The sequence below is a fragment of the Monodelphis domestica genome, chromosome 1 (genome assembly GCF_027887165.1).
Source record: "Monodelphis domestica isolate mMonDom1 chromosome 1, mMonDom1.pri, whole genome shotgun sequence".
NCBI classification, from domain to species: Eukaryota; Metazoa; Chordata; class Mammalia; order Didelphimorphia; family Didelphidae; genus Monodelphis; species Monodelphis domestica.
The window spans coordinates 460,238,163-460,382,341 of record NC_077227.1 but is presented as its reverse complement, the minus strand read 5'-3'; the positions used below and the strand labels follow the sequence as shown (position 1 = coordinate 460,382,341).

The window sequence follows — 144,179 nt, the reverse complement described above, 5'->3', positions numbered from 1 at the left end:
AAAACTACCTTATGGTTCTTTCATATGTATTCTGTATTATATATGTACATGCCAGCTCCCCTTGTTAGAATGGAAGCTCCTTGGAGGCATGGACTATCTATTTTCTGTCTTTATAGGGAAATCATAAATAATTAGGTGAACATAGTTATACCTGTCAGATCTATGGGAAGGGAAGGAATTTAGGACTAAGCAAGAGAAAGAGAACATTGTAAAATGTAAAAATGTAAAATGAGTGATTTTGATTATATTAAATTAAAAAGGTTTTATACAAACAAAACCAATGCAACCAAAATCAGAATAAAAGCAACAAACTGGGAAAACATTTTTATAACAAAATTCTCTGACAAAGGTTTACTCTCCCAAATTTAGATTTTATGTCCTTGTATCTCCAGTAGGTATTTAATAAATGTTTCTTTCTTTTTAAAAATTTAAATTAATTTTTTTATTTTTTCCCATGTTGTCTTGCTCTCCTCTTCCCTCCCTATTCCCGGAGTTGACAAGCAATTCCACTGGGTTATACATGTATTATCACTCAAAATCTATTTCCATATTATTCTAATAAATGTTTCTTGATGGGTTGTCCCCTTGCTAGGTCTGTCTCCTCCACTTCAAGAAAGAAGTAACAACAACACAAAAGGCATATATCTTGGGAGCTAGAAAGCAAAAATCAAAAAGTCATCATGGTTCCTGGCCTCAAAGAGCCAGCTGCCTGATACAGCAAGTTGCACAAAGACAAGATGAAATTGATAAGGACAGAGGAGATCTAGACAAATTACCATGGGAAATTCTGAAGAGAGCTCATCTCTGTCTAATAATAACTTGATGATTTCTTTGCAATGTGTGTAAACACGTTATCTCATTTGAGACTCACACCAAATCCTGTGGAGTAGGAACTAATCCATTAGCCCCATTTTCAGAGATGAGGAAGCTGAGGCTATGAGAGACTAAGTGCTTTTCCTAAAGTTACACAACTAGTAAGTGTCAGAGGTGGGATTTGAACCTAGGTCTTCCTGACTCTAAACTCCACCACTATTCACTCTGTCTCTCTTTATAAATAACGTTTCACCTGACATCAAGTTTGTTTTGTTTTGTTTTTTACTGAAATGACTGTGTCTGTAGTTAGAAGAATAAAAGCATTCTAATTTCAATTAGTATGCGCTAGCATACTACAGAAGGAAGAACACCATATTCTGCTTCAGCTTTCTTGACTCTTTAGCAGAAGGGAAACACAACAAGCTTCCTTGGATGATAGGTTTGATTTTTGGAATCAGCCCCGAGTCATTCATAGCCAAGTCTGATGCTGAGTGTGGGCGACTGAGCTGGATCACAAATAGGGTGCGACTCAAATCATTAAAGCTTATTTTCTGACTCATAAAGTGACTGTTGATGGCAGTTCCCAAACAGGATTCCAGAAATGTTTTGAGCAAAGGCTGCCTCTTTAGAACACCTATAGGTCTGTCTGATTATACAGTCCTTAATTCAAAGGCCTTCAGTGACTACCCACTACCCAATAAGTCTGTCATCTGTCTGAATTCAAGGCCTAACATCCTCCCTTTCCAGTCCTAATTCATCGAGTTTACACTCTAGCCCAGGTGGACAGTGGTTGGCCCCTGAACATGTCCTACATTCCTGATTTCATTCATCTTTCTCCCTATACTTAGTATGGCTTCACCCCACCCCATTTTCCCCTTGTTGGCATCTTAACCTCTTTTCAAAGTTCTCCTGAAACTGCCTCATCCTTCCCAGCTGGAAGTGCCTTTTCTTTCATCTGCTTTTTTTTAATCCTCACTTTCCACCTTAGAATCAATATACTGTGTATTGATTCCAAAGCAGAAGAGGGGTGAGGGCTGGGCAATGGGGGTCAAGTGACTTGTCCAGGGTCACATAGCTGGGAAGTGTCTGAGGTCACATTTGAACCCAGGACCTCTTGTCTCTAGGCCTGACTCCCAATCCACTGAGCCACCCAGCTGCCCCCTTTCATTGACTTTTTTTTTTTAACAACTCTGCTAGCCCCGGGAAGGAAGGAAGGCATTTTCTTGGACCTCTAGGTTCTGGTCGGATTGTTAAATAATCAGTCTTATTTTCTTCCAGGCACCTTGCCTAGTCATCATGGTACAGCTCCATCGTTATCTCCCCACCTAGACTATAAGCTCACCATAGATAGGCACTGACCCTGTCTCTTCTTCCCGTCCTCCAGTGTAGCCTAATCAGGGGTGGGCACATGGTTGGTGCTCAGTAAGGGTGTGTTGAGGTACTGATTGATTTGGGCTCTTCGCTTACCCAGCATGGTATTTTCCTGGACGAGCTGGTCTTTGGTCTCCTGGAACTCATGGCGCACCTGGGCCAGCTGGGACTCAAAGGCTTCCTTTTCCACCTCTTTGGAGACCTGCAAGCCCTGAAGCTGTTCATTGAGGTCTGTAATCTCAAACACTCGTTTGTTGAGGGAATTCTTGAGGAAGGCGACAATCTCTTTTTTATTTTGAGCTAGCTGTTCATACTTTTCCCGGAAGAGTGCATACTTCACCGCCACCTCATCCCACTTCTTTTGATACCTAGGGGAGTGAGGAGGAGGAAGGTGTCAGGCCGGCCTGGATTAGATGAGCTCCCCAGAACTGGCTGAGAAGAGGCCTGGGAGCCCGAGACATTGAGCAGAAAGTCTAAGGGCTGGAACACCACTGTTGTTTCCCCCTTTCTGGAGAAAACTGCAAATAGCTCCCTCTGAGTCCTGCTTTAGGACCAGTCAAAATCTGTGATGATTAATTACAAAACAGATACCATCAGTGGGTGGGAGCACTTCAGGTACCTTCTTTAGAATCAAGTTTGGAAAGAATTGAGCCAGATTGGATTATGCGATGGTATTCGAGGACTACACCAAGAAATCCATCCTTCCCCAAAATATCTGGCCTTTAAATGACGCTCAAGGGTCCCATTTAGCTCTTTGGGTTAAGCATTTCCTCTCTCTCCTCATCCCCTGGAAAATGCAGCTCCCTCACTGGAAGGCTAACACAGCAAGCCCCATTCCTTCCATGTGAATGAGCTTTGCAGAAAGCTGGGGTCACTCAGTCTGCCCAGGCAGAGGAGAGAGGGGTGCTGAGAGGCAGGAGAGGGCCCAGAAAGAGGAGCTGAGCAACTCCGAAGTCAGACGGCCAGTTTCCCACTAGAGCCCAGAGCCGTTCCAGGAGCCAAGCACAGTGACTGTGCAGCTTCCTGATACTCAGAGCTGGTCTGTTCTTCAGGTTCCATCTAGTCTAACCCCTCCATTTTTTTTTTTAGACCCTTACCTTCTGTCCTAGGATCAGCTCTAAGACAGAAGAACAGCAATGGCTGGACAGTCAGGGTTAAGTGACTTGCCCAGGGTCATACAGGTAGGAAGTGTCAGAGATCACATTTGAACCCAGGCACTCTATGCTCCACCTACCTGCTTCTGACTCCTCATTTTTACAGATGGGGAAGCTGATGCCCAGAAAGGGGGAAGGACTTGCTTGAGGTCACACAGTTAATTGGAGGCCCCTAAAAGGGACCAGGAGGGGTCCAGAGCCTTTGCCTAGCCCCTCTTGTCCCTGCCTCCCACCCCCATCGCCCCCAATATGGGGGGAAACCCTGGCTGGCTGTTGTCTGGGCCTCCGGGCTCACTGACCAAATGATCCGCTTCTCCAGGTCATCAATCTGGATTTGATAAAACTTGCGGATCTCCTCCGTGATGACCTCTTCTGCAGGATTAGGTGATGGTGTCCCCTTCTTGCCTTTCTTTTTCGCCCCTTCCGCACTTCCTTTTTTGGGCCCCATGGCAGCGAGGGCTGCTGAGGCTTGCGTGGCTGCGGCGGTGGCCACTGCCCCTTTAAAAGGCCAAGCCGTTGCTAAGGAAGCTGCTCCTTCCCCCCACCTGAGTCCCATACATAGCAACGGGCTGAGGGAGATGGAGTTAAAGGAGCCCTGTCCCCGCCCAGATCAGTGCCTGGCCCCGCCAACCCGGGCTTTACTAGCCATTTTTGCCCTCTTGGCCTCACAGGAGTGTGATGAAGAAGGGCTCAGAGAACTTTAAAGTGTCTTTAAATTTCTTTTTTAATTTTAAATTTAAAACATGTTTTTTAGCTCAGACAGGTGATTTCATTTGTGTAAGGGAACTCCCCTCGAGGAAATTGACCAACCCAGGTCAGCATGACTCACCCATGTCCTCTTGACCAGTAAGTGTCAGGGGTAGGATTTGAACCCACATCTTCCTGTGCTCCACCCCCTAGGCCACAGCTTCTTCTCACATGAATGGGAATAATTATTGTAACTCTAGTCAGGACCCCTTCCCCCATAGAGGTGGTAGAGAACCACGGGACATATTTAGGGGTCTAGAATGTGCACAGATATGCAGGAAGAGTCCCTCCCCAAACCCCCCCCCCCCACTTCTCTGCTCTGGTGGCCAAGTAGGGGCCTTCTGCACAGGATTCTTGGGAGTTCCCAGCAGTGAGCCGAAAGACGACCACAGGTCATGATGGTTTCCATGCATGGGATAGATGGGCTCCCCATTCCAGTGTAGGGCAGGGGAAAGCCAAGTAGAACCAGAGATCTCTCTGTGGAAGGGGTACAGCAGTAAAGAGAAGATCTGAGGGAGAGCAGAGGTGCACAGGAGCAGGCTGGAGCCCACTCATGGGGCTCTGGGCAGGTTAGGTCAATAAGAGCTAATGGCATCCAGGCTAGGACTTCCTTCTCCCTACTCCTTCCCCAGGGAACTCTACTGAGAAGCTCCTGGACAACAATTCCCATCCCCTTCTGAAAAGTGGAGAAGAAAGGGTGCAAGAGGAAATGTCAAGAAATTGCAGCTTGCTGTGTGCTGTTTTATGCTTTCAGGGTTATTTTATACTGCTAACAAATGATATGACCATTCATTTCCAACTCTTTGTGACCTCATTTGAGGTTTTCTCAGCAGATTCTGGAACAGTTGGCCATTTCCTTCTCCAGTTCATTTGACAGATAAGGAAAGGAAGACAAACAGGTTTAGGTGACTTGCCTAGGGTCACACAGCTCATATCTGAGGCTATCTTTGAACTAAGGAAGTTGAGTCTTCCTGACTTCAGTCCAGCTCTCTGTGCACTGTACCACCTTGCTGCCTTACACAGGACTTTAAGGACTCTAGCAAACCTTATACATATTATCTCATTCGAGCCTCACCACAAATCTACAATGGGTGCTATCAAATGCAATTGCCCCATTTTACAGTTGAGAAGACTAAGGCTCAGAAAAATTAAATGGTTCACTCATGGCTTAAGAATATCAAGAAGACATCTAAAGAAAGAACTGTAGGAATAGAAATACAGAAGAAAATGTGATTTATCACTTGTTTATATGGGTATATGATTTGGGGTTTTGGTTCTAAAAGTTCAGTCTTTTAAAAAAACGAATACTATGGAAATGGGTTCCAGTGATAAATAATATAATATAATATAATATAATATAATATAATATAATATAATATAATATAATATAATATAATATAATATAATATAATAAATATAATATAATATAAATATATAATCCAGTGGAATTGCTTATCAACTCCCGGAGGAGAAGGGAGAAAACATGAATCATGTAACCATGAGAAACATTTAAAGAAATTAATTAATTAAAAGTATCAGGAAGAATTTTTCATAGCTTTATGTTTTCAGTAATTCTAAATAGCATACATCTTACAGATGAAGGAACTGAAGTCCAAATAGGCTAGGAAAGTAATAAATTGAAAAATGAAAAATAAATTTCCATTTATTTTCCTTTAAAAAATTACATGACCATTAACAGTATCTTGTATAATTTATGAGTTGGGGGTTTAGGGTTTGGTTTTTTTGGGAAGTGAAGAACCAGCCCTCAAGGAGAAACTGGAGCTCAAGTTCAAGAGGTTTTTTTTGTTTGTTTGTTTCTTTAATTTTCGAGATTATTCTAGAGCAGTGATGGTGAACCTTTTAGAGACAGAGTACTAGGCCCCACCTCCTCAGATTAAGTGTCATGCCCTCCCCCTACCTGAGACCATGTGTTGTTCCCCTCCCCTCCACATGCTGGATATGCCACCAGTCCCTTACCCCACATAGGAGAGGGAGAAAGCACTCCCATTGGACTAGTGGATGGAGGAGTGGATGAAGTGAGAAATGTCCTCAGGGAGTGTAGAGAGAGGGAAGGGAGTGATCTGAGTACTCTGCTCCTCTCCAGTTCTGCTGCCTGTGGACCACCCACCTTACCCTTGTGCACTCCCATTGGCTGCTGGGCAGAGGGTGGGGGATGTGAAAAAATGTCATCAGGCTTGGTGGAAAGGGAGAGGGGAGCAGCTCCACCTGAGTCCCTCTGTCTTTCTAGCAAAGAACAGGGAGAGAGGATAGCTGAGTGCCCACAGAGAGTGCTCTACGTGCCATCTTTGGCACCCGTGCCATAGGTTTGCCATCACTGTTCTAGAATATGCCTGCTAGACTGCCTTTGAACTTGCAAAGTTAGCAAGGGACTCAGCTTGTATTTGGTGGTAGGGGTGGGGGCAGAGTTAATGACTCCCAAAATTGTTTCTTTTAGTACAACTTTTATTTTTAACCTTTACTTTCAGTCTTAGAATCATCAGTTCTAAGGCGGAAGAGCAATAAAGGGTAGGCAATGGGGTTTAAGTGACTTGCCCAGGATCATACAGCTAGGAAATATATGAGTCCAAATTTGAATTCAGAATCTCCTGACTCCTGACCTGGCTCTCTATCCAATAAGCCACCTAGCTACCCCTTTTAGCACTAGCCTAGACTTAGAAAATTCCCCTGCATCAACTCCAAACCTCTGCTTCATGATTGTTATTCCTACTCACCTGAAAAAAAAATATTCCTTTGCATATGTTCCATCTTCTTCATCTCTACATTCACCTTCACTAAATTTCAAGCTGAGGTTATTTCACTCCTGGACTTTGTAATAGTCCAGCTGCTCTCCTTATCTCATCTCTCTAAATCATCCAACACAACACAGCAGTTTGCCTTCCTGGTACATATTGCCATTTCTCCATTATCCCACAAAAGGGTGATTCCCAGTCAAGACTGTCTCTTTAAACCAGTGATGGTGAACTTATGGCAGAGGTGCCAAAGATGTCAAACAGAGCTCTCTGTGGACATTCAGGTCACCCCTCTACCCCCAGTTCATTACTAGAAAGGCAGAGGGACTGATGACCTGATGACATTTTTTCACATGCCCCACCTCTGTCCAGTAGTGTGAGATTTAAAATGGTTGAGGCCTTAAACTGTAGTGAGTTAAAATGGTGGAAGATATAAATTGTTATAGATATAAGAGAGGGTGAGTAAATTTGATCGCAGAAAATATGTTTCACTACAGTGTCTTGGTTTTTAAATCAAATATAAGGTGGTCGCCAGGGAAATATTCCCAATTATTCAAATACCCAAGTCAACTGGGTTTTATAGAGATTTTTAATTAATAATATAATGAGGAATTAGAGAAAGAGAGAAAGAGTAGGAAAGGAATAATTATGAAGGGCCTCAAGCCAATATGGCCTAGACCTGAGTCTTAAGAGAGAGAATCAGTCAGTAGTCTTTTAACACTCACCACAAGGTCTGCCTAAACAAGGATTCTAGTGACACCAGGCCAGCTCCATCTCAGCTGACTTCACCAGAGAGCCTTCCAGCCAGAGACTGTTCCAAAGGGCCTCTCTCCAGAGCCTCCAGAGGGACAGAGTCCCCTTAGAGGAGCTCCAGCGAGACCTCCTTAGAGATTTTCCTCCAAGAGCTTCCCTTCTCCAGAGCCTCTCTCAAGAGATTCTTCCTAAGCGGTCCTCATCAGAGATCCTCCAAAAGGAATTCCTCCAAAAGGATATCTCCTCAAGAGATTCTGCTTTTTCTTATATAGGGGTTTTTCTCCCATGTCACCTCCCCTAAGTCCCTACATCTACCAATCACTGTAGACGCTTTCCAAAGGACTGCCCATCTAAATTCCTGCTAAGTCGACCAATCTTCTCAGTAAGTCTGAATCAGAAAAAATGCTGCTGTGTCGACCAATCTCCTCAGTAAGTCTGAACTAGAGAAAACACAGCTGAGTCAACTAATCTCATCAAGAGAAAACTTGCCCGACCCTTTTAGGTACCTCGCATCCCATTGTATCAATTCTAAAAACAGGCCTGGCTCAAAGAACTCCTCGCTTATTATAAGCATGGGTCCAAGTACTTTCATTGTTTAGCAAGGAGTTTTCTCCCCTAAAGCAGTCTTAAGTACGGTTGGAGTAGAGGTCCTCCCATTTCTGATCCTGGCGAGTTCTCACATCAAAATGGGGAATGTTTCTCAGTAGGGAATTTGTTCCAATTAAGAATTCCCGGATGGGGAAATTTTTAACATTCACAAGGCTGAGAGATTTCAAGATTTACAGTAGCTAATGGGGCAGCTCACAGGCAGCAGAGCTGGAGGGGAGCAGAGATCTCAGGTCACTCCCCTTTCCCTCTCTACACTCCTTAAGGACATTTCTCACTTCATCTACCCCTCCACCCAACAGCCCAATGGGAACACTTCCTCCCTTCCCTGTGTGGGATAAGTCAGGGTGAGGTGTGCCAGGCACTCAATTGGGGGGGGGGGGAAGGGGCATGGCACTCAGTCTCCAAAAAGTTCACCATCATTGCTTTAAACTACTCCTGCTCCACAAAATTCAACTCTACTCATATGCCATCTTGTTTTGGGTATTGTTGTTCCCTTAACATTCCTTAATATTCCTCAACCTTAAGTTTCTTGCCTAGGATGGGTAGCATCTACTTCACTGGCTTGAGGGAGATATTAAATGTGCTTTGCAAATCTTAAAGTGCTACATAAATGCCATTTTTTCCCTTACAAGAGTCTTCCTCTCTAAATTGGGCTTTTCTCTTCTCCCCACCCTCCAGGGAACTTGGACTCCCACATTTGAACCCTGAAGGCAGAAACTGCCTCCTTTACTTATATTTGTATTCTCAGCACTTAGCTTGCCACATAGTAAGTGACTAAATGCTTTCCTATTCATTCATTCCTTCACACATTCTCTCCAGTAAGATAGAGAAGGACTTGAGGGAGGCTCCATACCTTTTCTTCCAGTCTTCCAGTGCTCAGCATAGGACTAGCTTATGCATAGCCAGGAATGGCTTCCTGATTGATAAGGACAGAAGAGCTTAAAAGGGGAAAAACTATCCCTTGAATGGCCCCAAAGGGGAAAAGGAACAGGAAAAGATCTGGGTATGGAAATTCCTGAGGGCAGGAGATTCAACTCCATTTCCTCTTGAAGGGTCTTTTCCACATGTCCAAAAGATACCTGAACTCAGAGACAGAATCCTGAGTTCTATGGTTCCACTGCTAACTTTGGAAAGCCACACAAACACTGCTAGGTCTCAATAATAGTTTATTGATTGACAATATAATATTACAATAGGCATAAGAATCCTTGTCTACTTCTAAAGGTATTATGAGGGTCCAAGGATCAGGCTCCTGTCACTGCTCACTTGTCTATTAACAATAGTCTCCTAACTGATTTTCCTGAGCTTATGTTCTCCCCAATCTAAGTTCCATAAATTCAGGCCCAGAGATGGAAGGTCCTGGGTTCAAATTTGGCCTATGACACTTCCTAGCTAGGTGACCCTGGGCAAGTCACTTACCCCCTATTTCCTAGCCCTTACTACTCTTCTGCCTTGGAACTAATACACCGTATTGATTCTAAGATGGAAGGTAAGGGTTTAAAAAAACAAACAACCTGGATCCCTCTTACTACTCAGATGGAATGCAAATTTCTCTACAGGGCATTTAAAATCCTTCACAGCCTGGATCCAGAACTTTCTAGACTGAGCTAAACATTTTCTATCATGTTGTGGCTAAACTGGTCTCCTGTTCTTTCTTGTGCAAGACAGTCCATCTCTCATCCGTAGGCTGTTGCTCAGGCTGGATGCCTGGAATGGCACCCCTGATCACCTCTGCCCTTTGGAATCTTTAGCTCCTTTCCCATTCAGCTCAGGTACCACCTTCTGTACTGGGCCTTTCCTGATCCTCCTGTGATTAGTGTAAGCCGGAGCTCCCACCCCCAAAATTCTTCCTTTCAGAAGTTACTTTGTATTTGCTCTTTTATATACATGTTTTCAGCCTCTCTCGTAAGATCCTTGAAGAAATAGTAATAATAATAATTGTGTTTCAGTTGTGTCCAACTCTTCATGATCCCTTTTCGGGGGGGGGGGGGAGGCTTTTCTCAGCAAAGATACTAGACTGGTTTGCCATTTCCTACACCAGCTCATTTAAAGACGAAGAAACTGGGGCAAACAGGGTTGGGTGATTTGTCCGGAGTCAAACAGCCACTATCTGAGTTTGGATTTGAACTCACATCTTCTTGATTCCATGCCTTGTGCTCTATCCACTGTGCCACCTTGCTGCCCCAGATAATAGTAATAGCTAGCATTAAAATTGTGCTTTACAAATACCTCATTTGATCCTCACAACCACCCTGGGAGGAAAGTGCTATTTTTATCCCCATTTTACAAATGAGGAAACTGAAGGTGAGACAGTCATTGATTTTCCCAGGATCACTCCGCAAGGAAGTATTTGAGGCAAGAGTTGAACCCAGGTACTCCTGATTCTAGGCCTGGCTCTATCCGCTGTGCTACCTAGCTGCTCCCTGGCAACTGCATATTAAATGGTAACATATGGTTGGAGACCTAGAGTTAGAAAGGTCCTCAGTAGTCATCTAGTTTAACACCTCCCTCATTTTTATTCATTCATTCATTTATCTGTTTCTTTGCTTATTTATTTTAAACCTTTATCTTCCTTCTTAGAATCAATTCTGTGTGTTGGTTCCAAGGCGGAAGAGTGGGAAGGGCTAGGCAATGGGGGTTAAGTGACTTGCCCAGGGTCACACAGCTGGGAAGTGTCTGAGGCCAGATTTTAACCTAGGATCTTCCGTCTCTGGGCCTGGCTCTCAATCCACTGGGCTGCCCCTCTCCTTCATTTTTTAAATGAAGAAACTGAAGCTCAAAGAGATAATATAACTTGCCTAAGATCATACAGGTAAGTAGTAGAGTAAAATTTGAACCCAGGTCCTTGAACTCTAAATTCAGTGACCTTTCTACCACATCACATAGTGGGATGCCAGGGAATAACTAAGTACACCAAGATTATACAGATGGAAGACTCAGCTCACTTCAGGAAGGTTCAGCTGTTGCACTCCCTGAAATCCTACCACAGTTCATGAATGCCAAATGAGCATGATATGGCCCAGGCTAGGGAGAGATGAGGGATTGGGGACGAGGAACCTCCTTTATTGTGCTTCCCAGCCCCCAGGGAAAGGTCACTGACAAAGAAGCATAGAGGGCAGTATTTTCAGTATAGGAAATGGGGTGTGGAGGCTATAGGGCTAAGTTCATCCCAAGTTCTCTATCTTTATTTTCCTCCCTTTTCCCCAACCCTTCTCTCTCTCTGAGAAGATGTATGAGCTAGTACCAAGGACATCCATCCACCATGGTGCCTCATAAGATGGACAAACAAGTCCATGGCAGAAAGTGTCTGTGAAGCTAAGCAACACATTAAAGGGTTCCAGACCCCTGAGGTCCCCACTCCCCACTGGGGAGGCAGCACCCCTATTTAGTTTCCACTTTTGTGCCCTAAGTGGCTGGTCTCCGGCCCTCCCCACCTCTGCGCCTCACTTTCCCCACCTGTAAAATAACTGCTAACCTCCTCTCCACCTACCTTCTGGTGATAGGGGAGAAGTTACCACCAGGAGTGCAGTTTCCTGGCAGCACCATCCACTGGAGTGGACACTCCTTGAGAGGAGGTCTTGGTGCTTGCATCCCCAGCACCTCACCCAATGTTTGGCACATAGGAGGCACTTATGCTTGTTGATTGACTGATTGGTGGGGCAGTGCCAGAGAAGGAGTTGAGGTGGTTGAGCAAACAGTGAGCTCTGATTTCTGACCCTTGTTTGGTCTTTCTGGGTCTGCTTTGAAAAGAATCACAGCAGTCACAGTCCTTCATCAGCTGATTCAACTCAGATGTGCTTTTCCTTGTTTCCCCAGAAGCAGGGTGGTATTGTTTGTTCTGATATTTTTAGCAGATGCACCTTTGCCCAGTGGGTACACAGTCTTGGAGTGAGGCTTCTGAAGGGGCTGAAAGGAACCTCTCTTCTAGGCCAGACCTCTTTCAGGGGGCAATGCTCTACAAAGGGGCCCTACTCCTTGCTTTGATTGGTTCTGGTTGGCACTGCCTGATATTCTAAGAAGCACGATGTGTCCATTTCCCCACTCTTCAATGGAAGATTCCTCCAAACTCTCTCTACCTGCTGGAGCTCCCTGAAAAGTTCCTTCCATCCCTTTGGCTTGAGGTTAGTGGGAGTGGGAAGAGATGCCAAGGTCGGCCTCATCAGCTTCCCAGGAAAGACCCATCTGGGACAAGTCTGCACAGGGACAACTCATGAAACAGTCTTTGGCCCCAGAGGAACAGGTCAAATTTCTTTGCCTTGGAAGGGTTCTGGGCTGGGACCAGGGCTTCTAGCCTAAGGGGCACATGCTCAAGGGCAGGGGAGGGGAGGGGAAGGAAGGGGTCCAGTGGCCTCATGGCTTTTCTTCCATTCCTGTCTTATAACCATTTTATTCAACATTTACTTTCTCTCCCACCTTTGCCTAGGAAATAATAAGACTACCAATGTCAACAGCATTTCTTCTTTATACATTTTTAAATTCCAGTTACCCCTTTGCTAGAACTGAGGGCCAGGGGATGGTAAAGGGGGAATCTATTCCTGTTCTTCCCCTGGACTGGAGTGCAGGTGGAAAGGTGGCAAGCTGGCCTGCCTTGGCCCTTTAAAAAGCTGAGGGCTTGGAATCTGGAAAAGAAAAATTCAGGGATGGGAGAGGTCTGACCTCCATCCCCTTGCCTCCTATTCCTTCACCCCCAACCCTTCCACATATCAAAGGTCCTCCCTTTACATCCTTGTCCTCACCCTCCCTCCCTAGCTTCCTCACCTCAGGGTTGCTGAAAGCCTTAACAGGCCTATGGCTTTTGAATGACTCAGAATCTTGGCTATCCTCTGGGGCTGAGGGTGGACGGGGCACCAGGCCCAGGTCTCCAAGCTTGTACGGTTGAATGTCAGCCAATTCCTGGAGCAAAGTGGTGGGCTCACACGGCTGAGGACTAAGAAGAAAGAGAGTCAGGATTGAGGGGACTCCAAAAAGAAACACACCTCCTCTTTCTCCTAATTTTGCACACTTCAAAACCCAACCCAAATCCTTCCTCCTTTGAAGCCTTCCTTGATGAAGACTGTCAGGGCAGGTTGCTACTCACCTGTCCTCAAAAGATGTCAAGAAAGACTGGACCGAGGGGGACTTGGGTGGGGGAGGTACAAACTCTGGCATAGTGGGCTTTACAATCACAACCTCAGTTAGTATAGTCAACAGCTGCCGCAGCATCTCCTTCTTCCCTAGGTGGAAAAACAGGTCTACCTCACCAGGCCTGGTTTTCTCAGGGCGTACCTGTAGGGATCAGGAAGAGAGAGGCGGTATGTGGAGAGAGGTCAGCCCTGTGAGCCCTCCCTAGCTCCCCCACATCCTCCACCTGCCTACATCTGTACAGGTCTTTTTTTTTTTAAACCATATCTTCCGTCTTAGGATCAATACTGTGTCACTACCAAGGCAGAAGAGTGGTAAGGGCTAGGCAATGGGGGTTAAGTGACTTGCCTGGAGTCACACAGCTAGGAAGTATCTGAGGCTAGATTTGAACCCAGGACTTGTTGTCTCTGGGCCTGGCTCTCAATGTCCTGAGTCATCTAGCTGTCCCCATCTGCACAAGTCTTGATGAGTATTATAGCAGTCAAACTGGGCAACCATCTCAGTTTGGATTAGCATTGCCTGGTCCTTTATGGATAAGGGCTCTCCCCTCATGACCTATGGGGAAGCTGAGAAATGGAACATGACTTGCTTTGTCACATTGATTGAGTCACTTGATGTTTCTGGGGCTGAGTTTCTTAATCTGTAAAATGGGGAGGTTGAACTAGATAATCCCTAAGGCTCCTTCCAACCTTGGCATTCTATGGTTCTAGATATGAGCTGTCTTATCTGGAGTCATACAAGGAGTTAATGGCAGAAATGAGAACAGAATCCAGGTCTCCTTGAGCTTCAGTTTCCTTACCTATAAAATGGGGATGATAACACCTAGCTTTACCTTCCTTGTTGTGGTAAGAGTTAAATGAGGTAAAAGGGATGTGGGAGCACTTTGCCAACTGTAGTGCTGGGAGTAGCTATGATAGTATATTGAGTTTTTTAAAGGGTGACCATACCTAGTATTCTTTGGGTCTTCCCCTTGTCACTTAGTATCCTATTTCTGGCTCACTGACCTATATAGCCCATGGCAGTGATGGTGAACCTTTTAGAGATGGAATGTCAGACACCCCCCCATCCCACCCCCCAGTGCCATGCTCCTCCCCACCCCATACACTGGGTATACCCCACCCCCTTTACCCCACGGGGGAAGGAGGAAGTGCTCCCATTGGGTTCCTGGAAGGAGGGAAGGGTGAAGTAAGGAATGTCCTCAGCAAGTGTAGAGAGGGGGAGGGGAGTGGTCAAAGCACTCTGCTCCCATCCAGCTATTCTGCCTGTGAGTCACCCACCTTACCTCCATGTGCTCCCATTAGCTGTTAGGCAGAGGGGTGGGGCATGTGAAAAAAATGTCTTCAGGCATAGTGGAGTCCCTCTGCCTTTCTAATAACAAACGGGGGGGGGGGGGGGGGCGGCAGGGGTGGAGGGGAGGTGGGAGGGTGGCCTGAGTGCTCACAGAGAGCTCTGTGTACCATCTTTGGCACCTGTGCCATAGGTTTGCCAACACTGGCCTATGGTCATGCAACATAACATGCATTCTTTGGTTGGACAGTTCTCATCATCTGGAGTCTTAGCCTTGACTGGACATCCTTAGCCAGGGTCTAAACGCTCACCATCATCAAGTCCCGGAGGTGGCAAGTTGCTTTGGCCAGCACAACCTCCAGGCTTTCCCTCTTATCCCTCTCCTTTTCCAGCTCTACTGTCAGCTTCTGCCCCTGGGTCTTCTGTCTTTTCAGTTGCTTCCTCAAGTTCTTTATCCTCATCCTGGGGATCCAGGGACAGAGGACTATGAGGGGCTGACTTTATTTCCACTATATCCCCTCACCCTGCAGTAGATAAAGTGTTAGACTGGGAGGTCAGAAAACATTTATTAGCTGTGTAACTCTGGGCAAGTCACTTAATGTCTCACAGTCTCAGTTTCCTCACCTGTAAAATGAAGCTAATAAAAGCACCTATTTCCTAAGGTTGCTGTGAAGATCAAATGTGTGCAAAGCACTTTGCAAACCTTAAAGTGCTATATAAATACTAGCCATTGTCATTCTTAATTTTTTGTTATTATCAGCATTATCATCATCATTAACCTAATCATCATCATCATTATGTGGTGGTGGTGATGATGATGATGATGGGTTATAGGTAAGACAGAGAACTGTACTCAAGAATAGCTTCATTGGCCAGGATCAATACCTCTTGAGGCTATTTTTTTTAACCCTTACCTTCTGTCTTAGAATCGATGCTGTGCATTGGTTCCAAGGCAGATGAGTGTTAAGGGCTAGGCAATGGGGGTTAAGTGACTTGTCTAGGGTCACACAGCTAGAAAGTGTCTGAGGTTAGATTTGAACCCACCACTTCCCATATCTAGGCCTGACTCTATCCATTGAGCCACCCAGCTGCCCTTTGATACCACTTCTTGACCTTGAGAGGGTACATGGATGGCTTGATCACTCCCTATGTTTAGAACTACCTCTGGTTAAATCATTATTCTTAGGACCAGAAGTGGCATCAAGAGATCATGTGGCTGTCTCCTACATCCCCAAGGAGAAAACAGAAGCCCAGAGGATGGAGGTGTCTATGTCCAAGCCTAGCAAAGTTTGTAATAGAGTCAAGGCTGGGATCAGATCTCTTCACTCCGGGGTTGGTGGTCTTTACATGACCCCATCCTAATATTCCCCCAGAGAACATGTATTCACTGGTTACTTAGCCATGTGAGCAATCTGGGACTATAGTTTCTTATACCAAGTACTCTGATCACTGGGTTGAATTTTCTGTCCACCCCACTGGTTCACCTCCCCTTCCCTCCCCTGGAGGAAGGGCAAAGTCATCTTACTTTAGATCCTGGTTGTCTTCCTCCATCTGCTGAAAAGCAATCTCTGACTCGCTCAGAATTAGTCGAAGCTGTTCAGCTTCGACCTCTGTTTGCTGTTGCTCCTGGTACTTAGCAGAAAGAAGTTGAATCATCTAGGGGAGAAGGGAAAGGTCAGGAGGTAGTGACTACATGAGCCACACAGATGACCTGCTCCAATCCCAGGGGAGCTTGGGATCTTCTCAAGATAATTTACAGTGCTGAAGGAAAGCCCATTGTGCCTTCTCTATGTCCTCAGTGGGTATATTAATTTAAATAAAGCCATAGGTATATATATATACACACACACACATATATACATACACACACATATATACACACATATACATATTTTTAAACCTTTACTTTCCATCTTAGAATCAATACTGAGTATTGGTTCCAAGGCAGAAAAGTGGTAAGGACTAGGCAATGGGGGTTAAGTGACTTGCCCAGGGTCACACAGCTGGGAAGTGTCTAAAGCTAGATTTGAACCTAGGACCTCCCATATCTAGGCCTGGCTCTCAATCATCTGAGCCACCCAGCTGCCCTCTCTCTATACATATACATATAAAACAGATGAACTGTTGTTTCCCTTGTGTAAAAGAAGCTATTCCCATCTATGCAAATCTTCCCTATTCCTTTAAGTCTGACTTTTCCTGATGGCCCCAGGCCACATTGATCTTCTCTTCCCTTCTCTTCTTCTGCCTTTATCTGCACTGCTAATTTAGCACCTTGCTGTCATGTGGCATTTTTGTATTGCCTTATACTCCCTAAGGATTTATTCTAATGGATCTTGTCTCCCCAACTAGACTTGTAAGCTCCTTCTCAAGGGTATCAGCAGTCTTTGTACTGAGATAGTTCTATTACCAAACAGGATGAATCCCAATGAGATACACTGTAATTAGAAGCTCTGTTACCAGATGTAGATGAATACTGGAGACCTGGGAATGAGTTCTAGAACTTTAAATATGGCACAAAACATCATGCAATATGAACTCAGACCCCTAGCAAGGTTCCTGACATGGAGACCACCATTTTTCTTCCCTTTTGGATAGGTCTTAACGGTCATTAGGTTACTACCCAATTTATAGGTCCTCAGAATTAGATAAAAGGTTCCTGTAAAGTACCAAGGGCCAGTTAATAGACTATGCAGTTTTGTTTTTTGGCTTGTTTTACTTTGTTTTGTTTTTTGAAGAAAAGCCTCTTTACACCTTGTTTGGGGAAACAAACCTTCCCCTTATTGGGGAAATCATCCAAAGCTTATAAAGAAGCACTTGTACAGACACTTCTTTTCAAGCCAGGAAAATTCCAACTCTTTAGCTCTTCTAGAACATGGAGGAGGGGGTGACAGAGAAGGGGTGGGATGAAGGAGAAAGGAAAGTGGAACCCTTTTTTTCATTTCTCGAAGGCAGTTCTATGTTGGCAAAGATGTGGCACATGTGCCCAGGCAACACTGAGGGGGCTGCTTTGTTCCCCCTCTCCACTGTGCCTGAGGGCATTTTTTGCATGCCCTGCCCCTCTGTCTAGCCGCCCAATGCAAGCACTTCCTCTGCTCTCTGGAATAATGCAGGGACTCACAGGCAGCTTGAAGGTACAGTTTGGGCATGGGATCTCTAAAAGGTTCACTAACACTGCTCTAGCAGACTATTCTCATTACTTAATGTGTCAGCACCTCCATAGTGGACAGCTCCCTAGCAGCCTCCAGAACCTTCATGGTAAATTTTAGTTTTAAGAATGCTCAATTTTAGTGAACTTTCATTGGCTACCTATTCTGTGCCCAACACTGTGGCAGCCACCAGAGTAGACGTCTTTAAAAGGCACATAAGAACATCTCCCCAGTGTCACTCATTTAAGGAGCACCATATTTCTTCTGCCCTTCATCCTGTTGCCCTCCCAAGGCATCTCTTTCTCACCTTTGCCTCCATGTCATTGTTGGGGGGAGGAGGAGGGGAGAGAAGGCAAAGCAAATAAACAAAACCAAACCTAACCCTAAAGAAAAAAAAGTTTTCTCTCCAATATCTTCACTTTCTCTTCCCCCAGTTTTCTTATCTTTATCAAGGACTCAGGCCTGATAAACCCTCCTTGTAGGACAGCTTCAGTGCAAATGTAGGTCAGAACCTTTCTCACTTCTAACCAGCTGATCTTGCCTTGATGTGGCTGAGGCTGTTCTTAACCATGTTCTTCTCATTTTTCTCCAGAAGGGCCAGCTGTTTGCACAACTCCAGTTTGGACTCTTTCAGCTCCCCATTCTCCTTGAGCTGCTCCAAGTTTCTGGAGTTTATTTTGGCCAGATCCAGGGCCACTATCATGTTCTCCCGAATAGCTCTCTTTGTTGTCTCTGCCATCTGGGAGGAAGAAAACTTGCGAAACTCAGTTGCTACTGTGTTCATGCGATGGAATATGTCCTTCCGAAGTCTTTGTAGAATGGAGAAAAGAACCTAATATGAGGCCTAGGATCTTAGGTATTCTTGAAATTCAAATTCAGATACCTCTTCACCCAAGCCAAGATCTCTGAACCCCCTAGGATTGTCTGCTGATGTTCTCCAATCCTATGCCTCATAAATTGATCATGGAGTTATAGAATCAGACCATCAGAGCTTGAAGGAACACTACAGAACATTTAGGCCAATATTAATCCTTTATGAATGAGGAAACTGGAGCCTAGCATACACATAAGCTTATGCAAGGTTACACAGCTAGCATCTAAGAGGGAGATCCCCAATACCTGAGCTTAGATGATTAGATTGTCTTTTAGATCTCCTTTGATTTGGGTAAATGATCTCTAGATCCATTTAGATACCAGGAGAAGAGCCCTCAGCCCTTAATTTCACCCCATCTCATACCCCACCACCACCACTCCTGTCCCCCAACCCACCATTACCTATGGGTGGTTCAAACCTTTCTTTATCTATCAAAGCCTTCCTTTCCATGTTGTAAATATAAGTCTTATATTCATCTTGCTGGTTCTTTAGCTGTTCCTCCAGAAGGGAAAACCTGGACATGAGTTCAGACTTGTGGAATTGGAAGTCCTCTAAGGCAGATAGCTTCCCCCCTGCCCAGAAAAAAAACGAATTAGCAAGAGGGACCCAGCACCCTCAAAAGCCTTCAACTGGATTGAGGGTGTCTAAGGTATGTGAAACAATTCACTCCTGGGCATAGGCTCCTCAGGGAGAATGCTTCTCTGTACCTCACTCCCACTACTTCCTAGCCTATGAGTGATCTGGTCTGACCCCACTGTTCCAGCCCAGTTTGGAACACCTTCCCAGTTCACACCCTCCACTTCAGTCTTCTTGGTATCCCCTGTGCCTAGCATACCCAGGAACTTTTTGTCCAGTCAAAACCTCCCCCTTGGTAAGCTTCCTTGCCTTTCTTTCTTCTACTTATTAATTAGTCATTATTACTATTATTATAAAACCTTTACCTTCCTTCTTAGAATCAATACTATGTATTGGTTCCAAGGCAGAAGAGCAGTAAGGGCTAGGCAATTGGGGTTGTGACTTGCCCAGGGTCACACAGCTAGGAAGTGTCTGAGGCCAGATTTGAACCCAGGACGTAGGCCTGAGCCACCCAGCTGTCCCCTCTACTTATTTAGAGCATCTTTCAAGACTTAGTTCAAATCTTACCATCTCCTTTCTTGACCTGTCCATGACTCCCCCCTTTTCAAAAATCTTGAACATTTATGCAAGCTATGATTGACAATAAAGCTGATTGACTTCAGTATCCAAATGAGTGTTATCTCTTTCCAAGTGGTTCCCTTGGGAGCAGACAAGGTGACTCAGTGGATTGAGAGCCAGGCTTAGAGACAAGAGGTCCTGAATTCAAATCTGACCTCAGGCACTTCCTAGTTATGTGACCCTGGGCAAGTTATTAAACTCCAGTTGCCTATCTTACCACTCTTCTTCCTTGGAACTTAGTATCAGTTCTAAAATGGAAAGTAGTAAGGGTTGAAAACTAAAAGGAATGAACAAAAGATGGATGGAAGTGTGGCAATGGATATATTACCATCTTCTTTGCTACTGTATTCACAGAAACCATGGGTGAGACTTTTCCATTTGACTTGCAGCTAGGACATATATGTGCCATCTCCCCCCCCCCCCCATTAGAATGTGAGCTCCTTGAAAGGAGGAACTGTTTTATTTTTCTTTTTGTGACTTGCCCAGGGGCACGCAGCTGGGAAGTGTCTGTGGTCAGATTTGAATCCAGGACCCCCCTCTCCAGGTCTGGCTTTCTCTCTACTGAGATGCCTAGCTGTATCCTCTCACTGTGATTTCACTGTGATTTTATGACCATAAGTTTTAAGGCTAGAAAGGTTCATCTAGTCTAACCACCTCATTTTTATAGAGGAATAAGAATCAAAAAGAGTAAGTGATCTAAGGTCAAACATACAGGTAGTAAGTAGAATCTGGATATAAACCCATGTGCTTATCTAGACAGGTAATCTCTTTCAAGACCAGGGATCTGCCTTTTCCTCCTATATTATTCATGATGAGGAAGACCTGAGTTCAAATCTTCCCTCAGACACTCAATAGCTATGTGATGCTGGGCAAGTTACTTAACCCTGTTTGGCTCAGTTTCCTCATATGTCAAATGAGCTGAAGAAGGAAATGGAAAACCACTCCAATATCCTTTTTTTTATTAAAAAAATTAAATTCATACCTTCTGCCTTAGAATTGACACTGTCATTGACAACTGTCATTTCCAAGGGAGAAGAACAGTAAGGTCTAGGCAATTGGGGTTAAATGACTTACTCAAGGTCACACACATCTAGGAAGTGTCCAAGGTCACATTTGAACCCAGGACCTCTTGTCTCCAGGGTTGGCTCTCTATTCACTGAATCATCTAGTTGCCACCCCCCTCCCACTCCAGAATCTTTGCTAAAAAAAACCTCAAATGAGATCACAAAGAGTCAGCCTCAACTGAAAATTACTGACCATTCACAGTGAAGCCTAGGTCAGTGGCTAGACACCTTGGAATCATTCAGTGAAGATGTTATGATGGAACACCTGATTTGGGCCCTTCCCTTACCTAACATGATATTCTCCATGGTGAGCTGATCTTTGGTCTCCTGGAACTCATGGCGAACCTGGGCCAGCTGGGCCTCAAAGGCATCCTTCTCCACCTCTTTGGAGATCTGCAGCCCCTGTATCTGTGAGTTAAGGTCCGTGATCTCATCCACACGTTGGTTGAGAGTTCGTTTCAGGAAGGAAACGACCTCCTTTTGGTTGTGGGTCAGCTGCTGAAACTCATCCTGGAACACTTTCTCCTGCTCAGATATCTCTTCCCATTTCTTTTTGTACCTTGAGAAAGAGGCAGGCAGGGGTTGGAGGAGCAGAGTACTTACTGCCCTGTGGGGTTAATATATTCAAAGGGAGAAGATAGAAGATATCTAGTGGTTCTCCAGTAGTTTTTCCTACCCAGTAAGGAAACGGATAAGAAACAATACATTCAGGAACTGGGGCCATTGATGCTTTCTTCCTACTTCCTGGGATCAAAATACAAGAAGATAGAAGATCCAAAGGGGCAGAGAGGAGGCCATAAGTATCCTAGGGTTCAACATTTGGTTCTAATATCAGCCTTTTAGAACTACCAGAAAAAATGAAACTCTTCAATGCCAGGACACCAAAGTGATTTGGAAAGTCAAAGAGATTTTTGCTTATGTAAAATGGAGCAGTTGACTACCTGGTGTGACTGTAGGGCAGCGCCACCCTTTCCAGAAATATTCCCCTCTACCAGCCTGTCATTGATGCTACAAATGCCAGCAATCACCATCCATCCCTGTGGATTTCCCTACCCATCCCTTGGAAAATGCAGATCTCTCACTGAAGGGCTAATACAGCAAGTCCCCATGAGCTTTGCAGAAATCTGTCAGCACTTAGTCAGCCCAGGCAGAGGATATTGGGGTGCTGAGGGACAGGAAAGGGCTCAGAAAGAGGAGCTAAGCAACCCTGAAGGCAGACTATCTATCAGTTTCCCCGCTATGGCCAGGCACAGTGACTATGCAGCCTCCTGAACTTGAGCTTCCTGGTACTTAGAACTTGTCTGTTCTTTCTGAGCTGGTGAGGTCCAGAGGGGCCATCTATTCCAACTCCTTAATTTTTTAAAACTTTGAAAAAATGTTTCAATTACATGTAGAAATAATTTTGGACAATTGTTGTCTGACATTTTAAAATTCATTTTCTCCCTCCTCCTCCTCCTTCCATGAGACAATAAATAATCTGATATAGCTTATACCAGTGCTGTCATGCAATACATATTTACATATTCCTCATGCCATAAAAGAAGACACATATCACGCATACAAGAAATATTTCATAAAGGAAATAAAGTGCAAGATAATGTGCTTTGATCAGCAATTAGACTCCAATAGGTCCTTCCTTGACCATGGATAACATTTTTCATCCTGAGTCTCTTGGGATTATCTTGGAACCCTGTTTTGCTGAAAATACTTCAAGCCTTTACAGTGGATCATCATCCAGGAGTTCTGTTACTGCATACACAATTCTCCTGTTTCTGCTCACCTCACTTTGCATCAGATCATCTAAGTCTTTCCAGGATTTTTTTAAACTCATCCTAGTCACCATTTCTTATGGCACAGTAGTATTCCACTACAACCATATACCACAACTTGTTCAGCCATTCCCCAACTGAGGGACAACTCAAGTCTCCAATTCTTTGCCACTACAAACCCCTTTGTTTTTCCAGATGAAGAGTTGAGGGCCAGAAAGGGAGAGGGACTTGCTCAAGGTCTCACAGTTGGTTGAAGTCAAAGCTAGGATTAACACCAATAATCATGACTCCAATATCCAGAGACCTCAGCACTAGAGCCAAGAGGGGGACATAGGTACCCAGCCCTGTGGCCCCCATTGCCCCAACAGCTTTCAGCTCTCCAGCTGACTCTTGTCTGGACCTCCTAACTCACCGACCTGTCAAGCCGATTCTCCAGGTCCCGAATTTGGATGTGGTAGAACTCCCTGGTTTCTGTCAAGACAGATGCCAAGGCCTTAGTAGCCTCCTGGATATCTATTTTCTTTTTCTTCTCTTTCTTCTTAGGAGCCATGGCTGGCTATCGCTGCTGCCCCTTTAAAAGTCTTAGCTGTTGCTAAGGAAGCTGCCTTCCATACATAGTAACAGGCAGAGAAGGAACTGAATTTAAAGGAACCTTGACACCCAACAAGTGGACTGTTTCTTGGTCTTTTCCTATCCGTGTTCAAAAAGCTCTCCCTGGGCAGCATCTTCTGAAGCCTGCAATTCCACAGCCACTTCCTACAAAAGCGGGCTTTTATTACCTCTCATCTGCAATTCCCTATTTTTAAAGATTTTTCTTTTATCTGTATTTATGCCTTTTGTTTCTGCAGCACATTTAATTTTGAACACGTCCCCCCCCCCCAATCTTCCCTTACTCAGGGAATTATGCCTTGGAACAAAGATGTTAAAAGAAAGTTGATACCTGACACAAGTGAAAATAAATTCAATTATTTATTTTTTTCCTCAATTACATATAACAAATTTCCACATCAGTTTCTGAAGTTCTATGATCCAAATTGTTTCCCTTCCTCCCTTCCCTCCCTGCTCCCGGAGCTGGCAAGTGATTCCTTCTGGGTTATACATGTATTATTATGCAAAACTGATCTCTATATTATTCTAAATTCTATAATTAAAAAAAAAGAAAGTTGGGGGAGTTAATAGCAAAATTAATCAATATTTTAAATGTGCCCAATAGCATATCCATAGTCCTCCATGTTTTTAATAAAGTGAATAGTTTGATCATCTCTTCTCTGGAGCCCAGCTTGGTCATTATAATTTTTTTAAACCTTACCTTCCATCTTAGCATCAATTTGGTGATTTGTGTTTTGTTCTGTGATTTGGTTCCAAGACAGAAGAGCAGTAAGGGCTAGGCAATGGGGGTTAAGTGACTTGCTCAGGGTCATACAGCTAGGAAGTGTCTGAGGTCAAATTTGAACCTAGAACCTCCTGTCTCCAGGCCTATCTACTGAATCACCTAGCTGCCTCCTAACTTCTTTATTATTGTCCCTTCTCAGGGCTTCACGTTCTCAACCCAGGTGTCATCCCCTATTCCTCACCCTCTCCATCCCATCTAATCTAGCTCATATATATATACATATATATGTGTATATATATATATATATATATTTTTTTTTCCCCCAGCAAAGGATGGACTGGAGGCAGCAAATCTCTTCCTACTCAGCCACTATCCTGGTCCCGGACCTCATCACTTTGCATCTGGACTGTTTCAATAGCCTACTGGAAGGTGTTGCTGCCTCCAGTTCATCCTTTGCTGAAAAAATGGATCTTCCTAAAGCATAAATAGATCATATCACATACACACACGTACACACATCACCAACATCTACATGCATACCCATCACCTCTAGGATCGAATATAAAATCCTCTATTTACCTTTAAAATTTTTTTAAATTTATTTAAATTTTTAAATATTTTTTCCATGGTTACATGATTCATTTTCTCTCCCTCCCCTCTTATTTGTCTTTAAAAAACCCTTCCCTTCTATTTTATTTTATTTTATTTTTAACTTATTTTTTTATTTGGTCAATTTTGAACATTATTTCTTGGTTACAAAAATCATTTTCTATTCCTCCGTTTCCCCTCCCATAGCCGATGTGCAATTCCACTGGGCATTACATGTGTCCTTGATCAGAACCCATTTCCATGTTGTTGGTATTTGCACTAGGATGTTCATATATAGTCTATATCCCCAATCACATCCCCTTGACCCATGTAAACAGGTAGTTGTTTTTCTTCTGTGTTTCAACTCCCACAGTTCTTCCTCTGGAGGTGGATAGTGTTCTTTCTCCTAAGCCCCTCAGAATTGTCCTGGATCACTGCATTGCTACTAGTAGAGAAGTCCATTACATTCGATTGTACCACAGTGTATCAGTCTCTGTGTACAATGTTCTCCTGGTTCTGCTCCTCTCACTCTGCATCACTTCCTGGAGGTTGTTCCAGTCTCCATGGAACTTCTCCACTTTATTATTCCTTTGGGCACAATAGTATTCCATCACCAACACATACCACAGTTTGTTCAGCCATTCCCCATTTGAAGGGCATCCCCTCATTTTCCAATTTTTGGCCACCACAAAGAGCGCAGCTATGAATATTCTTGTACAAGTCTTTTTGTCCATTATCTCTTTGGGGTACAAACCCAGCAGTGCTATGGCTGGGTCAAAGGGTAGATATTCTTTTATCGCCCTTTGGGCATAGTTCCAAACTGCCCTCCAGAATGGTTGGATCAGTTCACAACTCCACCAGCAACGCATTAATGTCCCTACTTTGCCACATCCCCTCCAGCATTCATTACTTTCCTTTGCTGTAATGTTAGCCAATCTGCTAGGTGTGAGGTCTTCCCTTCTATTTTAGAATCAACTCCAAGGCAGAAGAGCGGTAAGGACTAGGCAATGGGGGTTAAGTGACTTGCCCAGGGTCACCCAACTAGGACTGTCTGAGGCCACATTTGAACTCAAGTCCTCCTGTCCCCAGGCCTGGTGCTCTAACCACTGAACCACCTAGTCTCTCCCCCCCCCCCTTTTTTTTTTGTAAAGAATTGAAACAGACCTTAGAAATCGTCTAACCCTTTAGAGGGGTGGGAGACGTCTTGTCTGAGATTACACAGCAAGTCAGTGGTAGAACCTTCCCCCGAACTCAGGTGTGCTGGTTCCCAGACTCCATCTAGAAGCCAATAACCACGGAGAAGCAGCCCACGGCGATGTTTCCCCCCATCCAGAACCCGGGCTGCCCCTGGGCCTTGGTATTCTCCTGCCCCCTAGTGGCCAGCAGGAGGCAGTGACGGCTTACTAGACACTCCAGGAAAGGACCGGAATGGAGCCGTTGGAGCAACTCCCCGACTCCCTGCCCCTCTCCTAGGGAATTGGTGCTCCAGCTCGTCCATTGGACACTTGAATTCAGGGCGTGTCCCGCTCCGGAAGTTCTGCCCCCAGTCGCGTTTCCCCGTTTTCCAAGAAGGCGTCGAGAGGGCAGCGGGCAGCGGGCAATCGCGATGGATGAAGGAGATTCGAAAGCCTCCAAGGAGTCACCGTGCCCTGGAGCTCCCATTGCCTGGAACAGGGACAACCCGCGAAAGGTTCGGATGACTTGGACGATGCTATTTCTTTTACTCCGGTCTTTGAAACGCGGCGGCTCGCTCAGAACTATGGTATATCCATGTACTTGGAGGGCCTCCCCAAGAAGGGGACCGAATCAGAGGAACAAAAATGAATCCTGGGTTATAGCATTTCATTTTGGTTACCTTAAGCCCTTCCCTTCTGGTCTAGTCTCCATTCTAAGACAGAAGAGTGGGAAGGGCGGGGCAGTCGGGGTTAAGTGACTTGCCCAAGTTCACACAGTGCCATTTTAATGTTTTATCTTCATTTTATTTTAATAAAATATTTTGGGGGCCAGCTGGGTACCTCAGTGGATTGAGAGCCAGGCCTAGAGACATGAGGTCCTGGTTCAAATTTGGTTCAACTCAGACACTTCCCAGCTGTGTGACCCTGGGCAAGTCACTTAATCCCCATTGCCTTGCCCAGCATTGGCAAAGATGTGCACTCAGGGAGCTGCTCCATTCCCCCTCTCCCCAGTACCTGAGCACATCTTTTTTGCATGCCCCATCCCTCTGTCTAGTCGTCCAAAGTAAGCACTTTCTCCCCCAGCTCTCTCCCATAATGGGGGGGGGGGGGGGCTCACCAACAGCCTGAATTTGCCCTCTGGGCACTCAAATTTGGAAAAGGTTCACCAAGGAGGATTACCACCCTTCTGCCTTAGAACCAATACAGAGTATTGATTCAAAGGCAGAAGGTAAGGATTTGAATAAAAACACTAAACAAAAACCCCTCAAGTCATATAAATAACAGATAAATCATAAGCACCTATCATTTTAAATTGCCTTCACATTCCTTATCTCATTTGATCATCACAATACTTTTATGATGTGCACAAGACAGGGATTGCTTTTTTTGCTGTTTTATCTTTATCTTAGTTTAATAACAAATTTCCACATACATTTTCCAAAGTTATATGACCCATATTATCTCTCTCCCTTCTCCATGCCCCCACCCCCACTCCAGAGCCAACTATCAATTCAGTCTGGTTTATACATGTATTATCACACAAAACTTGTTTCCAGATTGTTCATTTTTATAAGCCAATAATCTTCTAGAACCAAAACCCCCAAACATATACCCAAATAAACAAGTGAAAAATCATGTTTTCATCTGCATTTCTACTCCAACAGTTCTTTCTCTGGAGGTGGAGAGCGTTCTTTGTCACAAGTCCTCAGCATTGGCCTGGATCTTTGTATTGCCTATAATAGCTAAGCTCTCACAGTTGATTGTTCCATAATATTGCTGTTGTGTATAAAGTTCTCCTGGTTCTGTTTATTAATCACTCTGCACTGGTTCACATAGGTCCTTCCAGTCTCCATGGAATTCCTCCACTTTATTATTCCTTTGAGCACAATAGTATTCCATCACCAACAGATACCACAGTTTGTTCAGCCATTCCCCAATTGAAGGGCATCCCCTCGTTTTCCAATTTTTGGCCACCACAAAGAGTGCAGCTATGAATATTCTTGTACAAGTCTTTTTCCTTATTATCTCTTTGGGGTACAAACCCAGCAGTGCTATAGCTGGATCAAAGGGCAGACAGTCTTTTAGTGCCCTTTGGGCATAGTTCCAAATTGCCCTCCAGAATGGCTGGATCAATTCACAACTCCACCAGCAATGGATTAATGTCCCCATTTTACAAGGCAGGGATTATTCATTCTATTTGATAAACAACATCTAAGGATTATTATATCATTATATATGTCAGCACCTCCCTCAGAGGGTTGTCATAATTGAGATAACATATGTATGGTGCTGCGCAAACCCTAAAATTCTGTATAAATGTAAGCTGTTGTTATTTATTGTTGTTTTTGATGAAAGGGACCTCAGAGGTCATCTAGTTCATTCTCATTTAATTAGATGGAAAAATGAGTCCTAGAGAAGTGAAGAGGTTGGCCCTATATATAGGTGTCGAGGAGCAGAGCTGAGAATCAAACCTGGGTCCTCTCATTCCTGCACCCTAGTGCCTTTCCCGGGGGGGGGGGGTATCTTGCTAAAGAGAATATTCTAATTCCCCAAGCAACTGAACAGTAAATGTGGGTTTTGCCTGTGAGAAATTAAAGCCAAAGACACAGAAACTGAGGCCTAGTGAGATGAAGCAAGTTGCCCACAGTTGCAGAGCTGGAACCAGAGCCATAAATAATCAGGAATTCTTGCACCTGGACCAAGCAGCACGCAAGGTGCCTTAAGCTGGAGTAAGGGGTGGGCAGCAGTAAACATGCACCAAGGAGGAGAAAGCCAGAGACCTCTGAACACCCTGGGGTCCCTGGGGATTGGGGAGTTATTTTGTGGTTCAGTTATTCAGTTGTGTCTGATTCTTTGTGGTCTCATTGGCCATGCTATCCATACTGGAGTGGTTATTAGGTAGTTCCTAAGTTTAATTAGTTAGGGCAGCTACGTGTTACAGTGGATAGAGCTCTAGGTCTGGGGTTAGATTAGACTTGAGTTCAATTCCAATATCCGACTAATTATCCAGTGATCCTGGACAAGTCATTTAATCCTGTTTGCCTCAGTTTCCTCATCTGTCAAATGATATGGAGAAGGAAATGGTAAACTACTCCAGTATCTTTGCCAAAAAAATCCCAAATTGGGTCATGAAGCAGGCATGACTAAAATGAATGAAAAACAAAATTTAATTATTCTTAATAAACTTGGTGCTCAAGTCAAAGTGTTTGGGTTTTTTTACACTCTTACCTTCCATCTTACTATCAAGTGACTTGTCCAAGGTCACGCAGCTATGAAGTGTCTGAGGTCACATTTGAACCCAGGACCTTTTGTCTATGAAAAGGAAATTTGCCCTTCCCCCTTTCCACCAAGTATATATGTCATGGGGACCAGAAGCAAGGACTGAGGGAAACCATTGGGTAGATTAGATCAGGATAGAAAGGCAGCTGGAAAAAGATAGCAATGGAGTCAAGAATATCCCTAGACAGGGGGCTGAACAATCTCCCTGAATTGCCCCCCTAGATTTCCCCCCAGGGCATCACAGGCAAATTAGAAAGTATAATTGACTCTAAAGACATCAAGTGTGAGAGTTAGGAGGCAGAGAATAGATTTGATAAACTGAGGCAAGAGTGAATTTTAGCCTCTTCACTTCTGTGTTTCCATGCTGACCGGACTTGCTGGTGAGAGTGTCTTAATGACAGCCTTAGGTTAAGCAAGCTAAATGAATCAACAGGAAAATACCCTTTAAATCTCTCTCTCTTTCTATCTCTTTCTTATCTTTTACCTGTCCAAGTAATTCCAATACATTTTATTAATTTATGACCAGTCTCATAATTTTCATTCTTACATGTCTCCAAGTCTGGCTCTCTAGTCACTGAGCTACCTAGCTGCCCCCCAAAGTAGTTTCTTAACTTGTGGCATCCTAGAAACCTGACTACTGAGAGGAGAGCTGAAGTGGCCCAGTTATTGTCAGGGAGGGGACCAGAAACCATGTCTCCACACTCCCCAGCCAGCACTCCTTCAGGCAGGTAGTGAAACTGGGCTTCCCTTGGCAGTGTGGGATCCTGGTTCTTCCAAAGCAGTGGCTCCTGGTCTCATGGTGCAGAATAAACAGCTAAGCTGGTAGGGATGCCCCTTGATTCTTCCGGGTGAGCCCTGCCCCTAGATTTCCCCCTCCTTGGGAAAGTTGTAGCTTGATGGGAAAAGCTTGGAAGGAAAACAAAGATCCCCTAGGAGGAAGCAGAGGAATCCCCAAGGATGATTGTTTCTTCATCAGGAGCTGAGGGGTTGGCTGGCTCTGCCCTCTGCTTTGCCCTGCCTGAACTGTGCCCCCACCCCTCTCCCAGGGTGAACAATGCAGGGAGGACATGAACTTCTCCCTTGTCTCCCACAGGACCAAGATGCCTGGAAGGGCGCCTCTCATCTGGCTAAGTAGCTCATCACACTTTCATTGTAGTCCACTTGCTCTCCTTCTTAACTTCAGGAAATTTTGAGAATGAAAGAGACTGAGCTCTTGGTGATGGGATAGGGCAAAGGGGGGCAAGAAGAAGAAAAGGCATCCTTCGGAAGGCAAAGCCCTCCATCTTGCCCCAACTTCAGGGCTTTCTTCTGTGATCTAGTCATAAATAAGGAGGCAGCGTGAGGGGAAACCCAGGTGCTCCCTCTCCTAAAGTGAAGGGCCTAGTTTGCCTGGCCAGGGTCAGAACCAGAGCTGGGCTCTTTCCCTACTCCTAGGTGTGGCCAGAACTCAGATCACATCATGGCTTCTGCTGTCTCTTTTCTTTTTGCCCAAAGAACCCCAAGATAGCCAAGCAAAGGTTCAGATGCTTCTCCAGTGAGTGTATGTTCCTGAATCATCCTGTCATCAGGGTTGCCCACCATCTCTCCTTACCCTATCTTCTTAGAGGCATCTGAGACTCTTGTTAATGGCCTTTTTAATTTTTCATCTCACCCCTTCGGGCCATTTTCACCTTGGGACCAAGACTCAGTGACCTTGCCCCAGCTATAGTTGTATCTGAGGCTACTAGAGCCTAAGATTTTTGACGCCCTGCCCAGGACTCTTCTTCATTGTTTTTCAGTACAGAAAGTCACCGAAAAGGGGGGGGGGGGGAAGCAAACTTTTTGAAACCCAAACTGGCTATCAAGCAAAGCAGATTAAACTTCTAGTCTAGGGCCATGGTGGCAAACCCATGGCACACATGCCAGAGGGGGTACTCAGAGCCTTTTCTGTGAGCATGCACTGTCTGTCACTTCAGCACAGAGTTTTCCAGAGCTTGTTACTAGAAAGCCATAGAGAGACGGGGCTGGGATACTTCCCTCTACGTTGCCATGCACACCTGAGGACATTTCTCATGTTACCCACCTCTCTAAAACTTTGCCATCACTGTCCTAGAGTATAAAGAGAGGCAACATGCTCTAGCCATATTGGTGAACCAATGGCACACATGCCAGAAGGGGCTGCTCCCCTCCCCCTCTCCATGTATCTAAGGACATCCTCACATGACCCACCCCTCTACCAAGCAGCCCAATGGGAGTGCTTCCTCTCTCCCCTGAGCAGGGGTTCACATGCAGTATGACGGTTTCAGTTTGGGCACTTGGTCTCTAAAAGGTGACCTGGTGGTTACCTCCATGCAGTGGTTAATTTGACTCCCTGCTCCTTTCCTCACCACATCAAGTGGCTTCCCTGCCAATGATTTGAGCAGAAACCAGATATCCTCGGCTTCCTCCTTCTTGCCCTACAGTTACATTCTATCCCTGGTGGCCCTATCCATCGGTCATTAAACACTTTTGATTGTGCATTCTCTTGGATTCACTGTGGACAGCAATTAGAAGATGCCCTGGTCTCCTGACTAGTCTTGCTCTCAGGACAGAACAAGATAAAGAGATTGTGGCTACTTCAGAAGCTACACAACTCTCATTTCATTGTCCAAATCCATCCCTAGGTAGGGTCAGCCTTCAAGTGGACCACAATTTCCTTCCTATCCCTCAAAGAAATATGCTTTATTGAACCAAGTGAAAAGAAGTCCAGATTGCCCCTTCATTTTGCCAGTGTTGGGCTGTTATGCATATTAGTCTCAGATCTTTATGTCAGCAGCAGATAGAGCCACTTCCTTCTTGGTGACCTGTTGCCTCCCTATGTAAGTGTCCAGGTTCCAGCATGACAGGGGCTCAGGATGTTGGTCAATTCATTGTTGGTGATCCACTGGCTGGCTGCTTTTGCTCCCCTCTGGCTAAATCAGACTCTCTTCTCCCATTTCTTCTAGTTACTCCTAAAATAGCAAAAAACAACAATGCAGCCAGCATAGAATACAAAATAACACTAATTATCTTTGAGTGCTGACATTGCCTTCTGGGACATAAAGGAGGGTAAAGAGGAAACAGCACATTGCTCTGAGAGGTGCAAAGAAAGTTTATGGAGGATTGTGCAATGAGTATTTTTCTCACAAAGAAATTTTTAAAAGGACAACTGCTGGGGCAGCTAGGTGGCTCAGTGGACAGGGCACCAGGCTTGGAATTGGAAGGATTCAAATCTGGCCTCATATACTTCTTAGCTCTATGACCCTGAGTGAATCACTTAACTTCAATTGCCCAGGCCTTATTGCTCTTCTGCCTTGGAACCAACACTCAGTATTGATTCTAAGATGGAAGATAAAGGTTTAAAACAAAATAAAAAGGCAACTGCTGAACATACCATTTAGCCTAGTGACATTGTAGAGCCAAGCTCATCTCCTCCATCAAGGCATCCCTGACCATCTCATCCCACAGTGATTTCTTTTTCCTTTGAGCTTCCAGTCTTATTGTCAATACTACTAACTGGGGACTTAGCAGACAATGGGACATAGACTATAAGGACATAGAAGCTTATACACTAGAAAGAACTCCTTATGAGATCATTTAGTCCAGGGGTTCTTAATCTGGGAATCTCAAACACCTAGTGAGAGATTTTAGGAATTCTGTGAACTTGTATGGGGAAAATTATATATTTATTTCAATATAAATTTCCTTTATAATCCTTTTATTTTATGCCTTTAAAACCATTCTGAGAAGGGGTCCATAGGTTTCAGAAGACTGCCAAAGGGGTCTATGATATAAAGAGTTAAGAACCCCTGTTCTAGGCCAACTCCCCAATTTTACAGATGAAGTTGAGGCCTAAAGCAGAAGGGACTTGTTCAAGGTCATACAAAAGAGCTTGGGATGAGAGTCTTGATTTTAAAAGTATAGGTCTTGTTTTCCAAACTAGACATATTTTTGTATTCCTCCAGAAAGCAAAAATAAGATTAGTATGTAGAAGCAATAAGGAGGAACAGATCTAGTTTAAAAACAAGATACAGCTTTCTAACAATTAGGGCTGCCCAGTCATAGAGACAGATCAGCTTATCAAGCTGATAATCACCTTGTCAGGGAATACGTACAAGGTAATCCTGCACTGGGCTGAAAGTTTGACTTGGTGACTTCTGGGATCCCTTTCAATGCTAAAATCCAAAAAAAACATTATTTAAGGAAATAATACAATTCTCAATAGGTTTGTTATTTGTTGGACCAACTAGATACAGCATTGATGCTTTAGTCAGTTATCAAAGATAAACAATTTGGTTCTCCCTTTCAACTAGATAGAAGCAAACACTGAGCAAAATCTCCAAAGAACAAAAAGATGCAACTAATCAGGTTTAAGATTCGCATTGATGAATGGGTTCCCCCCCCCCACTTTATCTATTAAAGAGCAGACATGGGAATGTTTGTCATGGTGCTTTATGGCACATTTCCCAATAGCTTTGTAATTTCACTCAATTAATCTCTGTACTAGATTGTAAGCTCCCTGAGGGCTGGGACCAAGCCATGCCTTTTTAAAATTTCCTATCTTCCTCAGTGCCTAGCATGGTGTTTTTGTACTTAAGAGGTGTTAAATAAGTGCTGTAATGAAGCAAACGTTTATTGGGCATTTACTCTATAGAAATCATTGAGGCACACACATGTGCACTCCTGTGCATGTAATTATTAACTTTTCTTAAAATTTGTACAGTTTGTAGGAGACCGAAAACATTGTGGAACAGGAAGAGGGCTCCTCTGCAATCTCTATCTGCCTTCTAGTAGACTACAGGCCCTTCTCTGAATAGGAAGAGAAACTAGTCAAGGTAAATCAGAAGATGGCATAGAGCAATGCACACTTAAGTTCTTGGAGCCTAAAGGTAGGTAGACAGGGGATGGGATGGGAGAAGAAACCCCTTTTTGGAAGCAAAGGCACATAGTTTCTGCCAGGAACAGAAGCAACAGCACAATCAACTGAATTGCTTAAATAAAGCAGTTTTCCTATGTCCATACCCCTTCTATGGTCAGCGAAGAAGAAAGACACAATAGACAGAGAAAGAATTGCACCAGAGAACAGTCAAAATGCATTGTGTTGTCACGCTCATTTAACTCATGCTCCCTAAATTCTGGGGTCCATAGTTCCTTAAATAGTATAAGTCATCATCATGGGCTGGGTCCTACCACCTGACAACTCATTTTACAAACTGAATAATCATTATGCCGCTTATTTGAATTCTTTCTGTAAGCACTTCTGGGGCATCTGTCTCATGTCCAACAGTGTACGGAGTATTCATTGGTGGAGAACCAGGAAGTGGGAGATATGATCCATGATTTAGTTGGAGGGAATGGCAGGGAGTATTGTATACGTAGCATGTAAGCCAGGGAGAAATAATATGATCTAGGATAAAATCTGAAATTCTTTTGCCCTGATTCTCCTTCTCCTCTCATAGATGTGTTTGGGATTGAGTTAAAGATTCTGATACGCAATGATTTGTGTTATCAACTCGAAGCCATCACTCTGATCTATAAATTTCAACTTTGGGTAGCATAGCCATGTTTCTGAGAAACCTCAATTTAGAAGTCTCACAGATTTTGATGAAATTTAAATTGTGTAACATCTACAAGATCCCCCCAGTACCATTTAAACATCCATTTAATTAAAAAAATCTCCTTCATTGAAATAGGTTACTTTAGGCAGAGCCTTGAGATAGGTGCTGTTGGGAAGAAAAAGATGAATTAGACAAGGTCTCTGCCCTTGTGTTCATAATTTAGTTAGAAAAATGAGTAACATGTATGAAATGACAGAAAAGATAGTATACATGACTACGAGATTAATGAAATTACTTAACAAAAAAAATGAGATAGTATACCAAATGAGTCTTGTTCAAAGTATTTTTCCCCAGGAGCCCACACACTCAGTCCACTAATGTTGCTATTTCTGAGGTCCTCTTTAGAAATTGCCTTCAGGTTCAACTCACAATTGCATACATATTTTTTTCTTGTTTTTGAATGACATTTCATTGGTGACCCCAAATAGTATGAACCAGTTTTTTCAATGACCACCCCCTCTCCACCAGACTCAGCTCTGAATGACTACTGACTTCTTGTAAAAACAAAAGAAAGTAATGTTTTCTATCACTGAGGAAATTCAAAAGAAAGGCAACTCAAGTCTTGGGCTTGCATAGAGAATGGAAAATTTCATAATAAATTTAAGGTTTTTGTTCTTTATAATACACTTACTTGGATTTTGGGAGACTGGATATCTGTGCTTTGGGCAAAAGATGAAAGAAATAAAGAGAGATCAGATGAAATCACAAAAATGCCACCATGGAGTCCAGGGGGAAAATAACTAAGTAAAGAAAAATAAAGGCCTATGAAAGATAAATGGAGTTTTGGGGGGTTCCCCAAACCCTTAAAATTGAATTCTACTCTACAGAAAACATAGGCGCAAATGAGACTCCTTAGTACAACCACTTTGAACTCCATCCCAAACTCTTTAAGAGGCAAGAGAACAAGTTTGGATTGCAAAAAGCCTAGGAAATTGGATATAAACAACCATGTTCCAGCTTTGAAAAGGGTTTGTCACAACTCAGTATGGAGACTGAATGATATTTGAAGTAACATAGATGTGAGAGCAGAGGAGCATGAGGAAGGGCATGTTAACGGATAAAATGATCCAAGCTTATGAAGACGCTATTACGGCATGAATCTTACTCAAAAATATTTACAAAGGTTCCCATTTTATGACATTTGGTCTCCAAATGACTGAAGCATTCCATGGACCTAACAGTTGAGATGAGGCAACTGAGATAATGAAGGTGTGTCTGATGTCAAGTATCCAGCTGCTGCTACAGACCTTAAGGCTGACTGTGGAGTGTCCCTAGATTCATGCAGTTTCTAAAGGGGAAGTACTACGAACACATCTGGCCTTGAAAGAGGAAGAAGAGAACACCAGTGTCTGCCCTGGTGTATCAGTTTCTTCCACACAAGGCTGCAAATGAAAAGAGCCTGCCCGCTTCCATTCCAAAAGCCAAACAAAACCAGGAGTCACTCCCGTGAGCCATGAATAGCTTATTTATTTCATAGACTTGAGTGCTTTAGTACAGAAGAACAGATATAGAGATGATACATGTTTGTGCTTCAACACTTTCAAACATTGAGATTCCAGTAAATTCAAGGTAAACAAGTTTCAAGACAGACTAGCTTTTTTTTTTTTTAAGTTTTCCTTTTGATAAATTATTTTCATATAAATAACCAACAGAAAAAAGGAAAACAGAATGTTTAAACAAGATCCCAAAGCATGTACATTGTTATTTCAAAGGAAGAAAAACAAAACCAAGGGCAACAAAAGTTAAAAAAAAAATCAGTGCAAATGTTTATAGCTTTTGCCCTAAAGGGAAAAAATATCTTCAAAAGTGGGGAAAGAGGGAAAGAAGAGACAGGTCTGAAAATAATGAAAGGGCAAAAAGTTGATTCTCTCAGTGCAAAGGGAAGGTTTCAATGCCTTAAGAAGATAAGAAAACACCATAATGCATCTAAGAGGGGAAGGAGAAGAAAGGAAAGGAAGAAGGCTTGCAATTAAGCTACCATACATCAAGCTTGCAACAACATCACAAGACACATTAAGTAATATACACACAATTGGCTGGGATGAAGGGGCAAGGGGCTGCTGGGCTGGGGGACTCCCACTGCCAGAGCATTTCACTACCGGACAATGACAGCAAAAACAGATAATGTACACGCAACAGGGCTGAATGCAAAGCGGCACAGAGCCTCCAGACTCATAATAAGACTGCCTTGTTTTGTTTTAGAATTAAGTTCAATACAAGGTGGAAATGGCCTTATTTGCATTTTTAAATTCTCATAAGCATGATGTCATCAGAACTCACACTATGGAAAATCAATTACTGTAATATGAAACTGAAGATTTCCAGAAAGGGATTTTGTTCTCCGGCATATGGGCTATAGACAGAATCTATAATAATCTATCTGATGCATCTGGTCTGCAGGTAAGTGAATATATTGAAGTCTTGGGACTCAAGATCCTTCTGTGTGGGACCAGAGCCTTTTCTATCATTTTCTCTACCAAGTTTGACCCTAAGGAGAATTAGGTATTTATCTATTGCAGGTATGCCTGGATAAGGGAGATGTGGGTCCAGGTCACTTTGAACTCCAAGGAAAACTAAGACTATGGTTTTGGTTCAGTTGACTAGCCTGGGGGCCTCTGATTTGTATATTAAAATTCCAAGAAAACTGATTTCCTGTCAATGAGAGTGACACACCTCCCTTCAGTTTACACAGCACTATGCAGGGCATCGGAGGACAGATGTGGCCACACCAAGGTCATCTTCCCTTCTAGGAAGGAAGAGATACTGTCTGGTGTGACAGCACAGCCCTACCCTAGGACTGCAGCTGTACTCTTGGGAGACATCAGGTGCTGGGCAAAGGCAAGGGTCACGGTCTCCATAAGACCAACTAGACGTCACCTGATTTCTACTTCCAAGTATAACTGGATCAAAAGAGACAATGGGGGATGGGAGGGGGAGACAAAGTACTAATCTGCATTTTAACATATTCCAAGAACACAGAACTCTACTATAAGAAAAATTGCCCAACAAGAATGGGAACAATTCTACCTGCATCCACCCCCACCCCCAGGAAAAAAAGAAAAGGAATTTTTAAAAACCAAATTTCTACCTATCTGTTTTCAAGCAGTTTCCACATCAAGCATTCATGTTGCACTGGGGTCAGAATAAGGTCACAATGTCATATGTAATGGAGGAAGAGAGAGGAGGTGTCCAGTCATTACAGTCTGAAAATCTCATTGCATCACTTGAAAATGAATTTCTCCCTATGCTCCCTCTCTTTTATATAAACACAACGCATTTTTTCCCTTTGTTTTAAACAAGAAGAAGGCTTCATTAAACACAAGACCAAAGTGGGAAAGTCAGGGCGTGCAGTGGGGAATGATGGAAGATGAGAATGGGTACTGCAAAGTAACATCTAAGACCAGCCATAGGAAGCTGCCAAAGAGCCATAGAGATTATTCACTTTTTGGAGGGGTGGTTTGGCTTTTTTAACTGGCAATTTCTTCATCTGTTTTATTCAGCTTCTTCAGAGTGTCCAGCAGTTTCTGTGGGGTTAGGATGTGTGTGGCTCCTGGGGAAGGTAGAGGAAAGAAAAACAAAGTGAGTCTTCAGAGGAAGGCCCTGGCCTTCAGATATCTTTCTGCTCTTCAATTCTAGATACCTAGACCTGCCAGCTAAGGGGCATGGGCAGCTTTTCCACCCCCACCCCCACCCTGGTTTTGATGAACCAAAAGCTCAAAGGGATCTGGTTGGGGCAGTGTCAAAATATTTGTGGGTGAAAGAAAAAAAAGAACTCCTATACTAAATTCAGGCAGAAATTGGGACCACACCCAGGAGTAGAGCTTGTTTGCATTAAGTTGCTCAATATATGTTATCTTTGACTCTGGGAAACAATGACTCTCTGGCAATTCCTCTTCTGAACACCACAGTGAAGCCAGAATGGAGGGCGTTAAGTTTCTTTGCAGAAATACCAGATACTCCATGGGGAAGGGTGATAGTGGTGGAATTGGGTGAAGAGGCTGACAGGTGTGAGACCCTGGGATAGGGGTGGGGGTGCTCTCTGGGATCCAAATACTAGGTGCCACCATGGAAGTGTTGGTGGGACCTCAGGTGTGCAGGGGAGGGGAGCTTGAGTACCTGAGGTCTTACCTTGAAGATACCGCGCATTGTTAGAGATTGGAAATGCTTGCAAAAATTTAAGCCTAATGGAATTATATATACTTCTACTGCAAAAAAAAATAAATTAAAAATGAAGGCCTTTTTATAAGAAGAGAGAAAGAGAGATCTAAGTGAAGTTAAAATAAGATGCATGGATTGTGTGGTTTGGACATGGACCAAACAGAAGAGGAGTGATTGCGAGCAGCAGAGTGGTGTGTGGAGCATGAGGACTGCATGCATGCAGCAGTGGGCTTCAAAGAAAGATATTCTGGGTGGGAGAGAAGGAAACGAAAGCTGTCCGTACTTGAAAATGTGCCTCCCAAGAGACATGAGGAAAGGAAAGGGGCAATCACAGGTGGAAGGAGGGAGAGAAAGCTACTGGAAGCCACATTTACCCCCAGGAATTGGCAAAGGAATTCTTTAGTACAATCATGGGTCCCTATGCCTTTGTCTGCCTCTCACAGAGTTGTCCTACAACTGGGACAAAGCAGAAGTCCCTCAGGCTAGAAAGCTTCTCCCTCCCAGGCTAGTCTAGGGACTGGTTCAGAGATTATTTGGCAGGGGGGTGGGGGGAAGGGTGTTGCAGAAGAAAGGCTATATTGGGAATGGGAAGAGGCAGAGAAGAAGAAAAACCTACATAATAAATTCTCAATAGGAGCCTCTCTCGGGCCTGTGGCACACCAGTTTAAACATCCAGGCTTTGTTCTCTGTACCAAACCTTGCTACTTCCAAGAAAGACAGACTAAAAACACACTGCTCAAGGCACAGATTGTTCCGATGCTATAGAATTGACTCACTGCTCTACAAATCTGAAATACCTAACTTGAACATATAAGTTTCAGAAATACCACCAGACATTTTTAGAGAGCTCTTTCTTCCAAAGTACTTTCATGTATATGATCCCAAGGCATATGGAGGGGCAACTACTGTGATCCTTATTTTTGTAGAGAAATGAGAAAAAGAGTTTAAGTGATTTGTTCAAGGTTATACCATGAACTAGTGGCAGTTCTGAGGCTAGAAATAATAACTGCCATTCATAACACTTAAAGTTTGGAAAGCACTTAACAGCCATGATCTTTTTTTACTCAAACATGAGCCTAACAATTCCTAGACTAATGAAGTCAATGTATTTTTTTTTAGCCCTTATTTTCTGTCTTAGTATCAATTCTAAGAAGAGGGGCAAGTGCTAGGCAATCGTGGCTTAAGTGACTTGCCCAGGGTCACACAGCTAGGAATTATCTAAGGCCACATTTGAACCTAGGTCCTCCTGACTCCAGATCTAGCTCTCTATTCATTGAGCCATCTAGCTTCTCCCTCCTCAATGTACATTTTTTTTTAAAAGTCAAGTATATATATATATATATATATATATATATATATATATATATTTCTACAATCATTTAATCAAAGAACCACTTTACTTATCAGGAAGAAAAACAATTTAGAGGGAATTTCTAACTGAAAGGCAGAATTTGTAAGGAGCAGAAAATCTGCCTGCTTACTTTTCTCCATCACTGTTGGTTCATAAATACAGAAGCTAGGGGTTCCTAAGTTTGGATTTTTCTAGTACTAAGTGAAGTCCCTTTGCCTAGCCAGAGTTCCTAGCTTTACCTAACCTTGAATGAAAGTTAGATAACCAGGAGGAATCTGTCCCAAGTATGGAAATGGGTTAGGCAAATGTCTTTAACCTACCTGGATCTCTTCTTTACCAGTTACTTTCAAATTACACTAGGTCACGTAGTAGTTAGTTGTAAAACCCTAAATATGGATTGGGTTTAACAAATAATTTTGTTGTGATAAGTGTTCATTTCACAATCACATTATGACTGATTCTTTTTTGTTTTACAGTCTAAGTTTATAACTGAAACTGCTATTAGGGGAACAGGATCAACCTCTAGGTAAATAAGTTATTAAATACTCCAAAAAATATCTGATTTGCTGGAAAACTTACATATTTATGGATGCAATCAAACTACATGGTCTTGTCTATCTATGTGACAGATCAATGTGACCTCTTGACCCAATGGGTAAATGTTCCTTACTTCTCCTATGCCATTCTAGATCTAATTCTCAATTCAGAAGTGACCCTGTCAATGTCCTCTAGAATAAGGTAATGACTATTAATGGTTTACAAAGCACTTTAAATTATAAGGATGATATTAGAAAATAAGCATTGTTTTATTAGTTTAGAGATAAGAAGTAGAGTGGCTGGCTTGAGAAAAAATTGGAGTTTGAAGCAGAGCTGAGAAAGTGTATTAAGTTCAAATGTTGACAGTTATAACCATTTTTCTGTGTCAGTTACTCGCTCTGGCAATTGGCAGAGACACACACTCTGAGACTCTCTCAGGGCTGGGAGGAGGTAATATCTTCTGCCTCTCTCTCTGTCTGAGGGAAAGACCTGAAGGAGCTTAGTGTTTTCTTTTTCCAACTTGGGAAACACTATTGACTATTTCTGTCTTCATAAATTGGTTTATATTTGAGAAAACCAAAAAAAGATCTGGTCTTTGGTTTGGGGAGTCCTAATGTGATTCTTATTGAGACTCAACCTGCTAGCCTTTGTTATTTTATAACTGGAAGGTGAAATTAAGAATTATAAGGATAACTGTGGTAGTTTTATTTAGAATAGTATAAATTTGGGTTAGTCAGATCAGGGAGGATTAGTCTAGCCTGTGAAACACAGGAGAAGCAGTTCCTTGCAGAACCAGGGAGTTTATTTGGGTGGATTTAGAATCCCTTAGAATTAGAAATCCTTGTTATCCTCATATATTTCAATAAATATTTTATTTTTTATAATAAGAGTCTCTTTAGTGTCTTTGTGCCTGACCCTGAAGGGAAGTTCACATTTGAGCTTCACTTCACTTTATCATTAAAGATACTTTTGATTATATCTATCAAATGTATCTGAACAATTTTTAACCTGTATTGGCATAGTTTTCCCATCTATTTTTATGTAACTTGACATTATTATTTTTACAATATACACTATCCTATTTGATCCTCACAACATTCCCATGAAGTAGTAAGTAAAAATATTACCTCCTCTTCATAGACTGAGGAAACTGAAGCTCAGTGAGATTCTATATAAGTAGTAATATTGAGATTTTTAACTCATGTTTTAGGATTCCCTATACCAGTGTTGGCGAAGGTTTTCAAGTTCATGTGCCCAAACCGCAACTTCAAGCTGCCTGTGAGCCCCCCCCGCATACTCCAGAGAGCAGAGGGAGGAAGTACTCACTTTGGGCAACTGGACAGAGGGGAAGGGCATGCAAAAAATGTCCTTGAGCACTGGGAAGAGGGGAAACAGAGCAGCTCCCCCTGTGCTGGCTCAGCATGCATGCCAATATTTCGCTAATGCTGCACTATACCATAGCTCAAACACTAAAGTCCCTCTCCTGATTTCAGGATGCTTGTCTAAAATTATTAGAAGACTACAAGATGAGGACAGAGATAAAAAACTAGGTCTACACCTGCCAAATTCATTCCATTTATGTCCTAAAACAAATCTGGATGTCTTTAAATATTCTAAAAATGCTGGGCTTAATTAAGATATGAATGCAACACCCACAGAACTTTACTTTTCAATTATTCCTTTCCAGGCAGTATGCTTACATTCATTCCAGAAGCTGGGAAGAGTGTTTGTAAATGGCAGCTCCTGAATTCAGATTTCAGGCTCCAATTTGCCTTTCATTGAAAAAAATTAAACTACTTATCCCAAGGACAGAAATATTACAAAATGCTTTTTTAAACATATACACAAATCCAACCAAAAACACTGTATTTTTTAAATTGACAGTTGAGGATGATTTTGATATTATCTAACCCTTTGATTCTCCAAATTCTGCCTCTAGACACTTTTTTTAAAAACCCTTACTTTCTGTCTCAGTAACAATTCTAAGACAGAAAAGTGGCAAGGGCTGGACATTCACGGTTAAGTGACTGGCCCAGGATCACACTGCTAGAAACTGTCTAAGGCCAGATTTGAACCAAGGTGCTTGCTCTATCCATTGTGCTTCCTAGCTGTCTCCCTCTAATCACCTTTTCATGAGACATAAAACTCTTCATGAGAGAGTTCATAGGGTACAGGATCATATCAAATCTTTTTTTGACTTGTGAGAAGTTCTGGCAAGATGTTTAGTGGAAATGAAATGAGGTTTGGCCATTCATTACTGGTGCATTCAAGCATCCAAGCTGATTCTACCATTAACATAGATAAAGGCAAAGTAAGCCAGGGCTGACTACAGAAGAACAAGGAAAAGATACTTTTCCTCAGACTTTTAAACAATACCTGCCTCAATTGTGGCTTGATGTTCATTCATTATAAACTTTATCTTTTCTACCTCTACATAGTTTTAGTTTAGGAGGAGAAAGAAATAGGCAAATTAAGCTTTAGTCTAATTCCTGGTCACCAGAACAACCAAATGCAAGAAAAGGGCATATGAGATTAAAACACAAAATTCCTGACCCAATTAATGATAGAAGTTCATGTTTTTTCAAAGTTCAATGCTTTCTCTATCATTGTCGCCAAAATCATTTTAGGAGCAGAGCATACAAAATTTCCTCATTTGCTTTCGTAGCAGCTATAGATCTCTGAAAATTTTGGCAAAAAAGATCTACTTTGCAAATGAAAAGCTCCTTCTAAGATGGGAAATTCTATCCCAAGAGAATCCATAATAAATCTCTATAAGAATCAATTTTCACTTATTGTGCCGTCTTCCAAAATTCAGTTCCCAAAAATTTGGGAGCGCTGATGATAAGAATTTCTTTAATCCTACAAATTATTCACCACAGCTATAAAGAGCAGCTTCTTTCCAACACTCACCACCCCCAAAATCTTAAAATACAACTTGCCGCAAATGCTATCCACCTACCTGCCATCTGCATACTATATATCCTTGATTAAGGACTCATCAATGTACTTCTATAAATCTAGACTTAAAATAACTGCTCTTATTTTCAAGCCTACTGCAAGAAAGAAAATTAAGATACTTAGTGACCAGTCAGCTAGTCATAGCATGACCATCCCTGTTTTTCAGGATCAGAATAACTTATTTCCACAATGTCTGTAGTCTCAGAGTCCTGCAAACTTTTCCCAGGAAAAATGAGAAACAGAATAAGAACTGGAAGTGGAACCATCCCTCTTTTGGACAGCTTCGAGATACAGCAGAGATCTCTTTATAAATAAATATACTGGCAGCAGTCCTCTAATGTTATCTAGCTGGGAACAACCCTTCCTTAAAGCTCACTGGAAAATGAGAATGGCAAATAAAATGTTATGGTAAGTACCAGGTCCTATATGACTACATGAATAAATCAAAGGAGGAGAAAACACATGTGGCCCTTGGACCACAATATTCCTAAGCACTATGTGAATTAGATTATGGCATAACTAGGGTATATTTAAGAAAATAAATAAAATTGGACATAATGGTAATATGTTGTTTCTTAAGTCAACATATATTTGGCAGGGATCCTTACATACAGCAGTGGCCCCATTTTCACTTTGAGTTCAATTTGACTGAATTACAGCATGTTAGGATTCTAAATGATTAGAGGTGGGAGGAACCTCAGAGGTCATTTAGCCCAGCCCCTATATTTTACAGACAAGGCCACTGAGGTCCAGAGATAAGTTGCCTTTCCTAATAAGGCACTGCAAATTAGAAGCAGAAACAAGTAGAGCCTCCAAGTTTCTTGACTCAAAGACTACCACTCCTGGCATTCACTACCCTAATGCTGAGGAGAGCTTTAGGGTTTACTAAAGCTACTTAACTTCCTACATGCTACATTCCAGTCATAACAGACTACTCCCCACTGGGTCACAAGAATGTAGACAGAGTTGAAATGGGCTTTAGAGGTCACCGAATTAAACCACCTCACCTTACAGTGAGGATATGAAGATCAGAGGAGTGTAACAAGTTGTCTGGGGTCACAAAAGTCAAAGCTAGACCCTTGGCCCCCCACTGGAAGGACAGCAGTATGAGAGACCATCAATTTCATGTAAATAGATTTTTCATGTGGCTAGAAAACAAAGGAAGTATTTTAAAGTTGTTTTTTTTAAATACCGTGCAAATAGGTGGTATAGTGGATAGAGCACTGGGTCTGGAGTCAGGAAGACTTATCTTCCTGAGTTCAAATCTGGCCTACTTACTAGCTATGTAACCCTGGACAAGTCACTTAATACTGTTTGCCTCAGGTTCCTCATCTGTCATGAGCTGGGGAAGAAAAGAGCAAACCACTCCAATATCTTTGCCAAGAAAACCCAAAATGGGGTCATGAAAAGACACATACAACTAAAAATGACTAAACAAAATCATGGAATCATTGTTTTTGCATTATTTAGTTTTAATACATTCTTTAAACCAATTTATTTTGCACATATCCCATCTCCAAGCCATTGTCAAGGCCTATCCATTTCACTTTTGTAACATCTCTTGAATAAGCCCCCTTCTCTCCTAGAATCCTGCCCTGACTCTAGCACAACCCTTCAAGCCTGGAATACTGCAGTAGTCTACTTGGGGGGAGGGTCCTGCCTGCCTCAACTATCTCTCCACTCTAATCCATCCTCTATTCAACTGTTAAGATGATCTTCCTAAAGTTTAGGTCTCACCATGTCACCTTCCCCTCCCCCTATCAATAAACTCTACTGGCTCCCTAGTGCCTCCAAGACCAAATACCAAATCTTTTATTTGAGGTTTAAAGCCCTTTGTAACCTGTCCTCCTCCACAACCTTTCTAATCTTACAATTTACACACATACACACAATCTGTAATCCAAAGACACTGGTCTCCTTGTGGTTCCTTGAACAAGAAATTCCATCTCTGCACTCAAGGCCTATTCAGGGCTTCTATGAATGGAATGTTCTCTTTCCTCATCTCTGCTCCCCCCACCCCCAGTTTCCCTGGCTTTCTTCAGGTCCTAGGTAATATCTTACTTTCTAAAGTAAGCCTTTCCCTGTTCCCCTTAAATCTGATGCCTTCCCTCTGTTGGTCATTTCCAATTTCTCCTGGATCTTTCTCTCTTACATGGTTGTTTGTGTCCTGTCTCCCCTAATAGACTGTGCTTCCTGAGAGCAGACTGCCTTTTGCCTTTCCTTGTATTCCCAGTGCTTAGCACAGTGCCTGGAACATAGTAAGTGCTTAAGAAATGCTCATTGGCTGAATGGAACAAGATAGGTTTAAGAATATAATTCTTCATTTAGTGTTCTAGGCAATTTCAATCTGGGGAGCTAGAGGTGAGGGAAGAGTCCTAATGGTATTAAATGTATTAGTTCAGATCAGACTGTCAGAAAAGCAATATAAATCTTGGCATTCTGACAGGACCTCTATCCAGGGCTGTTGCACAATTCTTTCATCCTTTAGGATTTGGGAAACAAAGTTCTATTCAATTCTCAATTATTCAGATTAATGACAACTGAAATGGAGAAAATACTCAGTTTCCTCCCAATCTAAATATTTTATTATAGATACTAAGCAACAATACATATTTCATTTTCAAATATGCCCCCTTTCGTATTCCAGTGAACAATGAAATAAAAAGGAAAAGGAAAAAATAAGGAATCTGGATTATTTGCCAAATCAACAATACATGCTTCTAAATAATTGAGAGTTGGTTGTTCATCTAGGATGATGTGGGAAAGAGGGAAGTATTTTTGAGAATAGTCTGTAGAGCTAAAAGAAAAACTGACTATAAGATCTTTAAATCTCCAGAGGCTATTAAAATATTTTTATACAATAGAAAAAGAAAATGGAATACATATTGAGAAATTAAAGGATTATGAAATTACTCCTTTTCTGGAAGAGCATTACAAAATGAGAAATCATTCTATTCATTACTCAGGATCACTAAAGTACACAGTGGCTGTGACCCCAGATACTTGTCCTTAGAAACTATCCTTTGTGATAACTATCTCTTAGAATAAAATAACATTTACATGTACCAACTCTGTCAATCACCTGAGTTCTACTACAATTCTTTTTAACTCCAACAAGTCCACCAGTCCTGTATTGGTATAACGTATTTTTTGTCTAGTAATCCAAACACCCATTTCTGTTGGTGTACAGGCCAAACTTCCTCCAGAATAATTAACCTAGCCTTAAACTCATATTCATGTCATATCTAAGAGTTCATTGATTCTTCAGGAGCCAGCCCAATACCCATAAACTCAACCCTGGACTTTGAGACTAAGGAATTTTGACTCAATTGCTCTTTTAACTCTCAGCTCCCTCTAAAAGCACTAAAATTCAAATCAGTTAATTTTCAAATTAACAATCAGTGGTCTTCAGCTTTCTAACTGAGTGGTAGGTAACAAGGCGTAAGGATGTTGGCAAGATTGGGCCCAGAGAGAATTTCATAATGGGGTTTCATGAAGGCAGCAATGGACACATTTTCAATCGGTATTAAGACTGCAAGCATTTTCTAGTTAAAAGAAAATCAAATAAAAAAATAAACTAAAAAGGAAAAAAGAAAAGAAAAAGAGTGACGGAATAATCAAAGAAAACCCTTCAGAAGAGAAGAGTTTCTTTTCTTTAATAGCTGCTTTTACTTTGTTTCTGGCTCTCACTCCATTGTTGGAGCCTGATCCTCAAAAGATACCCTAGTGGACTCCCTGAAGTCGGGGTGTCTCAGGTCCATGAGAAATTTGGTGGGAGTGAGAATGTGAGTAGAACCTGTGGGAGAACAGAGGCCAGCTGACTGCTTGAACAGAAGTATGTTAAAGGAACATGCCAACTTAGGCCTATATTTTATGCAGCTGATGATGTGTGAAGAAAGCAAGAGACACACACACACACACACACACACACACACACACACACACACACACACACACACAAAGATGATAAGAACATCTAAGAGAATGATCTAACATGCATTAAGAGGTGAGCTCATACAGAGGACCTTCTGCTGTCCCTGCTAGGCCTCCCCAGAAATTTCTTTGATCAAGCTGAGATCCCAACTCCCAAGTGGATAATATTTTAAGCAACTCTGCAGCAAGGAGAAGATTTTAAAACAAAGGCCCAGCAGTAAACAGCTTCTGTCCAAAGGAACATTATTTGGGTTATCTTCAAAGGACACTCATGCAACAATTATACAACAGAATTAAGAGCATGTTATTATTAGATACTACATATCAATGAGGACATTTACACAATCTAAAAGCAAACTTCAGTGAGAAATGGCTGATCAGACAAATGAAGCTTTAGAGGGATTAAGAGAGAGGAAAGGGAGGCATTTAGTCTATTTTAAAAGAATGACAAGCAGCTGAATTTTCCTATCATGTAGAATGAGGCACCCTTAGAGAGAATCAATAGCAGTTTTATTACCCCAAAGTGGCAATTTACAGGTGAGCTGGCAGTCTGATTAACACTTGAACTCAATTATCCAGGTATAGACATGCAACATGATTTTTCCTATTTTAGTTAAATAGTATTCACACAAATGTGATTATCAAAACTACCATTAGATATGGCATATGACAGGTACTTCTATCTCTAATATATTTAAAATACTGCCTGATGCTGCATTCCAATAGATTTTTGCTCCTAACAGGTGCTGGATGGCATCAGGGAAAAGGAAAAAGTAGTTTTAGTCAGCATCTGCCAAAGGAACTGGCTGCTACTGAACATATCCAGAACAAAATCCATTTCATTTTGGTAAGAAAATGAGTTCCCCCAACTTATTGTTCTATTACTGAACAGCTCTCCTGAAAGTCTTATGGGATTTTCCCCCCATTTGGTAAAGGACTTCTCTTCCCTCTGATTTTGGAAAAAGCCAATAGGAAGCAGAGTTGAGGGACAGTGGTGAAGAAGCCAACCTCGTGCTTCTCTACATTAGATCTGGAAATTTATGGAATAGGAAGAGGCTTGTTATATACCTCATACTAATTTAGACTGATATAGCCTAAGGGAAACTATTGGCAGTCAAGCAATAAATCTGCACATCCCATCTTTAACAACTGCTCCCATAGCATAAGATATTTCCTCTTTTTTCAGGGTAATGAGGAAAGATAATAGACATTATGGAGGCAAAGGAACCCTTGCACCCTCCCCCAAACCATCTTTCACATACTGTCTTCTTGAAATCAAATTTTGTAGGGGAACTGGGGAAGTAGTGGCTGAGTGAAACACACAAACATGACATGATGTAAGAGATTGCTATGGAAATGCCCCCTTCCCAATGAAAATGCTACCCTACTCACCTATTAGCACCTCCCACTTTCCATTGGCTTGTGTCACTTCATAAGCACATCGCATCTCGTTCAAGCTCACACCCCCAAGAATGAAAATGATGAGGCGAGGACCAGTTCTGTACTCACCAGGGGCCTTGTTCTTGTGCCAGTGTCCATAACGGGCACTAGATAGAAAAGGAGACAAATGTATACACATGCATATATATACTTGTATGCATGTACCCAGAGACACAGTATCCAAAGGAGACAGAACAATAAGACAAAATGATTAAGTATCCCCTAGTTATACACTACAGGAATTAACATGGTTGTGGACAACTAAGTGGCATGATGGATAAAGAACCAGGTTTGGAGATGTGAGATCCTAGGTTCAATCTGGATTTAGACACCTCCTAGCAGTGTGACCCTGGGCAAGTCACTTAACCCCCCACTGCTTAGCCTTTACTGCTTTTCTGCCTCAGAACCAATACACAGTATTGATTGTAATACAGAAGTTAAGGGTTGAAAAAAAAATTAACATGGTGTCCCAGGAGTTGATCTGCCATTATCCTTTTTCTAGAATTATATTCAACAAAACCTTCTTTATGCCCCAAGCAGAAGGAAGAGATTCACTGGAATTGAAAGATTTTGATATCAAGTTGATTGTTGTAAGTCTAGATGTTGCTGGCCTGGACATCTTTGGGCATTTGAAAGAAATAGTCACTGAGTCTAACATTTCAGTGACGTTTCTTCCATCATTCTTCCACCAGTGTTCTGGTGGGGCTGCTACAGATATCTAAATCGATTCCTTTACTGCTTCCTTTACTTAAGCTTGCCCTCTTCTTGTTACATAATTGTGCTTTGGGGCTGTAATCAGTCTAACTTAGTTGTGATACTGCTTGAGGTCTGGCTAATAGAGAAACAAGAAACCTTTGTCATGTAAAACAGTACTAGAAAGGTTAAGCAATGCTTTCAGGTACCATGAGAAGGCCTGGTGCTAACAGAATGGGAAAAAGATAGTAGAGAGGAAAGGAGAGAGAAAGAGAAAAAAGGAGGTAAATATGATGGGAAGTAATTAACAAGGTGTCAGGGCCTAGCCAAGGTTGTCTACTCATCTTGATTCTTCTGTGGAAACAACTGAGGCTATCATAATAACAGAAAAAAAAGTAAACAGCTACGACAAGGCTGACCAAAGACAGTCACTACCTTCTCTCAGGAAAGGTAAACATGCTTTTAGGACACAGAGATTAAAAGGCAAAGGAAACCAAATGGAAATCAGAACAAGTAAAAATATACCTAGAAAAGGTTCTGGTAGAGTAGATGAGTCACAAGAACCTAAATAATTGGCTCCTCATCACATTGATGTTTGAGCATTAGTGAATGGAAGTTGCTATGACACAAACCTAGCAAGAACACAGATATGTGTTCTTGGACCTATAATTTTATACAGAGAACTCCCTGGAAAAGATACTCTTTTTAACCAGGCAGGGTGGCACTCTCTTTGCAATGTGTAGTCTTAAGAAAGTAGCTTAAGCACTAAGGTTAACCTACCCAAGTACATAGAACTAGTAGGTCTCACAGGCAGATCTTGAACCTGATCAGATCTGTCTGACTTCAGTGCCAGTTGTCTATCCACTACACAACACACTTCCTCTATGTCACAAACCATACAAACACAAACACACAGACGTTTGTTTACTTATTTATTTTGGGGAAATGTTTTATTGGGGCTTTTTTATATTTCTATCACTTTCCAGTGACTTCCCAACCATGTCCAAAGACCAATATATTTAAATCATCTACATTTTCATTAACTTTATGTATTCCAAGAAAATCATGGGAAAAGGACTCCATGCAGATGACAATGTATGATTTTTCATACCTTAACAACAGAATGTTTATATAGATGAAATCTCACTAGGAATGGGCACATTTTTTTCCCCACTACTTCTTCCCTCAGGTGTTTTTACATACCTGACAGCAGTGGTACTGAAAGAAGCTGATGAGCGTGTAGAGATATAGGGATAGTGCTTGGTATCAAGTTTATCATCAATAGTGTCCTAGAAAGGGAACAGAGAAATCAGTTTATTCAACCTGGACTGTTTGTATTTTAAGTAGGTATATAAACACATATATATACTATATCTATGTCTGTGTGTATACACATACACACACAGACATACACACACATACATGTATATGCAAATCTAGTGAATGGTCTCTTTATGGCATTTGTCAAGGCCAGGTGTGTGGCAATCCTTGTAGAGTCTATGCTGATGTCTTCTTTTCATGTGTAGAAATGAAAAGCATGGATTTTCTTATTTTTCTCTAAGATGCCTCAATATTTTTCTTTTTTTTACCTCTATTCTTCTTTTGCTTTCTATATAAGGTTAGAAGAAATAGAAGGGGAAAGGTAAGGAAAGAAAGAAAGAAAGAAAGAAAAAGAGGTACCCCTAGGAGAGAATGGAGGAAGAAACAACTTCCATAAGTAAAACACTCAATCCAGGAGACCTCAGCAGGTTCTTCTGAAAGAACAAAGCAGATGAAGGGCTACTCATGCATGGAAAACTTGATGTCCGGAGAGGTTCTAGGAAATGAATTATCTAAGTGGGAAGACTGCCCAACTCCTGGTTTCTCCTCCTTGCTATCTACATCTTCTAAAAGTCATGGCACATCTACAAACTCCATATGGTGGATTAGGAGAAAGGAAGCTGACTAATGAAGTAGATTTGAAAAGGGAGAGAAGACAGCAGAGACAAAAAGATGAGCAGGGTCCATGTGTGCCACAAAAATATAACTTGATATTCACATGAATTGCTTCTACTTTAGGTTAGGATTTTTAAAAAATATCAAGGTGGCTCACCAGATTTAATTCATTTTAACAGATATTCATATTAAGTACCCCTAAGAGTCAAAGCATTGTGCTAGGCACTTGAGATATAAAGACAAAAATGAAATGACTAAGGCCCTAAAGATTATATTCTATTGGAAACATTTATGTTTGTGTTGTTAGGATAGAGCAAGAAGATTTGGAATTCTGAAGATGACTGACAGGAGTGGAGTAGCAATTGGAAGAGCAAAGGCTTGTGGGAGAAGAATGGTTGGCTGGGAGAATTCTGAAGAGCCTCTTGGTCTTTTGCCTTGAGACCTGGAGCTGGGAAGTCCAGTTTCCTTTAAAGCTGAAGGATTTCTGAAGCCACAAGAGAAGATCCTGTTTCTTTCCTCAAACTAGCATCTGTTCTTTCATAGGATATTCAACTACTGTTTCCCTCCACCTGCAGGAAACATTTCAGACCCATGAGGGGGAATTGATTGGACTCTCAAATCAGAGCCTGGCTCTCTTGACCCTCCTTGCCACCCAGAACTGTTTCTTATTTATTTATTTAGGAGATAGTAGTATTTTAATCAGTAAAAGGGGCTTTTAGTTGGGAAAGGGCCAGAGACGTTTGTGGTCAGTTTCTGGCCCATTGAATCAAGGACTGCATAGGAATTGGGCAGGGCTACCTCCACCCTCTTCCCTCAACCCACTTACCTAACCTTGTTAATAAATCCCTCAACAACAGTCAGATTCCTGTATTGACTTTAAATCTTAATAGGAAGGGTGCTTCAAGTAACTGGGGACAGGTCTCGGGCCTGAGGCCAGTCCCATACTGGTAAGGCCTGTCAAAGCCTGCCACAAAGCCTCCTTGGGGAAAAGGTACAGCATCTTTCCTCTAAGGAGAGTGTCATCTCATTCCCCCCAGGCATTACATCAAAGGGCTTCAAGTGATAACTGGCTGCTAGTTATCACTTGAGTGAAGGAGAGAGGGGCTGCCATTTCCCTCTTGCATAGGCTCTACCTCAACCTCTATTCCTACTTTCATATAATCAACCCAATACCTCACTACTATTACACTTCAACCAATGAGCCAACCCATTTGTTATTATAAGAAGAAGATTCCCCCATCTTTACAGTTGGTGAAGCTAGCAAAGGGAAATAGAATCTGTAGTCTCTGACAGTTAGGGCTGACTGGGGGTAGCCATCTTGAACAACAGAAGCCCATAGAGGACAAGTCTGCCAGTCACACCTGCTCACTCCAGGGGGTTGGGGCTTCTTAAAGGGCCAGATTTAAAGACACTACTAGAGTTGTTTTTTTTTTCCGTTTGTGACAAGAACCATGTTTCACCAGCTCATAGTGGCCTTAGCATCACTAATGGCACAACTGTTCCTGTGGGTTTATGACACAGTCTGGAACGTGATTCCAGAATACATAGTGCCATTAATACAACTGTGTATTTATTGCCCTTAGATCTTGGATGAATCTCCAGGCTGTTTTGCCTTCAGAGTTTGGTTTTTGCTTCTTCATGGGCATAATATGTGTGTTCTATTCAGAGATCACAGGCATTAATATTCCCTGTTCCAATAATCTGTCAATTACTGGAGTGATCCCTTCCACAACTTCCTTACTTAGTTTGTATTGAGGGATTCTAGGTGGAGTGCCCTCTTTAACTTCTATCTTTACTGGTGCAGCTGATTTAATGACACCTATGTCAACCAGTGAGCCAACCCATTTATTATTATAACAAGATCCCCTATATTTACAGTGTGTATGTATATACATATACCATGCACACATATATGTTTAAAGGTAATTTGAGGTAATGTTAATTAGTGTACTATAAAGTTTTCTTATCTAAAATCATAATATTCTATATGCCCAACTTATAGGGATGTTATGAGGAAATCACTTTGTAAAATTTAAAATGTTATAAAAATGGAAGTAATTATTATTGGCATACCTCATCTGACATCATTAACGGGTCAGGAGAAATAACATTTTGGGGGCAGTTAGTTTCAGAGGAATAATATTATAAATGGGCAGTGGTTCAAATGATGTTGGTGTATAGTAGGATTTTATGACTTTAAAGTGGAGTTTGGTTATAAAATATTAATGATGTTATTGTGAAATTATATTGACTAGGGCAAGTTTATTTACTTAAGGCTTATATTGTTTCAGGGACTCCTGGGTTCTTTAGTCCTGACTCTGATTCTATATTTTTCTGTGACTTTAACCAAGTTATTTCATTTCTCACCTCGATGAGCCTCAGATTCCTTAATTATACAATTAAAAAGATCTGAGAGGGGGCAACTACATAGACAGAACACCAGGCCTGGAGTTAGGAGGACCTGGGTTCAAATCTGAGGGATTTAAAAAAATGTCATTAGTTGGGCTTCTGTTATTTTAAAGCAAGTTTACATAAACAACATATTTAACAGGCATGGAATTCTTGAACAAGCATATAGCAGTATTTTGGCTGCTCTTCTTTAAGAAAAGAGTTGGTTAGGTTTAAATCAAATGAAAGGTCCATGTATCCTTAGGTGTAAATTATTATGAAAAAGACTTCATGGTCATTGGGTATATAACCTTGCATCAAATACTAAAAGCAAGGAAATAAAACTGTACTCTCAACAGAAAAGTCATGTCCCATGCAGCCTATCACTGACCTCCATAATGTCTTTAATCACTGGAGTCCATCGTGAAAGCTGGTAGGTCTGCTCACTAATGCGTTCCTTCCGCTCCGGCTTGCTTCTACGACGCAAAGTGGACTGAAAACACAGTTTCTTAGTCAGAGGCCCACTTCTGAATTAGATCACATGATTCTATGATGAATTTAGGGAACTCAGAGGAAAATATAGTGTTCTGGACTTTGGACCAAAGACTATGGTGGTCATTTTTTGCTAGTTATTAGTGAGTGACCTCTAAAAGCAATCAGTCTCCATGACAGAACTGTTAAATGGGAATTGTTCCAAATTTATCCCCCTTGGGAGCCTGTAGGGAATATGACTGATGTTTTCATCTAATCATCCAGATGTCATTGAATCTAAGGTGACTGGTGGCCATCCATCACATCTTCAGAGCTGTGAGCCATAGGAAATGTAGGTCAAACACCTAAAACACTGTAAGCCATTCTAAAAATGTACAGGTAGATAACCAATAATAATACATTGCCCATTACATACAAAGATAACTATACTGTTGAAACCATTACTCTTGAGTCTACTGACTCCATTACTCATCCTGAATAGGACCCATGTCACTTATTTTTTCTACTATTGAAGTTGGACTGCTATGGGCCATCTATACTTGTCCAATTGTCTTAAAAGCACATAACATTTGCCATGGAGTGAGACAAGAGGGGGGGGAGGGGAGTCTGTAACTGTGGGGTCAAGTTTCTTTTCTTGTAACTTTGTTTCTGCACTATTTTCTAGCAAACTGAACTAGCCAGTGTACAGAGGTAGAGAAATGTCTTTAAATGTATCAAAGGCAAGTCTGACAAGCTAAGTTAATAGGGGAGTTTTTTTGAAAGTCTTCTTCAACCTTAAGATTCAATGGTTACCAGAGTATAATCCTATGAAGCCCTGACTTCCTTGTGGAAGTGCTCTTAAGACTGCTGTCAAGGATTTTCAGCAGTTCAGAGGATGAGAAATAATATCAGGATCAACATCAGTAAAATTCCTTGATTCTAATTTTTAGGTTTTATATCATTACAGATGCTCCTGAATGTAAGCCATCTTCCTCAAAGTGGCAATGTCACAAAACTTCATTGCTACTACTCTCAATAGGAGAAAATCAATCCCCAAGAACTTGAGAGGAAGGGAACTTACATCTGTAATGATGGGCACTCCCAGGTGAGCCATATTGGTGATGATTTCACTGTCCTCTGGGGGAATCTGTGCATGCTGAATCAGTTTGTTCAGATTTTCTTCAGTGATGCCTATAAGAACAGTAAGATCCAAGCCCAACCATAAGATTAGCCAATGTGATTTATAATAGAATGATCCAACACTTTTAAAAAGGAGACTTCTTTTTTACTTTAAGGTTTTTGCAAACAATAATCATTTTATTCTTGCAAATTCCCTGTGGAGAGAATAGGGGGAAAAGTAACATATTCAATTTAAAAGCAGTATCTAAGGTTACAGAACAGTCTAAATCTCAAGTCCCCTTATTCTACACACTAGGTTAAATACTTATAGAATATCACAAGAATACTCATTATTTTAACCTCTCCATAATTTTTCACCATTCCGAAATACACCTTTCTCCTATACAACACACCAGTCTAAATCTAGGCAGGACAGTTTTGTTACTAATACTTGTATTCTACACTAGGGATACTCAAATGTGAATAAAAATTATTATATTTAAGTATAGACATAATGCATATGAGATTTAAATGAAACACCTAGTACATATAAAAATGATAAAAATATTGGGCCTGATCTGTACTTTCTTTATTCTCCTCCAGTATCCATATATCTACAACATCTTTATCGTTAATATATACTCAAAATTTTTTTTTACTCTTATTTTCTGTCTTAGTCATGACTCTAAGACAAAGAGGCAAAGGCTAGGCAAACAAGGTTGAGTTCCCTGCTCTGGGTTGCATAACTAGGAAGTGTTTAAGGTCATATTAGAACTCAGGTCCTCTCAATTCCAAGCTTGGCACTCTATCCAATGTGCCACCTAGCTGCCCCGATATATTCAAATTATCAAAGATGTTTTAGCTCTTCAGTAGTAGCTAAAACTATATTTTTTCAAAAGGTAGAAAGTGTCTGTTTCTTTTTCCTCTTTCATAGCTGATGGACTATTTCCTTTCTTCCTTGCTTCCCCATGCCCTGATGACCCCACTTTCTATTCTCCATTTTTTCTATAAATTTTCTGTTCCCCATCTCCCCACAATTCCTACCATTTTTCAAGAAGATGTAGAGAAGAATGATACGGATCTTGTCATAAGTACTGACATTTGCATCCAACAGAATAGGAACAATAGCTCTCATGGGGTCCTTGATCTTCTCCCCTTCAGCATCAGTGCCCATTGCCAGATCCTACAGAAAATATATACCTTAATGGTGCCTTTCTTAATCAGAGCTTGAACACTTCAATAATAAGGCCTTGGAGAGGAATGAACTTTTGGTAGAATATCACATTCTAACGAAATAATCTTTTCCATAGAATTAGGGAGATTTGAAGAAATCTCATGAAAGAACACTGTTACTTTCTACGGCAATAAGAAAACCAAAATTATTTGCTAAGTTAGTTGTTGCCAAAACCTTTCACTCTCTTTGTTGAGTTCCAGGGCACTTAGCAGCAGCTTTATCAATCTTAGAGTTGAGCTTCCTCACAAAACTCTCTTTCCAAAAAAGGCACAGAGACCACAGAGGTTTTGTGCCCAAAGAGATGCTCCCTCTTACACAAGTGGCTGAGGTGCGTGTAAACTTGTCTTGATGTGTCCGTTCCTGTTAACTTAAGCATTGCTTGATTTTATGCTGGAGTGAAATCTCTTGTTCTGAGAGTTGTATGTGAAGCTTCTATTTCTCTAGTCTTTACTGAATCTTCAACTTTTTTCACTGACAGTCAAGTTCCTTTGGAGTACATGTTTTGTATGTCCCAAGATAACAGAATACCTTGAAAACTGCTTCTCCTCCCCTATACCTAGCATAAACTTCCACCTCATCTTAGATTCTTAGAATTCGGCTAAGGTGACATCTTCTACATGAACCTTTTCTTGATCCTCCAGCTGCCAGAACCCTCCCTTGCTAAAATGTATCTTGTATTCATTCTGTATATACTTATTTATGTACACATTTTCTCACCTGATAGAATGTAAGCTCCTGGTAAGCAGGATCCATTTTAGTTTGTCTTTGTATCTCCAGCACCTAACATATAGTAAGTACTATACTGAGGCAGCAACTGATTGAAAAATGCTATGTACTTCTGAATTAACATTGCCCCAAAGTCTTTCTGTTTCTTTCCCCCATGAAGCAGTCTAAGCAATCTCTTGAGGGGTTATAATCCCTGCCTCTAACCATATTATGCATTATTTGCATAGTACCGGACAAGATGACTTTTGAGGTTCTTTTCAATTTTAGGATTCTGCATTTCTGGGATTCTACAAATCTTAAAAAATTATGGCAAATGCTACAAGAAGTGATTCAAGCTTCAGCAAGGATTTGGAAAGTTCTCAATGACCTCTTCCTTGGAATGAAAAGTGATTTAGGTTAGATAGATATTATTTCATAATATATTTATACAGTATATAATTAGTTATTCCATTCCTTGGAAACTGAATGGATTTAGGTTAGGTATTACTATATCATATTTATATTCTATATAATTCATGCTGAGAGATGAGTAAATACAGTTATCCCAATTTTTTTAAGAAAAAAAGAAATCAGAAATAGTTATCAAATTGGTGGCAGAGGTAGAATTAGAAATGTAAGTTCTAAATCTCATTCTCAGTCCAAGTGGTCACACAATCCCTCTAACTTGCTAGTGGATTACTCTGCCCCTGATTTTTTTCTAGTCCACATGAGCTGGTTAGGCTCTGATCAAAAGAAAAAGCAATCCAAAAGAAATAAAAGAAATTTGGTTAGCACTATCAGTCTGCTTGCTATGTTCACATATTTGGCCATGTAGAGGCTTTGAAAGGAATCAAACATGCAACATCCAAACAGCAGAGCATTCCAATCCAATTTGAGTCCTACCATTGAAAATGGAACTGTACTGGATCCAGGGAGTAGAGACTACACCAGCTACTCTATTTCCCATGATTCTGCAGGATGTTGAAGGTCAGAAGGTAAGATCCACATAGATGAATGCACAGGATAAAGGATTTACCAGAGGTTGAGAAAGGCCTACCTGTTCAACTCGGCAGAGTTTATCCACAGTGCCTTGGTAGTGCTTCATACAATCTTCAGCAAGGTGTAGATGAGTTGAATACTATAAAGGAGAATACAATGCTATGGACAATGCTATGTAAGTAAATGACTACTCTAAACATCCTAAGACCTCAAAAACTTAGGCTAAAGAAAATAAGAAAACAGAACTTCTCAACTGGAAATTTGTATCCCATTCTAAAAGAAAAATGTCACATTTAATCTTCTAATTTTGCTTATGGAAGCAAAGAGAACCATCAAAATGCTAAGTGAAACTTGAGGCTTGAAAATAACCACATCATGGCTATAATAAGGACCAGGAGTTAAGACATTCATTAATAAGATTAAATAGCTGTCATCTCCTCTTCCTCTGAATTATCCCTACCATAGAAATTAACAAATTCTTTGGCTAGATTAACACTATGGTGGGGCAAAGCAATGTTTGTAAGTGCCACTGATTGCCACGGGCAGGCCTACCACATACTGTAGGGGAGAAAAAGGAACTAAGAAAGAAAAAGAGAACTGAAGAAAAGGAAAAAAACACAACAATATCATTAGCAACTGCTTCAGGGGCCACTTGATGATCTTTAGACCACAGGCTACCTTTTATATACCTCTGTCCCTTCCCTAAATAACTCTTACTCGAAAGCCCCGAAAACCAAAATGTCTATGCATTTCCAACAGAGAAATCACAGTAATGCTGTTTCCTAAGGAAAACAGCTCTGCTGCTGATTCTACTTTGAGGTTATAGATCACTATACCTTGCTAAGTTCTTTCTGGTATTGGGGCATCTTCTTCAGCATCTGTGATAGGTCCCTCATAGTGGTCTGGGAGAAAATAAAAGCACAGTGTTTTGTCTCCAAATAGATCACATACCATTCTTGTAAAACAGTTTTCTAATATCATACTGGACAACCACTTGTCTGGTAGATATGATAAGGGCCTATAAGGTCCTTTCCTATTTTCAAATTTTGTGATTTCCACAACACAAACCTTTTTAATTTAGGAGAGTTGTGAACCTTAAAAATTCTCAGAGCCTGCTTCATAAGGTTGGATTGTGAACCTTAAAAATTCCCCATTGGGACCATTCCCCATTTGGGCAGTGAAAGTAACTTAGATCAGGAATGTGAGAACTCTACTTCACCATACTTAAGCATGCCTTAGAGGAAGATAAAGTTGTAAACTCCTTTCTGAACAATGAAAAGTACTTAAACCCATACTTATAGTGGGACAAAAAGTTCTTAGGCCATGCCTATTTTAGGACTGATACAAAAGGGTGCTAAGTACCTATAAAGGTCAGACAACTTGTGAATTTACAAGGAGCAAAGAGGTGAAAACTTACTCAGAGATTCTAGTCTACTCAGGTGTGAATTACTCAAAAAGATTAGTCTACTCAGGTGTGAACTAAGAATTGTCTGTCCTTTGAAAAACATCTACTGTGATTGGTAGATATAAGGACTTAGGGGAGGTGACATGGGAGAAAATGCCCTTTAAATAGGAGCTCAGATTCATTCAGATTGAGGATTGAGCTGGTGGAGGCAACTAAGATGATGCTGGCCTGGTGTCACTAGAATCCTTGCTTGGACAGATCTTGTTGTGAGTGATTAAGGACTGACTGATCTTTCTCTTAAGGGCTTAGGCCTGGGTTGGCCAGGGCTGCCCTGGGCTGGCCTATCCTTTTCTCATTATTCTCCTTTTTCTCTCTTTCTCTCCTTTTCTTTAATTCCTCATTTGTATTAATTAAAATCTCTAAAAAACCCAGCTGACTTGGGTATATTTGAATAATTGGGAATATTTCCCTGGCGACCACCTTATATTTGATTTAAAAACAAAACACTTTAGTGAAAACATATTTCCTGCGGTCACAACTTACTCATCCACTCTTATATCTACTACAATTTAAGTCTTCCACTATTTAATCACTACAGTTTATGGCCTCAACTATTTTAATTATTACAGAGTATTCAACCAAAGGCAAGATTCTACAAGAGAGTATTATTTTTAAATGAAAAATTGTGAAGTTAAATCCTGTGGCAAACTTTAGGAAGGGGCTCAGAGAACTCTAATGTTCAGAAATATTTGGTACCAACTGAGAAGTAAGGATATACAATTTATGCTTTAATGTTTATGAAAATTCCTAATAGAATCATTCAATTCAAAAATTCAACAAACATTTACTATTATTCATTACTTACTAATAAATGCTTGCATGGAAGCCTAGTTCTAGTTCCACTCTAAATCTTTTATAACCCACACAATTCCCTACAGAAATGAGTACTCTCAGGAGTTCAACAGGTTAGTCCACTGATATAACCACTAGCTAAAAAGTGGTAAGAAGGCCTAGGCCATAAGAATTTGATTTTTTTTGCTTGGGCAAGGACATTAGAGCTTCTCCTTTTTATTCCCATTATTCCCAGAATAATGATTCAAGGTAGTAAACACAATATTTCAGGGTAATTTAAATTTAGTCATAGATTGAGTGGCCAATCTAAATTTTAAATTCAGAAACTAGTAAAACTAGAGATAAACAAAAGTAAATATTTGACCTAACACTGATGAAATTCTCACCCACATTTTCTTAATTCCGTGCCTATCTATCATCCTTTGATCTTACTCATCTATAGAAAGGGAACCTGGGGATTAATTTAAATGACATTTGATTATTATATTTACCTTTTCACCTGTGTTCATTCTTTTGCTGGAAGAAAAATCTTTCAGAGAACGGGTGACCTCCCTGGAAAAGAGAAGGTAGCCAAACTTTAGAGACTGCTTCTATGTAGGTGCTATAAAAATACTATGATCTGTTTTTCTTTTTAACAAAATCTTCTAGTTGGGTATTCAAAACTCTTTCTAATATATGCCCCCATCTCCTACCCACATTTCCAGTCTCCTTTTTTAATTTTATTAAAAAAAATTTTTTTTGTTTTTTTTTGTTTTGTTTTTTTTTAAAATATATTTTATTTGATCATTTCCAAGCATTATTCGTTAAAGACATAGATCACTTTCTTTTCCTCCCCCCACCCCCCGTAGCCGACGTGTGATTCCACTGGGTATCACATGTGTTCTTGATTCAAACCCATTGCCATGTTGTTAATATTTGCATTAGAGTTTCGTTTAGAGTCTCTCCTCTGACATGTCCCCTCAACCGCTGTAGTCAGGCAGTTGCTTTTTCTCGGTGTTTCCACTCCCATAGTTTATCCTTTGCTTATGAATGGTGTTTTTTTCTCCTGGATCCCTGCAAGTTGTTCAGGGACATTACACCGCCACTAATGGAGAAGTCCATTACGTTCGATTATACCACAGTGTATTAGTCTTTGTGTACAATGTTCTCCTGGTTCTGCTCCTCTCGCTCTGCATCACTTCCTGGAGGTCGTTCCAGTCTCCATGGAACTTCTCCACTTTATTATTCCTTTTAGCACAATAGTATTCCATCACCAACATATACCACAGTTTGTTCAGCCATTCCCCAATTGATGGGCATCCCCTCGTTTTCCAGTTTTGGGCCACCACAAAGAGCGCAGCTATGAATATTTTTGTACAAGTCTTTGTGTCCATTATCTCTTTGGGGTACAGACCCAGCAGTGCTATGGCTGGGTCAAAGGGTAGATATTCTTTTGTTGCCCTTTGGGCATAGTTCCAAATTGCCCTCCAGAATGGTTGGATCAGTTCACAACTCCACCAGCAATGAATTAATGTCCCTACTTTGCCACATCCCCTCCAGCATTCATTACTTTCCTTTGCTGTTATGTTAGCCAATCTGCTAGGTGTGAGGTGATACCTCAGAGTTGTTTTGATTTGCATCTCTCTGATTATAAGAGATTTAGAACACTTCTTCATGTGCTTGTTAATAGTTTTGATTTCTTTATCTGAAAACTGCCTATCCATTTCCCTTGCCCATTTATCAATTGGAGAATGGCTTGGTTTTTTGTACAATTGATTTAGCTCATTATAAATATGAGTAATTAAACCTTTGTCAGAGGTTTCTATGAAGATTTTTTCCCAATTTGTTGTTTCCCTTCTGATTTTAGTTATTCAAAAAAATTTTAAACATTCTTTTCTTTTTAAATTTTTAGTACCAAATTCCCTCTTTCCTTCCCACCTCCTCTCCTACTACTAAGAAGGCAAGCAATACATTTACACACGTGAAATCATGCTAAACATATATCTCTATTATCCATATTTTTAAAAAAGTAATAAAAATAGACAAGTGAGAAAACAATATAAATAATTTGCACTCGGAGTTCCATCAATTCTTTCTCAGGAGATGTATAGCATTTTTTCATTATGAGTCCTTTAGAATTGAATCATTGTATTGATCAGAGTAACTAAGTCTTTTACAGCTGATCATCATAACATCACTGCTGTTACTGTGTACAATGATCTGGTTTTTCACACTTCACTTTGCATCAGTTGATACAGTTCTCATCATATTTTTCTAAAACTTCCCCCTTTGTCATTTCCCACAGCACAACAGTACTCCATCATAATCATATGCTACCACTTATTCAGTCATTCCCTACTTGATGAGAATCCCCTCAATTTCAAATTCTTTGCCTCCACAAAAAGAGCTGTATTAGTATTTCTGTGCAGATAGATCCTTTTCTTTTTTCTTTGATCTTTTTGGGATACAGACCTAGTAGTGGTATTGCTGGCTCAAAGGGAATGTATGGACAGTTGTATAGCCTTATTGATACAGTTCCCAATTGTTCTTCAGAATTATTGGACCAACTCCCTGGTCCACCAGCAGTTTATTAGTATACCTATTTTTTGTCTGGTGCCTTCCAGGATTTGTCGTTTCTGATAGGTGTGAGGTAGTAACTCGGAATCGTTTTAATTTGCCTTTCTCAATTTGATAGTGATTTAGAGCATGTTTTCATATGACCAGAAATAGCTTAGATTTTTTTTCTCTTGAAAACTACCTGTTAATATCCTTTGACCATTATCAATGGAGAATGGCTCTTATTTTTATACATTTGACTCAGTTCCAGACTCAGTATATATTTGAGAAATGAGGCCTTTATCAGAGAAACTTGCTCTAAAATATTTTGATATTACTTCATTGTCCATGGCAATTTTTAGCATAATTTCCCTGGTTATCTCTTTTAATTAGGTCTATTTTTGCTTTTGCTTTGTCTGAAATAATTGCTACTCCTGTCTTTTTATTGTTTAAGTTCAAATGAAACATAATAGTCTGCTCCAGCTCTTTAGCTCTGTGTGTATCCTTCTTTTTCAAATTTATTTCTTGTGAACAACATAGAATTGGGATCTGGATTCTAAACCTATAATACATTGTTTTATGAGTGAGCTCATCCCATTCACATTCACCATTATTACTTGCTGTGTATTTCTCTCCACTCCATTTTCTTATTTCTTGTTCCCTCTTTCATCCTGTCTCCCTCAAAGTCTATTTTGCTTCTAACCCACTACTTCCTCTAATCTGTCCTCCCTTTTATCATCCCTGCCTCACTTTCTCTTATTCCCTTTCCTTCCTATTTCCCTATTGGGAAAGTTACATTTCTATACATAACCTAGTATGCATATATATTCTTCTCTCTTTGAATCAATTCCAATAAGAGTGAGGCTAAAGCACTGCCTGCCACACCCTCCATTCCCCCCTCTACTGTAAAAGCCCTTCCTTTATGAGCCTCTTTTTTGTGAGCAAATTTTCTCCATTCTACTCCTTCCTTCCCCCTCTTTCTTATACCTTTAGTTCATCTCTCTTTCTCATCCCTTCATTATTTTGAGAGATTATTCCAACATAATCAATTTATATTCATGCCCTCTGTCTATATAAACTCCTTTTAATTGCTCTAATAATGATAAAGTTTTTAGCATATATATGTATCATCTTCCCACAGAGGAATATAAACAGACTGATTTCATTGAGACCTAAGCTTATAATTACTCTCTTGTTTTCTTTATTATACTTCAGCTTTTTTTAAATGTCAAATTTTCTATTTAGCTTTGGTGGGGTTTTTTGTTATTGTTGTTTTTTTGGTATCAGGAATGTTTGAAAGTACTCAGTTTCATTAAAAATACATTTTTCCCCCTGAAAGATTATACTCAGTTTTGCTAGATAGTCTATTTTTGGTTATAATTCTAGCTTCTTTGCCTTCTGGAATATCATATTTCAAATCATCTTTAACATAGAAGCCCCTAAATCTAATGTGATCCTGATTGTGGCTCCATGATATCAGAATTGTTTCTTTCTGGCTGCATGAAGTATTTTCTCTGACCAGGGAGATCTAGAATTTGGCTCTAATATTCCTAGGAGTTTTCCTTTTGCAATCTCTCTCAGGAGATGATCAGTGGTTTCTTTTTATTTCATATTGCACCCTTTGGATCTAAGATAATGAGCAATTTTCCTTGAAATTTTTTTGAAATATGTATGGTTAGGCTCTTTCTTTGATCAAAGCTTTCTGATAGTTCAATATTTCTCACATTATCTCTCCTCAAACTATTTTCCAGGTCAATTGTTTTTCCAATGTGATATTTCACATTTTCTTCTATTTTTCTCATTCTTTTAATTTTGTTTTATTATTCCTGGATGTCTCATGAGTCATTAACTTCTACTTGCTCAATTCTATTTTTGAAAGAATTATTTTCTTCATTGACATTTGTACCTTGCTCCATTTGTCCAATTCTGTTTTTAAGGTGTTATTTTATTCAGTACTTTTTGGTGATTCTTTTGCCAAGCTTTTAATTCTCTTATCATAATTTTCTTACATCATTCTCATTTCTTTTCTCAATTTTTCCTCTACCACTCATCTCTTTCTTTAACTCCACCATTTTGGGGGGGCTTGGGTTCAATTAACATGTTACTCTGAGACTTCACTTGTAGCTGTTTTCACATTATTATCTTCTCCTAAGTTTAAGTCTCTATCTTTCCCTACCACTAGAGTAGCTTTATATAATCAAATTTTCTGCCTCTTTCTTGACTATGAGTTTTATGTTAAAGCTGAGCTCTGCTCACATGAGAGATTTTTTTTTATGCTACTGTTTGCAGAGCTAGTTCTTGGGATCTTCAAGTTTTTGGTGCTTCTAAGGTGGTATGATCCCAGGAGAGGTATGATCACTGCTCTCCTGGTTTACACTCTGATCTTTACCTAGAAAGGGCCCCTAATCCCAGGTAGCCAGAAGCACTCGTGTTCTTTTTGACTTAGAACTATAACCAGGGACCATTCTTCCTTGTGCTGTCACTAGAGCTCTTCTCCACCCTTGAACTGCAACACAGAACTGATTATGGGCCACAGAATTGTCAATCTATACCAGATGTACCTAGTAGCAAAAGGTCCCCTGAAATCTTTTTCTGACCAGTTGTCTGACTGCCTTACTGTCTCTGGACTGAGAGCTCCAAAAGCAGTTGTTATTGCTGCTGCTAAGGCCACCATTGCTGCCACTGACATGTATGGGCAGTGGACAAGCTTCCACCCTGGTGTAACAAATCTCTCCTGATGACGTCCAAAATTTTCTTAGGTCAGAAAAATGTCCCACCATGACCATTTGTTTGATCTGTCAGTCAAAAATTTGATTTGTGGCACTATATTAAAGTTGTTTGGAACTCATCGAACTACCAAAACAACTTTTTTACTGAATTAGAAAAAAACATAACCAAGTTCATTTGGAAGAACAAAATATCAAGGATATCAAGGGAAATAATGAAAAAAAAATGTGAAGGAAGGTGGCCTAGCAGTACTAGATCTTAAACTATACTATAAAGCAGTGGTCATCAAAACAATATGGCGAAGAGACAAAAAGGAGGATCAGTGGAATAGACTTGGGATAAGTGACCTCAACAAGATAGTCTATGATAAACCCAAAGATCCCAGCTTTTGGGACAAAAATCCACTATTTGACAAAAACTGCTGGGAAAATTAGAAGACAGTATGGGAGAGATTGTGTTTGGATCAACATCTCTCACCCTACACCAAGATAAATTCAGAGTGGGTGAATGACTTGAATATAAAGAAGGAAACTATACGTAAATTAGGTGAACACAGAATAGTATACTTGTCAGATCTTTAGGAAAGGAAAGATTTTAAGACCAAGCAAGAGTTAGAAAAAATTACAAAATTAAAATAAATAACTTTGATTACATCAAATTAAAAAGTTTTTGTAAAAACAGAACCAATGCAACCAAAATTAGAAGGGAAGCAACCAATTGGGGAAAAATCTTCATAACAAAAACCTCTGATAAAGGTCTAAGTACTCAAATTTATAAAGAGCTAAATCAATTGTATAAAAAATCAAGCCATTCCCCAATTGATAAATGGGCAAGGGACATGAATAGGAAATTTCAGATAAAGAAATCAAAACTATTAATAAGCACATGAAAAAGTGTTGTAAAACTCTTATAATCAGAGAAATGCAAATCAAAACAACTCTGAGGTACCACCTCACACCTAGCAGATTGGCTAACATGACAGCAAAGGAAAGTAATGAATGTTGGAAGGGATCTAGCAAAATTGGGACATTAATGCATTGCTGGTGGGGTTGTGAATTGATCCAACTATTCTAGAGGGCAATTTGGAACTATGCCCAAAGGGTGCTAAAAGATTGTCCTTTGATCCAGCCATAGCACTGCTGGGTTTGTACCCCAAAGAGATAATAAGGAAAAAGACTTGTACAAGAATATTCATAGTTGCTCTCTTTGTGGTGGCAAAAAATTGGAAAATGAGGGGATGTCCTGCAATTGGGGAATGGCTGAACAAATTGTGGTATATGTTGGAGATGGAATACTATTGCAAATAATGAACTGGAGGAATTCCATGTGAACTGGAAAGACCTCCAGGAATTGATGCAGAGTGAAAGGAGCAGAACCAGGAGAACATTATACACAGAGACTGATACACTTTGGTACAACTGAATGTAATGAACTTCACTATTAGTAGCAATGCAATGATCCAGAACAATTCAGAGGGATTTATGAGAAAGAACACTATCTGCATTCAGAGGAAAAACTGTGGGAGTAGAAACACAGAAGAAAAAAAAACTGCTTGATCACATGGGTTAATGGAGATATGATTGGGAATATAGACTCTAAATGATCACCCTAGTACAAACATCAAAAATATGGAAATAGGTTCTGATCAAGGACACATATAAAACCCAGTGGAATTGTGCATTGGCTATGGGAGGGTGAGGGTGGAGGATTAGGGAAAGAACACGATTCTTGTAACCATGGAAAAATATTCTAAATTGACTAATTAAATAAAATTAAAAAAAAATAAAGTTGGAGGAAAATGTTGAGAGAGTACATCTAGGTTACCTCTAATCTGCCTTCTTAGCTCTGTCCTCTTCTTTCCACCTTACTCTCTGTCACATAACCTTCAAACCTGACACTGGCTCCAACTGTGCCAAGCAAGAACAGGCTATTCCATCTCTCAGCTCCAGGCATTGTTTCTGACTGTCTCCCATGCTTAGAATGTTCTCCATCCTCATCCCTAACTCCTGGCTTCCATGACTTGCTTCAAGTTCTAAATAAAATTCCATCTTCAAAAGGAAACCTTTCCCAACTTCTCTTAATCCTAGTGTCTTTCCCTATGTTAATTATTTTCTATTTATTTGTATGTAGCTTCTTTGTACATTGTTTGCTTGTTGTCTCTGCCAGTAGATTGTGAGCTCTTTGAGGACAAGGAGGGATTATCTTTCGTCTCTTTCTGTGTCTCTAGTGCTTAGCAATGACTGCACAAAGTAGGATTTAATAAATGCTTACTAACTAGTGAGTTGTTTTTTATGTTGCCAATAGATTTACATATATTATCCATCCAGACTAACCTAGGAAACAGCACACACAATATATGAGATATTTACTCTAGTTTATCAGAAGCAATCTCTTGTAAATGAGCAGTTCTTCAGCATGTGTGGGGATTAAATGCATGACCCTGGACACATTAAGCACCATGTTCCATTCAACTGGGTTAATAACTATTTCATTTTCCCACTCTTCTTTCCTTTGGAATCTATGTATGAAATGGATTCACTAGAGAATCTGTTATTTTTTATGAAGCAGAATAGGCAGGGAATATTTCAATAATGGAAATATCTCCAAGGTCTGACACATTTAAGAGACATCCATCAGCTTCCCCCCAGAAAATCTCAACGGGATAAGAGGAAAAGCCATAATTAAAATGTAAGAACTAAATTAGAATCTAAGAGAAATTTGAATTGTACTTGTTACATATGAATCTTTCCAATAAAAATCAGACCTTAGTAAGCACTAAATGAGCTTCTGATTTTAATATTTCATATTTATAAAGCACCTGTCTATTAGAGCCCCAAATGTTTCCCAGATGGCCTTACATTCTTAGTACAGCAGGGGTATAACTCTAACTTTACAGTTGGTAAAACAGATCTAAGAGACATGACAGTACTTATTCAGACCAATGAGCAGTTTGCTAATTCAATCAGGCAGAGAAGTTTTTTTATCCATTCTGAGCTCAGTGTTGAGTTTATATTACTCAGCCCAAGAACACTGTTGGAAGTTGTCAGATATATTTTAAAAAACTAGTTCACTAAGATCAAAAAGGAAAAAAGAGAAACACTTACTGGGATACCTCTGCAATATGTTTGTGGCGCAAAGCTATCCACAGATCATCATCTTCATCCAGAAGAACTTCTTTTACTCGAGCTTCTCCAATTCCACTTGTCTCATACCTGGAGGAAAGATCTGACTCAGGTGGAGAAAGCTATGACTCAAGAAATACATCTAGCTTTACATATCCTCTCCTTTTCCTCCTCCCAGAGAGTCTTGTTTTTTTTTTCATTACAAGGTATTTCCACCAGTTTATCTACCACACTAAGTTGCTTACCCATCTGATGTGCCATTTCTGGTCCACTATATCAACATTAAACACTAGGGCATGGAGATAAATCAAAGATCACAATGAGATTATGACCATAATTTTTTAAAATCTTCACAATATTGGCTAGTATGTTCTCCACCAGTTAGTTCTTCATCAATAAATTTTCTGTAATAAATTTTTATCTACTTAAAGAGGAGGTTAAAAAAAGTTTTTCTCCTCTGGAATAAAATTTGGGAACAGTTCTCAAAATGTATGATTTCTAAATAGCTTTCATTTTATGCATGAAGCTATTAAGATTTAGTTGGGCAACAATTACTGAGAAATAGCTGAAAAAACATAAATGTAATAGAATATTACTAAGTAATGATAAATATGAAAAATTCAGAAAACCATGAGGAAGATCTGTATGCAGTGATAAAGGGTTAAGAAAGCTGAGACAAATGGCTAATACATGCATGTATAATTTAAATACAAATAATACTATAAGGCAACCAACTCAGGTCAAATGTAATGGATAATGGTTGGCACTAAATTATCAAAATTAATACACCTAATGCTTTCTGTTAATCAGTAAACTAAAAGAGGAAAGCATGATGTACCATTGCCAGATCTTTTGCTTAACTGTTTTCAGAGAACATAATACCCTGTGTGTGTATGTTTGGTGTTTAATGGGAAGTATCTGTTGAGTTAAAATATGTCCATGAAAATTACATATGTATTTAGTGAAGAAAGAGTTTATCAATTTCAAGACAGCAACTGAAAAAGGCTAGAACTGATATCTCTTTTCTTTTCTTTTCAACCCCTACCTTCTACTCTAGAATTGATAATAAATATCAGTTCAGAGCAGAAGAGCAATAAGGGCTAGGCAATCAGGAATAAGTGACTTGCCCAAGGTCACAGAGGTAGGAAGTGGCTAAGGTCATATCTGAACCCAGGATCTCCATCTCCAGGCCTAGCTCTCTATCTACTGAGCCACAGAATTTTGATATCAACCTTAATGATTAACGACAGCATGCAATTTTAAAATAACAGAAATCCATGACAAGAAAAGACTGCCTTTCAATATTCAGAAAGACTCAATAAGAGTTTTATGCCTAGGAAAAAAGATTCCCTTTTTGTGAAGGAAAGAATCTCTTTTCTGTATTAAAACATTAATACAGGATAATTTAAAAAGACTTTGCACTGATATAGTTTAAGGATATTCCATGTCTAATAATTAATAGATTTTCATTAGGAATAAGTTAAAAAGCATGTCATAGTGATACAATTTAGCATAAGCTTACCGAATAAAGCATTATTTCAAACTTCTGCTTTTCCACTTTAATATGGGAAGCATGACTCTCTGTGAAAAAATGCTAATTTTGTGGACTTTTGGAAGACTGAAGAGTAATCTGTGTTTGAATTACATCTTTTTCAAAGACTAAGCACTGACTTCATGAGCAATCTAGGAATTTCCCAAGTACTAAGAATTAATCAAGGGGCAGCCAGTGAATACAGCAACAGGCCTGGAGATGGGAGGTCCTGGGTTCAAATGTGGCTTCAGACACTTCCTAGCTATGTAACCCTGGACAAGTCGCTTAATGCCAATTGCCTAGCCCTACTTCTCTTTTGCCTTGAAACAAATACTTGGCTACCATTGATTCTAAAATGGAAGAAAGGTTGGTTTTTTTTAAAGAATTAATTAGACATAAGTGATATTTTAAATCTGACATGTAGTAAAGAAGATTGACCCAAGAGCACCTCAAAAGTAAGCTTGAGTGTGAGTAGGCTGTTGAAAATTTTAGGAGACTTCAAGGTTTTTTATATTATTCACAAGACAACCATATTTAAGGTTTATAATCACTATACTCACTTGTATACATCATTTTCAATAGGCAGCAGGTCATAGCTCATAGCCTGAAAAGTCAATTCGTGAAGTACAGGAGAACTGGGGTCAAAACCACGATCCAGTATCAGGAGCTGAGAACGAGCTTTATCTGGACCCTAAGAAATGAAAAGCAAGATATCTTGCTTTCACAGATAGTAAAATGCAATTCAAGTGTCTAGAAGGCTTTCATTTCAAATTAAAATATGTGCCATGAAATTAAATCTCCTCTACCCTTCTTCTCCTAAATACACAGAATAGCTTTTTTAGACCTTTTCAAAACTATATTCAAAAGTACATAAGGAACAATATGAAAATTGTCATCTTCCACAAATATTTTATGTATCTGATGCATAGCATTTTCAAGATAATGTGTAATTCATGTAGATGCTTTGCATAGTATTTCTATATCTTTCTCAATCAGCTTCTGTTCACTAAGGTAAAGGATCAAGTAGCTTTTAGACCTTACCTCCCCCATAGTTGGGTCATCAGCTTTGTAGGCATCTAGTTTGTCTTGGATTAACTGGGCCAACATGGCATTGTCTTTGTAGTCCCTATCAAACATGGAATGAAAAATGAGAAACGCTTTATCATGATCTACAACTTTCCTGATATGATCTGATAGAAGTTTTGGTAAGTTATACATTATTTTTTTTTAATAAACCCTTACCTTCCGTCTTGGAGTCAATACTGTGTATTGGCTCCAAGGCAGAAGAGTGGTAAGGGCTAGGCAATGGGGGTCAAGTGACTTGCCCAGGGTCACACAGCTGGGAAGTGTCTGAGGCCAGATTTGAACCTAGGACCTCCCATCTCTAGGTCTGACTCTCAATCAACTAAGCCACCCAGCTGCCCCCAAGTTATACATTATAAAAGACACTTTAAGCAAAGATTTCTATTACACATATATTTTTTGCCACATCAATTGTGGCAAACTTTATTGTTGTCTTATTTTAAGAAATTGTCACAGCCACTTCAGCCTTCAGCCAACCACCACCCTGATCAGTCAGCAGCCATCAACATCAATGAGGCAAGATCTTCCACTAGAAAAAAGATTACAACTCCATGAAAGCTCAGATGATGTTTGATGTTTGCACTTTTTAATAATGAAGTATTTAATAGACAACAGTATAGTGTAAATATAACTTTTATATACACTAGGAAACCAAAAAAATTCATGTGACCCACTTTGCTGCAATATTCACTTTATTGTGGTGGTCTGGAACGGAATCTATAATATCTCCAAAGAATACATACATAAATGTATATATGTATGTAAAACAAGTGTATGTGTATATATGACACATGCACATAAATAAATACAAAATTTATGCAACAGGACTTTAATGATAACCACTCTCACATGTAGCCTATATAGAGTGGTCACCCCTTAAGCTGAAACTTGACTGATTATCATATTTTTTCTCATCATCTTGAGTTCTAAGGTAATATAGAAGTATATGTAGCTATTTCTTAGTTATTACAATTATATCATGTTTAATAAAGTTCAGAAACCTCTTTTATGTAAGCAATTGTTTATCTTGCACTATATCCAAATTCATTTTATATATTATGAAGATATGCCTATATATCTATATGTATTTTTATATTAGATGCTATGAGTATTATACAATATTGTCCACGTGTGCCTATATATGCATTTTATATATGTGTATGCATGTGTGAAGAAAATTGAGGATGACAATAATGAATGATCTGAGAAGACACTCCTAACTTCCAATAAACAATCCACAATATATTCTTACCCTCGATATCGTACAGCTGGGTATTCCTTCAAAGTAGCACAAAGAGTTGCAATCTGTTCTGCCAGTCGTTCCAGGATTGGATTTTTCATCTGAGCCTTGTGTGGGCTATAGAAGCTTTGAAAAGAGTCAGCAGAGTCCAAGGAATATACCTAAAAAAGGAGGCAATAAATAATACTTATATCCAAAATAAAAGTTATCACAGACAACATTCTTTCAGCCAATGGGGAGGAAATCTTAAATAAATAAGTATAATCATTCTGATATTTCCCAAATAATAAGATCCAAGTGGTACAAATTAGCCTTTGCAAAAAAATTAACAGTGGCTCATACTCTGTTAAATAAAAGAAAATACAATGTAATCAGAATCATGTTCTCTGAGCACTGAAATCATCTCCTGAAATATCTGTTTAGTTTGTGTTGGGATGGCAAGGAGAGTTTTTGGAATCCTATGGTTGACTGTCAGGGGCTGGAGTGGCAGTTTGAAGAGCAAAGATGCACTTTTGTTAAGTGGATTCCTACTCCATTAACTTCAATCACTTAAATTGGTTGCTTTTTAAAGCTACAAAAATTATTAGAATTTTTTTTCATTTTTTAAAATCTCTACGAAATATATTACAGCTTGTTGTGCCAAAATCAGGTTATGATTATATTTTGTTCCAGGACTAATGAGTTAAAAAAAAGTTGAGTTACAGATCTCTTTTCTTAGGGAACAGAGCTAGGTGGAGTTGGGTACAAAGTCAGATACAAAGAAGATTCCCTAAGAGGTTAAAGACTTGTGGGACCAAAGCCAGGAAGTCACAGTGTATCATGCGAGTTCAGGCTACTACAGCCCTGGATGGTGATGTGAGAAGAAACCTCTCTATGCCACAGAGTTCAAAGGTCTGAGAAACTGCTTCATTGCAGTTGCCAAGAAAACTTAAATTGTGTGGTATTAGGATGGCTTTTGCATCACTGGATTAGAGCTTCTATTTGCTGCCTACCAACATGAAGTTAGACGTCAATTTTATAACAGCACCAAAAAGGCAAAAACTCAAAGCTCTTAAAAGTGATATCAAAGTTTGCTGCTGTTGTTTAAAATAAAGTATTGTTTAAAAAAAAAAAACCTTTGCTCAAAGGAATAATAAACTAGAAGAATTCCATGTGAACTGGAAAGGCCTCCAGGAATTCATGCCGAATGAAAGAAGCAGAACCAGGAGAACATTGTACCCAAAGACTGACACACTGTGGTACAATCGAATGTAATGGACTTCTCTACTAGCAGCAATGCAATGATCCAGAGCAATTCTGAGGGACTTATGAGAAAGAACACAATCCACATCCAGAGAAAGAACTGTGGGAGTAGAAACATAGAAGAAAAACAACTGCTTGATTCTATGGGTCAAGGGGATATGATTGGGGACTCTAGATCTAAATCTAGACTCTAAATCAAGGGTCCCCAAACTTTTTACACAGGAGGCCAGTTCACTGTCCCTCAGACCGTTGGAGGGGTCTATTAAAAAAAAGAACAAATCCCTATGCACACTACTGGAGGCAGTACTGGGCCTGTGACACTGTAAACCGCTGTCTGGGATAGTGGAGGCTACAGCGCTGGCTGTGATAGGCCTGTCACACCTTGCACAGGTCCATCACTGCCACCACTATACCGGGCAGCAGTACACACAGTGTGGAATCCCCTCCCCCAGATCCCCAGTCACCATGCTGACATCTTCCATCATGCAGCCACATAATCCTGTGCGCGGAGCCTCGTTCTCTTTCAGTTACTCTCAGAACAAGGTGCCAAGCAAAGGATTATGTCAGTGTAAGTAGTACTGTACGTGAGTGATGCAGCATTTTGCGGTGCCACCACATACAGTGCTCCTCTCACTGACCACCAATGAAGGAGGTGCCCCTTCCGGAAGTGTGGTGGAGGCCAGATAAATGGCCTCAGGGGGCCGCATGTGGCCTGTGGACCATAGTTTGGGGACCCCTGCTCTAAATTATCATCCTAGTGCAAACATCAACAACATGGAAATAGATTCTGATCAAGGACACATGTAAAACTCAGTGGAACTGTGAGTCAGCTATGGGAAGGGGAGGGAGAGGGGAGGGAGGGAAAGAATATGATTCTTGTAACCAAGGAATAATGTTCTAAGTTGACTAAATAAATTTTTCTAAAAAAAAAACAACAACACCTTACCATCTATATATTGGTTCCAAGACAGAAGAGTAGTAAGGGGTAGGCAATGGGAGTTAAATGGCTTGCCCAGGGTCACACAGTTAGGAAGTATCTAAGGCCATATTTGAACCCAGGACCTACTGTCTGTAGGCTTAGCTCTCAATCCACTGAGTCACCTAGCTGACCTCAAAGTCCTTATTTACTAAGGGTGTACACACAGGCAAAAATCAATAAGATCAGCTAAAATAGGGGTAGGAGTTATTTTGCAAACTCTGCATAAATATTTAGGTTAGAGTGAAGTTTAATTTACTTAAAAATAGAAGTCAGAATTTAAATTAAATGAGGAAAAATAACGAAAGAAAACATGGTAAGTGGAAAGGTTGAAAAACTTGAAGTCAGGAGAAGTGAACATGAACTCTGGCTCTAATGGATTAACAGTTGTATGACCCTGAGCAAGTAACAAGTTTTTAGAGCTTCAGTTTCCTCATATAAAATACAAACAATAATACTTATGTGTCTACTTCACAGAGTTGTAAGGAAGAGTGCTTCATAAAACAATAAGCATTCTAATTCTCATTCAAGAGAAAAGGTTTTCCATTCAAAACTGATGAAAAAGAAAAGAAAATGGCATTAAATGTCTTATTTTTAATTCTTTTTAACCTTTATAATAAGTAAGCTTATTCTGTACACTCTAGAGACTGGCCTAGGAGATCTAATATTTCCAAAGCACTTATTTTGTGATCTAAGAGACCTTCAGAGATTAGCATTTTTTTTCATTGTAGTTTAAAAAGTCCTAATAAGATACCAATTCTTGATATTCTCTTGCAGTAAAATTTGACTTCAGTATTTAACATAATTATTTTCTACAACCTCAATATCTTATTGCTTGGACATTTTGGCATTTAAAAGGTTAAGCAAGAAACCTGATGGCTGCCATCTGTTCCTTAAACACGTGACAAGCTGAAATCATTGCTATATATAAACAAGATCCTTTGTAGCAGATGAGTGTGGTCTGATCCCCTAATACGTTTTTCATATTGGTTCTTTCCAAGTAGCACTGAAGAGCCTTGCCAGTAACCACCAAGAGTGTCAAAAAGGACTACAGGTGCACGAACAAAAGCATAATGAAGGATGAGCCCAACTTCAGAAATAATCAAAGACCAGTAGGCAAAACAAGGAAGATATAATTATCTTTTGAATATTATTTCTATGAGCACCAACTCTCAAAATCTCTCAATGGTGAACCATGTAATAAACTCACAGGGTAACTTCCTCAGGTTCTGTACCAAGAATAGTATTTTTTCTGATATTTCCTGAGAAGCTACCAGAGACTCTGATGAAATAACCCCTATAATGGATTTTGTATATAATTTCTATTTGTACTCACCTGGGATTCATAAGGAAGGAATGCAATGTTGATTTCTGTAAGTGTTTTGATGACCTTGGCAGCACGAGATTTTACCAGCTCATTAAACAGAGCATCTGGGCAAGCTAAAAGAGCAATTATAATTGTGTGTTATAATAACAAACAATAATTTGTGTTAATTTTTGCCTCACATTTGGTTGTTTCAAATGAAAGGAACATAATTCAAAATTTAATATGATTTAATAAACAACCAAAATGCTCAAAAATCAAAGGCATTAACTATACAGCTCAACATCCACAAAATATAACATATATCCAAATGGCAATAAATAAAAACTTATTATAGAGAATCGGTGAAAATTAACTAGAATCCAAGGATTAGAAGAAAACAACAGAAGAGACAAGGCCTAGACTTCTGGTTGCAGAATGAGCAAAACCCTTCTACTAATGCAGGTCAGCACCCTCTCTCTTATTAAACTATCCTTGAAATTGGTATCCTATGCATCTCTAAGGAAGGAACAAAAAACCTTGTGGGTCTTTTCTAACTCATGTCTATAATCTCTTATGAAGGAAATAAAAACTTAGAACAAAGAATGACAACTATTGTTGTTAACAAATCAATTTTGTATCATTTTAGTACTTGATCTGCTGCACAGTTTTGAACTGGGATGGGAGGGTTGCTGGGTGAAGACAAACAGGAAAGTGATTGTTGGCTCTTGTTTCTTTAAGTATGTGTCATACTTACAGTCAGTGAAAAACACATGAGCAGCCCTGTACTTGGCAGTTGGTGGGTCCTTAAAGTCACTGATGAGCGAATGGACAGACTATAAGAAGGGAAGATTAAAGTAATGAAGAATAAATTCTAAAGGCAAATAAAATCTAGATCTAAAACTGAGCCAAATCCAAGCTATGTAAAATAATAACAGATAGGTATTATCGGTGAATTTTCACAAATAAAGAATTTCACAAATAAAGACTATTTGGTACAGAATTTGAAGTAACTAATGTGCTAAATTTAATTCTAAGATGTTGGACTATCAAGAAGTTCATCAGAAGCACTATGAAAGGAAAGGTTTTAGTTCTATCCTAGAACAAGGAGACTAAGATTAAAGTCTTCCAATTCTCACTCAGTTCACAAAATAAGAATCTGTAAATTGGGGTATTGGCCAGTAATGGAATGTTCCAGCTAAGATGACTCTTATTGCTAATAAAACCCAAATAGTTTATACAGAAACTGAAGGAATTTAGCTAATATTTAGAAATTAGAATAATACCAAAGTTAGAGACAAAGGGTCTCCTAATTGTCTCCCTAAGTTAGTTTAAAAAAAAGACAAATATCTTCTCTGCAAAAAACAATTTTTTTTTTCTAAATAAACAAACTAGAGCTGTACTAGCCCACCTCTGGCTTTTTGAACAGCTGCTAAATCTCATTAAGCTTACTTAAAACATATTACCACCACCATCACCCCCCTCCTTACTCCTACTGATTTGTGGATTGCAAGCTGAACAAATGCATTGCTAAGTAGATGCTTAACCTAGAAATGCCAAATAATTTATGCTGCACAGATACCAAGACTACCTTAGCTTCAACTAAAACTCTTTTGGGAAAGATTTACCTTCTCAGAAGGAGTGATGAGATACACAGCTTCCAGACTAGGGAGTGGCTCTCGACGTTTATTGATATCTTCCACAACTGAATAAAATGTAAATGGAAAATATCAATATAAATAAAGTGAATAAAATATAATCAGTCCACACAGGGAACTGATATGGTACAGGTTCACCAAAGAAATGAAAAAAATCTAATAGACTCATAATGTCCATGATATTTTCAGGCTAGCTTGGATTAATGTTGTTTTTTTAAAGGATTATCTTGCAAAAGCAAAACATATGACATCACTTATCACATGTAAAAATGGGTATGTGATTTGGGGTTTAGGCTTTTTTAAAAATTGCTCTATAGCAAAAATGAATAATATGGAAATAGGTATCAAGTGATAACATTTGTACAACCCAGTGGAATTGTTTGTTGGCTTTGGGAGGAGGGAGGGAAAGAAAATGAATCATGTAAAGGTGGAAAATATTTAAAAATTAAAAATAAAAAGGATTCTTTCTCCTTTCTTTAAAAGTTATACTATTGCCTAACAATATATGTTTTTGAATCTTTATGCCTAGAGAATCCAATTCATGTGAAGTACTTAAGAAGAGAAATTGGTTTTAGTTTCTATCTTTGTATCTCATCTGAATACTGCTCCATGCAGTTTAAGTTCATTTCTAGCTGCACTGTCCTGGCTAATACCATTTACTTACTACCACTATAAGTTAATTATTTTGACCCAGAAAATATTATTATTAACCCTCTATCAGATTTCTCTTTCTGATAAAAATAATCCCATTTTTCTTTAATATTTCCTTGTACAATATATTTCTAAACCATTATTTAATAATTCTGGAAACTCTATAAATAATAATAGTATTCTAGTTTTTATACAACTACAATTTATATTAATTTTAAATTTTATATTTTATATGAATTTTTTTATAACAGCATTCCTCTAAGAAGCTCTAATAAGACTACCACTACATTTTCTTACAACTTAAGAAGGTTCTGTTAGAAGGTCCAACTAGCTCCTTTACCTAAAAGGAAGAACTTTCTGATAATCATCCCCTCTTATATAATGATCACTTCACAGAGTTTTAAGGTCCTGAATATAAAGAATAGTATAATTATAATATGGGAATCATTCCTCATAATCATATGATTGAGAATTATAGGTTAAGTCACTTTGGAGGCATCTCTTAATTTACCTTTTACACAAGATTTCTAAATGTATTATTTATTTATACCAAAAGCAGTCAATCTGCTGCCTCTGGACAGAAAAAAAATAGTTGCCATATTACACCTGTGAAAAAGAATTCTTTACTCTATTATCTATCCTGAGTTAACAAGTACTTTACTAGATTATGAAGGTAGGATTAACTCTCTTTTGTCTACCTTTTGATTGAATCAACACAAGCTTGAACTAGGTGGAGGAGCTCACAAACCACTTAGTGAATTCATACCCTACTTAGTTTTAGGTGAGAAGCCAGCAAGATACTTGGAAGAACTTCACCCTTTTTAAAATTCAAACAGTCAGAAGCTTGTGAATTCTTTTAAGAGTTCACTCAAGAGTTCACACCCTCGGAACTCAATCAGTCAGAAACTTGTAAGAGTTCACACCCTCAGAAACTGTTCATTCAGGAAACTGTGAACCCCTAGGGCAGTGCTAGACAATTTGGAAACTATGATTGGCCCTTGTGAAAGCGGGAAGGCACAAGTTGCCACTATAAAAGGCCCTGAATTTCTGGAGCTAGGGAAGTTGACTCCAAGAAGGAAGTCGGCTTCAAGAAGGAGTTGGACTCTAAGAAGGATTTTTATAATTTTTATACAACTACATTTTACATTAATTTAATATAATAAGAAGGAAGTTAGCTTGAAGAGGAAGGTCAGCTCAAGAAAGAAAGTCGGCCTCAAGAATCACCTTCAGCTTGAGTCATTATCTTGGCCTGCCTCTTGGAGGTAATTTGGGTGAATAGATAGCTGGCTTTCCCTTCCTGGTTTCTGGAGAGAGTTTAATTCTGGTCGAAGGTCAACAAGTCGTGGCTGAGTAGGTTAATGTCTTCTCTACCATTTTGTATTTCTCTACTTTTACTCTTTCCACCTCTTTTGTAAATAAAAGTTTGAGCAATAATACTTTGAATCATATATTTTAGCCAAACCATTAATTTTTAACCCTTACACACCAGTGTTTCCATCAAACCTTCTTGTGGAGGGGCAAAGTACAGATTAACTTCTTTTTTGGACCAGTAACTTCAAAGTGGATTGCTTTTTAACCAGCAAAGTAGTTTCATAAGCTACCATACAATACTTCTCTGAAGAGCTTCCTAATTAAAGAAAGAGCTATAAATATCACAAATCTGATTTGTATATACTCACTTGTTATCCCTTCAGTCATAATGTCAGTCATCTTACAGCAGCTTGAGAGCATCCTCATACTGAGCTGATCAACCACCAGCACCTGGGAGAAAATATAAATTTGAGGATCACCAGGACAAGTAACTTCACAGCACCTGCTTCTTGAAGTCATGACAATATTCTTTAAATAAAGCAATGTATATATTAAACATGGAACCTCACCAAATCTAAAGAGAGCTGCACAATGTCTATGCAAGTTACCAACAATGACTTGTACACAAAAAGTGGTGTAAAACACATTATCAAGAAAATGTATATATTGAAAAGGAGATGGGCTAAACATGTAGTTAGAGTGAAAGGCATGAATGCTATTAAAAAAAAGATAAGAAATCTGGAAGGCAACCTCCAGAGCACTGGATAGTTCCTCTATGGATCATACCAAAGGAAAAGAGTATGATCTGTACCAGTAATGGAATTCCTCTATCAATGAGTTCACAAGTATCATCAGAATATTAAAATAAGATACAACTAATATGGATTCTTTAATTTGGATGTAAACTTCCAAAGTGAAAACAATGAATACTATTCTAAGCATAGATTTCATAAACATGTGCATACTCATTTTTTATATTCCAGCTCAGTGTGCAAACTCTCCACTTAATCCAGATCAGTAGAAGCTTGACATTTTAGTCCTAGGTTAAAATCAAAATTAAAACCTTTCCTATCTGCTCATCAACATTAAGCTATACTTAATTGCTATTCTATTTTACTCGGCAGTATCAGAAGGTCCCTCTTTACTTCTAAAAAAAACAACCTAGGTCATCAAGGGGAGAGTAAAGAAGAGTATCTTTGGTCATTTTTTTTTCCTAAACAGATCAGACAAGGATATTTACACCTCAGCAAAAGACAGACTAGCCAGCACCTTCTGGAAAAGGCTCCTAAATGTGGTTACAGCAGCAGTTCTCAAAGTATAGACTGAGATTCTTTAGGTTCCTTGAGACCCTTTCAGGAGATCCTTAAGATCAAAACTATTTTTATAATAATACTAAGATATTTTAATTTCTAATATGGAAAAAAGCAATAGATACAAATTAAAAGGAAAAGCTGTTTTGAGAGTCCTAAACAACTTTTAAGAAAAGAATAAAGGAATCCTTGAGATTAAAAAAAGTTTGAGAATCCCTGTTCTCAAGCATTATTATTCCAGGCTTAAAATTAGGGTACTTGGTGGAGGATAACAAATAATTTACATGGAATTCCCTTGTGTGCCTTAGCCATTTCTGTGAAGATAACTGTTCTGGTTAGCTAAGTTGATTAAAAATGGTGCTCCTTGGCTATATCCCCTAGTCATCTATTCTTTGGCCACAGCCTACAGTACCAGCTCTCTCACAAATGTAAGATGGATGGCTCTGAGTAAGCCCCTTCAACTGAAAATAGGTCTCACTGATATTGATGCTATTATTTTTGTAACTAGAGTGCTAAAAGCTTTGGACAGGGAATACCTCTTGACCACCATCTCTGTGTATGATCCAAACCAATTAAGTGGCTCTTCAACCATGATCATGACATATAGAAAAAAACTTTCTTTTCTTCTTTAATCAATATTTTCAATTAATTAGTTTTCAAAAGTAAAAAATTTTCTTTATCTTATATCAGTATTATTTTCAATAGTTAATGCATTGCATCATATTTTATAATCTATATAAGTATATAACTTATAACTATAACTATAATTATGAGTTAGATTAAATGATCCCTAATGTCTTTTACAACTCAAAAATATGCAAACAGGAAGTCCTCCAGACAATTCTTGAGCTTCTCATTTATCCTCCTCTAGCCCAATGTCTGTTACATAGTAGCTTGTTTCTACTCTGAATGCAGACAAATGCTTTTTTTCCCCCAAATCACCCTAAACACTTATTAACCTTTATTCCAAAAGTCCCAATTCTATTATTTCACTTACCTTCCACTCTCCCTTCTTTTTCACCTTCCTTATCACATCATGCATTATCTCTTTAAAGGACAAAAAGAAAAGAAAAAGACCACATTACATATTAGTTAACTACAGCCAAAGATTTCCCAGTGACTTACCAACACTTAGCACATATGGCTAAACAAATTGTGGTATCTGTTGGTGATGGAATACTATTGTGCTAAAAGGAATAATGAACTAGAGGAATTCCATGTGAACTGGAATGACCTCCAGGAATTGATGCAGAGTGAAAGGAGCAGAACCAGGAGAACGTTGTACATAGAAACTGATACACTGTGACACAATTGAATGCAATGGACTTCTCTACTAGCTGCAATATAATGATCCAGGACAATTCTGAGGGAATTATGAGAAAGAACACTATCTATATACAGAGGAAGAACTGTGGGAATAGAAACACAGAAGAAAAACAACTGCTTGAGCACATGGGTCGATGGGGATATGATTGGGGATGTAGACTCTAAATGATCACCCTAGTGCAAATATCAATAATATGGAAATGGGTCTTGATCAATGATACATGAAAAACCCAGTGGAATTGCGTGTTGGCTATGGGAGGGGATTGGGGAAGGGAAGGGAAAGAACATGAATCATGTAACCATGGAAAATTATTCTAAATTAATTAACTAAATACAATTTAAAAACAAACAAAAACAAAAAACCACTTACCACATGAACTAAGTCATATCTCTCCAGAGGAGAAATGACTGACAATGTCAAGCATTTCAGTCTATTTAAAGATTGACTTATATTCCCCACACATTAAAGAAACATCTACTTTCCCCACCAAGCTATAGCAGTAAATGAAAGCCAATTAAGTAAAATGTTATGACAAAGGAGGAAACCACAAACTGGTAGACACATAAAGAAAGTCTCCTTTTTTGGGGAGGGGACAGGGATGATTGGTGTGGAAGGGGCAACAAAACTTAAGCCACTACAATGCTTCACATAATATCTGATCCCTGGAATTCTAAAAATTCTATTTATGATGTATGTAGGATTACAATTTTGCTTTTTAGAACTTTTAACAAGTTAAAAGGAATATATATTAACTAATATTTCTTGCTATAAAAGGGATACATGCATGAAAATTTATTGAGCTATATTAATAAGTAAAGCTTTATCACCTTGGGATTTGTGTGTTAGGAACTTATTCTTCCTCCCAAATGAAATCTGAACTAACATTTCACATATATAATCCCAAAGGAAAAAATAAAATATCTCTATGAGGCCTCTGATTCCTCACTTTAAGAAGTCATTCACTTGGCATTTGCCAGATAACTGGCATATATAACCTGTTAACATTAATTATCCCTTGGTTTTTGTTCTCACCTTTAAAATCAGTGGAGACAGTATCCCTCCTCTTTTTCCAATATAACCTCAAAGTTTCCACCTAGACTCAGCTCCATAGCATCTGGCAACATAAAACCCTTAAATTCCAATCTCATACTCTCAGCTTCCTCAAACAATTATTAAACACAGAGATTCTAATCTGGAAGTCAAAGTTGTGGGTAACACTTTGGACCCATCAATCACCATCCTGGAATTCCCCAAAAGGAAGACATATTGGAGATCAGACTTTTCCCATACAAAAAGGAAGTATTGAGAAGCCATCTTTGGAGCTGTCACATAACTCCATTGTGGGAAATAGCCACATCATCACCCCAATCTGGACACAGATTTAGAGGGTTACTATATCTCACTCTTGTTCCATATAGCTGTAAAGACTATCTTTTAATAAGTCTCCTTTGGATATGTAAGTATTGTATAGGTTTCCTGTTCCTTTCCCTTTTGCAGATGCTTAGATTATTCCATAATCATTTATTTGAAGGGGCATTTGTCATCATCTGGAGAAAGTGAAATGTGTATAAAAAACAGCAAGTCTCTTCATTTTTAAATCTTCAAATTCAAGGAAGTCCAAGTGCTGCAAAATAACTGTAATTTGAGAAGTGTGGCTAATTTTTATTGATACCTTTTGTTTTTACATCACCTTCATTTCCAAATTTATTACTCTGTCTCTCGGAAAACCATTCCTTATTTAAAGAGAGGAAAAAAGCCATAATTAAGCAAAGTTAAACATAGTCCTGACGTCATATGTGGAATACCACACCAATTATCATCCACCTCTGCAAAGAAGGGAGAGATATAGGTACTACATCTTTTCTTTGGAGTCAAGCTTCTTTACCATGACCATGCATCATTCAGTTTCAGTTTTCTTGTTAGTGTTACTTTTTCCATAAACACTGATACAGTCATTGGACATAATATTTTCTTGGTCCTGATTATTTTATTTTGTATCCATTAACAGAGGCAGCAAGATTTAGCATAAAGTGTGCTGGATTTGGAACTGGCATGGACCTGGGTTCTAATCTTGATTCTCCATTTATTAGCTATGTTACATTGAGCAGATCACTTAATTTCCTTGAGTCTCAGTTTCTTTATTTGTAAAAACAAGGGTGAACTAGAAGGCCTCTAAGGATCCTTTTGGCTATAAATTTGTGATTCTGTCTTCCTATTCTTTTCTGTATTCTCAGTCTTTACTGTTTCTTGCAATGCAGTGATTATATTCATGTATAAAAATTTGGTTAGCCAGTCCCCAAACTAAGCATTTACTTTGTTTCTGTCTTTACTATCATAAAAAAAAAAAATAGTGCTTCTAGAAATATTTTGGTATATATGGGAACTTTTTATTTTTGATAAATTTAATAATGATGGGTCAAAGACCTCACAGCAAGTTTGAAGGAGTTATAAACAGAGGCAGTTAGGTGACTCAGTAGACTGAGAGTCAGAACTAGAGAAGGGAGATCCTGGATTCAAATATGACCTCAGAAGCTTCCTAGCTGTGTAACCTTGGGCAAGTCACTTAATCCTAATTCCCTACTGCTTTAAAACCCTTGGTTGTAGGGATAATGGATTCTGACTTCTACCTATGTCCCTTAAAGGGCTTTGAACAGAGGGGATCAGCTGGGTGGCTCAGTAGATTGAGAGCTAGGCCTAAAGATGGGAGGTCTTAGGTTCAAATCTGGTCTCAGATATTTCCTAGCTGGGTGACCCTGGGCAGGTCACTTAACCCCCATTGCCTAGCCCTTACCACTCTTCTGCCTTAAAATAAATGCTAAGATTGAAGGTAAGGGTTTTTTAAAAAAAAAGTCATAGAATCTTACTGCACTCTTCTGCCTTGGAACCAGTATTTAGTATCAATTCTAAGCCTGAAGGTAAAGATTTTTTAAAAAGACATTACTTCCTTCAAAGGGCTTATATTCTAATGGGGAGGAAGAAATATGCCAATATACTGTGCGTTTTAAATGTGAGTTTTAAAATTAATATTCAATAACTAAATATTATATTTTATAAAGTTTTATCAATAATAACAAAAACAAAAGAACCGCCCAACCAGCCTGGTCACAGGTCCAAAAAAGAGTGGGAGAAGCATACATCCACTTAAATACCAATTACATGATCTCACCAATGTGGAGTCTCAGGAGAGATTATAGGGAATTTGGGGAAATACTAAGGACTTCTAGGAATGAAGTCAAAGGTTCAAAATTCCATTTATACAACTGAAAAGTAAAGGACTCGAGGTAGGGAACGAAGATGCCCTAAGCTGGGACATACTGGGCCTCTTCACAAAATGGCAACTCTAATTAGAACTTATGATTAGGAGGGAAGGGAAGGCCTTACAAAAGCATATTTCAAATCAAGAAGGCCAAAAGAGCAGTTGAGTATTACAGGGTGAAGAGATCCTAGATGCTGAGGAAACTGATTTATGGTGAAATACACAGAACTAGGAAGACAACATACACAGTATTACAATAATGTATATAGAAGGAACAGCAAAAACTGAAATTGAATACTGTGGACTTATAATAACCAAGCTTAGCCTAAAAGACAAAATATAAGAATGCAAGTTCCTTAACTTCTTTGCAGAGAGACTATGGGTGTGGAAGACTTAATATGATGTCAGATTTGATTGATATGTTGGCAAAATTTGATGAAGTATGAGTTTCTTCCTCAATGCCTTTTATTCTTATCATAAGAGAATGTTCTCTAGGAGGGATAGATGGCAGGCTATATTGGGAAAAGAAAGTCATGGGATCATAGATTTTGAGCTGGAAGATCACCTCAGAAGTCAACCAGGCCAATACCTTAAATTTGAGAACACTGATGGATTAGGGAACTTGCCCTTTACCCAGTAGATGTCAGAGGCAGGATTTAAAGGCTGGCCTTCAGCACTCTATGTCATGATGTTAAACCAAAAAAAAAAATCAATGATTTAAAAATACTCGAGTATTAAGGGATCCAAATCTATGGTTAACATTTATAAAACTATTTCAAGGGAGCAGCTAAGTGGCTCAGTGGATTGAGAACAAGGCCTACACACAAGAGGTCCTGGATTCAAATTTGGCCTCAGACACTTTCTAGTTGTGTGACCCTGGACAAGTCACTTAACCCCCTTTGCCTAGCCCTTACTACTCTTCTGCCTTAGAACCAATATACAGTATTGATTCTAAGACCACTTCAGACACCCAGGTTAGGTTCTAGCTCTTTAACTAACTCTTAGGGTGACCTTGGACAAGTCATTTTATCTCAGTAGTTCTCAGTCTTTTCATTTACAAAATAAAGAAACCAAAATAGAAAATAGATGATTCCTAATTTTGGTTTTGTTAACCCTAAAGGAATATCTTTAAAACCCCTAAATTTTCATTTTGATACATCTTAATATAAAGGTAAATTATGTGTCATAAATACCTTCTTAAGTAGGAAGAGAAAATATCATTGGAAAATTAAAGAATAAGATGATACAATTGATTTCTCAAGGCAATCAGCAACTTTCCCCACCAATTCATTTCCTTTTCCAAATTCTTTGAGGATGAAGACCTGGGTATTTGCAATAGCCAGTTTTGGCCCTTGTTCTGAGTTTTCCTAATCCAACAAATGAAGGAAATAAGGATTAGAGCTCCTTTTAGCAACAGGAATCAAGGAGCTTGAATTATTTGCTTATAATAATCCCCTTGCAACTTCAAAACCCTTCTGGCCCTGATTTATTTATGTTAGCTCAAGACATTTTCTTCTATGGCCAAGACAGGTCCCTTGAACCTTCCCTTCCAGTTTTTGGTGTACCACTCTACTTCACAGTCTGTGCCTTTTAAGGGAAAGTCTTTCAAGAGACATAGGTAGACATCAGAATCCATTACCCTATACAGCCAAGGGTTATAAAGAGATTACCTTCAGACTTCTTTTTTTTTTAATTTACTAACATTTTAGCTCAATTACACACACACACACACACACACACACAATCTTAAACTTCATTTTCTTTAAATTTGTGCCAAATTCCCATTCTACTCCCTCTCTCCCTGAGACCATAAGCAATCTAATTTAGATTTCAAATGTGTAATAGTGTAATATATCTTTCCATATTAGTCCTTTTCTGAAAGAAAAATGAAGAAATAAAATGAAAGATCATATGTCTCAGCATGCATTCAAATTCCATCAATTCTTTCGCTGGAGGTAGATGGCATTTTTCATAGTCCTTGAGGATATTCTTGGATCACTGTATTGCTAGGAGTAGCTAAGTTATTCATGAATGTTCATCACATAATATTGCTGTTACTGTGTACAATGTTATGGTTCTGCTCACTTCACTTTACATCAGTTCATGTAGATCTTTCCAGGTCTTTCTTAACTCACCCTTCACATTTCTTATGGCATAGTAGTATTTCATTACAATCATAGACCACACTTTGTCCAACCATTCCACAACTGAGGGGCATCCCCCCCCTCAGTTTCAAATTCTTTGCCACCACAAAAACAGTTGCTGTAGATATTTTTGCACAAACAGGGTCTTTCTGTTTAAAAGAGAATTTTAAAAATCTCTTTCAGATATAGACCTAATAGTGGTATTGATGGATCAAAAGGTATGCACAGCTCTTTGGATATAGTTAAAAGTTGCTCTCCAGAATGGTTGTGTCAATTCACATCTCCACCAACAGTGCATTAGTGTCCCAATTGTACCACATTCCCTCCAGCATTTATTATTTTCCTTTTTTGTCATATTATTCAATTAGATTGATGTGAGGTGGTAACTCAGTATTGTTTTAATTTGCATTTCTCTAATCAAAAGCAATTTTGAGCATTTTTTCATGTGAGTATATATAGCCTTGATTCCTTCATCTGAAAATTGCTTATTCAGATCCTTTGACCATTTATCATTTGGGGAATGATTTGTATTCTTATAATTTGGTTCAGTTCTCTATATATTTGAGAAATAAGACCTTTATCAGAGATATTTGCTGAAAAAAAATGTTTTCCCAGCTTTCTTTTTTTCTTTTACTCTTGGTTGCATTGGTTTTGTTTGTGCAAAACCTTTTTAGTTTAATATAATCGAAGTTACCCATTTTATATCCTATCATGCTTTGTATCCCCTGTTTGGTCATAAATTCTTCCCTTATCCATAGGTTTGTCAGGTAGACTATTCTATATTTCTCTAATTAAGCAGCTTGCTTTTGCAGATCCAAAGTTCTGAGTAATCCCTAAATCAACCTAAACTCTCCAAAAAGCCAATAAAAGATCAGAATCAAGTCAGGACTATCTGAGAACATTGCTAGAACAGTCTAACATCCTCAAGGTACATAAGAGACTTAGAACTCATTCAAGATCTATAAAGGGCATGAATGTAAAAAAAAATTATGGTGTACTCAAACTTTGGTATTCACTGTTATACACTGACATATAAAAAGTTATGTATCTGGAATTAGTGGAATGTTAGAAACCTATGGTTTAAAGGAGTTGAGCTATCCAGGCACAATCAAATTTTCTTTCAAATCACAAGGAGTTCAAGGATTATCATTTATAATTATTGTTATTCCTAATAATTATTACATTATACTGATGATCACAATAGCTCATATTTATAAAGTAAGTTTTAAGCTTTACAAAGTCCTTTCCTTACTGTAGCCCTATGACATATTATGATAACTTTCTGTTGGTCAGTCATTTTCAGTTGTGTCTGATTCTTCATGACCACATTTGGAGTTTTCATGGCAAGGATACTGGAGTGGCTTGCAATTTCCTTCTCAGCTGATTTTGCAGATGAGGAACTGAAGCAAACAGGGTTAAGTGACTTGTCCAGAGTCAAACAGCTAGTATGTGAAGCCAGATATGAACTCAGAAAGATGAGTCTTTCTGACTTAGGTCTGGCATTCTACCCACTGTGCCACCTAGCTGCCCCTATAATAATAACTTATACTTCTATCTTTACATAAAGGTTGGTGAAGGGCTTCATATAATTTTATTTGATCCTCACAACAATCCTATGGGATAGATATCACAAGTATTATAAATAAGGGAACTGAACTGCAGAGATATTAAATGACATATCCAAAGTCACAAGGCTAATAAGCAGAAGGACTGAGACTTAAATCCAGGTTTCCTATTTTTAGTGCTCTTCCCCAATGTTATTATGCCTCTCCTATAAGCTCCCTGTTCCATACAATTACAAATTTTCCATGAGAAATTCTAGCTTTGGTGAGCTTCTTTCAGGTTAAAATAGGCACTGGGTGGAATCTCTACTCATCCTATAACTCCCTTCCTCTTCCTCTCACATCCATCCAAATACAAAGATAGGATATTAGGATATAAGCACTCCCCATAATTTATGTGGCAAAAGAAGGAAGGAAAGATAGAGGGGAAAAAGGAAAGAAATAAGCATTTACTTAGCACTTAATTTGTTCCAGATACTATGCTAAGTACTTTATATGTATTAGCACTGATCCTTACAACACCCTGGGGAGGTAGAGTCTATTATCCCCATTTTACAGATGAGAAACAGATATATTGAGGTTGTGACTTTCCCAGGGTCACACATCCAGTAAGTATGTGAACCCAAACTTGAATTCAGGTCTTCTTGACTCCAGAGCCAGCACTCTATACACTGTACTACCTATCTCTATAAATGGGTATTTTTGCATCCAAAGAGAAATTCAACTGGGAAGGTGAAGAGGTTATGGGGCAATACCTAGTAGCATTAGATGACTGGGATACCCAACCCTAGAGAATTTGGCCTATGATCCTACAATACAGTCTTTGACCCCATCCCAGGGCAAATAGGAGTCACAGAGAAATTATAGGAGAGGGGGAACCATGGTAATAGGTCCTTGGGAATGATGGCTTGGGGCCAGGTGGAAGAGTGATAGTCATCACAACAAACAACATGAGCCAGTGGAAGACTATGAAGTGTAGAAACAGCTGTGGGGAAGAAACACACTTCCCTAGGTACTTTGCCAAAATTGCAGCTCTGGCTCAATCAAGTAGTAGCAATCCTCTAAAATCCTGGGAGTGGAAAAAAAGGCCTAATCAATCAGCAATCAAGTGCTCTCCAAATTCAATTAATTCTGATTGGATCCAAAACAGGCCAGGCAATGGGAATTGGAAAAGATCTAGAAACAGATTAACCAAATAAGATGATTTCAGGGAGCAGCTGGGTAGCTGAGTGGATTGAGAGTCAGGCCTAGGGATGAGAAGTGCTAGATTAAAGGTCATTCATGTGTATCCATTTTAAAAACTAAAAGAAGATGAGAGGCTGAGAGGAGTCAGAGAGATTTTGCCATGCAGTCAAGTTCACATCCAGTTTCTAATGCACACACCAACAATGTGACTATGGACAAGTCTCTAAACTTTTCAGGACCCCAGATGAATTACTGATTTGCATCAGTGAAAGAAGTTTCCACACTAAGAATTCCCCACTCTGATGAACTCATAGATGTGAAAAAAAGTTGTTAATGAAACAAGGTGCCTTCCATCATATACATATGCATATGATAATACTTTAAGAGCAAGACCTAATAACTATTTGCTCAGGACTGACTTGTTGATGCCTGAACAATTTTTTCTTCTCTTTCATGTTTTCAGAAGAGGTTGACAGCATTTTTAATAACCAGGTGCAGCATAGGCAGATGGTAAATAGTGTGGCACTGGTCTAGAAATGAAAATTCTACAGTCCTGTCAACATACATATATATGCATATTATATGGTACAGGGCAAGTCACTTAAACTCTGTCTCAGTTTCCTCATATGTAAAATGAGGGGATCGGACTCAATAACCTTTAAGGTTAATTTAAGTTCTAAATGTATGGTCCTATGAATTGTACTGAGGTTCCTCAAAATTGAAAGAACAACTGTTCAATGCTTCCTATGAGAAGAAACAGAATCAAACATCATCTGGGTCCTGCCAAATAGAAATGGAATGAACAAAATAATGGGATCATTATAAAAATTATCATTCATGGACTTCTCTTTTTTAGACGATTTCCTCTTTTAACAATACAATTTCTCCTTTTCACAAGGTTTTGAAAAGTCAAGAGATAAACTGAAAAAATCCATAAGACAGTCTTTTTTGGGGGAGGAACTTCCACAACCTAGATATTTAAACAACAGGAATATGAAGATCTGTTCTTATCTTGGATTGATCATAAGTATCTCTTCACCTTATATGTTCCAATTATAAAAGTAAACTAACTTTACTTAGAATCAAAAAACTTCAGGGCTGGAAATGACCTTGGAGGCCAACCTCTCTAGTCTTCTCATGATTCTTTGAATGAAAACAATTTAAAAGGCTTTCACAGTATCTACAAACAGCAAAAAAAAAAAAAAAAGATTTTTTTAAAAGAGAGCTTCACTATTTTCTAAGTATCAAAAGCTTATTGTGGAGGGCAGCTAGATGGCTCAGTGGACTAAGAGTCAGACCTAGAGATGGGAGGTCCTGAGTTCAAATGTGGCCTCAGATACTTTCTAGCTATGTGAACCTGGGCAAATCACTTAGTCCCCACTGCCTAGCCCTTACTGCTCTTCTGCCTTAAAATCAATACACAGCATGGACTCTAAGACAGAAGGTAAGGGTTAAAAATATCAAATGAGATAAAAGTTTACTCTATTTAAAAACACTATAGAATTATTCTACTTCTTTGGAAACAAAATTAAAATGTAAGTAGCATAAACCACTTGTCAAAAAAAGGATATTCTTGATAGCAAGACCATACTAGTGGGAGAGCTCAACCTTCCCCTTTCAGAACTAGATAAATTGAACCAAAAAACAAGTAAGAAAAAAGTAAGGGAAGTGAATGAAATGCTAGAAAAATTAGGTGATAGATCTCTAGAGAAAACTGAACAGGGATAAAAAGGAATATACCTTCTTCTCAGCAGTACATGGTACATATACAAAGATTGACCATGTACTAGGGCATAGAAATACTGCAAATAAATACAGAAAAGCAGAAATAATAAATGCAACTTTTTCAGATCATAATGCAATAACAATTATACCTAACAAGGGCCCATGGAAAGGCAAATGTAAAATTAACTGGAAACTAAATAATCTAATTCTTCAAAACTGGTAGGTCAAAAAACAAATCACAGAAACAATTATTGACTTCATTAAAGAGAATGACAATGAGGAGACATCATATCAAAACCTATGGGATACAGCCAAAGCAGTACTCAAGGGAAAATTTCCATCTCTGAGTGCCTATAGCAAAAAAATCAAGAGAGAGGAGATCAATGAATTGGACTTGCAACTTAAAAATTTAGAAAAAGAACAAATTAAAATCCCCAGATAAAAATGAAATTGGAAATCCTAAAAATTAAAGGAGAAATTAATAAAATTTTAAGTAAAAGAACTACAGAACTAATAAATAAGACTAGATACTTTGGAAAAAAAAGCAAAATAAAGTACTGGTTAATCTAATTTAAAAAATAAAGAAATCAAATTAACAGTATCAAAGATTAAAAGTTCTAATGAAAGATCTCAGTTCTAATGAAGAGGAAATTAAGGTCAGGTAATTATTAAGAACTATTTGTCCAATTGTATGACAATAAATGACAATCTAGGTGAAATGGGTGAATATTTAAAAATATATAAATTGCCTAGATTAACAAAAGAGGAAAAAGAAAACTTAAGAAAAGGTTACTCTTCAGTAGGACTGGAAAGGGATCTCTATGAACAAATATTCTATGTCAATTATCTTTTGATCACTAGATTTAAGATATTTCTAATACAATAGACACTAGTATGAACAGGTTTCTCTTCATACAAGGCAGAAATTCCTGGGGGGAAGGGAATAACACTACATATGTGTTAAATAATATTTAAAAAGCATTACTACTACCCAATGACAACAATCATAAACAAGTTTACTGCCTAGGCACATTATCAATTAACTGTCAGCCTTTATTTCCAGTTTTGCACCTTTTCCATCTGCAAAAGAATGTATTTTTCCTAGTGCTGCTCCTTTTAGATGATCCTGCAGTATTTTTCCAGTGTACTGCAGAATCTAAGAACAGGTATTTTGCTGCTGGCTATGGTCCAAGGAACGGCAGGGAGGCTGTCCAGTCAGATACCTCTCTGACCTGCAGATGTGATATTAATAGAGCTATTGTTTTATATCAGAGCCACATGCTTTCCTAAGTACCATTTATTCTCTTACCTCTCTTGTCTTAGGGAAGACAAACACTTTAGAGGGGCTACTGTCACAGGGAAAATGCAAGTAGAAACAGGAAAGGGCCAGAAAGTCAATATTCAATATTTTGGACTAATGAGCTCATTTCATAAAACAAAACAGGGAGAATATGCCTCAGAGAAACAAGAGTAGGTCATCTACTATCAGAAATAACCTGTAAGGACAGAGCCCAGCTCCTGGAGGGCTACTTCCTTTTAGCAAACTCATATGATTGTTAACAATACATATAGCTACCAGGAAAAGGAAGTATCCAGTTCTTCCAAGTTCAAGTACAGGAAAGAGGTGGAGCACTTGGGTTGAATATACAGGCCAAGGAAAAGAAATCAATTATTTTAAAGACAATTTAAGAGGTTTTTTTAAACCCTTACCTTCTATCTTTAGAATCAATACTGTATATTGGTTCCAAGGCAAAAGTACAATAAGGGCAAGGCAATGAGGTTTAAGTGACTTGCCCAGGGTCACATAGCTAGAAAGTGTCTGAAGCCAAATTTAAACCCTGGACCTCCCATCTCTAGCCCTGGTTCTCAATACACTGAGCTAAGTAGCTCAGTTCTTGGCTATGCATATCTCCTTCACATAGAACATGTGGCAATTTAAAACATCTAATTTCTAAATTAGAATACGCCAGTGTGCTTGACTCCACAGAGAGCAGAAGAGTAATTTGGCTCTTTTGATCAATTCAACTACAATGTGGTTCTAGAATCACATATCTGTGAGACTGAGTATTCTCATATTTCTACCATTTTTCTAAAGAAACTTCCTATTAACATAGCAATTTTTATTTATTTATTTTTAGCATTCATCTTGTAGAAGATTTCTAGTCTCAAAATTTCCCTCTCCTGACTAGTTCTTCCTCATGTATTGAGAAGGCAAGCAATATATCAATTATACATGTGAAGTGAAACAAAGCATATTTCCATATTGGTCATGTTCCCCCCCCAAAAAAATGTAAAAAGAAATATAGAGAAAGTGAAAAAATATGCTTCAATCTGAACTGAGAGTTCATCAAGTTCTCTCTATGGAGGTAGATAGCATTTTTCATCATGGGTCCTTTGAAATTGTCTTGGATCATTGTACTGATCAGAGTAGCTAAGTCTTTCACAGGTAATCAACTAACAAAGCATTTAAGTAAGTGGCTAAAGTGAATGACTTGAATATAAAGAAGGAAACTATACGTAAAGTAGGTGAACACAGAATAGTATACTTGTCAGATCTTTGGGAAAGGGAAGATTTTAAGACCAAGCAAGAGTTAGAAAAAAATCACAAAATGTAAAATAAATAATTTTGATTACATTAAATTAAAAAGGTTTTGTACAGACAAAACCAATGCAACCAAAATTAGAAGGGAAGCAACAAATTGAGAAACAATCTTCATAACAAAAACCTCTGACAAAGGTCTAATTATTCAAATTTATAAAGAGCTAAATCAATTATACAGAAAAATCAAGCCATTCCCCAATTGATAAATGGGCAAGGGACATAAACAGGCAGTTTTCAACCAAAGAAATCAAAACTATTAATAAGCACATGAAAAAGTGCTCTACATCTCTTATAATCAGAGAAATGCAAATCAAAACAACTCTGAGGTATCACCTCACTCCTAGCAGATTGGCTAACATGACAGCAAAGGAAAGTAATGAATGCTGGAGGGAATGTGGCAAAGTTGGGACATTAATGCATTGCTGGTGGAGTTGTGAAATGATTCAACCATTCTGGAGGGTAATTTGGAACTATGCCCAAAGGGCAATAAAAGACTGTTTGCCCTTTGATCCAGCCATAGCACTGCTAGTTTATACCCCAAAAAGATAATAAGGAAAAAGACCTGTACAAGAATACTCATAGCTGCACTCTTTGTGGTGGCAAAAAATTGGAAAATGAGGGGATGCCCTTCAATTGGGGAATGGCTGAACAAAATGTGGTATATGTTGGTGATGAAATACTATTGTGCTCAAAGGAATAATAAAGTGGAGGAATTCCATGTGAACTGGAATGACCTCCAGGAAGTGATGCAGAGCAAAAGGAGCAGAACCAGGAGAATATTGTACACAGAGATAGATGCACTGTGGTACAACTGAATGTAATGGACTCTCCATTAGTGGCAATGCAGTGATCCTGAACAACTCAGAGGGATCTACAAGAAAGAACACTATCCACATTCAGAGGAAGAACTGTGGGAGTAGAAACACAGAAGAAAAACAACTGCTTGATCACATGGGTCGAGGGGGATATGGTTGGGGATGGAGACTCTAAATGATCATCCTAGTGGGAACATCAACAACATGGAAATAGGTTCTGATCAAGGACACATATAAAACCCAGTGGAACTGTGCACTGGCTACAGAAAGGGTGGGGGAAGGGGAAGGAGGGAAAGACTATGATTCTTTTAACCAAGGAATAATGTTCTAAATTGACTAAATGAAATTTTCAAAAAGAAATAAATAAACAAGTGGCTAAACCTATTTGCATTGCTATATGAGGGATTTTTACAGTATTGGAGCCCCAGAAATAGCTATGGGCCATATAAAGATATAACTGGAAGGGGTGGAAATTTCCCAAATGGAATATAACCTAGGTCCATGTTGGTGAAGACATGACACATGTGCCCTGGTGGCACAGAGGAACCTGAAGCTATTTTTTGCATGCTCCACCCCTCTGTCCAGCAGACCAATGCAAATACTTCCACCCTCCACTTTCTGGGGTAATATGGGGGCTCGCAAACATCTTAAAGGTGGAACACAATCTCAAAAAGGTTCACCAACACTGCCCTAGGTTATATTTCTGACTGCTCAGCAGTGGAAAATAATATTGGGGGATGGTGGCAGTAAAACCAATATGAAAAACTCAATCAAACCAAATAATCTTTTATCAGCAACTTCATAGAAGATGGAAATAAACTAATTACACACTTTAAAAAGATCATTAGGAAATCTACTTATAATGAGTTTGTGCATCTGAGATATACATATTACCTTAAAGAGGGAAGAAGGCAGTCCTAGAACAGCAAGGTCCCGTTTATTAAATATTTAACAGCATGTCTATGTACAAGGGACAAACAGCCCCTGAACAATCTTGAACTGTAAGATTCTTAAGAAACTAGTTCTGTTTTAAGTGACTACCTCTGAAATAAATCCTCTCATTCACAAAATTATATAGACATCAAACCTTGATATGTATTTGATCTCTTGTTACATATATATTATATAGATACACTTATATATTTGTATATAAGTGTATATATACACATATGTATATGTGTAAATATGTGTATCTAGATAATGTATATGTGTATCTATATAATATATATATATAATAAGAGATCAAATACATATCAAGGTTTAAAGTCTATAAAGCATGTTCAGAATTTTTAAAGTTGGAAGAGACTTAAAGAATTGGCTAGTCTTACCCCTTTCTGAGGCCAAGTGCAATGAAATGAATTTTGTTCCCTAAGTTCATCTTTTATTAATCAATTGTGTTACATGATGAAGACAGCTTCTTTTGCCAAGCAACTTATTTATTGTCAAATGAACTCTATAGCTTTCACAGCTGTAGTTTCTTAAGGAGCTGACTTAAAGTAAAGGAATGAACAAAATGTCACCATATATCTAGATCTGCACCCACATGCACTAGTCATGGCCTGACTAGTTTTTAGTAATAAGACAATGGAGAAATTTTTCCAAGAATTTTCTATTCTATTCTGTTAACAAACATATATTTATTAAATACTTTTGTTCCAGGACAGATAGGAGTATGTTGGGACAACAAACCAAGGATAATAATTAAATTTCATAAAGTAAAGATTTGATTACCTACATCTAAAACAGATATGAACAAAGGCCAAAAAAATTTTTTTTAAATTCTTTCCTTATCAATTCACTATTACCATTCAGTCATTCTTTATCTTAAATAGAAGGAAAATAAATAATTGCTTTATCTATCTGGATGAGTCATTTCTACTAAAGAATATGGCATATGAAAACCATGCATATCAAACAGCAGGAATTCATGCTGTAAGAATCATTTTATATCTCAGAGTGTCTCTTTGTTAGAATGAGGGACAATTATTTTTTGTATTTTTCAACTATTCTTCAGTTTTCACAAGGCTTGCACATTCCCAGGAAGAAATGTATTCTCATGATTTGAGAAGTGCAAAGTCATGATTACTTTTAAAATTTCATCTAAGCTGGTCAACCTCAATGTATATCTTATATATGATATACATGATTATACAGATATAAGGAAAAGAATAAAAGAACTGACCATGTGTAATCTGAATCTATCTCTAGCATGGTAGGAATTTGCATATCAAGATCAGAGAAATTAATTAGGAGGATTCTAAGGAACAGTTATTAGACCAGTCTGACAGAAATAGAAAATTAATTAAAGGGAGTAATATGAAATGACCAAGAAGAAGGGTAGGTGGGAACCATACTGCTGAGCACTTTAAACATTAGGGTGAAAATTTTGCATTTTATCCTAAAAAGAACAAGGAGCCAATGAAAATTTTTCAGTAGTAGGCTGACATTGTTGGACTTATGTTTTATTTATGTGTTTTATGTTTATGTGATTATGTTTTTATGTTTCATGTTTATTTATATGTTATAAATGTTCACTTTATAACATATTGCTATTTGTTAGCCACAAGTAAGATGGAACATAGAGGAAAGCGACTAGAATCAGGGAAGGCCTATTAGAAGACTAATTCAATAGTCCAAGTGAAAAGGGAAGAAAGTCTAAACTAAAGTAAAAGTTCTGTGAACAGAAAAAAGGGACAGATTTAAGAGATATTAGAGAATCAGAATGAATAAGATGCAATAGCTAATTAGAAATGAAGAGTGAAGGTTGAATACCTGACAATTGTAAGGATGGTGGTGCCCTTAACAGAAATAGGCAAGTATAGAAGAATGGGTTTGATGGGAAATATTCCATTTTTGTGTAATGAGCTGGAGATACTTATTGGAGGAGTGATAACCAGCAGACAGTTGGTAACACAAAGTAGAATACAAGAGAGATATTAGGACTGGCTATAAAGATCTGAGGTTTATTGTTAAACATTTTATTTTTTCCCCAATTGCATATAAAAATAATTTCTAACATTTAAAAAAATTTTGAATCCAAAATAGTCTCCCTCTTCTCACACTGAGACATTAAGCACTCTGATACTGATTTGAAATGTGAAATCACATAAAACCTTTTTCCATATTAGCTTCTTTGTGGAAGAAAATTCAAATTAGAAAAATGAAGAAAGTGAAACGGTATGCTTTGGTCTAGACTCAGACTCCATTAGTTCTTTCTCTGGAAGCAACTTATATTTTTCATCAAGAGTCCTTTCCTTTGGGATTGCCTTGGATCACTGAATTGATAAGTTTATTCACAATTGTTCATTATACAACACTGCTGTTACTGTGTACAATGTTCTCTTGGTTGTTTACTTCACTCTGCATCAGCTTAGATAATTTTTTCCAGACTTTTCTGAAATACTCCTGCTCATTATTTCTTATAGCACAATAGTATTCCATCCATATACCACAACTTAGTCAGCCATTTCCCCCATTGATAAGTATCCCCTCACTTTCCAATTCTTTACTAAAATACACTAATAATACAAAAATAACTACTATAAATATTTTGGCACATAAAAGCCCTTTTCCTTTTTGGTTTTTTCTCTCTTTGGGATACAGACCTAGGAATAGTATTGATGGGTCAAAATTATGATTTTATGGCCCTTTGGGGATAGATTCAAATTGCTCTCCAGAATGGTTGAATCAGTTCACAATTCCCTAAATGATACATTAGTGTCTCAATTTTCCCCATATCCCCTCCAACTTTTGTCATTTCCCTTTTCTGTTATACTAGCCAATCTGATAGGTAATTACTTTGAAAACTACTTGTTCATATTCTTTGATCATTTATCAATTGGAAAATGATGTAGTCTTATACAATTGACTCATTTTTCTCTGTATTTGAAAAATAAGGACTTTATATTAGAGATGTTTGTTTAAAAAAATTCACCATTATGATTTTCCTGTCTATTCTACTTTCTTTCATCCTACTCATCCTCAAAAGTGTCTTGCTTCTGATTTACTGCTTTCCCCAATTTCTCCTACTTTCCCTCACCTTCCCCATTCTCTTATCCCCATTCCCTCCTATAATCAGCTGTGTATCTTCCCTAATTCCAAGGACAATGAGTTCAAGCACTCCCCCAAATCCCCCATTTTCCTTTTCACTATAAAAGCTCTTTCATGCCTTTTATGTAGGATAATGTTATTTCATTCTACCTCTCCCTTCCCCCTTCTTCCATTACTCTTTCTCATTCATTTTATTTTTTTAGCTATCATCCCATTTTATTCAACTGACACCTTTGCCCTCTATGTATACTCCTTTAATTGCCCTAATAACAATAAAATTCTTAGGAGTTACAAGTATCATCTTCCCATATATGTATGTAAACAGTTTAACTTGATTGACTCTTTTATTTCTTTTTTCTGTTTACCTTTTTATGCTTCTCTTGAATCTTGTATTTGAAAATAAAATCTTCTATTCAGCTCTAGTTTTTTCATCAGGAATTCTTGAAAGTTCTTTATTTCACTGAATACCCATTTTTTTAATCCCTGAAGAATTATACTTAGTTATGCTGAATAGGTGATTTTCATTCATAATTATAGCTCCTTTGCCCTCTGAAATATCATACTCTAGGTTCTCAGATCCTTTAATATAGAAACAGCTAAATCTTGTGTTATCTGATTATGGCTCCATAAGATTTGAATTGTTTTTTAAGCTGTTGGCAATATTTTTTCCTTGACTTGGAAGTTCTAGAATTTGGCTGGAAGATTCCTGGGAGTTTTCATTTTGGGATTTCTTTCAGGAGATGACTGGTGGATTCTTTCACTTTCTATTTTGTTCTCTGATACTAGAATATCTGATAATTTCCTGAAAGATGATGTCTTGGCTCTTTTTTTGATTATGGCTTTTAGGGAATATAATAATTCTTAGCTTATCTCTCCTCGATCTATTTTCCAGGTCAGTTGTTTTTCCAATGAAACATTTGCCTTTTTCTTCTTTTGAATTTGTTCTTTTGTCTCTTGATATCTCATGGAGTCATTAGCTTCTACTTGCCCAATTCTAATTTTTCTTCCTGGCTTAGGTAATGGTACCATATTCATTTCATAAAAAGAATTTGGTAGGATTTCATCTCTGCCTATTTTCCCAAACAGTTTATGTAGATGAGGTGAATCCAAGATGTCAGCACAGTAGCAGTGAAATCCTGAAACTGGTCTGAATATCCTTCCAAACCAATCTTTAAAAAGCCTCAAAAGAACAGGAGTCAAAGCAGGATGAGCAAGGGGGCTCACTTATTGAACACAACATAAAAGGTAGGCAGAGAAAATGGATTTCCACAATATAGGTGAGAGTCAACTGGGGGCAAAAATGCAAATAACAAAGTGAAGGCTGACACACACACCCTCCCGCCGCCATGCCAGACACAGAACCAGAACCTGGGCAACCTTGGGATCCTAGGATGTGGACTACACCAACAAAAAACCACTTCAGACCTACCCCTAGAAATCTCAGGTCTTGGCAGGGAAATTCAGAGCTCCATAGCACTATGCACACTCCAGCCTCTGAGGCAGTAGTGAAGATAGTCCCAGAGCAAAACCTGCAGAGCTAGGACAGAAATGGACAGCAACTTTCATATCTCCCAGTCCTCAAATGGAAAAATGAGCAAACAGTAGCAAAAAAAAAAAAAAGCTCTTGACCCTCAAAAATTTCTATAAGGAAAAGAAGCAAAAAACCAGAAGCAACAAGAGAAGGTGAAAAACAAGCAAACACATGCAAACTTTCCCCCCAAAATGGAAATTAGTCACAAGCTCTGGAAGAGCTCACAATTTTTTTAACTGATTGAAGCAGTTCAAATCAATCAAATGATTGAAAAATCAAATAAGACAGATAGGAAAAAAATGGGGAAAAAATAGGAAAAAAGAAATAAAAGTAATGCAAAAAGAAAATAATAGTTTAAAAAAGCAAAATTGGTCAAATAGAAAAAGAGACACAGAAATCAAATGAAGAAATAAACAGACTAAAAACCAGAATTGACCTACTGGAAGAACAGGCAAAAAAGTCCAATGAAGAAAAGAGTGTTATGAAAAGTAGAATGGATCAAATGGAAAAGGAGGATCAAAAGATCATGGAAGAGATTCAGTCTTTAAAAACTAGAATTGGACAAGTAGAGGCTAATGATTTCACAAGACATCAAAAAACTATAAAACAAAATCAAAAGAATGGAAAAATGGAAAAATGGGGAAAATCTCATAAAAAAAAAACTGACCTGGAAAATGGATCCAAGAGAGACAATTTGAAAATTATTGGACTACCTGGAAGTTATGACCAAAAGAAATCCTATTATATTACAAGAAATTATCACAGAAAACTGCCCTGACAGGTCAAAATAGATATTGAAAGAATCCACAGATCACCATCTCCAATAAATTCCCAAATGACAACTCCCAGAAATGTTACAGCCAAATTCAAAAGTTTCTAGGTCAAGGAGAAAATACTGTGAGCAGCCAGAAAGAAACAATTCAGATATCAATGAGCCCCAATCAGGATTACACAGGATCTGGCAGCTTCCACACTGAAGGATCACAAGGTTTGGAATATGATATTCCAAAAGGCAAGAGAACTGGGTCTATAACCAAGAATCACCTCCTCATCAAAACTGACTATATACTTTCAGGGGAAAGTATGGGCATTTAACAAAATACAAGACTTCCAAGCATTCCTGAAGACCAGACTTAAACATAAAATTTGATGTCCAAATACAAAATTCAAGAGAACCATAAAAAGGTAAATAAAAAAGAGAAAAAAATTTAAGGGCTTCAACAAGGTCAAATTGATTATATTCCTAAATGGAAAGATATATGTAACTCTTTTTTTCTTTAGAATATTTTTCCATGGTTACATGATTAATGATCCCTCCCCACTCCTGAAGCTAACAAGCAGTTCCACTGGGTTATACATGTATCACTATTCAAAACCTATTGATATCTGTAACTCCTAAAAATTGTCACTATCATAGTAGTTAGAAGACATATATATAGGCAGAGGGTATGGTATTAAGCTGTTGAGGATGATATGTTAAAAAAAACTAGGGGAGAAAAAAAGAGGACCATACTAAGAGAAATGCAAAGGAAGAAGTAAAATGAGGTAAATTATACCACATTAAGAGGTGCAGGGGGACCAGGAGAAGTCAAAATACTATTACAAGGAGGGGAAGATGAGTAATATTTAAGGGCAACTTTTTGAGCGTGGTGTGTCAAAATTCTCCAAAAAAACAAGCATAACTCAGGTGGTGTGACACTTTGAGAAAAAAACCATAATTTCATGATATTTATAGTTTAAATAATAAAAATGTATAATGTAATATATAACTATTTAATAAACCAAAAACTAATTATTTAACTTACCTTCTTAGTGACTTCTTTGTTTATCTGTCAGTTGGTTTCCATTTGTTGGTCTTGACATTATTTAACTTATTCAATTTCTTTTTTTTTTTTATATGTGATTATTTAAGGATTCTATCTCTTCTTTTGCTAATCTGGCAATTTGTATGTTTGTAAATATTCATCCATTTTGCTAGATTGTCAGATTTATTGGCATATAATTAGGCAAAATAACTCCTAATCATTGATTTAACTTCCTCTTCATTGGTGTTGTTTACCCTTTTTATTTTTGATACTGATTATTTTATTTTCTTCTTTCCTTTTTTAATCAAATTAACCAACACTCTCTGTTTTATTTGTTTTTTTCACAAAACCAACCCTGTGAAGATTAAGTTAAATCTCTCCCCTAATTGTGAAAATGAAATTAACTCCCCTACCCATTTTAGATGTAAACACCAGAAGTGTAAATACCTCACTTACACTTGAGTGGGGAGGTCTGTGACCCACGTGTGCAAGAGTGGGTGATGATTCAGAATCTATTGACTGCCCCCTGGGCAGTCCTAAGCAAGGCTTTAAACTATGATTTGTCCATGTAAAAATTAGAGGAAGGCACAGGAAGTGACACAAAAGGACGTGTCTTTAAAAGGGAGTTACAACTTCCTGTGGAGGAGAATCGTCTAAGATTTCTGAGAGATTCGTTTGAGATCTTCAGAGAGACTGCTTCTTTGGAGAGTTCTCGAGTTCTTCTTCTGACTGCTCAGATTCTTCAGAGTTCTGAGTTCTAGTTGGAGGCTGGTGAAGAATCTGCTGACTGGACCTGAAACCCTGTATGTGGTGAGACTGTCCTTGAATCTCTCAGAGCAAAATACTTAGTGCTTAAGCTAGATATCTTACTCTATCTTTTCTCTAATTTTCTAACTTCACTCTTTCTATATTTTGAAATAAATCTCTTTGGAATTAATTAAATTCCTGGCAACCCTATTTTAAAATAATCCAGTCCAACGTTTTATAAAAACCCTTTTATCCCCTTTTACAACTCTGAATCTTATTTATTAATTTCTCCTTTAATTTTTAGGATTGCAAATTTAATATCTGAATGAGGATTTTTCATTTGTTCTTTTTCTAGTTTTTTTAGTTGCAAACCCAATTTATTGATCTGTATTTTCTTTATTTTATTGATGTAAGCATTTAGAGATATAAATTTTCCCCTAAGTACCCCATACATTTTTATATGTTGTTTCCTCACTGTCATTCTCATTCTATAATTTGTTCTTTGACCCACTCTTTTTTAAGCATTATTTAGTCTCTAATTCATTTTTATTTATCTTTCCATGGACCTTTATTGATTATTTTATTGTGTTATGATCTGAAAAGGATGTATTTATTATTTCTGATTTTCTGCATTTGGTTGTCAAGTTTATTATTTATTATTATTTACGCCCTAATATGGTGAATTTTTATGTAGGAGCCATGTAATGCTGAAAAGGTATATTCCTTTCTTTTGCTATTCAATTCTCTCCAGAGATTTGTTAGTTCTAACTTTTCTAAGATTTCATTTACTTCCTTTGCTTCTTTCTTATTTTTTTTTTGGTTTAATTTATCTAGATCTGAAATGAAGAAGTTGAGGTCCCCCACTAGTTTTACTATCTAATTATATTATATTATATTATATTATATTATATTATATTATATTATATTATATTATATTATATTATATATATATTAATAGTTTTACTATCTATTTCTTCCTGAAGTTCATTTAATTTCTCCTTTACAAATTCAGAGGCTATACCATTTGGTGCATATATGTTTAGTATATTACATTTCACTGTTTATAATACCTTTTAACAAGATATAATTTCCTTCCTTATCTCTTTTAATCAGATCTATTTTCACTTTAGCTTTGTCTGAGATCATGATTGCTACTCCTGCTTTTTTTTTACTTCAGATGATCCACAATGAATTCTGCTCTAGCTCCATACCTTTACTCTGTGTGTGTCACCCTGCCTCAAATTTGTTTCTTGTAAACCACATTTAGTAGGATTCTGGTTTTTAATTCACTCTGCTATCCACTTCCATTTTATGGGTGTTCATCCTATTCACATTCACAGTTATGATTACCAACTGTGTAGTCCCCTCTATCTTCCCCTTTTGATCCTGCTCTTTTTCCTTTCAATCTGTTCCTCTTTATCAGTGTTTTACTTTTTATCCACTTCACCCCACCCCTGCTTCCTTTGTCTTATTTCTCTCCTACTTCTCTAAAGAATAATATAGGATTCTACACCCCAGTGAGTATAGCTGTTATTCCCTCTCTGAGACAGTTAAGATGAGAGTAAAGTTTAAGCATTGTCCATCACTACTCTCATCCTCCCCTTCATTGTGATAATTTTTCACAACTGTTTCAGTTAATTTACCACATTCCATTTCTCCCTTCCCTTTTCTTTCAGTATAAATCTCTCTTTTGCCTCTTGATTTTTCTTTTTTGCATATATCATCCTAATCAGCTTACTTCCCCATCCTCTGACTAATTATACTCTTTCTAGTTGCTCAACTACTAAGAATAATTTTTAAGAATTACAAATATCCTCTCCCCATGTAGGAATACATATGGTTCAACCTCGACTCCCTTAAATTTTCTTTCTTATTTAGGCTTCTCTTGGGTCTTGTATTTGGACTTCAAATTTTCTGTTTACGTCTGAACTTTTCCTCAAGAATGCTTGGAAATCTTCTATTTTACTGAATAATCATTTTTCCCTCCTGAAAGAATATACTGTTTTGCTGGATAGGTAACTCTGGATTATAAACCTAGATTGTTTAACTTCCAGAATGCCATATTCCATGCCTTCTGATCCTTTAATGTGGAAGTTGCTAAGTCCTAAGTGATCCTGATTGTAGTTCCATAGTATTTGAATTGTTTCTTTCTGACTGCTTGCAGTATTTTCTCCTTGACTAAGGGGCTCTTGAATTTAGCATTTGAGGATTTCTTTCTGGAGGTGATCTGTGTATTCTTTCATTTTCTATTTTATTCTCTTGTTCAAGATATCTGAGCAATTTTCCTTGATAATTTCATGTATTATGATGTCCAAGCTTTATTTTTTTTTAACATAGCATTCAGGTGGTCCAATTATTCTTAAATTGTCTCTCCTGGATCTATTTTCCAGGATAGTTGGGCTTTTTTTTTAAATTTGATATTTCATGTTTTCTTCTGTATTTTTATTGATTTTGTTTTGTTTCTTGATGTCTCATGAAGTCTTTAGCTTTTGTTGCCCAATTCTAATTTTTAAGACATTATTTTCTTCCATCAGCTTTTGAGCATCTTTTTTTTATTTGGCCTATTTCTTCTTTCATTGCTCTCACTTCTCTTCTCCATTTTTCTTTTTCCTCTCTTAACTGATTTTTGAAAACTTTTTTGAACTCTTCCAGAATCTGAGTATGATTTGTATTGAATGAACTTTGTATGCATTTGCTTTGATTTCACTGTTGCCTTCTGTGTCTTTGCCTACTCTAAAAACTCTCTATGGTTAAGTGTTTTGATTGTTTTTTGGTTGTTGTTTTTTTAATGTTTGCTCATTTCCCTAGCCTTTTTAAAAGTAGGTAGGTTCTGTTCTCCAGAAGGTTACAGCACCCTCTTAAACTTCAGTCCTTCTTTGGTGCTACCCTTACCCTTATATCTGAGTTTCTGCGAATTTCAATTCTTCCAAGATGGTATAATGGCCTATGGGCTGGGAGCTCTGAGAGTTACCTCCCACTGCTGATTCAATTGCCCCCTGAGCCTGTTGATAGCTCAAATTCTAATCTCATTCTTGAGAATAGGCCTTTGGTCTCACTCTGAGTTTGATCTGGTCAGGCACCCAGCACAAGCAGACTGCCCTGCCCCTGGGGCTCCACCTTGAGTTTTGGCAAAGGTCAGCCAGGCTTCCCCAAGTTAGCACCCTGGGGACTGCCCCTATCAGGGATCAAGGAGGGTGAGGGAACAACAGCTCCAGGTCTCCTGACTGCCCCAAACTGGGATCTATGTCCTCACCACAAACCCAGGCTGGGATTTGTAACCGCCAAAACTGTGAATGTTAAAAATTGTAAATGCCAAAACTGTAAAGGTTTTGGCCAAACTGTTAAGGATAATTTTTAGTGTTTTGACTTAAATTCTAAAATAAGTGGACGCCATGGGAAAATTCCCCAAATCAGCTGGGATTTATGGAGATTTTAATTAATATAAATGAAGGAATTAAGGGAAGGGGAGAGAGAGAGAGAAAGAGAACAGCCAAGCAGTAGAAAAGAGCTTAGGCCAAAATGGCCTAGGCCTGCCTAAGGGAGAGCGAGTCAGTCTTTTATCACTCACCACAAGATCATATCTCCAAGCTGGGTTCTTTCATGCCAAACTGAAATCCTCTCCAAACTAAATTCAATTGCTAACTCCATTCAAAATGTCCTCACTTCAACTCCGAACTCCAACTACCAAACTCCAACTCAAATTCAATAAGCCCCTTCTTTTTAAAGAAATTTTCTTTTATGTCACCTCCCCTAAATTTTCACATCTATCAATCACAGTAGACGCTTTTTCCCAGGACTGCCCATTCTTAGTTCTCATCTTCTTTTGTTCTCACCTTCTCTGGTTAGATAAAATACTCTGAGTACTTCACACCTCTTTTCTTAAGCTTGCCTTTTGTAAGTTGCTAGACCTTTTAGGTACTAATTTAACCTTTATAGGTACTTAGCACCCTTTTTTGTATTTGATCTAAAAATAGACCTAGTTTAAGGTTCTAGCTTTACTATAAGTATGAGTTAGGGACTTTTCATTGTTCAGTCAGGAGTTTGCAACTTTATCTTCCCCTAAGGCACAGTCTGAGTAGGGTAGAGTAATTTTAAAAGTTGCCAATATATTCCTGATTAAGTATCTTCATTGTTAAAAATGGGGAATAGCTTAATCAAATCTTCTAAAGTAGAGTCTGAGTAGTTTTAAGATTCACAGATTCCTCACCTGACTGGGCCCACACATATTGCCTTAGGCAGGAATTCCAGACTTCACTGCAAGTTTACTTGGTGTGAATTGGGTTGGTCCACTTTGGGGCCAGGCAGGGTCTCAGGATCTGGATGTTGGCTTGGGCAGAGGTTTAGGAATGTGAGGGAAGGGGTGGCTTGCTATTAATTTGCTCCATACTCCTTGCTATAGCCCCCTGTTGGCTGTGCTCCCCTCTTGAAGGATGCCTACACTTAATGAGTGAGATGATGATAAGACAAAGGAGATGGAAAAATAATGTTAAGACAGAGAATCTTGAATCCCTTAATCCCTCCCGGTTTTTCTGACTCCTTTTGTTCTAGATTCTAGACTCTTTTTGCAGTCTTGATCCTAATTAAAGAACTTTCTACAATTATCTGTCTTCCACCTTTGAATACCTTGCCCCAGAGTCCTTCTAATATTCCTGCCCCACTAATCACCAACCCTGGTTTACTCACCATCTACCTTCCTTGTTCATAAACTATAGCCATTAAGCATTACTGTAAAATGTCACAAATTTATGTTTGTTTGGTCTACTACAAATTCATACTATGGGACCTCAAGTGTGGCCTCACCCATTACATAGCAATTTTATTTATCTCTGATTAACTCTATCACATTTCTCATAATAAATATTCTATATTTTCTCCCTTCTTCAATTGCCACACTCCCTATTATAGCAGATGACTTTCATTTCTTGATTTCTAAGAGCAAAAGTCATTTGGCACATACTCTACCATCTTTCTCCTCCACATTTCAAAATATCTCTTTTCTCCTAACTTATTTCCACTAGTCTCAAAAGATAAACTGTCCCTCCTTCTTAGTAAGGAAAATCCCTCTATATGTGTCCTGGATTCCATTATTCCCTATATCCTAAGGGATTTTACTCCATTGAACTTTTCCTCTCAGTCTTCAATTTCTTTCTCTTTTTGCCCTACAAACATGCTCAGATGTCACCAGCATTAAAAAATAAAATCTTCCACTGATACCTTTCTTAATTTAACAGCCTCCTTCTTTCTTCCCCTACATCACTAAACTTCTAGAAATGTCTAGACTCAGAATTTCTGGCTGGAAAGGACTTTAGAAACTAGGTTATCTAAATCTTCATAACACAAATTAGGAAATTGAAGCCCAGAGATAGACTGATTCACCCAAGGTCAATCGGGCAGTAAGCAGTAGAACTGGGATTTGTCACTTCCACTTTCTCATCACCCAAGCATTCAACCCCATAGTCTAGCTTCCTACACCACCACTCGAATGAGCTGTGTCCAAGGCCATAAATGACATTAACTGTGAAATCCAAAGGCCTTTTCAATTTACTGAGTATTGTTATTTAGTCATTTCCATTGGATCCATCTCTTATGACCCTATTTAGGGTTTTCTTGGCAAAGATAGTAGAGTGGTTTACCACTTCCTTAACCAGCTAATTTTACAAATGTAAAAACTAAGGCAAACAGGGTTAAGTGACTTGCCCAGGGTCACCCAGCTAGTAAGTGTCTGAGGTCACATTTGACCTCAGAAGATGAGTCTTGCTGATTCTAGGTTTGGTACTCTATTAGTTGTGCCACCTAACTGCCCAATAAATAACCTTGTTGTTTGTTATTCAGTCATGTTCAATTCTTCAGGACACTGTGGATCATACTGTCCATGGAGTTTTCTTGACAATAATTCTATAATAATTTGCTGTTTCCTTCTCCAATGGATTAAGGCAAATGAGGGTTAGGTGACTTGCTCAGGGTAGTAACTGTCTGAGGCCACATTTGAACTCAGGTCTTCTTGACTCCAGGCCCAGAGAGCTATCCACTGAGCAACCTAGTTGCCTCCTACTGAGTACCTGTTACAAAACAAGGCACTGTTCTAGACAGTGGAGATACAAAGACAAAGACATAGTTTCTAATCTTAAGCAGCTTTCATTATACAATGAGAAAATATGTACATAGATACACACACAAATAAGCACACATACACACACAAATACACTACCACACACAAAAACACACAACAAGATAAATACAAAGTTATCTGGGGGTGGGCTGAGGAGATCACTAACAATTAGGGAAATTAAAAGTTAAAAAATTAAAAAAGTAAAAAAGTAAAAAAATTAAAAAAATACTAAATTGTATTTTGAAAGAAGCCAGATATTCTGTTAAGCAGAAGTGAGGAAGGAAAACATTCCAGACAGAGGTCAGCCTTTCAAAGGCATGGAAGTAAGAGTTGGAAATGTCACGTACAGGGAACAAATAACCCAATTTAATTGAAATACAAAGTCCATGAGGGCGAATAATATGAAATTAGTGTGGAAAGACTGGATAGTGTCAGTCTGTAAAGAGTTTTAAATGCCAAAGAAGGTTTATTTTATCCTAAAAGTAATAGGAAGCTACTGAAGTTCCTTGAGGAGGAGAATGATACTCTTAGAGCTATATTTTAAAAATACTAATTTAGCAGATATGTGGAGATGAGGATATTTAAGATTTAAGATAGGGAGTCCAATTAGGAGGCTATTTCAAAAACCTAAGTATGAGAACTAAGGTAGTAGTTGAGTAGGAAGAGATAAATAAATGCAAGAGATTCTGTGGAAGCAGAATCAACAGATGTATAAACTAATTAGATATAGAAAGGAGCTAGCGATGGAAAGTGAAGCATGGAAGATAGCTCTAATGCTGTGAACTTAGAAAGATGGTAGAGTCCATAACAGAAATATAGAAGAGGAATGTATTTTGGGGTAAAAAAATGAGATCTATTTTTAACATACTGAGATGGAAATGTTGATTCAACATTCAGGTGGTGATGTCTAGAGGACAACTGGCAATATAAGGTAACAGCTCAAGAGAAAGATAAAAGGCTGGATATGTAGACTTGGGGATTGTATAAAAAGAAATATTAATTGAACCCAAAGGTGCTGATAAGATCACCAAAAGAAAGAATAGAAGTTTAAAAGAAAATGGCACAGGACAGAGAACTTGGAATATACTTATGCAAAACAAATGGGACATGGATAATGACCCAGAAAAGGAACAGAAGGGATGGTCAATCAGATAAAAGAAAAATTCTGAATCCACAAAAATCCAGAGAGGAGAGTGCTTAATAGTATAGAAAGTTGGAGAGGTCAAGAGAGATAAGGACTCCCAATTGGGAAACAACTGGACAAACTGTAGCATATGATGGTGACCGAATACTGTTGTGCTATAAGGAATGATGAACTGAATGATTTTTTTAAGAACTGGAAAGACCTACATGAACTGATGCAGAGTGAAATAAGCAGAACCAGAACATTATACACAGTAACTGAAACACTGTGGGAAGATTAAATGTAATAAACTTTGCTACGAATAGCAATGCAATGATCCAGGACAATTCTGAAGGACTTATGAGAAAGAACACTATCCACATCCAGAGAAAGAACTGTGGGAGTAGAAATACAGAAGAAAACATCTATTTATTACTTGTTTATATGGGTATATGATTTGGGGTTTGGGTTTTAAAAGATTATTCTATTACAAAAATGAATAATACAGATGGGTTGAGTGATAATACATGTATAACCCAGTGGAATTGCTTATCCACTCTGGAAGGGGGGAGGAAGAAGGGAGGGAGACAACATGAATCATGGAATCATGGAAAAAAATTTTTAAATAAAAAAGAAACATGAAAATAAATAAATGGATCCTAGATATCCTCTCCCTACTTGAGCTCCATGACACTTTCTTTTCATTCTATTCTTAATTGTCAGCTGTTCCTTCTCAATTTCCTTTTTCTGGTCCTTCATATTCCTCCCAATCATTTAATACTGGTATCCCCTCAAAACTCTATGTTATGCCTTTTTTAATCTCTTTCTAGACTCCTGAGAAGCAGAATGGTATAGTGGATAGATAGAATGCTAGACTTGGATCATTTAGACCTAGGTTCAAATCCCACTTCTGATATCAACTACATGTCACATAAGTCACTTAAATCTCCCTATGCTTCAGTCTCAGTTTCCTCAACTGCAAATTGGGATAACAATTTAATTGTAGTAGCCATCTTAAAGAGGCTACTGTAAGATTCAGATAAAATAAGATTTATGTAAGATGCTTTCAAATTTTAAAGCCTTACATAAGTGTCTGCTATTATTATTTCATTTTTTTCTCTTCATCAATTCTCTTTCATGGTTTCAAATATCACCTAGAAAAATCACCCTTCCCCAAAACCTGCATCTTGCCACCTTCCTAATTTCTGTCAAAGACCCTAATATCTTCACCTAAACTCAAAATTTAAGAGACATCTTTGACTCTTCCTGCTATTTAACCCATATCTACAATTATCAAGTTCTATCAATTCTACTTCATAATTACTCTTGCAAATGTCCCTTCCTATCCACTTGTCGCTACTAGCTCAGTTCAAATTCTAATTAACCTCTTGAAGACTCTCTTTCAATAGCCTCCTCACTATTCTGCCTATAATCTACCCCCTCTTCAATGGAGTCTTTCCAATATATTTCCAATGCATGAGTCTGACCATTTCCCTCCCCTTCTCAAAAACCTTTGATAACTCTCCATTGTTTATGGAATAAAATATAAATTCCTTTGCTAGGCATTTAGACCCTCTACTTTAATGCCAACCTACTTTTGCTAACTGATTTCACATTACCTGTACTTCCTTTCATACTATCTGTGCTACAGCCTGTTATAAGGAATTTATTAAATGTTCTCTGTCTCCTTAGGAGGAGAGTTTCTAGGTTAGAGGAAGTTAAGAAATATCACTCGGGCTCTTTAAGAGCAGAAGTCTTCTCAATAGACCTCTGTCACTTAGAGGTCTATCCTAAAAGGAAGAAGTCAGTTGGAGTTGGGGTCCAGTCTCTCTGACTTCCTTGGGAACAGGTTGCTGGGTCAGTCTCTCAGAGAAAGAAGATCTATTAGTGACTTTTGAGATCCTTACTTTGAGAGTTTGAGATACACAGACTAAGCTGTGTGTTTTACTGAGAGCTTTTCTCCTCAGAACCTGAGGGGGAGCTAGAGAATTGTTTGTAGCAACAGAGACAGGCTATTGGAATTGAGTAGAGAGAGGAGTCAGAGGCCATGGAGAAGCTGCATCAGTTTCTCTGTGGAGATTTTTTAAATATTTCTTTAAGAGTTCATTAGAAAATTTAAGGCTCATCGTTTAGCATAGGTTAGTAAGTTAGAATTTAATCTTTAGTCAGTGAGTGTAGTTAAGTGTAGGTCTACCTTGATAGACAAGAAGAAGCTGCAGGAAAACAGTTTATTGGGGGGGGGGGGGTTGTATTTAGACATTTTAGTATAAGGATTAAAGGTAAGATATATAATCTATCTCCTATAGTATTCCTAACTCCTAATTTCTACCTCCTTTTTCCACTCCCTACCTCTTCCCGTAGAACAAATAAATCAGGGTTGTATCAAACTGCTTCCTGCCTTCCATCCACTGCCTACAAATAGAATAACCCTGACAGCTTTAGTTTATTATAACAGCTGGGCATTACCAACCAGCTATCAATACTCAATATCAAAATTAGATCAATTATAGTTATAACAAGCCAAATCAAAATATTATCTGTTCCAGATTTGTTCTGCCCTTTTCTGTCTCTATGCATTTGTACAGTCTACCTCATTTCCCTTGGCCTTGACCAGTATATTTATTACTTATCTAGCAAAATACTCAAACTATACAATATCCTATAATATGTCTTTACCAATGCTGTCCTCTTATACACAGGCTTGTTGATTCCATGAAGCCCATAATTTCTGCCTTAACCATCATCACTCCAGGGATCAAAAAGGGTTCCTATAGTATGGTTACCCTGAACATGTATAGGAAACATATTTCAAACTGCTTTAATATATATCATTTTATTGGTTCTCATTATCCCTGAAATTGAGCTATAAGTCTGGTAAGAATCCCATTTAAAATAGTCATTTGCCAGTCAAACCACAGGTCAAAAGCAGACATAATCAGGGAGATCAAACTCAGCTTACACTAACTTCATATTCTTTCCCATCTATCACCTCTCAAATGAATACAGTCACAGAAAGAATTCAAGTTCTTTTAACATCATAGTTCAAGTTAAACATTTACATAAAAGATGCTGTACTGATTTATGAAGCTAAGAACTCCATTAATTGGCCTATGCATTAAAAAATGGTATCGCTTATTGGGGGGACATAAGTAAGAGTATTTTACCTTTTTGCCAAATTGAAAACATTTCCCCATATGTTGTTATTTTTTTTTAACCCTTACCTTCCACCTTAGAATCAATACTGTGTATTGGTTCCAAGGAAGAATGGTAAGGGCTAGACAATGAGGGTTAACACACAAATAGGAAGTGTCTGAGATAAAATTTGAACACAGAACCTCCCATCTCTAGGCCTGGCTTTCAATCCACTGAGCTATCCAGCTGTCCTCCTCCCCCATCTGTTATTTTAAACTATGGGTTCTTAATCTAGGACCATGTTGGTGAACCTATGGCATGCCTGCAGGAGAGGACTGCTCCCTTCCCCCTCTCCACCATACCTAAGGACATTGCCCACCCATCCGCCAAGCAACCCAATGGGAGCACTTCCTCCCATGTCTGGGTTAAGAGGAGAGAGGCTCACATGTGGCCTGTGGGTTGCCATTTGGGCACTCAGTCTCTAAAAGGTTTGTCATCACTGACCTAGGGTCTACAAACTAATTTGTTTCCTATGAATTTTTTAAATATTTTAAATATTTAAATATAATTAGTTTCCTTTCTAATCCTATATATTTTAATTTTATGCACTTAAAAACATTCTGAGATCCATAGATCTCCAAAGACCAAAAAGATCTCGGTCTCTCAGTCTCTCTCTCTCTCTCTCTCTCTCTCTCTCTCTCTCTCTCTCTCTCTCTCTCTCTCTCCTGTCTCACTCACATGTTATTAAGGAACCCTAATCTAAGTATTTATTGGGAAAGTCTATTGTATCACCAAAGCATTAAAAAAGTTAATGATGTCTTATATTATTCATTTCCCAATATACTTTCAACTAAATTTTCTAACAAAAAAATTAGCAAAACCCAACTAGTTCTGCATCTGAAGACCCCTCACACATATATCTCTAGTGAGAAGAGAGAAGCATGCCTCATCATATATTCTCTGAAACCAAGATTGGTCAATATAATTCATCTGAATTTAGCTACTCAAAGGAGCTATTTAAAAAAATTTTATAATATTTTATTTTTTCCTTCAATTACATGTAAAGCAATTTTTACCCTTTCTTTAAAAATATTATTCTGTAAGACACAATGAAGCAGATGTGTTAAAAAAAAAAAACCTGGGAAGACTTATAAGAACTGATACAAGGAAAGTAATGTGTTAGAGGGGATGTGACAATATTGGGACACTTATTTTTTCCTTCAATTACATGTAAAACAATTTTTACCCTTTCTTTAAAAATATTATTCTGTAAGACACAATGAAGCAGATGTGTTAAAAAAAAAAAACCTGGGAAAACTTATAAGAACTGATACAAGGAAAGTAATGTGTTAGAGGGGATGTGACAATATTGGGACACTAATGCATTGCTGGTGGAGTTGTGAATTAATTCAACTATTCTGGAAGGCAATTTGGAACTATGCCCAAAGGGCTTTAAAAGAATGCCTGCCCTTTGCTCCAGCCATACCACTGCTGGGTTTGTACCCCAAAGAGATAATAGGGAAAAATAATTGTACAAAAATATCTATAGCTATACTCTTTGTGGTGGCAAAAAATTGGAAAATGAGGGGATGCCCTTCAATTGGGGAATGGCTGAACAAATTGTGATATCTGATGGTGATGGAATACTATTGTGCTGAAAGGAATAATGAACTGGAGGAATTCCATGTGAACTGGAATGACCTCCAGGAAGTGATGCAGAGTGAAAGGAGCAGAACCAGGAGAACATTGTACACAGAGACTGATACACTGTGGCACAATTGAACGTAATGGACTTCTCTACTAGCAGCAATGCAATAATCCAGGACAATCCTGAGGGACTTATGAGAAAGAACACTATTTACATTGAGAGAAAGAACTGTGTAAGTAAAAACACAGAAGAAAAACTTATGATTGATCACATGAGTCAATGGGGATATGATTGGGGATGTTGACTTTAAATGATCACTCTACTGCAAATAGTAATGATTAGTAAATAGATAGTAAATAGATTTTGAACACTGATACATGTAAAACCCAGTGCAATTGCTCATTGGCTCTGAGGGGGGGAGGGGGAAGGAAAGGAAAGAATGTGAATCATGTAACCATGGAAAAATATTCTAAATTAATTAAATAAATAAATGATTTTTTTTTTAGGGAAATGATACAAAGTAAAGTGAGCAGAACCAGGGGGAAAATGTAATTACAATATTGCAAGGACAATCGACTCTGAAAGACATTGGAACTCTTCTCAACACATTGACCAACTACGATTCCAAAGGACTCATGACAAAACATACCATCCACCTCCAAGTAAAGAAATGATAGACTCATACTTTCTTTTCCTTCTTTGGGTTGGTTTTTGGTTTTTTTTTTTTTGGACATAGCTAGTGTGGAAATTGGTTTTATATCATTATACATATTTGCAAGGGACCTTGTTTTTCTTGCCATCTCAACACATAAGGGAAAGTGAAGGGGAGGAAAAAAAATTGGAATTTAAAATAAAATAGAATTTAAAAAAAAACAATCACAACTGGTACAGGGATGTGGGTCCAATATGAAGAAGTATTAGATTTGTCCTGTCTGGTCCAGAAGACAGAACCAAGAGCAATGGGTTTATATTACAAAGAAGTAAATTAGGTTTGATGTCAAGAAAATCTCATAACCATTAGGTCTGTCTAAGATTTAAGGTTTTTCCTCAAGGAGGAGTGGGTTACCCCTCACAGGTCTTCAAGCAGCAACTAGACCACCACTAGTTGGTTATGCTATATTGAAGAATTCCTTTTATGTGTGGGTTGTAAAGAGCTGCTAATTCTTTTTCAACTTTCAAATTCTGTGATTTCAGATACTATGAAACAGTAACAAGACACATATAGCATCCATTCAAATAGTTACATCTTTAATGTCTCATAAACATAGAAGTTATTATAAGGTTGAGTTATACATTATAACACAAAAATGAAAGGTCATTGGGACACAATGCAAGGAGATTCAGGCAGCAGAGTCAGGCACTCTGGTTTCTATTCCTAGCCCTACCACTGACTCACTGATGACATTGGATAAATCACAAACTCTTGTGTTTCATCGTGTCACTGTTAACTGAGAATAATACATCTAGGAAATCTAATGTCCTCTAAATCTTGTCTGACCCTAAATATGGGTAAAAATTTACTTTAAAAAAATATAAACTTTTAATCCCTTAATACATTCTGACTTTTCTGTGCTGTACCATTTAAAATATACATCAAGTGGGCAGCTGGGTATCTCAGCAGATTGAGAGCCAGGCCTAGAGATGGGAGGTCCTAGGTTCAAATTCCATCTCAGATACTTCATAGCTGTGTAACCCCCACTGCCCAGCCCTTACCACTCTTCTCCCTTGGAACCAATACATTGATAAAAAATAAAATGTTCAAGTAATACTAACTCTCAACTTCAAATCTCCCAGGTGCTTCAAAACAAATTTTGTGGGTGATGTTAACAGCAATTCCTTTCTTTTTTGCCAGTTGAATTCCTAAAAATTTCTTAAATCTCAATCAGATTCCTTCTCCTTCCTCAGTTAATCTTCCTCTCAAAACACTGGTGGCACTTTATTTCTGACTTTTTAATGTATTTCTCATTTTATACTGTATAGTATACACTGTATAGTATAATTTTCTGTGTTCATGACATCATTCTGCTAAAATGAAAACTCCTTTTGAGCAGGATTTTTGTCTTACCTGAATCTGGCAATCCCCTTAAAATCTCAGTGCTCTGTAGTCAGAATATGCTTCATACGCATTTCTTGTTTTATTTTTAAATTGCTAAATAAACTATATACACATCTGTGTATATCTGCTCTAGAAAAAATACTGAAATTTTAATCAAAGGTAACATGCTTCTTCAAAGATTCTGTTTCTTTTTTTTCCTACAGAACTTCCTTTAAAAATGCTTTGAGGCTCTCACTAAAAATAATATAAATACAGGATGAATTTTCTTCATTCAATTCCGATTACATATACTAAAATATTTTGGAGAGAAATGATTAGGACAAAATCAGCTTTTTTTTCCTTTCCTAGATTCACAGTGATTATAGGTGAGTCTCTTTCAAAAATAAGCCAACAACAAAAAACAACTTAGAATGTGAGGGCATGAAAAGATTTTAAAAATGAGAAATTAGGACATAAAAATATTGGAATTTGTACACAGACTAATAAAAATCACAACAAAAAAACATGCAAAGTTTAGTTTGAAGAATGTTAATCAAAAGGAATCTCAATTTCAAAAATGAATTTTAGGAACACAATATGGTTTGTTCACTGAGGAAATAGTGTGATTTTAGGTAAAGAGTTCATAACACTCTGCATGGAGTCAGGAAGATCTAAGTTCAAATACAGTCTCAGACACTGGGCAAGTCACTAAACCTAAGTCTACCTTGTCTACCTTCAAATATAAATTGGTATATAACGTTATCTCCAAGGATTATTGTTGGATCAAATGAGATAACATTTTTAAAGCTCCTAGCACAGTACCTCGCACATAATAGGCATTTAATAAATGCCTGTCTCCCTTCCTTCCTTAGGAGAGATACAAGAACACCTGACAACAGAATGTTTATTGGTCAGAGATTCAGAGACTAGAAGCAGACTTGTAGTGCTCTAATACTTTATAATGTCAAAAAATGTCAAGGACCCCCATAAGAGCTGCTGTGCTATTCGTATCAACTGAGAAAATACATGGCAAAAAAGTTAGTATGAATTCAGTGACACTTTTGAATAAATTTTTATTTTATAAGTCACAATATTAATTATTGACATTCAAAAATAATATACAAATATGTAAGACATTTATTTACAATACAAAAGACATATTTGTTTATTTATGTTTTCATATATGGTTTCAAGGACCCTTTACAGTAACTTTGAAGACCTCCAGGTGTTTACAGCTGGGAACCATTATTATAGAGGACATAGAAATATAAGAGAAAGACAGAGAGAATATATTATACAGAATATATATAAAATAAAGGAGGTCCCCAAAAGTATATTTTAGCATATGGCCAAATATATTGGGAATTAAGATACTGTGAAACTGAAGCAACCTTGAATGCGTTTGCTATAAGACTGGTAAAATAAAATAATTTTTTAAAAGGACAGAATATGAATCATAAGAAAAAAGACTCATGAAAAGAAGACTAAAGAAAATATAAAAGGTAGAAAAACTTGGAAAAACAGGTATGATTTAAGTTCAGTTGATTGACATTTCAGTTTTCATTATTGTTTTTCAATTGAATAAAAACACACCTGTTTAAAAAAAGAGTAATTCAATGCAAATTACATATCTTTAAATAGTTTAAAGAATATTTAAGATCATAGATAATTTGGGGGGGCATATAAATTTTTATTAAAGATGAACTGAGGAACAGCTAGGTGCCTAACCAGGCCTTAAGATAAGAGATCCTCTGTTCAAATTTATCCTGAAATATTTCCTAGCTATGTGACTCCGGGCAAGTCACTTAACCCCAGTTGCCTAGTCCTTACCACTTTTCTGCATTAGAACTGATTCTAAGATAGAAGGTAAGGATTTAAAAAAACAACACTGTCAAAATAAGACTTGCTTAGATTTAGATCTTTCTGGGGGCAGAAGAGGCTAATAACTTCTCCTCTTATCTCTATAGTTCTATGGACTTTAAAACAAGTATATATTCAATATTTGAATTTCAAAACTTTGTTCTCTCAATTACAAATAAAAAATAAGTGTGATTATTGTATAATGAGAAGAGGGACTAGCAACTATGAAATAAAATTAAATATACCTGTCTGGTAGTAGTCTCTCGGTAACCAAGGATGACGATTGTCTTTGTGTGTTTTCATCTATGGTGTATCATCATAAAATATAAAACATTTTAACTATATCCACCATCATTTTGGGACTACTTTACTTAGAGCCCCACCCCACCTGAGGTACCTTCATTGGGCTCCATGCCCAGGGTGATTCTAATTCTTGTTCCTCAAAAGACACTAAATGCCCCAGGGCATTATTTTCCCTACAATGCTATTCCTATGAAATCAATTAATAAGTAAGATGAAATGTACCTATAAATGTACCTTGGGGTCCTCCTGTCCTTCTAACACACTGACATGAAAAATAGGTTAAATAGGATATAAGTGCCAATCTTCAAGACAGATTAATTAATGTAATTAAAATTCCTTTTATTAACATAAATCTTTCTCAGAGAAATTTCAACTCTTTCACTTACTCTCATATTATCTCTACAAGGTAAACTTAAAGGATTCTCATCTGTTTTATAAAGGAAAATGAAAGCCTCAAAGAAACCATGTTAAGTCACATATTCAATATCCAGGACCATAGGATTTGGCACTGAAAATGATCTTAGAAATCATCTAATTTTGGGGGCAGCTGGGTAGCTCAGTGGATTGAGAGCTAGCCCTAGAGACGGGAGGTCCTAGGTTCAAATCTGGCCTCAGACACTTCCCAGCTGTGTGACCCTGGGCAAGTCACTTGACCCCCATTGCCTAGCCCTTACCACTCTTCTGCCTTGGAGCCAATACACAGAATTGAGTCCAAGACGAAAGGTAAGGGTTTAAAAAAAAAAAAAAGAAATCATCTAATTTTATTGATAAACTAGATTTTTATATTTATCTAGTTTATAAATAAACCAAGGCCCAAATGAGTGAGCCATGCAAGGTCACACAACTAGGGCGTGGAAGAACCAGGATTGAAACCTAGGTCTTCTAATTCCAAATTCTACACTCAATTTACTATGTCAAGTTAGTAGAATTAAGAATGGAAACCAGGTATCCAGGTTCCACTTAGTCTATTTGCACACTGCTCATTTATCACACTAATTTTGGTAAAAACTGAAAGAAGAAAAGAAAATTTACTTAAGAGAAATACTGCTAAATATTTATTTTCATTTCACTTTTCTTACTAGAATCAAAATAAGTGGTCAACATAACCACAGAAGGGAAGCCAAAATTTACTAGTATCATTAGCAAAGAGTGAGAGAAAATTTTCATTAAAATCTACTTTGTCTATTACACTGAACAGAACTGGCAAATGCATATACTATTTATCCATTTATTCAATAGCATAAAAATATTTTTATTTTATTTTTGATTCACTAAAAATTTGGCTTTCTTGGTAACTTTTTTCTTCATGATTGCTTCAAGGGCTGTATGTGAAGTTATGAAGTATCATTTAGAAGTCATAGCTGATAAACTCTTTCACTATATGGATGCAAAAGTTGCTTTTAATGGTCTTTGCAAGTATAATATTAGAACATCAATAATGAAAGTAAATGTATGAAATACATATATCTTACAGTCTATATTCTTTTATTATTTTCTAACAAAATTTTTGAAAAGGAAATCTAGAAATAGTGTATATAGTTTGAATTAATCCATGAAATCCCAGAGAAGTAGTTATCTTTGATCAATGAAGAAATTTACTAGCATTTTATCGAGGGACACATTTAGACAAGCCACTTCACCTCCATGGGCCTGTTTCCTAAATTATAAAATGAGGGATTTGGTCTAGATCTTCTTCAAAGGTCACTTCCAGAGTTGGATTTTACCAAAATAAACCTGACAGGGTAATATGTATCATTTTAGGTTTAAAGAGGAAGGGGAAAAAAATAAGATATGAAAGAAAAAATATTCATTGTAGTGGAACTTTTTCCTTTTAATGGTTCAATTTGTCTTTTAATTCACATTTTTCTCTGAAGGAAAAATGGCAATTTAGGTAAGGCATCAAAATATTCTGAGGAAATAGTTGCTGTAAAAAGGAAAGTAAAACTAGAATAAAATTAAAATCTACTCTTTGGGGTATCCATTTAAAATGAGGAGATCACAGATGGAAAGAATCATTAGAAAGGAAACGCTGACCACACCATTTTTATCTCATTTCTTCTTTTTACAAAGATAAAGCTCAGATTCAATTTTTCTCTGCATGGTAAATGTTCCAGGCACAGCATAACCTTATTTGATATCAAGACTACCAAAAAGCTCCTCAAAATCTATTTTTCCACTCGTCTAAAAAATATTCGCCATACCTTGCCTTGCAGCACTACTTTCCAATGCCACATATCACTAAACATACAGCCCCAAATTACTAAAAAGTTACACCCTTCAATTAAATAATCAGTGGAATGTCTATAATAGAGAAATTAATTTCTTCCACAGAGCTGTGGTTTGTACTATCTCTCAAGGTATAGTCCAGTTCTCTAATCAGCCAGAGACTGCAGACTGCAGATCCTCCAGTCAACACTGAAAGAAAAAGCCACCAAAAAGAATCTCCTTGCTCCTCTCTTCCTTAAGCTAATGAAGAGTAGGGATTCCAAAAAGGTGCTTTCCATGAAGTAAAGATGTATAAACATTAAGAGAGGGCCTAAAGGTTTAGGGGAAAGGCTTTTTTTTGTTTCTCCACGCAGCTAATCCCAGGTAATTCCCTCTGCAGCCCTGGCCAAAGATAACGGCAGGCTCAAATGCCCCAGACCAGTGTAAGGGGAAAGAGGGGGAGGATGAGACTGTGATTTCTCTGATCACGATTCTCTCATAATTTTTTTTTAAGCAAACACGGTGGGGGGGAAGGGGTGAATGGATAAGAGGGGAAAGCAGTTCATTTTAGAGGAACCCAGATTAGAGGATTTTCTCCCATGGAAGTGGCAGTGTTAGGAGACTGGGAGAAAGATTGGGAAGGAAGCGAAGGGGAGAGGGTGTCAATCCGAGAAAGGCTAGGATAGAAGAGACCTCTTTCCTTGGGAATCGCAGACAGACACGAATAAAGCGGGTAGGGGGTTGGGTTAGGGCGGCTCCCAGGAGAGGTTGTGGAGGAATAGATACGAATAGATGGGTGGGAGGTTGGATCAGGGAAAGACGCTGTTCCCAGTAAATCTCAGTTTCCAGGGATCAAAGGATTTATAGCGTAAAGGTCTCCCTTCCCCAGGGCAGCAGAGACACCGACACAAGTGGGGCGAAGAGGGGAGGGGCTGATCCCAGGGCTTTCTCCCGTAGAGACCTGCCACCTCTATTTACCACAACCCCAGCCGCGGGCAGTTTTATAACGGGGACGCTCCCAGCTAAGCACCACCCATCAAATGCCAGATCCAGCAACACTGCAGGACTGGTAGGAACCGCTTGCCCAGCAGACATCTCCGATTTCGGGGTTCCGTAGCTGCTCCGTGGGTCGCCCCCCGCCCCCACCTCAAAATTTACCCCCGCGCAGCTTTCTGGCGGTCCCATCCTAAGAAAAAGGGGGAGGAGAACCGGCGCAGCCGCAGTGCCCACCGCGCAGCATCCGAGGAGCGAGCCCCCCGCCCTCAGCTCTGCGGACTGACCCCCCCCCCTTACTTGGGCCCTCCCTCTCACCCACCTCCGCCCGGAGAAGAAGGGAGGGGACAGCTACCCCAGCCACCCTTCAGCCCCCGGCCTGTCTCGGATATCGTTGGGAGGGGTGGGGGGAGGCGGGGACTCTTACTTTCTCCGACCACTGCTTTGAGTCCAATGGGAGCCATGGCGGGGAGCTGTGGGGCAGTGAGGGTCTGGCAGCCTGGGTCCCCTCTTCACACGGTTCTAGCAGCAGCGATAGCTGCGGCGACGAAGACTCCAGCTCCGGCGGCGCGCTCAGCTGACTGAGGCGCCAGTGCCGCCCGGCAGGATCGGCGCGCGCAGGGGAGGCGACGCCACGCGCGTCACCGGCGCGCCCCCCAGCCAATCAGCGCGCCGCTCTGAGCCTGAGAGCCGGGGGATGCGGTTCGGCCCACCGTGGGGGAAGCGGGGGAGGAGGGCTGTGCGGAGGCGGGGGCGGGGGCGGATGCCCATGGGAGGGGCGCGCCGCCTACCTGACCCCAGAGTGAGGCTACCTGCATTTCTGGTTTGATTCTAAGAGGGGTTTTATGGCTCTCCCCCACCTCCCGACCCCAGTCTCTGGCCCCCGCCCCCGCCCCGCCCTCTCCATCCATCGAGAATTGCTATGCGGCGGCCACAGGGGCGAGGGTTTTACCCTCTCGAGATGCGCACCCGCTCCCGAAGCAGCAGTCCTGCCGCAAGGACCGCAACCAGCTCCGTTATCATGAACCAAAAGCCATTCTGAGCCCCTCTCAGAGAAACTGAGGCCCAGGGAGGCTCCTAAGATTTGGGGGTTGAACCGGATGACTTCTAAGGAACCTTCCAGCTTGCAATCCTACGATCCCTTGAACCCTCGGGATTTGCACAGAAGCACGAACCGAATTATTGAACTCTACCATGGTTCGAACCCAATCCAGTTACTTTTTTAGTAATTGAATTTAGTAAACATTGATTAAATGTCTAGTCTGTGCTAGATACTGGTGCTGTAGGCACCTTTCCCACTGCACCTTACCCTTCCCCCCCTATCCTTCACTATTATGTACTCTAGCCAGACTGGCTGGCCTACTTGAGGTTTCCCCAAAATGTGCACTGAAATCTTCCTCCTCTGCACCTTTGCACAAGCTACACCCACACACCCACCTACAGAGAGACAGAAGCTCAGCTGGAATGCGCACCTTCCTCCCTCTTCTGCCTCTTAAAATACTAGCTTTTCTTCAAGGTTTATCATCTACTATCTCTTACTGAAAGCCTTCCCTGACTCATTTGGTTGTTAGTGCCTGCTTCTGTTCTTCCTCAAGTTATGAGTATATCTTCTATATTTAGATATTATATTCCCCTTAGTAGAATGTAAGCTCCCTGAGGCCAGGAACTGTTTTTCATTTTGTCTATCCCTAGTGCCAAGTACATTGACTTGTACTAATAGGAGACTTTAAAATGCTTATTGAATTGGATTAATACGGAAAGGCAAAAATGTAATTCATTTGTGCCCTGTGGAGACTGACCTACTTGGAAAATGGGACACTTGCACCTCACTTCCCTGCTCCCCAAATTGCTGCTGCCCACATTGCCCTTTACATTAACCTTCCATATGATACTCTTCCACCCCACTTGTCAGGGAACTTGACCCTAACTTGTCTATAGTATAAACATTTTTGCTAGCTAGTCTTTTTTTGGTTTAATCATTTTGTTCCTGTCTACCCATCTGGAGAAGTACTTACTGGTGAGAATAAAATGAGGGGAAGGCCCATCCGAGAGTAAGTACAGTACACAATTAACATGGGATGAGCTCTCAGAGGACAAGTGAGGACTATGCCTAAGTGATTCTCTCTATAGGAAAGACTAGCAATTAGAAGTTGAATGTATATGTGAAGAAAGATTATGATTATGAATCCCCTTAAATAAACACTTCTGTTAATGCACATCATCACTCAATAGTTTTTAGGGGACTCAGAATGAGGTATTTATAAAATACCATTTTTAACATTCAAAGAAAATGTTAATGCTGTAAATATGAGATAGACTTAGGAGTAGTTAAGATACAAAGAATGAAGGGGAGAAGAAGGACTTCTATGAGCTTTTGGAGAAAAGAAAATATGAAATCATTAGGCCAAAAGGGAACATGGACATTATCTTCTATAACCCCATAATTGTACAATGAAAGAACTGAGAACCTGAGTAAAGAATGACTTTACCCAAGGATATACATATAACAAGACTCTCAGCTCACTGGAAATATCTGGAAAGGACCATGGAAATCATTGAATCTAATCATCTTATTTTACAGATAAGGAAGTTGAGGCCTTCTTTGAGGAAATTAAGAAGCAGACCAGAATTTGAATTCAGCTCTTCAACTAAATGACAGAAAAGAGTGCTATCTCACTTCCTAAATCTGACATCTGAACTGACCTACCTGTCCTACCCACCTCCAACTCTACCAAAATGTCTCAGGCTCCAATATCAGTATACTGCTATTTTTCACCCTTCTGAGGTCCAGCTCATTTAGATTCAATCTTTGATTCCTGAAAGGACATCGAGAGTATTCTAAATTGGCACAGAGACCAGGTTAAAAGCCATTCTATCTGCTTAATTTATGTTTCTTGAATTTGATAAAGTAGTTTTTCATTTTGATTATTAGTTTTGTTACAGTTAAAAGAGCACTGGACTTGAGTTTCAGAGATCTGTTTTCAAATACCAGCTGTGATACTTGCTATTGGTGTGGCTGTGAATAAATCCCTTTATCTCTCTGAGCTTGTTTCCTCATTAAAAAAAAATTAAACAGGGGCAGCTAGGTAGCTCAGTGGATTGAGAGCCAGGCCTAGAGATGGGAGGTTCTAGGTTCAAATCTAAACTCATACACTTCCCAGTTGTGTGACCCCAGGCAAGTCACTTAATCCCAATTGCCTAGCCCTTACCACTCTTCTACCTTGGAACCAATACACAGTATTGATTCCAAGATGGAAGGTAAGAGTTTTTTTAAAAAATTAAACACTTACCTTCCTCCAACTTAGAACCCATATTAAGTATCAGTTCCAAGAGAAAAAAAAGCAAAAAGGCTAGACAAAAGGGAGTAAGTAACTTGCCCAGGGTCACAAAGCTAGGATGAGTTCAGATTTGAACCCAGATCTTCCTGGCTCCTGGCCTGGAACTCTATCCACTAATCCACTTAGTCTCTCTACTGTTTCCTCATTTGTAAAATCATAATTATAATTATTCACTGTTTATTTTGGAAAAGTGCTTTTTAAACCTCCAAGTAGGTCAGACAACAAACATTTATTAAACGCTTCCTTTGTGCCAGGCACTGAGCAAACTGCCAGGGATAGAAGGAGAAGCAAAAACATGGCCTCTGCCTTCAAAGAGCTCATATTAAATGGGGAAGACAATCTGCAAACAACTATGTATGAATTATACATATATGATAGAATAAATGGGAGGTAATATTAGAGAGAGAAGGAGAGAGTTCAGAAAATTTCTCTTCGGTAGAGGTAAGGAAAATCTTGCAGAACATAGGACAGGAGATAGAGGCAAAGAGAGGGAGCACTCCAGACATGGGTGAAAGTCAATATAATTGTGAATTATTCATTTTAAATTACAGGGCAGTTAGGTGACTCAGTGGATAGAGAGCCAGGTCTGGAGACTGAGAAGTCCTAGGTTCAAATTTGACCTCAGATACTTCCTAGCTGTGTGACCTTGGACAAGTCACTTAATCCCAATTGCCTAACCCTTACTGCTCTTCTGCCTTGGAACTGACACTTGGTATTGATTCTAAGATGGAAGGCAAAGATTTTTAAAATAATTGTTTAAATTAGTCTAATTAAGTCTCTCTTTTTCTCATGTTTAAAACCTATTGCATTAAAATATCAATAATATAGAAATAGATCTTGATCAAGGACACATGTAAAACCTAGTGGAATTGCATGTCAGCTATGGGAGGGGGGGGTTGGGGAAAGGGAGGGAAAGAACATGAATCTTGTAACCATGGAAAAGTATTCTAAATTAACTAATTAAATAAAAATTTCAAAATAAATAAAATAAAATAGATTATATTAGATGATTCAAAAGACTCTTCCAACTCTAACATTCTATAACTGAATGGAATAAAACTCTCCAATGTAATTCAACTGAATGTTCCAGAACAACTCTAGTTTGTTCAACATATTCATATTTGAGATGCTAAAGCACACTGCTGCCAGATTAATCTTCTTAAAATGCCACTTTCATCAAGTTATTCCCCAGATCAGAAACCTTCACTGGCTCCCTTTTGCCTACAGAATCAAATCTTAGCTGTACATTCAATGCCTTCTATGCTCAGGCCTCAAGTTTCTTTGTCAGACCATGGAACTTAATAGTTCCTATGATGTCCCATGATCCAAATCCTCTCTGTACGACTGCGGTTGTAATAAAGATGTTTCCCATTTTTAGTCTCTATGTGTTCTCAGAGTCTGAGTCTTTAAGGAAGGGATCAATGTGGGAGGAAACATTGACTATTGTCTTTTGGGGGACATGTTTAGCATGCTGGCAGCAATTTTGGATGAACAGGTGAGTGGGCCAAGTGGGTGTGAAGTAAAGTGGTAGTATTTAATCATTCGCATTGCTCCAGTATTTTATAGTTTCCTTTTGTACTTCAAACCTTATTTATTCAATGCTTACTATGGCTAGAAGGACTGCAGTAGGTTTTAATGGGGGAATATGGGGAAGAACCATATAGAATATTTGAGTGTGAATTGTGAGCAGAACATCCAGGCAGTTGGATGTGGGAAACTGGTGTTAAAGGGAAAGATAAGGGACAGATATAGTATTTTGAGAGACATTTGCAAACAAAAGATCTTTGAAGCCATAGTGGGGGAAGGGAGAAAAAGAGAAGAAGGAGGAAGAGGAGGAGGAGGAGGGGGAAAAAAGAGGAAGAGAAGGTGAAGTAGAGGGGGAGAAGGAGGAAAAAGAGAAAGAAAATATAGCCTGGGGGCAGGGTATCCATGCTTAGTGTATTGGAGAAAGAGTATAAATTGGTAAAGGGACCCATAAGCAGCAATCAGATAGGAGAGTAGATAGTAGAATGAAGGAAACCAAGGTAAGGAAAGAGATCTGGGAGGGAATATTAAATAGTGTCAAATAGTCAATGGAACTCAACAAGCATTTTCTGAATGCTTATTGTGCTCCAGGCACTATGATGGGCACTAGAGATTTAAAAAAAAAAAAGTCCTTGCCCTCAAGGATCATACATCCTTCTTGATGAGAAATAGCATATATACAAATAAATATATACACAATGTTTTCAGAGGAAATACAATATGTATAGGATAAATGGACCAGAGCTAGTAATTGGGGATAGCAGGAAAGACCTCCTTTATTATTAGCTTATGCCTAAGCTATGCTTTCCATAAAGTTAAACATCCTATAAAAGTTGGGGAGAGAGTATTCTGAGCAGACTAGCCAAGTATGATGAGAACTGAGAAAAAAAAAACATTGAACTCAGGAGCTAAGAAATCACTAGAATGAACAATGTCAGTAGCCAGAACTCAAGGCCCTGAGATGGGGGGAGGTCCTGGGTTCAAATGTGGCCTCAGAAACTTCCTAGCTGTGTAACCTGAGGCAAGTCACTTAACCCCCATTGCCTAGCCCTTATTCCTCTTCTGCCTTAGAACCAATACTAAATATGGATTCTTTTTTTTTTCTAAAACCATACCTGATGTTTTTGATTTGACTCTAAGTATTGGTTCCAAGGCAGAAGAGCAGTAAGGACTAGGCAATGAGGGTCAAGTGTCTTGCCCAGGGTCATACAGCTAGGAAATGTCTGAGACCAGATTTGTACCCAGGACCTCCCATCTCTGGGCCTAGCTCACTATCCCCTGGGTCACCCAGCTGCCACCTAGCTGCCTCCTAAGTATTGATTATAAGAAGGTAAGGGCTTAAAAAAAAAAGAAGAAAAGGAAAAAAAAGAACAATATCAGTAGAGAAATGGGGTTGGAAATGAGATTTCAAGGGATTAAAGAGTGAGTAGGTGGTAAGGAAGTAGAGGAAGCAAGTATAGATTACTCTTTATGGATATATAACAATGAAAGCAAAAATAAGTGTAGAAAAATATCTTGAAGGTGAGAACAGAGTCAAGGAAAGGTTTCCTTAGAATATGCAAGGCTGACCTGTTTATGGACAGAGCATGAGGAGTCAATAGAGAGGGACAGGCTAAAGATGAGACATAAGGAATGCTCATTGGAGCATTATCTTGGAGGAGAGGATTTCAAGGGCACAAATGCAGAGTTGGTATCAGCAAAGAGGAAAGCTCTTTGAAGCAAGAGCAAAGACATCAAGAGTTGCTGAGGTATAGAAGATGGGAGATAAGGAAGCTCAAAAAGAGGGAAATGAGGCATTAAGGAGACATTTTGGATAGATATCACAGGGAGTGTCTAGAGAGATTACCAGAAATTAATAAAAAGAATTGCTATTCAGCTGTACAGGTCCAGTGTAAATTAAGAGCATAATTTTGTAGCAGATCTAGTCTGCTCCATTTTGTGCCTTCCTCCCACAATATGCATTAGCTCTGGAACAGAAGCAAAGAAAGTGGGTGTCGGGGGACAAAAGATTACAGATGAATAGAACCGGAAAAATGGAAGGAGCAGAGGGCAAGAGGTTCAAGAGTGGAGAATAGGGCCTTGTTAACTGGCTCAAGAGTCAATATTGTGAAGGATCGAAAGAAGAACCAGAATATCAGGAAAGAGTAGAGGTTGATGAAATAGGAAACCTAAGTATAAGAAGGATCACTGAGCATGGTGGCAAGATCAGAACAGAGAGGAAGAAAAGATTGTGAGTCAAATGCTCATGACCATCACTGTCCTACAACTTTAGCTCTCATGAAGTATGAGACTAGAGGCCAGCTCTAAGGGAAAAGATGCTGATCCTTGAGCCACAAAGAGAAAGGTTCTCTAAGTGTTGACAGTGCCAGCTATCATATACCCTTGGTTAAGTGAACAGAGAGAACCTCCTTGCCCCTTTTCCCTCATTCTTTTTAGAAAAGGGGGAAAAGAACAAGCACTTATTAATTACCTGCTTTATACATATGCCAGTCCTACCTGGGCTAACTAAGCACTTTACATTCTCCCATTTGATTCTCACAAAAACCTGGAAGGTATCTGTATTATTATTATTCCCATTTTACAACTGTGGAAACTGAAACAGACTGAATTTAAGTGACTTGCCTAAGGTCACACTAAGTATCTGAGGCTGTAGTCAAACTCAGGTCTTCCTGACTACAGATTCGGCTCTCTATCTACTGTACCACTTAGGTGCTTAGGTAATTAATAGAGGAAGGGTATAGGTTCAGCTTATTTTACTCTGCATTGAGTCTTCTGCTGTTTCTCAAATTTTCTTCTAATATGTTGTTTCTTATGTTCTATGACACTTATATACCATAATTTCTTCAGAGATTCTCCAACTGATGGGCATTCATTTTGTTTACAGTTTTTTGTTACCACAAGAAAATATGAGGGGCAGCTAGAGCCCCAGGTCTGGAGTCTGGAGGACTTGGGTTCAAATATGACTTCAGACACTTATTAGCTGGGTGAACTTAAGCAAGTCACTTAACCCCTTTTACCTACCCCTTGCCACTCTTCTTTTTTTAATTTTAATTTTAAAATATTTTCTCACATTTCCATGATTCATTTTCTTTCTCTCCTCTCTCTCCTCCCCCCTCCCAGAGCCAACAAGCAATTCCACTGGGTTGTACAAATGTTGTAATACCCATTTCCATATTATTCATTTTTGCAATAGAGCAATCTTTTAAAACCAAAATCCCAATCATATACCCATATAAACAAATGATAAGTCATTTGTTTTTCTTCTGCATTTCTACTCCCACAGTTCTTTCTCACAAGGAGGATAGCATTCTTTCTCAAAAGTCCCTCTGCATTGTCTTGGATCATTAGATTGCTACAAGTAGTAAAGTCCATTGCATTTGATTGTGCCACAATGTTTCACTTTCTGTGTACAATGTTCTCTTAATTCTGCTCCTTTCACTCTGCATCAATTCCTGGAGGTCTTTCCAGTTCACGTGGAATTCCTCCAGTTCATTATTTCTTTGAGCACAATAGTATTCCATCATCAACAGATACCACAATTTGTTCAGCCATTCCCCAATTGGAGGGACATCCCCTCATTTTCCAAATTTTTGCCACCACAGAGAGCGCAGCTATGAATATTCTTGTACACACACTTTTCATTATTATCTCTTTGGGGTACAAACCCATGGTTGGATCAAAGGGCAGGTAGTCTTTTAAAGCCCTTTGTGCATAATTCCAAGTTGCCTTCCAGAATGGTTCCTTGCCACTCTTCTGAAGGTAGGAGATTTTTTAAAATATGACTGTGAATTTTTTTACATAGACACAATCTTTCTCTCTGTCCTGAGGCATAGAGTGGTATCAATAGGTCAAAGAATATGAATAATTTAGTGATTTTTCACACATAGTTTCAAATTATTTTCCAGATTGATTTGTAATTAGTACATAATCCTGAAATAGGATATAAATACTCCCTCCTCCTATTCCTTTCCCTGAGCCATGGGTACAGTTGGTTCAGGAATCACCTGACCAACAACCCTAGAGTTCTTAGGGTTAGGAAATAGCCAGAGATGACTGTCTCATCAGAACACTTTATTTTCATTCACTTTATACTAATTATTTATATATACATAAATACATGAATATATATTATATTATATATTATATATACATGAATAAATATAAAACATACACACATATATGCACCTATACTAAAATATAATAAACTATGTGACCATAGCATGCAAAATCTTTGAATCCATGAATGTGGAATATCATGAGCCAAGAAGGGAGAAGTCATATCTATATAGTTGGAATAATGAGCTCTGTGATAAGCTGTTTAATATTTTGAGTAATAATAAATAAGAACCATTCCCTAATAGATAAATAGTCAATGGATGGGAAAGAAGAGTTTTCAAAAGAAGAATTGCAAGATGTCAACAACCACATGAAAAATGCTTCAAATAACTAATAAGAAAAATGCAAATTCTAAGGAATTCTAAGATTTTGCCTCACAAAGTAGCAAAAGTGATGGTTGCCAAAAGACTGACACTCTGATACCCTATTGGTGGTATTATGAAGTGGTCCAACCATTCTGGGAAACAATTTGGAATTATGTGACAAAAATCACTAAATTGTTCATACACTTTGACCCATTGGTACCACTATAGAGTATATACCTCAAGACAGAAAGATTTTATCTATATCAAAATATTCAATTTTTTGTGGTTACAAAAAACTGTAAACAAAATGGATGCTCATCAATTGGAGAATCTCTGAACAAACTATAGTATAATGGAACATAAAAAACAACTAATATGAAAAATGTTTGGGAAACTTAAGAAGACAATGCAAAGCAAAAGAAGGTAAACTTTTCTTCTTCCTCCTCTTCCTCTTCTTCCTCTTAAAATTTTTTAATAACATGACTCATGTGTCTTTTTCTTTTGACCTTATTTGTCTCCTTTGCATTAAGAAGTTTATTGATAGTCACTTAGATGCTATGGAGAACAGGGAGCATTTTGGAAAAGTGTCTTAAGAATATGAGACACCATATAATCTGCTGCTGCCTCCTCTCATTTGGCAGGCCAACAGCATTCACTGGCAGGAGACCTCAATTTTCAAACATCTGCAATCAAGATGTAATCAATCAATAAACATTTATTTAGCACCTATTGCATGCTAAGCAAGAAGAGTCACAAGAAAGCTCAGAAGCTTTAAAATGGGGATATCTTGGAATTCCTAGGGAAAAAATTAGCTGAACTGAATTGAATAAAGTTCAGATTTATTAGTAAACAATATATAAGGATTCTTGATTTTCTTTATAGAGAGAAGAAACAGACACTCCTGAAAGATACATTCTGTATACTCTGTCTAAGGCATCTCTGTGGAAAGCTTTATTGTCCACTTTAAAATACACTAAGATTCTTTCAGGAGATATTATTAAAGTAACTTCAGTTGAGGCAATTAGTTAGCACAGTGAATAGAATACCAGACCTGAAGTTGAAGAGGTTCTGAGTTCAAATTTGACCTTAGACACGTTCTAGTTGGGTGACCCTGAGCAAGTCACTTAACCTCAATTGCCTAGTCCTTACCATTCTTTTGTCTTAGAATTGATTCTAAGACAGAAGGTAAGGGTTGTTGTATTTTTTTTTTGGGGGGGGGGTATGAGTGACTACTTGGCAAAGAATTAGAAATCAACCAGATGTCCATCAATTGGGGAATGGCTGAATAAATTGTGGTACATGTTGATGATAGAACACTATTGTGCTATAAGAAATGATAAAAGCTGGAAAGATCTGCAGGAACTGATGCAGAGTGAAATAAGCAGAACCAGGAGAATATTGGACACAGTAACAGCAATATTGGATGATGATTACCTGTGAAAACTTGGCTACTCTCAGCAATGCAATGACCTGGAACAATCCTGAAAGATTTATGACAGGGAATGCTCTCCACCTCCAGAGAAAGAACTGGTGAAGTCGCCTTTCACATCAGTGTATATTTGGTTTCATTTTGGGGTTCTGGTTATGGCTGACTTTGCTCTTACAACAATGACCAATATGAAAGTGTGTTTTGCATGACAATCAAAATAAAATTAATAAAAAGTGACTACAGTTAAAATGGCATGGTGGTCTGTTGGTCTGATGATTCAACTTAGGGTAGTGGAATAAGCCTTAGATTAGAAGATGAAAGGCCTTGATTTAAATCCTGGCTCTGTCAGTTATTATTTATGTAACTTTAAGAAGGTCCCTTCAGTTCTCCAGACCTTGTTTCTTCATCTGAGAAACAGAGGTAATATTTCTGTCTCCATCTACCACATATGGTTGTTGTGGGGATCAAATAAAATAATATTCATGGAAGCATTTTGTGAAATGTTAAGTATCACTTTAGCAAGAAGCCCCTGAGAAGTAGATAGAGGAAAAGACCTGCCTTCAAGTACTGTCCATGGTACATAGAGTGACCTGTCCCTTAGGCAACTCTAAAATTCTTAAATTTCAGAGTTAGTGAGAATCTACAATGGTTTCCTAACTGGTATGGCCCAAAACAAAAAAGGGCCATGTAAAAATAGTAAGTGTGATTTCTTTTCTGAAATTCATTCTGAAATATAAACTAGTTTGGCACTCAGAATCTATGTCTAGCTTAAGTCTATTTTTATCTTTATAACTTTAGTTAAAGATTTCATTGTGCCTACTCTTTGCTCTCTGTTTCCTAGTGACCTTTGGCCAAAGTCCAACAACAACAACAAAAAAGAAATATACAGTTTCAACTGCTGAAAGCCAAGCAATAAATTCCAGCCTTCCAGGCTAAGACCCTTGATGGAGGATGCAGAGATAATAAGACCTTTGTCTTTTTACAATAGAAATGTATATGTCCAAGTCCCTTCCATTCCCACCCTCATTCCCATCAGAAAGCTTCTTTCCACCAGGGAAGAGCTGTGGGATCCTGATCTCTGCTTAAGAAAACACTACAGTTTCAGGCATTCCCATTATAGACAGACTGCAGCCCAAAGCAAAAACAGCCTCGGACTGCCACAAGGTGTCTGCAGGTAATACTGCAATGGCAGCAGCAGCAGCAGCAGCAGCAGCATCCAGCCCTCTGCAGAGAATCAATCCTGACCAGATGCTTAAGACTATGGGAGACAGAGTGGGGGGGGGGGGGGGAAGGGAGGGAGAGAGAGAGTTGAAGAGAGGGAAAGGGAGAGAGAGAGAGAGAGAGAGAGAGAGAGAGAGAGAGAGAGAGAGAGAGAGAGAGAGAGAGAGAGAGAGAGAGAGAGAGAGAGAGAGAGAGAGAGAGAGAGAGATGGAGAGTGAGAAAAACAGACAAACAGAGGGTAAGGGGTGGGGGAGAAGAGACAGGGTTGTAGAGAAAGGGGGAAACAGAAGAGAAAGGAAGAGGGAGATACAGCAAGAGAGGGGGAGACTGGGCAAGGGAAGGGGAGGGAAAAGAAGGAGGAGGAGTTCTGTGGTTCAGGAAGGATGTCACATGATAGGAGAAAGGGAACAGTGGACTGCACCAGACCACGTCAGAATAAGGGATCTTGTTTGGGAGTATGTGTGTCTGCACTCATCAAGACAGCCAGACCTGCATATGCTGAATCACTTAAAGGAAAGCTACCTGGTTTGGGATTTTCAAAATATCTCCCTCATTGATTTGTTAAATGTTAGTGCTGGAAGAGGTCTCAGAAAGCATATAATCCAACCCCCATTTTGCAGATAAGGAAACTGAGGTCATAGCACCCAAGGAAAAGCTCAAAATTTCCTTTACAATTTTGTGTCAAGGTTATAAATTAAGTGTACAGGGTATCCTCACCTAGAAAGCTCCTTACATTTGGCACTGGTTTTATCCTGTCAGTACCAAAGAGGCAAGTAAGCACAGGGCTTGGCATAGAGGCATTTAATAAATATTGATCGACTAACCAATTCATTCTTCTTCTTTGAGACTGAAGCCTAGCTCCTCTAAATCCTCCAAAAGGGGCTGGGGTCATCAGTCTATTACAATATACATGTTAATACCAGAAGGTAAATTACAGGTTCACAGCTTAGTCAAAGATTCCAACTCCACAGGGCTTAAGACACTGGGAAAATATTACTATTTAAACTGGCTTCATTTTCAAGTTGGCAGACTGGTATTCTAGACATGGGGGGAAGCTTGTGCAAAGGCCTCAAATACTTGTTCATAAGGATCCTTAGTCCTTCCTTGTTGGACCCCAAAGTTGGCCCTAAGACAGAGCTCCCTTGTACCTGTCTCCTTGAAAATCTAGCAGTCCCTGAAGAAGGAAGGAGCCAGGTGGCAATAGGAGCTGTAATGTTCTTAGGCTCTGAGTACTGAGGAAAACATATGTTGTCACCTTGTCAGTTGTTATCCTCCGCTCCTGCTTCCCATCTGCTCCCCAATTCTCCTCCTACCAGCTCCCTTTGGATGCCTTCCCTTCTCTTATCCTTTTGTCTATCGCTTCCTCTACTTCCTTTGTCAGTCCTTCTTTTCTCCTGGCCCTTCCTCCTTGCCTCTTCCCAACCACCACCACCCTGAAATTTTCCCTCCTACTTAAACTGAAACAAAGCAATCTAAGAAAAAAAGGAAATTATTTGCCAAAAAAAAAAACAATCATAGAACTACTGGATATTAGAACAGAGAAGAGACCATCAAGACCATCTACTCTAACTTCCCCATTTTCCATCTGGGGAAAAAGAGGGGAAGTGACTTGCCTAGGATCATGCAATGAAGGCCTAATGGTCCCACAATCAGAACCCAAGCCTCTGGATTCCCAGTCCTAAGCTATTTCCACTAAGTCATACTGTTTCTCATCTCAAGATAGCCTAGGGAAATGGAGCTCTGCATAAAATCTATGTGTGCATTTTCCATAAAATATAAACTAAATATAAATTTGAATTTTCTCCATATAGCTTTTAAAGACTTAAGCAACCTGGCCCCAATTTCTCTTTCCAGCCTTACTGGTCATAACTTCCCCTCCCACACTGCAATCCAGACATACTATCTCCCATTCCAGTCCCCTTGCACCAGCCACCCCCATGTGCCAGAATGTACCCTCTCCTGCCTCCTAAAGTCTTCTTCCTTTAATATCCAAATGACCTTCAAAACCCAAGGTTTAAGAACATTTTCATATAAAATGATTACAATTCAATATGTTTACCACACTTTGTAAGGGGAAGGGCTATTTCTAATCAGAGCCTGAAGCAAAAGAGGAGAGCACAGAGATTGATAATGATGGATCTGAGATACAGACTAGGTAGGGAAGAAGAGTGAGTGCATGATAGATGATCTCTAAATTTTCAGCAAAGAAAGAGGTGAGACTTCTGCAGAGAAAAAGAAGGAGGTATAGAATATTTGAGGAGAAAAGAGAAGGTTTGGAACAGCCAATGGAATAATCAGTCAGGTCAGATTAATAAAGGATTACTGTGCCACAATGTAGAGACAATAGAGATTTGGTTATATAGATTTGTGGGATACTCAGCCCAGTTACATGGTTTTTTGCCACAACATTCAGCAATATGTGAATGGGGATGGAGAAGATAAATGGCAAGTGAAATCCAAGGGTTGAAGGAGAGATGCATATGGCAGAAGGATGAAGGGGCAAGATTTTGAAAGAGAGTTGATAATGTGGTTAAATGGTTAACTGGTAAGGTCCAGGTTATGAAGGGAAAGAAGTGAGGCAAGAGCAGGGATGAAAGGAAGTGTTCTGGGATTAGCTTCCCTCTCTACCCCAGGCCTGGAGAAAGACATAAATATGACATAGAGGAAAGAACCCTGGAGTCCAATGGGTTCAAATGAAGGCTCTATAATTTATCAGCTGTATTGATGAAGGACAAGTTATTTAAGTCTTTGTAATGTATAAAAATATGGACAATGATGCTTTACCATCCACCTCACAAGGTTGCTGTGAGGAAAGAACTTTGTATATTTTAAAGTGCAATGGAAATATTATAACCGCTGTTTGCCTAGGAGGCAGCTAAGTGGCTCAGTGGATTGAGCTCTGGGCCCAAAGTGAGGAAGACCTGAGTTCAAACCAGCCTCAGACCCTGGGTAAGTCACTTAACTTCTTTTTACTTTAATCTAATGAAGAAGGAAATGGCAAACCACCCTAGTATCTTTGCCAAGAAAATTGTTTTCTTGGTCCATGGGGTATGAGCCCATAGGGTCACAAAGCACAAAGTCAGACATGAGTCAACAATAAGAAATGTTAAATTAGATGATTCTCTACAGAGAGATAATAAGGAAAAAGACTTGTATAAGAACATTCATAGCTGTGAATAGCTGTACTCTTTGTGTTAGGAAAAAATTAGAAAATGAGGGGATGCCCTTCAATTGGGAAATGGCTGAACAAATTGTGGTATATGTTGGTGATGGAATACTATTGTGCTCAAAGGAATAATGAACTGGAGGAATTCCATGTGTAAAAATGGAGAGTTGAACCCCAGACTTAAATTCCCAGAAGTCCTTGGTAGTTCCCAGAGCTCCCTGAGATTCCCACCTGGGCGAGATCAAAAATTTTATTTAAACTGACTGTAAAGCCTACTGCTCTCTCTTCCTATACTCGGAGATTGCAAGGATATAGGACAGGTGGCTCTCTACCAGGCAGGCAAGATGTTAGAGTAAGTGATTGTGCATGGGCTCTGGGACTAGGCATGTGCCTTTCTTATTTTGTATTTTCTTTATTTCTTAATCTTTAATAAACCTCATAAAAATATAATACTTTTAGCAGAAAAACTAAATTTTAATCTTAACGGTTGGCGACCATGAAGGGATGTGATGAAATACCTTCAATCTTCTGATCTTTTCTCTACTGTAACTAAGTTCAGCTTTTAATAGCTAGTGCCTAGTTTTTTTTTTAAGCCAAGTTCCTCCAAGAATTTTAAGAAAAGCCTCTTGATCTGGACCTGTTTGATTCAAATTGCTCCTGCTCTGGCTACCACTCCTGGTCACTCTCTCACTCACCTAGTGCCCACCCTTCCCGCCCAGCCCGGCCCAGCTTGGCCAGCAATCTGTACCTGTGCTCTCGATCACCTGGCAACCCGCCCGCCCAGCCCCAGCTAACTCTATCCTCGGAGCCTCAGAGCAGATCACTCATCACCCCAGGCCCAAGACTCACTTCCACCAGCTGATAAAAAATGGGGATGTTTTTTCTTTAGGTTACAATTAGCCTCCATGTGGACTGGGGGCAGGGGATAGCAGAGGGGGAGAAAGGAAAGAAGGAAGAGACTTTTCCAAAAAGGAACTTAAAGCATGGCTACTTTAAAAGGATATCTTTTGACTGTACTGATACTTTTATTTACTTCACCTGAGTGCCAGGGGAAAAATTCAGCTCCCTGCAACTCTTTAGCCAAATTTGAGATTTCTCACTATCAGGAAGCAACTCAGTGGCTCAGTGACTTGAGAGCCGGGGCTAGAGATGGAAGGTCCTTGGTTGAAATCTGGCCTCAGACACTTCCTGGCAGTGTGGCCCTGGACAGCTCATTTAACCCCCATTGCCTAATCCTTACCAATCTCCTGCCTTCTGACAATAGGCATGTAAATGGATAAAAAAAAAACAACCAAGGAACTTTAAAAAGACTAGAGGTTATATTTTTAAGGCATTTCAGACTCCATGTTTATAAAATTCTCTATATTTCATTGCATTTTACTGAATGTTTTGTTTGATTTAACTTTGTGATTTAAGTTCATATTTTAAGTTCATATATTACTGCATTCAATACTATTCTGTTACACTGAATCATTTTAATGTACTGGGTTTTAACTACTGTTAAATTCTGTTGCTTTTCCCCTATAACTATACTGAACGAACATTATTGAGTAAGCCCATATAAAAACAGCTTTTCTATTTTTGACTTTGTAAATTGTCACATAGAGAATAGATGGACTCCATCAGAAAATTGCTATAACAACCTTTGGAAAATTTAGTGAGCTAAATATCTCAAACTGATTTTAAGGGTTCTTTAGACATGATTTTTAGTATTTTTCTTAACAATCTCTGGTCATTTTGCCTTCCCCTAACACGAGGTAAGGCCCATTTTAGTAGCTGAAGTGAAATACAATTATAACCTCCAACTCCTGCATTTATAAAAATGTGAATGGAAGTTGAGAAGTTAATCCCAGGGCATATAGAACCCCTGGAAGCCTCCCACAAAAAAAGGGAGCTTCTCTCATTTATACTCTTTAGCTCACTACTTTACTTCCACCAGAATGATATCTAGATTTCTTGATGGTGTTCAAAACCCAAAATAAGTTTTACTTTCTTTAAAAATATGTTTGCCAAGGTTGAAAGATTTGCTATGATTGTAAAAATTGTGACAAATATCTATCAGTTCATAGAGTTTTTTTTATGTCATACAGCAACTTATTTGAAATATGATAGTGGGTTTCTTTGCTATTATAATTAACTGGACTATTGAGAATTTTGGGGATACTGATTCCTACATATTTATACTACTATTCTTTTAAAAATAATGTTACCTTGTGAAATTCATTTGCTTGTACTCACAGTGGATCATGGCCAGATATGAAGAGGAAATGGATCTCATTTTTGGTGAGAAAACCTTGTATTCTATATTTTCTTATCTGACACAGTGTGTCAATGATTATAAGCTACATTTTCATTTTTAAAACTTTTATTATATATTTTTTGCATGTGCAAAATACTATTTCAGTATTTTTTCTCTCCTTTTTATATTTGAAGCACATGTCACCAGCATTAAGATTTTCTTTAACTTTTTGATTTTGCAGTAATATAAGTTTAAAATACATTTGCTATAATGTCAATGCATGCCCCAAAAGCTTGAGACTATAAAAATGATGCCACTAATTGTTTAAACAAAATTATGGGACTTTACTTAATGATTCTGTCTAATTCCAGGACAAGATATACAAAAGAGCCATTGCACAGGGCCAATGAAGCACAAAGCTAAACCTGATTAGAGCCACAAAAGAGCACACAGGATATATTAATGTGAAGACTCAAGGTGGCGACACTTAACATACATTAAGACGTAGGCCTTCCTTGTATCCACACTCACTCTGAAAATACTTACAGACGAGTCTCCCAAACTTGGTTCCTACTTGGCTCCTATAATCTAGTCCCTTTTCTGTCTTTCAAAGTGTGGCAAACTTTCTGTAGTCCTGGCTACTGACTGGGTAAATGCACCATTGCTTAGATCATTTTAATTGGGCCCTGATTCAAGAACCTGTTATAGATTTACTTTTCCTTTACTTGGAATTTTTACACATAAGACTTTGATAGTCTATATTTTCATCCAGAAATTAATTTTTTAATTTGGATTTTTCTGATGTCTTTTTAATTTCTCTTGCAAATTGATTCATATACCTCATAATTCAGCCATGCATCCCTAAGTGATCCCTGTGTTTTTCAATCACCCTCTTCACAGGGGAATGTAATATTATTTTAAATTGCAAAGTTTAAATTCCTTTTGCAAAGAATTTTAGGTTAAGAAACATGATACCTCTTTGAATCCAGAAACTGAACTGTTTGGAGAAGACACCATGAAGATGCCTCCAGACCACAAGCTGCACAAGAAGATCAAGAATGAACTTTGGGTGTGGTTGATTGAACATTTATTTATATGTATACTTTCATGCCAAAGGGGACTGCCCCCTAACTGGCTTTTTGTCAATGCGTCTAGCAATTATTGGTTTTGTTATTTTTTCCTCTTATCCTCAAATTATTGTAATCTTTAAGTTGATTATGTTTTCATGATCCTTTTGGGGAAAATCTTTCCCAATAGGATCAAATGGAGAATTGTACAAATGGAGATTTGAACCCTGGACTTCAATTCCCAGAAGTCTTTGGTAGCTCCCAGAGTTCCCTATAATCCCACTGAGATCCCCACCTGGATGAGATAAAAAATTTTATTTCAACTGGCTGTAAAGCCTACTTCTCTCTTCTCCTGTACTCGGAGATTGCAAAGATGTAGGACAGGAGGCTCTCTACCAGGCAGGTGAGATGCAGAGTAAGTGATTATGAATGGGCTCTGGGCCTAGGCACGTGCCTTTCTTATTTTGTATTTTCTTTATTTCTTAATCTTTAATTAACCTCATAAAAAATATAATACTTTTAGCATAAAAACTAAATTTTAATCTTAACACATGTGAACTGAAAAGACCTCCAGGAAGTAATGCAGAGTGAAAGGAGCAGAACCAGGAGAACACTGTACACAGAGACCTACACGCTATGGCACCATCGAATGTAATGGACTTCTCTACTAGCAGCAATGCAGCGAAACAGGACAATCCAGAGAAACTTAGAAGAAAAAACTCTATCCACATCTAGAGAAAGAACTATGGGAACAGAAATGCATTAGAAAAATATATGATCGATCACATAGTTTGACAGGGGTGTGATTAGGGTTTTGATGTTAAAGAATCACTCCACTGCAGATATGAATAACATAGAAATAAGTTTTGAACAATGATACATGTTGTAAAAATGGAGATTTGAACCCCAGACTTCAATCCCCAGAAGTCCTTAGCACTTCCAGAATAATATCATGAGAGTCCTCACTTGGGCTGAGAACAAAAATTGTATTTAAACTGACTGTAGTGCTTATTTGGGCTCTCTGCTTCTGCTTCTAAGCACACGCGGCTCTCTACCTAGTAGCCAAGATGTAGAGTAAGTGGTTGTGAATGGGCTCTGTGCCTAGGCACATGCTTTCTTATTTTGTATTTTCTTTATTTCTTAATCTTTAATAAACCTCTAAAAATATAATACTTTTAGCAGAGAAACTAAATTTAATTTTAACAATGTATAACCCAGTGGAACTGCTTGCTGGCTTCAGGAGGGGGGAAGGAAGGGGGCAGGAATCATGAATCATGGTTCCATGGAAAAATATTCTAAAGAAAAAAATTAGATAGTTCTCTGTTACAAAGGGAAGCTTCTCCCAAACTTTTGAAAGAATACAATATTAGATTAATGTGAAAAGTGAATATTAAACATTTTGACCCCAAAAAATAATATTTAAACTTAAAATGAAAAATTTTAAGCTAAAAAAAACTTTGATTTTTGGGCTATAGCTTGAACTGTATTTCCCCAAAGGCTGAGGTCATGGGTAGAATCCTCCCTCCTTTTGTCTACATCTTTTGTCTTTGGTAAGGATGGGAAAGCTGGAGACAAGTTCTTTGTTTTATCAGTAAACAAGTGTTCTCTTAGGTAATAGTCAGTCAGCTAGCCTCCACACTGGGAAATACTTTGCCATGTGGAGAAAAGTGTACATACTCTCTCTAAATGTTTCGTAGTTACTCCTGATGTCTAGAAGACCTGTCACTTGTCCTCACTGAGGTCTGAGTCCTCTAATAAAAGAGACTGGGAAAGGGATGTGGAAGGGACAGGAAGTCAGTCTTTTTCCTGGAACCAGGGACTCAGAACTGCTTGATCTGGCTTGGGACTGGCTCAGCCTGCTCTTAGAGGAAGTGGCTGGCCATGCAGTTTATGCTTTTCTCTCTTTCTTTCTCTGGCCTTCTTTCTGCTATTTAATAAATAATTATAAAATCAAGATATAGTCTCCAGAAAATTTTAATCATAACATTGAATTTACTCTGCCTTCTTTAGTTTTTTGGGCATTATATTATGACTTAAAAGACCTGTCAGACTTCCCTTATGAGAAAAGGTTATAGTCACTTCACCCTAAATGAATTATAACTAAATAG

The 144,179-nt window shown here is 38.7% G+C and overlaps 3 protein-coding genes across 5 annotated transcripts in view; all 3 read right to left on the bottom strand.

Moving 5' to 3' along the window:
• The window catches only part of LOC100011535 (cilia- and flagella-associated protein 157-like), a 12,386-nt gene extending 8,517 nt beyond the window's left edge, over positions 1-3,869 (bottom strand). The window contains exons 1-2 of the mRNA XM_056812449.1: positions 3,638-3,869; positions 2,281-2,552 (exon numbers count right to left, since the gene is read on the bottom strand). Of these exons, the coding sequence (XP_056668427.1) occupies positions 2,281-2,552; positions 3,638-3,786 (421 nt within the window). The 5' untranslated portion in view covers positions 3,787-3,869. The remainder of the gene's footprint in view (positions 1-2,280; positions 2,553-3,637) is intronic.
• Positions 3,870-12,641: 8,772 nt separating this feature from the next.
• Positions 12,642-23,253, bottom strand: LOC100011493 (cilia- and flagella-associated protein 157-like). The gene is made up of 9 exons (XM_056812447.1): positions 23,069-23,253; positions 21,171-21,442; positions 19,044-19,197; positions 18,293-18,560; positions 16,131-16,261; positions 14,917-15,067; positions 13,275-13,462; positions 12,956-13,124; positions 12,642-12,816 (listed from the first exon to the last, which is right to left on the bottom strand). The coding sequence occupies exons 1-9, from the start codon at positions 23,200-23,202 to the stop codon at positions 12,727-12,729; spliced, it is 1,557 nt and encodes a 518-aa protein (XP_056668425.1). The 5' UTR covers positions 23,203-23,253; the 3' UTR covers positions 12,642-12,726.
• An 8,455-nt stretch (positions 23,254-31,708) lies between these two features.
• Positions 31,709-124,337, bottom strand: STXBP1 (syntaxin binding protein 1). Of its 3 annotated transcripts, none has more exons than XM_056812446.1 (19): positions 124,094-124,304; positions 82,507-82,556; positions 80,568-80,649; positions 78,208-78,284; positions 77,337-77,415; positions 76,613-76,716; positions 73,071-73,219; positions 71,777-71,861; positions 71,296-71,426; positions 69,187-69,294; positions 61,312-61,372; positions 59,400-59,465; positions 58,622-58,702; positions 56,670-56,808; positions 55,588-55,697; positions 54,427-54,528; positions 50,916-51,001; positions 48,972-49,126; positions 31,709-31,996 (listed from the first exon to the last, which is right to left on the bottom strand). In XM_056812446.1, the coding sequence occupies exons 1-19, from the start codon at positions 124,128-124,130 to the stop codon at positions 31,908-31,910; spliced, it is 1,791 nt and encodes a 596-aa protein (XP_056668424.1). In that variant the 5' UTR covers positions 124,131-124,304; the 3' UTR covers positions 31,709-31,907. The 3 variants fall into 3 exon arrangements, with proteins under 3 accessions (XP_056668424.1, XP_007475095.1, XP_056668423.1); XM_007475033.2 differs by lacking the exon at positions 31,709-31,996 and adding an exon at positions 36,090-38,192 and having other exon boundaries at positions 124,094-124,337; XM_056812445.1 differs by lacking the exon at positions 31,709-31,996 and adding an exon at positions 45,101-47,442 and having other exon boundaries at positions 124,094-124,332.
• Positions 124,338-144,179: the final 19,842 nt, after the last annotated feature.

Bases quoted from the DNA above. Each gene is read 5' to 3' on its own strand.
- LOC100011493 (XM_056812447.1), bottom strand. From the start codon at position 23,202: ATGGCTCCTAAGAAGAAAGAGAAGAAAAAGAAAATAGATATCCAGGAG. The intron at 15,068-16,130 runs GTAAGATGACTT...CTGGATCCCCAG, and splicing joins GAAGACAACCAGGATCTAAA to GATGAGGATAAAGAACTTGA. The intron at 12,817-12,955 runs GTGAGGAAGCTA...TTTCTTTTCCAG, and splicing joins AGGCTTTCAGCAACCCTGAG to ATTCCAAGCCCTCAGCTTTT.
- STXBP1 (XM_056812445.1), bottom strand. From the start codon at position 124,130: ATGGCTCCCATTGGACTCAAAGCAGTGGTCGGAGAAA. The intron at 78,285-80,567 runs GTGAGTATATAC...CATTTTATTCAG, and splicing joins TATGACTGAAGGGATAACAA to TTGTGGAAGATATCAATAAA. The intron at 77,416-78,207 runs GTAAATCTTTCC...CCCTTCTTATAG, and splicing joins TCATCACTCCTTCTGAGAAG to TCTGTCCATTCGCTCATCAG.